The sequence below is a fragment of the Microcebus murinus genome, chromosome 12 (genome assembly GCF_040939455.1).
Source record: "Microcebus murinus isolate Inina chromosome 12, M.murinus_Inina_mat1.0, whole genome shotgun sequence".
NCBI lineage: Eukaryota > Metazoa > Chordata > Mammalia > Primates > Cheirogaleidae > Microcebus > Microcebus murinus.
Genome location: NC_134115.1, coordinates 28331896 through 28449618, shown reverse-complemented (window position 1 = coordinate 28449618; position 117723 = coordinate 28331896). Strand labels below are relative to the sequence as shown.

The following is a 117723-nucleotide window of genomic DNA, read 5'->3' as shown; positions in this document are numbered from 1 at the left end:
AGTTAAACTGAAAGATGGATTTAGGAACCTTGGAAGTAGAACCTACTGGTTCTACTTTGTTTGTTCATCCATTTATTCATTCATTCAACATATTTTTGTATTGAATGCCTACTTTGTGTCAGTTCTAACAGCTTTTATTTCATGATATGGCCTTGTATGTATTATGGCCCTTGAGCATTTCTCAGCTGTGACAACTTCATCTTTTTGGTGTTGGACCAGGAATTAATAGCTCAGTGTTTTGTTATTCATTTTGAGGATTTAACAGCAACCAGTTGGAGTAAAAGTCTATGATGACATGTTCAATTTTTCTATGGAAAAAATAAATATAGAATTGGTGATATTATTTACTATTACTGCATTTTGCTTTTGAAGCAGAGCAGCTGAGTGGTCATGAAAATCCATCAAAAACTAAAAAGTATAAATGACTACACAACCTTTGCAGGTTAAATACAGTTTTTTCAATGATAAAACATCCAATGAAGGGGAAATATGTTTGTGTATTTTAATGATTTACGATTAAAAGTACAGTGATTTATGATTAAAAGAAGAAAATGAACACCATCATAGATGGCTTAATTTTACCCCTTGAACATGTTTTTTTTGCCATATGGAGTCATGCATGAACAGCAGCCCATTCTTCAGTCTGTACATACCAAAAGAGAAATCTTAAGTGGAACAATCTATATTAATAATGCACATAAACACAGAATTGCTGAATATTTTGATTTATGTTCTTGGCTCCAAAATTACTGCATTGGAAGGGCTTTTAATATCTATGAATATCCCTTCATTCTGAGGGGTTAAGAAATAGTATGCCTAAGATGGGTCTCTCTCTGCAGCCAAGAAAATGTAGTTTAATTTTCTAGTATTATACTTTACAAAAGAACAACTGTAGAAACTCAGGAGTATCTTGCTTTGTGTAATAATGTATCTCTGAAAAGCCAGATTTCATATAACTCAGCCATGACATTTGAAATACATCTTAAATATACTGTGGGAAGGCTAAAAACAACATGTAAAAGTCCTTTTGCAATCTGTGGAAATCACTTATAATTTCTTTATCTCATGGGCTTTGATTTTTAAAATTATAAATACTATATGCAAAGCATCGTGTTCTATTCAAGGGCAAGGTGCTTCATATAGCTAGAGTTATTTTATATGATTGAAGTCTACATTTCCAAGTTCTAATATTTTTATATCATGTTAAGTCCTCTGTATTTACTGTTCTGAAAAAATGCAATCTCTGGAGGCAACCTCCATGGTTTTAAAATCCAGAATCTATAACTTAGTAATTCTGACCTCTTTTTTGAAATGAGTATAGTACTTCAAAGATTTATTGTGCATAGTAAATAAGACAATGCATGGAAGTACTTAGCACAATACCTGGTCTAATATATATTAATTACTCCCGTGTGCCACACAGTTTCAAGTGAAAAATACAGATTGTAGAAAGTCATTATCCCATTGGTATTTAACAATATGCATACAATATATTTTTTATATTCTTTTAATTTTTAAAGTGATTATAGCAATAAAAGCCAATGGTACATAAAAAAGTCAAGTAAACTGGTAGAGAAGGTTTAAATTAAAAATAAAGTTTATGCTACAATATTGATGAGCCTTGAAAACATTTTGTTAGTTAAAAGAGGCCAGTTCCAAAGGACCACATGTTGCATAATTCCATTTTTATGAAATATCTTGAATATATAACTCCTGAATAAACAGAAAGTGGATGAGAGGCTACCTACGGTTGGGAGGGAGATGATGGCTAAAGGAGGTGGGATTTCTTTTTGAGGTGATGAAAATGTTCTAAAATTGATTGTGGTTATGGATGCGCAATTGTGTGAATAGCCCAGAAGTCATTGATCTATACACTATAAAAGGGCAACTTGTATGCCTTGTGAATTATATCTGAAGCTGTTGTTTCAAAAAAGTAAAGTCTGCTACTCCATACTATACTCCTACTCTCAGGTCTACTGTTCATAGTATCCACTTTTAGTTCTTTAGGGGATTCTTGACTTACCTACTTTGGACTGTGTCTGTTGACCCTCTATAAGAATTCTTCCTCATATATCTACCATCATTCCTGCATCCTCCTTTTCCTGATTTTTTTAGTGTTTTTATTTATTTATTTCATATCTGAGTTTCTTCCCTGCCCCTTCTCTCTCTCTGTGCATATACCACACATACAAGAAAATCTATGTGTACTTCCATATATAAATAGTATTTATCTCTGAGATAATATATGTGAATAATTAATTTTCCCCTTTTGTTTCTCTGTATTTACTAATTTTCAATAACTATTAGATGTTAATTATGTAATTGGATATAACTAAATCAACTATTATGGATATTGATGAAAATATTTAAAAGATTATTTTAAATACTTGGCCTTCCTCATTAGGCAGAATTCTCAGTCTATTTCCCCTCTCCTTAATAATATTGATTATGCAATTTGTACCTCCAGGTCAAGCTTCCTCATAACCTCTATACAACTTCCAGAGTGATTTTTCCAATACACAAATATGATTGTGTCAATCCTATGCTTAAAAGCATTGAGTTCCTCTTCATCACCCATTAGAAACATATTCTTGCTTATGACACAGAAGGCTTTCATAGTCCAACCCAACCCACTGTTTTCAGAGTTAATTCTTAATGTTAGACCCTGTGCTAGAGTTACAATGAAAAATGAGAAATGGAGCTTATAACCTTGGAAGTTCACTGATTGTGAACTGGTCCTGCTGCTTAGTAGCTAACATGGTCTGGTTAGTACATAGAACAGGAATCACCATGGCATTTCAGAATCCTGTGTTATTATGTCCAATGAACAAATAAAGACTTGTTATCTGTTATCTGTTTTAGTTAAAATAAGGAAGCCAAGAATTGCCCTGGGAAGAGGGGAGATAGGTATCAGGAAAATGAGCTTTGAAAAATAGTAGAAGGGAAAGGAGACTCTGCTGATAATAATGCCACTCCTATGTATGCAGGTGAAGTGATGAATAATTATAATCTATGTTGTATAGAGTTTTGGAGTCCACAGGAGCTTTTATGCAAAAATACCATCTCTTACCTATCTATTTTATTTAGCCCTCGAAACAACTCTGAGATCTTATTGATATTCTCAGTTAACAGCTGAAGAATGAGACTCAAAGAGATTAAGTTATTGACTCTAGATTACACAGCAAATTAAGTCAGACTTCACTCTCCAGATCCTGTCATCATCATGGATAAAATATGAGAGATTACTGTCTGATCTAAGGGCAAAGAAGTGGGGAGATGTAGTTTTTCAGTTTCTGGAACTGAAGGCTACCACAAAGGAACCTTTTGGAACTATTGTGTTCCTTATTGTGACAAAAATCACAGCAACAGATCATTCTTCTGTTTACCTTGTGCCTAGCACTCTGCTAAATGATTTACATATATTACTGAATTTAATCCTCAGCCACTCTGAATAGCTACTTTCTTTTTCTCCATTGTCTAGATGAGGAAAGCAAGGCTTAGATAAGTGGCTTAGGTCAAAGTCACACAACGAGTAAGTAAATGGCACAGCTGGGACTTGAACCCATGACAGAGTCCATTATCTTCTGTTGAGCTCCACAGTCCAGTACGTGCCTTTACTAAAAGAATGGTTAGGAGTTTTGTTTTGTTTTTGTTTTTGTTTTTTCCTTTTTAAAATCTAGGCTAGCTGTTTCTAGAATTTTGGATGTCACACATCAGCTTTTTACAGTGTCCCTTTTCTCTTTGGCTCAAAGACATCCTGATTAAGTGGATGGGTGGGTATGATGACAACTTTTTCCTGCTGTGATTTTCCTCATCTTTTCAAACTTATTTTCTTAATGCTCTAATATTTCCAAGCCATCGCAATAGTTTGTAATCAGCTTATTATTTAGCTTTAGTATAAAATACAAGAAAATGAGAATTTTATAGTAAAAGGAGCAGAAGGAACACCAAAATCAGAATCTGAAAATCTGATTTCCAGTCCCAATTCTGCCTTTTGTAGCTGTGTGTCCTTGGTCAAACCTTTTTAACTTTGTTGAGATGACTATTTTGTTTTCACTTTAAATTGTCAATAACAGTTGCCCTTGTGCTTCCCCTTATAGGACACATAGAAACTTCAAAACTGATTTAGTGTAGTGAGGAATTCATTAAAAATAAAATAACCCAAAACACCTGTATCTTGAATTCTCCCACTTTTAAATCAACTTCTAAGAAAACTCTCAGAGTACTGTGTGAGAATATTTTTAAAAATTTCATTGATTTATCTCTGAACATTTGAGCCCAACTCATCTCTTTTTTGATTTGTAGGTTTTGGTTTTCTAATAGAAGATAGTTTTTCTTTAAATAGCAGAAAGTGTAGCAATCTCTTTATGTAAAAGGAGATATTTAAGACATACTCAGAGGGAAATGAACACATTTTCCCTGTCTTTCAGTTCATGAATTATAATTATGACAGTTAAGTAGGTGTAAATTCTTTAGTTGTTATCAGAGCCCTGATTGCTGATTTCCCCACCAATGCATATTTTAGGAAGCCAGGAATATTTTCTCTCCTCAGTCCTCCCTTCAGTTCTTTATTTTATGGTTCTAAACAGTATGCTTGTTTCTTGCAGTGGCATCTTATAGCTGGAATCACTTTGACCTTGGCCAGAGCAAACATTAATGAAATGGAACTGGACAGAGCCAGCACAACATTCACAACATTCATTCTTCCCCGTCAGTGCTTTTGTCTCTCCGTTCTTTTCCCCTGACTCTTGGACTCTCTTCCACTTCTCATGGGCTAGGAGAAGTCCTTTACATGTTTGGCTGGAAATTTGGATTTGGTGGTCATTGGTGTGAATATAGTAGCTGTGAGTGATAATATTGTCATCCAAGGAGAGAGAATAAATGTGAAAGAGAAGAATGCCATCAATAGGATAAAGCTCTCCATGAAAGTCCTCATTTCTCATGTCAACTTTAATGTATTGCTCAAATAATTTTCTCGTTGGTATTTGAAAAGTTTTCATTAGATAAATACATAAATGCACACCTAAATAAAGCTGACATTTACCATAAAATTAAAAGACTCAAGATCTTTGAAAAGAATGAGTGGATATACACACCTGATCTCTGGGTGAGAGGTCTTTCTAAACATGTTACCCAAAGCAGAAAACATTCTATTAGTAGAAGATCTATCTATCTATCTTCTGTTTTTTTTTCTCTTTCTCTTTCTCTATCTTCTAGGAATCTTTTTCCTTAATGTAGAAAAAATAATTATATCTATTCTATCTATAGACAAAAAAATAAGAAAAAGACTTAGTAATACATATAACATAGAATCAAAATTTTTAATGTCTAAATAGCCCTATATTATTAAGAAAATGGTAAATAATGCAATAAATGGCTAATGAGTATTATTGTTCAAAAGGGAAATATTTTTTTAAAAGGAGGAAATGTATTTTGTTTTTGTAATTAAAGTATGCTTAATTAGTAACTAAAATGATGACATGGGGAAAAACAGATAAGGATAAGGAGAGATTGCAGAGTGTTTATTGGAGTTCAGATTAATGGAGCTGATGGTACAATTAGATTAAACTGTTGACATCCATTCTCCATGGTATCAATTATTCCTCAAGTTAGTGATATTATATTAGAAAATCCCCAGGCAAACAGATCAAAGAGTAATTGGAGCTAGAGCAATGTACCATATAATTTTTCCACCTTAAGAGAAGGTCTGGGGATGAATTTGCAAGAAGTCTGGGACATAGATTATAATATGCTATCACAAAGGAATGGTCTTGGGTTGTCATGAAACTTAAGAAACTTCTAGGGAGCTATAGTCCTCTTGATTCTTGGGCTAATGAAGATGGTGTTAATGCTAATGGTGAATGTTTCATGACTTCATATTGCCTTATGTTTTGTACTGAGTAGTCAGGGTGCTTGGAGGAAACTTGTGGAGTTGGCAATTGGAATTCTCCTGAAATGGTGGCTCTTGTAAACTAGCTGGATTTTTAGTAATGGTGTCAGCCTGCTGCTTGGATTCCTTTTCCATTGTGTTTCTTTGCTTTTTTGCTGCCAACACGAAGAGTCGAGTCCTCCCAATGGAGTTATAAAAGATATAATAGAAAGTTAGCCGAACATATGAGAAAATGTTAATGCAAACTGGTAGTCAAAGAAATGCAGTTTTAAATAATAGTTGCTCACCAAATTGTCGATTTTTTAAAAAATGTTAAGACTCATTATTATCAAATCCTGTGTGAAATGGAGAGATCGGTAGGATCCCATTCATGTGTAAAGGCTTGTAAGTGACACAGGAGTTGAGGTTTTATTGCAAGAGCTATAGGAAGCCATTGAATGATTTTTAAGCTGGGAGATGACATGATGTGACTATCACACTTTGGCTGCTGTGAGGAGAATGGATTATAGTAGGAGCAGGAAGAACACTTAGGAGTCTATGGACAGATGGGAGATGGCAATAATGGCAGTAATTTGGAGAAAAGTGGACCACATGAAGATATATTTTGGAGGCAAAATGAATAGCTTTTTCTAACAGACTGTGTTGGTAGTGTCATGATCAGAGAAATAGCTAAACAAGTGAAAATTTCAAAATAAGTAATTACATATATAAGTCTAGAGTTCAGGGATAAAGTCTACACTGAACATAATATCCAGAAAATGGTGCAAAACATTGACTTACTTCTCCCACTGAGTCACCTATTGCTCTATATAGAGTCTTTCTCAGATGAACATCCAAGGGTCAATTTTTATTTTCCTCATTGTCCCTGCCCAGGTCTTTTTCTGTTACTCTTTTCCCCCAAGGCCCCAGATCTACCCTGGAGAGCCTGAGTCACACCCTTCAGAATTCATGTATCACTGGTCCTTGGGATGCTTTTTGGTAAAATGTTTATAAGACAGGCAAACCTTTCTTTCAGCAAAACTGGTATATTATTGTGTTCATAGTTGGCAAGAGGTAGAAAGGAAAGAAAGGCCAAAGAGAGCAGGAAAAGACCTTCCCAAATGTTATGCTCATAACAAGGAGAATATGGGGAAATCAGCAAACTCAGGCCCTGCTGGAGGGAGTGAGTATACATTCTTACAACCTTTCTGGAAGACTATTTGGTATAAAGATCAAAAGTTATAAAGATGTGCTTAGCTTTTAATCCATAAATTTAATTTCTCCTTTTTTTCACATGGAAATCATCATGGATGCATGAAAATATTTAGTTACAAGAATGATAATGGTAGCATTCCTTAATTAATAATTAAAAATATTACACCTAATATTTTTACATTACATCTAATAATCTCATATATACACTATATCTAATCGAACAATAGGAGATATTTTATGGATTACTGAAACAATGAAATACTCCCTGGTCATAAACAGGGCAATGTTAACATTACAGAAAAATGTTAACGTATCATTGAGAAAAAAAATTACAAAAATGGTGTATATATTGTAATTACATAACAACAATAAAAAGGTTAGAAGATTTTATACCAAAATATTAGTGCTATTGGTATTAATAGTGACCTACCTTCCTTCCTTCCTTCCTATTTTCTACAATGTACATATATAAGCTTTAAAATAATCTTAAGGAAAAAAAAATTGCTGCTATTGAACAATATATTGCAAATTGACAAAATTGGGGGCTCTGTCACAGATGTTAGTATGAATATAGCAACTGTGATGAATAGCAAATAGGGACTTAACAATGCAGAGAGAGAAGTAGATATTCATAGTTAGCAAATAATTGTTTTAGTAGACATTCATAGTTAGCAAAGAATTGTTACCTAATGTCCCCTCTGAAAATATTTGTTGATATATTTAGACCTCAAATAATTGAAAATGGACATCTGGACTAAGCCGAAGTCACACTTAGAGTCAAATGTGACTGTTCTCTTGTGCAGCATGAATGAAGAGTAACATCCAGAAGGGGATATCTTGGATGTTAAACCAAGCATATGATGGTGCTTGCCCTCCTTAGTGCAAGAGAATTTAGAAATTAGTAGTCTCACAAAGGCTTTCCTCAGGGCATAAGTGATTGCTTCAGAGTCTTTCCTTCCACTATTTCCTCTGCCTGTGGAAGCTGAAAGTCTGCATTTGAAATTAGATGTGAACTATATGGCATATTCCAGAGGCCTGTGAGGTGTACCACATTGCTCTCTGAGTTCCTGCCTCCTTGCCTTTTTCATGCTGTGCTCTCTGCCTAGGATGCCCCTTCTCCCCTAATGATACTTGACCCCAGGTTAAGAAATACTACCATAAGCAGTCATCTATTTATAAATTCTAGCCATGGACAAAATCTCTTTATTCATCCCCAAAATTTATAACCCCTACCTATCCAGCCTGAGAAGTGGGAAGTGCATGACCATAGTATTGACCGATGTCAGTTGTAAGCTCCGAATGATGGAAAGACCAGACACATGCTCCTTGGGTAGATCAAACAGGGTTTATTTATCTAAAGGATATAAAAGGAAATCAGCACAGTCATGATGTATACCACAGAGATCAGCAACATCAATCAGAATAGATGGAATGTCAGTCTTCTAAAATCTTCCCCTCAGAATGCATAATTACAGATGGTAACAGCTGAGTAAAGGTCATAATCAGTCCTGGAGACTAATTGGTCTATTTACATCTAAACTTACAGACACAAAACTGAATCAGTTGTCTAAGTAGTCTGAGGATGTACTGAGGACCACCTCATCAGAGCCAGGAGTACCTCATTAAACTCAGCTTTATACTGTGGAAATAAATGAAGACCAACAAAATGAGAACAAGCAAAGGCTATTTATACAGAACTTGCTATAGCAAGGGAATAGCCCCATCACTTGCTTTTTGGAAGAGACTCAAAGGCAGGCACAGGAGTGAAAAAAGGAAATACTTCAAGCATGCCCTGATTGGAGGCTGTTGGCATGGGAAAGCTGTAGACATGCTGGGGACGAAAACTAGGGAAGCTGTCGGCTAATAATCAAGTCCTGGCCACTTGGAGTCAGTTGTTATGGGGTCATTATTTGGCTTTCTGGACTGTTACAACAGATAGCAATGTGACTTCCTATAAGTCTGATTTATAGCAGGCTGGCTTCTTGGGCTGGTTGAGTTCCTGAGCAGGTTGTTACTGTGGGTTAGAGTTCTGTTTTTGTAGTGGTTTGGCCATTGTTCCTGTGTATAGTCAATCTCTCACCACAATACACGGTATAATTACAGGGGGCAATACATTACAGTACAGTCAATCTAGGCATGAACAAATATACGTACTCTTAAACCCAGCATTACAGAGCCAGAATAGGGTCAGTTTCCCAGTAGCTTCTGAGACTCGTGCTAACAAACCCTTAGGCCAGCTGGAAAGCTTACCCTGCAATTGAAAAAGGAACATGGGCAGGAAATGAAAAGCAAACAGAAGTGACAAATGGTTTTTCTCCCAAACCACCTTCATGGCCATCATGTTTTATCTATCAACCTTACTTAATGCAACCATCGTGTGAGTCTTTGAAACAGCTTTCCATTACTCTTAGATTTTGGTGATTTAGGACCATATCATCCAAATAAAGTTATTGGTGGTGTAGAGATAAGTTGGGCGAATTGCTGAAGGGCTTGATGATGATATATCCTGGCAGCCAAATTGCTCTTGGACAGGATGCCACATGCAGGTGCTTAGAGAGTTGTTTTGGGGAATTGTGGAGGCAATGCTACATTCTAAGCACGGGAGTTTAGAGTAGAAGGAAGCAAAAGACACTTGAAGGCAAATGAACCAATCATTATCCCTTGGGTTTTGCTAGAACAGGAAGAGGGATTGATTGCCAACTACTGAATTGATTTTTATACATACATTTAAAAATGTAGCACTTTAATGGCTCTCAACAAAGAGTGGTAAGTAATAACAATGAAACTTTGGCAATGCTTTCTTACTATTCATTTAGAAACATTTCTGCTTGCATTACTAGAGGCCATATTGCTTAATTTTTTCCCCCTCTCTTAGCTGAAGTGTTGTATGAATCTCATGTCTCAAATATTTCAAATGAGATTGAAGAACAAACTAATTTCAATGCAGTCTAATAGAATAGGCATTTGTGGATGTCAGGCCTTATTCTCTGCACTGTCATTTTACATAATGTCAAAAGGTAATATTTCATTCCTGGTATTGATACATAGTGAAGTGCAGAATAAAGAAAATGTTGAGAAAGCTTCATAGCAGCTACTAGAAAAATAAAAATATGATATATACTTTTAAAATTAATAAAAATATAATAGCAAGTAAAGCATAATCTCATGAACACCACAGAAATGAAAGGAAAGCAAGAAAACATTGGAAAACAAAAACAAAAATAATCTCAGACAATATGTTATAACAACCAAAGGACATGGTTTTAACTTCCCTTTTTATTTTTTTATTTTTTTTTTTTTTTGTTTTTTTTTTTAATTTTTTTAATTTAACTTTCTTTTTTTTCTTTTTAATCGAACCACTTGTATTGACATAACTTCCCTTTTTAGAGGCAAAGATTAACTATATTATATCTATAAATGAACCCAATCCTAAATAACTTTTTTTTTTTTTCATGTCAGATGGGTAATGTGCTGACATGGTAATGAGGTTTGAGCAAGACATATCTCACACATGCACATGAAAACTCAATCATCATGCTTATGAACTACAAAGTGGTCTCCATCCTAAATAACTCTAGATGGCTCAGTATAAAAAGATAATCCAAGATGCACCAGGAAAACACAAATAACCAAAAAGTAGATATTGCAATATACCAAACAAAGTGTAATTCAAGGTCAAAAACTTAAAATGGAACAAAGGATATAATTTCATATTGAAAGAAATATTAAAAATCTCATCCTTTGGCAAAGATGTTAAGAACTAAGCTTATTCATACTGAGTCTACTCTAGTAGATTTGTTAAGAGTAGGAGACTAGCAGATAGGGCTGAGACAGGATGTAGGGGCTTGAAGACTGGGTACAGGCGTTAAAGTAAACAACCCTCAGGCAGAAGCTAACCAGAGGGGCTGATAACCACAGACAAGAACCACCTTCGACCAGCTTGTCATCTATCTCTGTTACCTTACATGAATTTTGGCTAATTATAATATCATTCACATTGTGGTTTTAAAATTTCGCCACCCTTGAAATCACCATGACGGTTCCGAGACAACCACATAGAATATAAAAATGAAAGGAAACACAATTGTAAGGAATTGCTATCCAAATTCTTAGTAAAAGCCAGCCCCTTAACCTTGAATATTCCTTCCCTCAATTAGAAAGACTTCAAAAGACCAAAACCCATTTCCTCCCAGGTCAGCTGCTCTTTTTGAGCCTGCCTGCCTGTGCTAGTGTGTATGCTTATAGTTTCATTTACAATTAAATGATTGTAGTTTCATTTACAATTAAAAAAAAAAAAACAGCTGACACTTGCTTGACTTACATGATGCATCCTGAAATTCTTTTCTCCTGATGATCACCAAGAACCTGAAAAAAACCTCCACTTGGAGGCCACTAACAGATTATTTTCAGCCCTCTTCCTCTGTTATGTCGATCACCAAGGGGCCATCTGAAAACATTTTCTCCACTCTCTTCCTATTCTGTTTGCTGCACATTAGGGATAGTTTCTGCACCTCAAGATGTAACTCATCATCTTCAGGAACTTTTTAAAAATAGTAGTTTCTGAAATATCACTTATTTCAGTTTCCTATTGCTGCATAATAAATTACCACAAATGTGATAGGTTAAAACAACACCCATTTATTAGCTCACACTTCTATAGGACAGAAGTCTGAGCAGGCTTAACTGGTTTCTCTGAGTAGGGTCTCATGAGGCCAAAATCAAGCTTTCAGTTGGACTGGGCTCTTACCTAGAGGTTCTGGGGAGGAAACCACTTTCAAACTCACTCCCGTTGTTAGCAGAATTCACTTCCTTACAGTTGTAGGACTGAGGCCTCCATTCTGCTGGCCTTCAGCCGAAGCCCACTATTAGCTCCTGGAGGACACTCTTGCATCCTTCACATAACCCTTCCATCTTCAGAGCTCACAATGGCACCTTGAATCCTTCTGTGTTTCGAATCTCTCTGACTTTTGCTTCTGCCACCAGCCAGAGAAACTCTCTGCTTTCAAGGAACTCATATTGAGATAGGAAACTGGCAGGTCCAACTGTTAAAAAGTTGTAAGACCTGAACCAAGGTCTTTGACAAAAATAGGAAAACAGAATGAAGTGAAGAAACTGTTTAAAACCAGGAAGAGTAAGTAAGATGGTGACAAGAATGACCTCTGCTCGCCCTTGTAGCTCATTATACCCTGCTTATAATGTGTTAGCATACTAAAGGAAACTCCCACCAGCACCATGACAGTTTACAATCATCATGACAACACCCCGAAGTTACCTAATATGCTAGGAAAAGAGGAGAAACCCCCAATTTCTGGAAATCTTCACCCTTTTCCCAGAAATTCTATAAATAATCCACCCTTATTTAGCATATAATCAAGAGATAGCCACAAATAGAGTTTGCCAGAAGTGTACAGGGACTACTCTCTATATCTCTGCAAGATAGCCACTAACCCTGTTTATGGGGTAGTGTGTTTGCTGTTTGTCTGTTTAATAAATGTTGCTTTTATTTCTAATTTAAGGCTCATACTTGAGTTCTTTCCTGCAAGAAACCAAGAAACCTCTTGTCCTTCAGGCCAGACACCAGTATTGGGATCCACTTTCTGGTGTCAATATGATTAGATTAGGACCATTAGGATAATCTCTCTTTTGATTAACTCAAAGTCAACTGATTAGTGCTTTTAATTACATCTGAAAAATCTTGTGGTCCTAAATTGAGGATATTTTGCTTCAGAGAAGATTTATATTTTTATAGGCCCCTTCAAGGATCCCTGGCAGCAGTCTTGGCATAACTTTTCTAGCCTGACCAGAGGTCCAAAGCTTAGTCTCCAGGTGATAGTTCTGATGCTGGTATTAGCCTCAGAGCATACATTTATTTTGAATTTATTTATTTTTCTCTGATCTGATTTCAGTTCATCTGTCTTCCCTTTCTCCCACCTTCCTTTGTTTCCATCCTCTCTTCTTTTCTTCCTTCCTTCCTTACTGCTATGCCATGCTAATAAAAGTACAAAATCAAGTATGTGGGAGACAGTAGCTCATCAGAAGATAGCACTTATATTTGTGCAAATTGGAATGGGCCACCTTTATGAAATGTAAGTTCTCCCTCTACACTCATATGGATGTAAAATAAGTATCCTTGACATTTATGCTTTGGCTAAGATGCTGTACAAAATAACCTTTATTCTCCCAGTGCTAAGATTCTGGGCTAGTTTATCCCATGATTCTCTCTCTACTTAGATATAAAACAAGAAATTGTAGCCATCTGGAAAAAGTATTTATCCCACATTCTCAATATAATAGAAGGAAATTTTGTGTCACAGTATTGAAGAAAAACCTTTCAAACTGATGAATCAGAGTAATCATTAATATATTTTACTTTCAAAATAGTCCTCCTTATAATATGCCAAGAAAAAAGGCAATTAATTTTTATGCAAAATATTCTCCTCATGCATATCCACACTGGGAAAAATATGATGCATTTTTCAATAATAATAAGGTTCAGTCAGAATAGAAATTTGATTCATCTAAAACTAAATAGAACAGACACTGATGAGTGAGAAGAGATGACACAGCATGAGCTATATAATGAAACTTATATTTCAGAGTAGTTTCATTTAATATTGAAACTATAATTCTTGATAGAATTCTTTTGAACATTTTTGTAGAGGATATTGAGATCTTGGTAATTTTTTTCCTTAGTATTTTACATGAAAATAAAATCATACTTGTTCTAAGATAATTGCTTTGGGGAAAACAAAGCACATCATCTTCCACTGTGGAATAAAAACTTATGTTGAAATGTTTTAGAAATTCAGGTACTCTTTTCTCTGGGTTCTGAGTGACAATAGAACTCTGAGGAAGAGAGACTCAAGTCCTCTAGTTCTGCTACGGACAATGAACACACAACAAGGGCATGGGGTTACCCAGAGAAGAAAAATCAATCCAGACACAGAGAGGATGAGAGCAAAAGAAAGGCAGATTGTAGGCCAGATGTTCTTCAGGACAAAAAGTAAACTTGACAAGGCAAAGGGACAAGAGCCAAACTATTTGAAACTAAACTATTTGACCATATTTTATGAAAGCCTTGGGGAATTGTATGATTTCAGAGGAAATTAACCAGGAAGGAACTTTGGAAATACACTGCTAATGGACCAACTACCTGATGCCTTAAGTGGAAAGTCATAACTTATCCAGAGGAGATAAAAGTTACAGAGATAATGGCTAAGCTGAGGAAATAATCTTAGTCCTTGAGGCCAGACTCCTGCAGACAGGAGATTATATGTACATATACACATACATGTATATTTATTTATTTATATGTGGTTTCTGTAGTAGAATGAGAAATTCCCTGGAGTCCAAAGATAAGATAAGCCAGAGATTGGCTTTCTTGCTTAATAGATGTGATCAGTTTACTCATCTTAGAAACAGAAATGACCATACACAGTTGACCCTTGAACAATGCAGGCTTAAGGGCACTGACCCTGCCCCTGCCCCACACAGCTGAAAATCCACATATAACTTGTGATTTCCCCCAAACTTAACTGCTAATAGCCTACTGTTGGCTGGAGCCTTACTGATAACATAAACAGTTAACACATGTTTTGGATGTCATATGTATGACATATTGTATTCTTTCAATAAAGTAAGCTAGACACAAGAAAATGTTATTAAGAAAACCATAAGGAAGCAGAAATATATTTACTATTCGTTAAGTGGAAGTGGATCATGTAAAGGTCTTCATCCTTGACATCTTCACGTTGAGTAGGCTGAGGGGGAGGAGGAAGAAGAGGGGTTGGTCTTGCTGTCTCAGGAGTGGCAGAGGCGGGAGAGTGGAGGAGGTAGAAGGGGAGACAGGAGAGGCAGGCACACTTGGTGTAACTTTTATTGAAAAAAAATCTGCTTGAAAGTGGACCTGCACAGTTTGAATCTGTGTTGTTCAAGAGTCAACTGTGTATCTGTGATGGTTAATTTTATATGTCAACTTGACTGGGTTAAGGGATAGCCAGATAGTTGGTAAAACATTATTTCTAGGTGTGTCTGTGAGGGTGCTTCTGGAATAAATTAGCATTTGAATCAGGGGACTGCATAAAGAAGATCTGCCCTCACTGATGTGGACTGGCATCATCCAATCTGTTGGCCTGAATAGAACCAAAAGTGGAGGAAGGGCAAACTCTCATTCTTCTTGAGCTAGGACATGCATCCTCTTGTGCCTCAGACATTAGAGCTCCTGGTTTTTGGGTCTTTAAATTCTGAGTTACACCAGAGGCTACCCTGGTTCCCAGGTCTTCAGATTCGATCTACATTATACCACTGACTTTCCTGGTTCTTCAGCTTCCAATGGCAGATAATCTCAGCCTCCATAATCACATGAGATACTTCCCATTATCAATCTCCTCTTATATATTTCTATATATACTTCTGTCTTTTTTCTTGTTTTTTTTTTTTTTTTTTTTCTAGGGTATATAGACAAGGTTTCCCTCTTGCTCAAGCTGGTGTCAAACCCTTGAGCTGCAGCTATCCTCCCACCTCGGCTTCCCAGAAAGCTAGGATTACAGGTGTGAGCCACCACGCCTGGCCTATATATCCTTCTGGTTCTAAAGAACTCTGCCTAATACAATACCCCTCATGATTTTGCCAGGGACAAGTAAGAGAGCAATAAGTCCTCACTTACTGTAATTGACAGGTTCTCAGAAACTGAATTCAAATGAAACAACATAGAGCAAAACCAGTTTCATCAAAGACTAATTGACATAAACAAGAGTTAAGTTCCTACAGCATATTTCCGCTAAAAAAAAAAATCTAAGTAAAGACCACAAACATTTCTAATATTAAATATTGCAATAAATCTGAGCTACACATACGTTTAAGAAAGACTAATAAAAACAAGTAAGATAATTATTTATCCAATTTTTGGTGAATCGGTGAGCGATGGCAGTTGTAGTGGTGGTGAGTTAAAATTAAGGAATAAATGTTTGCAAAGTAAAAATTGTAAGATATGTACACCTCCTCCCACAACGCGGTTCAAAAGCAAATAATTACAATCATGGTGGGCTCACTGAGCACTTTCATACTGCATAGTTTATTGTTGTGCATTTGTATTAATATAATTATCATATACTTCATGAATTTTTATTTTACAGTAATTTGTCTTCATTCATTCATTCACTCATTTTCCAACCCACTTATTTCAGTATGGGGTCAGTGGCCAAAGGCTATCACAGCCACTCAGGATGCAAGGCAGGAGCCAGCCCTGGACAGGACACCATCCCGTCACAGGGCACTCACACCCACCCAGGCTCACTTAGACTGGAACCATGCAGACACCCCGATTACCAAACGTGTGCATCTTGAGGAGGTGGGAGAAAACCAGAGTACCCAGAGAAAATCCATGCAGACATGGGGAGGACATGCAGAATCCACACAGACAGTGTCCCTGCTGGGAATCAATTTTTTTTTTCTCATCAACATCATGACCAAATGACGTTATTCAAAGACCAGCTGTATATGTAAAAGTAGTCTATAAAGTGATATATGGATGGAATGTCTTACTGTTACTATCTACACTGGACATCTGTTGTTTTTGCCTATCAGGCATGCTTTCCCCTTCTTTTGGAAATAGCAACCTATTTTCCCTTTAGTCCAATCCCATACTTTCATTCTAGATTGTTCATAAGTGGTGGACATCCTCCCTGAAGGGGAGTCCATAACACAGGCCCCACTGGGTGAGGTGGCCCCACCTCACCTCCATGCCTGCCTTAGCGATAGTTTCAGAGTAGCTCACATGGGTCAATTCAGGTCCATCAGTGACCAGGACTTTTGTTGGCGCTAGAGGGAAGAGGAACACTTTATGTTGTGGGGGTGTCAGAGAACAATGTAAGTCAGTGGCTGTCTTTGGGAGGGCTTGTTCGAGAAAAAGTTAACCCAAGAAGGAAAGCAGAACCAAGAAATAGAGAAACAGCATTCCAAAGATATCACCAGCCCTGGGATTCAGATGTGCTTAAACCAGACATGTGACCCCATGTTGGGGTCACATCTGAACTCATGTAATTTTCAGTTACGTGAGTCCTAAAATTCTTTGTCCTAAATGGCTTGACTCAGTTTTCTGTCATCAGAAGTATATGAGCTGAAATATGCTGGGCACAGTAATGCCAGCCTGTAGTGCTAGCTACTTGGGAGGCTGAGGCAAGACGATCTCCTGAGCCCAGAAGTTTGAGTCTAGCCTGGGCAACAGAGCAAGACTCCATCTCAAAAAAAAAAAAAAAAAATACTGAGCCACTACTGTTAGAAAAACTTTAATAAGAAATTATTGTTTTATTTGGAAACTCTCTGGACCTAATTAATATTAAAGCAATTAGATGGCAACTTCATATTCAATCCTTAAAGCAAGAAAACTTTTATTTCTTTCTATGCTTCTTTCTTTTTTTGGAAAAGGTCAAGAAGTTTTCTAGCTTCTTCCCTGAGCCTCCACCCCTGCCCCCAAACTGGTGATCAGGCATTCTCAGCCATGTGCTTGGCTTACTCAACAACCAGAAACTGCCTGCACACACCTGACCCTCTGGGGGAAGCCTCTTGGTCAGTTCCTAACCAGCCTGCTCATCATGTAGCTAGTGGCAGGGCTTGTTGGGGACATGGGAAGATGTCCACTGCCACCAGAGAAGAAAGAAGCCCATCTCCACCATTTTTCTGAGCTTCTTTCCTGAGAGGGGAGGTTCCTTCATCTAGATTAAAGATTATGAGAAACAGAGAAAGTCACGATAATATTGAACTGGATTTCAAGCACCACTCCTTTCATGAAAACTGTTAGCTGGTAGCTAAATTGTCTCATTTTTGCTGCTAATACACAATGAAAGTTCCAGAAACCAAAGCAGCACTAGGGAGGAAAGGAAGAGATCATTTCGTGAAAATGGATATTCAGTCTTTGAGTCATTAAGGACATCCAATTTGTAGGATATTTAAAAAATCCCTAATTGACCTTTATGTTAGGGCATGTCATTACTAATCCTGAACATTAAAATTTGTCATAATAACTTTGGACAATTCTGCCAAGGAATTTCACTTATTGGGGGGATTAGATATTAAAATAAAGGAAATGCTGAATTATAGAATACTATACATTGAATATTTAATAAATTAATCCCCTTACTGATAGTAGGAATTCCAGAAATAGTGCCTGCTGCACTATTTCAGTAGTACTTATTGAGTAAGTCAGTACATACTCAATACTAGTTAGTTATAATGGTTTGAGAGCAAGTGTCTGCCCACGTGGTTTACAGTCCAAATTAGAAGCACAGAAGAATCATACTCAAGGTTAAAATCCTTCTCAAAAAGACTGTTGGTGCAGTTCAGCACGGAGGCCAAGGTAGGTGGATTGCTCAAGGTCAGGAGTTCGAAACCAGCCTGAGCAAGAGCAAGACCCCCATCCCTACTAAAAATAGAAAGAAATTATCTGGACAACTAAAAATATATAGGAAAAAATCATCCAGGCATGGTGGCACATGCCTGTAGTCCCAGCTATTCAGGAGGCTGAGGCAGAAGGATCGATTGAGCCCGGGAGTTTGAGGTTGCTGTGAGCTATGCTGATGCCATGGCACTCTAGCCTGGGCAACAGAGTAAGACTCTGTCTCAAAAAAAAACAAAAACAAAAAAAAACTGTTGGTAGTTATTATGAATAGTTAAAGGAAAAGAAAGAAGATTGACTCCTTTAAGAGTTCCTGGGTTGTTAGACATGATCTTATTCATATACATTTTGGCCTTGGTTTCTAGGTCTGATTATTTCTCTTTCATATAACTTTGAATTGTACCATTCTTCTGAGTGCTCAACAATAGATTCTGACTCCAAAATCCATACTACTTCTCAAAGGAGGAAGAGGAGAGAGAGAAATAGCAGAGGAAGAAGAAAAGAAGGAATAAGGCATGGGAGAGGATGGGATAAAGAGAAAAAGTGGGAAAGGCAAAAGAGGAAGGGAGAGAAACAGAGGAAAGAAGATGGGGATTGGGAAGAACAGACTGAATAAGAACCTCTTACTCATTTTGACACAGCAGGTGGACTCCAATTTATTTATATATAATATTCGAAAAAGAAGCTATAGATGTATATATGATGGGTGACAGAAGGTCCCTATTCCTGGAGAACTAAAAAAATACTATGAAATCCTTGATTAGGACATCACTGCTTAGTTTTTAACTTCTGAGCCCTATAAAATTTAAATTCAAGTTTTGAATATATTTCAACTGGATTTGACATAAAGAAAATACAAATAAATTTTCTTAAGTAATTTAGAATTCTTATCTGTCAGCTTAATTGAACGACATTTGATAGAAGTAATTTTAACAGTGGGGGAGAACATGCTGTTGGTGACTTTAGAAAGTCCTGAGATTTTTCTGGGAAATAAGCAGAGATCATTAACACAGATAGGGCAGGGAGATGGTGAAGAGGTTTGCCCCTATGGGCGTTTGGTTGGTTGGTTTACATCTGATTGATATATGTCTGTTTTAGATTTGCTATCCTGCTCAGCTCTTCTTGGCAACATCTTCAGGGATCTAATAAAGAAATGTCTTAGAAGAGGCCGATATGATGGGATTCCTACTTCCCAAGTTGGTCTGCCTGAACTTATTCTACAGAAAAGTCCTGTTTCATCCACCTGAGCTCTGATTTTCTTACCCTGAGGATATTATGGTGTGAAGAGATTAATATAAATAGAAGACATTGCTTTAAGTCCTACACTTCATTGGTTTGATGAAGTTTGAGGAAAATAGGAATAACTCAAGTATGTTGAGGATTAATGACTTCACATTTATAATGCATAAAGCTTATTTATAGTCTTGAGAAGAAAGGGTTGTATAGGTATGCAAAATTACTCTTATCATTGGTAATATATCCAAATATCTTGCCAACATTTTTCTGATCCAGACTATTAAATTTCATATTAAAAAATGATTTAAAAAGATATTCATTAAAAAGACCTTGTAAATAGACAAAGCTTGAAAAACAGTATACTTAGGAAACTTCATATACATAACTACATTTTGGGATACTTTTTCCAAATGATAAAAACAAAGTTAGATATAATAATAATAACAGCAATAGTTGATATTTAATTGAGAGCTGAGCATCTATGAAGCACTCTTCTACCTGTTTTCAATGTATTTATTATCTTACATAATTCTCACAAAACCCCTCTGTTATAAGTGCTGTTCTATTCCTATTTTATCAATAAAGAATTAAGAAGCCCAAAATTCTACAGAATGTACTGGTATATAGAAAGAGATTGGAATGCATCTGAATTTTAAGATATCAGAGAATTAATCTCCTAAATCCTAGAAGAAGGATGTTGAAAAATACTTCATAGACACAGAAGACAATAAAGCTTATAAAGTTTGTACAAAAAAGAAAGCAAGCATAACAAAAAGCATATTCACAAACTCAAATAGGCCATCAGCTTGGCTTAAGGAACTCTAAAATAACAAGCTATGTTTGTTTTTGCTTGGTTTCTTAAATTACTGCTGCTTGATGTACTGAAAAGCTTTTAAATCTCTATAGCACTCATGCTCTGTGGAAGAAGCTTGGCTTTAGGCAGCTTCCATCTTTGAGTCAAATCGTCTGCAAGAGACCCGCCATTATTAGTTGCACCTATATTATATTACCACCACTTTAAGCATATGTAAAATAAACACACAAACAGACGATAGTAATGATGGTAATATTTCTAGAGTAACAGCAATATGCTATGCTTTGGGCAGAATTGAGCTTGACATGGATGTTATTTACCCTTTTAAAGTTAATTTAGATTTTTCTTGCATTCCTTCAAGAAGAAAGGGGCTAAAATAGCAGTCAGCACCGTATTAGCACTTAGCTGGCGACAGTGGACTATTTATTTGGTTTTAAATAACATGGTTTAACTGTGGCTTTCAGTAAAACAGGGAGCTTAGCATACCACAGGCACCCTAACGGTGCGCCACAGGCCACAGAAAAGCACTTAGTCGTTGTGTGTAATCAAATTTCTGAAATCTGACCCAGAAGAGCATGTCACTATTTACAGGAGCACTATAATAAATCTTTCGTAAACCAGAGAATCTATATGTAATGTGAATTATCTCTTTTTTTTTTTTTTTTTTGAGACAGAGTCTCACTTTGTTGCCCAGGCTAGAGTGAGTGCTGTGGGGTCAGCCTAGCTCACAGCAACCTCAAACTCCTGGGCTCAAGCAATCCTCCTGCCTCAGCCTCCCTAGTAGCTGGGACTACAGGCATGCCATGCTCGGCTAATTTTTTTTCTAGATATGTTAGTTGGCCCATTAATTTCTTTCTATTTATAGTAGAGACAGGGTCTCGCTCTTGCTCAGGTTGCTTTCCAACTCCTGACCTAGAGCAATCCGCCTGCCTCGGCCTCCCAGAGAGTTAGGATTACAGACGTGAGCCACTGCGCCCGGCCTGAATTATCTCTTAATTTGCCTGTTTTTAAGTTTGAATATTTGAGTACATGCAGTCTTCTTAAAGTAAGACACTTCGGGAATTTATGGAAGCCCCGGTAAATGTAAGGCAGTCAAACGTAACATTCACTCATTCATTCAACATTCTGAAAAGATGCCAGGTACTAAGCACCATGCTGGGTAAGAGTGATAGCAATAAATCCGTTCGTGCCCTTTAGGTACTCAACTGAGGCTGGGGAGGAAAATTCTGATGTGTTAAAGACTCTTTTCTTGGAAAATCAAAAATGAAATAAGCACCTTTCCTTTTATGGAGCCTGGTGGACAGGTGAGACTACAGCTCCCAGGATTCAGTTCCTCTTTCCGCCATCTCTGCAGCCCGGCCTCCGCCCTCATTGCATTCTGGGAAATGTAGTTTTTGATCAGTAACTGCTGCTTCTAGAAACCAGGGCTGTTAGGTCGAGGGCTCCACCCCTCCATTGACCACACCCTCTTCGTGAACCCCTCCCCCCTCTCAGGTTGCTTAGGAGATGAGGGACGCAGAATCTTGGTACTTGCAGTCCCACGGGGCAGGACAGGTGCAGAGGGAAATCCTTTGAGGTCTGTACCTCCAGGGCTGCCATGGAGAACTTTGACGACTCCTACCAGGAGTGGTGCGAGAGTAATCGATACAGCTTGGAGCTTGGACCCACGGATGTGCTGGAGCGCAAGGGCTCCCTGACCCTCCGCTCCCACCACCAGAAATACTCGAGGCCCGTGTTGGTGCATGCCTGGTGAGCAAGCGCCCCTCACTTCCCGGGTGCTAGGGCAGAGAGGTGGGGGGAAGGGATGGGGCAAGGAAAGGAAAGGATAGTACTAGAAAGGGGACAGGAGTGGAGAGGGGAGAGGAAACAGAAGAGGAGAATGAGAAGAGGGGAAGAAGAGTAGAGAAAGAAAGGAAAAGAGAAGAAAGAGGTGACAAAGAAAAAGATGAGACAAGAGAGAAGCGGGATAGGGGAGAAGAGAGAAAAGAAAAGGAATGGAAACAGAGAATGTGGAAGGAGATGGAGAGGGTTGGAGGGAGAATTGTGGCAACCAGGAGGCTATAGGACAGCCCTCAGGAGCAGCTGCCTAACACGCGCGGGACCTGCTGCAGCCAAGTCCCTGGCCATCTGAGGTTTCAGGTAGTCCATGCAGGAAAAGGAGTTGGGGGGGGGGGGCTTGTTTTCAGTGGCCTGGAAATCAGGTCTCATCTCGAGACAAGTACTTCAAAAAAGGCAATCGGAAGATAGGGGCATAGCAAAAAAGGAGATGTCTGCTCAGTGGACTAGCTTTCAGAGTTGCCATTTCTTGGGGTGGAGGGGTGCACACCGAGTGGTTTGAAAGAGGTCCCTAAATATCTCCTAGGCTACTCACTAGGATGCAAACCGGCATCTCCCATATGGTAAGGACCACAGACAGAGTTTGGTGTGTGCTGTGTTTACATTTTTTAATTAGTTGGCCACATTTAAAACTAGGAGATTCACATAAAAATCCAGGTTTGTGTCTTCTCTTGAAAAGTTGAAAGGCTTAGAAAGAGAGTATTTTATTCTTTCTGGTAACTATGAATGTACCAGAGCTGAGCACTGGTTGCTCCTTAACATGGGTCCTGTTCTCCCTAGAGTAACTTCACTCATAGTTCTTGCCTGGCCCTAAGAGGCATTTGGTTTACTTCCTGTGCTTTAGGTCTTGGGCTTGGAATTCACTTAGATACTGTCTTCTTTTATTAAATATCTCAGTGACCAATAGCAACACCATGACATATAACTGGGAGAGAAGTGGAGACTTTTAGAGCAGCTAGAATTCTTTTCTTTGGGTTAACTTTCATGGCTATACAGTTCACAATAAATACTTCTGGGGTATTTGGAATATTTGAGGGCAGTGGGAAGAAAGAAAGAAATGAGAGGAAATCAAAAATCTTGTTTACTTTATACTTTTGCTTTTGAAAGCAAATGAATAATTTTGACTCTAGACCTAAGGCTAAGCCCTACTTAGTCCCATTTATACATGTTAATGTCTGTGAGACCTGCAGTTTCAAAGTCTTGCAAACTTTCTAAAGCCTGTTCTCTACTTTCCCACAAGCTTACTTTCCTACTTTTACTTCCCTAAACCAGACTTTGTCTACTTTGAACTCAGTGTGAGAAGTTATATAGATTTGGAATCCAAAGCTACACTGGGAAACAGAAAATCCTCTTTTAGCCCATGGCTCTCAAGCAAAACACTTAGCTCTTCTATGGTTCTGTTACTCCCTAGGGATTTGTATCATAATATAAATCACCACTAGAAGTTATTGCTAAAGCCAAAAACCCTTTGCAAAGGGGCAGTGCATCTGCTCTTTTCTGCACTACCATTGCTTTGAAAAGTGCCTTGTGAACATCATAGACATCAATAGCAAAACCACAGAAGAACATAAACGAGGAGGTGAGGGACCAGGTGAGGAGAAAAGGGCAGTGGAACACTGTAAGTCACTGCAGCCATAGCTGAAAATATAGGGGGTTCTCATGCCACTGGTTTTAGAAGGAAGGTTTGGGAGCAGGAAGTCTCAAATTCAACCCAACAAACGTTTTTGTCTCATGCACTTTGCTACATGTTGAGGACACAGAGATTTAAAAAAAACCACAAAAAAACAGCTTTGATGAGGTAATTTGTGTAAAGCATTTAGCATGATTCCTAGAAAATGGCATGTGGTCAATAATGTATGGTAGCTAACATTATTTATATAGTACAACATAGTGGTTAAAAGCTTGGGCTCTAGGTCTGAATACCAAGTCTGCTGTTATGTACTGTGACAAGTGACTTGATTGCTCTGCGTCTCTGTTTCTGAAACTGTAAAATGGGGATGATAGGATTATTGTAAAATTAAATGAGATATAGTATGTGAATCACCCTTTAACATATAGCCTGGCACATAGTAAGCACAGTAGAGGTGATCTGTGTGTATTAGGACATGATTATTGACATCAAGGAATTCCAAAGGCCAGTAGAGGAGAATAATAATGTCAAGAAATTCAGTGTAATCTGATTTGTGTAAAATCGAGATGATTATAAGAAGCAAAGGTAACAGGAGGTGAGGTGGTTAGTGTCTGTGTGTGTGTGTGTGTGTGTGTGTGTGTGGTTTCCTGAGTGGGGTTTTGACCTAAGAATAGGTGCTCCAGAGGTGGACAAAAGAGAACAGGCAGTGGAATAGTAAGAAGCAGCACCACGGGAAATAGAAATAATTCTCTGTAGTGAACAAATACAGTGGACTCTCATTATTTGTGGATTCTGAATTTGTAAATTCAGCTACTTGCTAAAATTTATTTGTAACTGAAAATCGATCTGTGAGGCACTTTTGTGGGCATTCACAGACATGTGCAGAGCAACAAAAGGGGCAAAAAATTTGAGTCACCCAAAGTGCATTCCCAACTGAAGTCAAAGTGACACTCTGCCTTTTTTTTTCAGCTCTCATACCATAAACAAGCGTCCTTTTCACAGTCTATTTAATGCTGTGGTGTTTGCATTTTTTGTGCTTTTTATTGATGATATTATTGTTAAAATGGTCCCCAAGCATCATGCCAAGAAGATGCAAGAAGATTTTGACATGCCTTACAAAGAAAATATGTGTGTTAGAAAAGCCTCATTCAGGTATAAATCATAATGCCATTGGCAGTGAGTTCAATGTTAATGAAGCAACAATATATATTAAATAAGATGTCTTTAAACAAAAACAAATATAAAACAAGGTTACATATTGATTGGTTGACAAAAATTTTGTGACCAGAGGCTCGTGGGAACATACATAACCCTGTATTTCCTCTAGAAGCAATGACTTAGTATTTGCTAATTGAATGTTTGTGGCAAATTTATAAAACATAAATATAACAAGAATCAGCTGTGAAATGTGAGAAACACTAGCATTTTCTGAGCTGACTCCCAAGCTGGCATCCTTGTTTTTTTTCCATACTCAAGTCACCAAGAACTCTGTCCTAAAAAGCTGCATAAAATTCAGATTGTGTAAATGTCTAAGTGAATTATTATCATTGACTATTTTTTTTTGTATGCATTTTGGTCATAATTGTTAGTTTTCTGTTGGCTTGTTTTATGATACATTAAAATTTTCATCAAATTTTAATATCTTTTATTAGCGATTTCTTATTTAATTGAATATCTAAAAATATATGTTAACATCTATAAATATACCATCTGTGTGGCTCTCCAATTGAATATTTGATCAATTAAGTGACTGTACCTATAGGTACAAAATAAAATCTTTAACTGGGGGAAATTCTGATTTACCTCTGACCATATAGTTCAAATGTTTGGATTTTTCCAGTATTTCTCTTCATCTGGCACATGATACAAATCTGTTTGACCTCACTACTCATATTAAAAACAATTGTGTATAGTAGACATGATAAAGTAATATACCAGAATAGTTGTTAGGGGATATCTCTAGTCCATTACTGGAATAAGACATTGCCAGAGAGCCATTTCTTCCTTGCAGCTAGAGTGGCATGTCACTCTCATCACAGCTTGAATCTTCTGAGTGAGAGATGCCTTTTGTAGAAATTATCTCTTCCTACTCATCCCTATAGCATTTATGGACCCATGTCATCAGATGATTTTATTAGAAATTCTGAGTTGAGGGGAGATTTTTTTCTTAAGATATCTTTCCACTCACTAGAATAATGGAATACTAAGAACCAGAGCAATTTAGACTTGCCCTTAATAAATTCTCTTATGTGAGGTTAATTCTTATATTCATTCATTCATTCTCATCTTTTCCTTGGTCAAATTGACATCTGGTAACAAATGATAATAATTTAAAGCAAAAAAAAAAATTCATATGGATCTCCATGGAGACAGTGCCTGCTTTGGTCTCTATGGTGACACTTAGTTTTAAGGACTCAGGTTAATTTTGTGTGTTTGTGATTTTAATTACTTTTCTTTTCCTGCCTAAGTCCCAAATTAAAGAGCCTGGGAGTTTTACTCCCCACCCCCACCACCCCCAACCTCTGCCATAGGAAGAAACCAGAAAGATAAAGGAAAAAAATAAAATTTAGTGATAATTGTAGGGTAGGAAATTCTATGGTTTTAAAGATTTTTACACCAAATCGTTTGGACAGGAGTAATAAATTAGAATTAAAGAAAAAAAAAACCCTAATCTTTCCATGAAGTTCTTCAGACTTCCACCCTATTATGCAATTCAGACAGGGAGTTCATGTGTATTTAAGGTACGCTGCAGTAAGAGGAGAAACCAGTTCCAAAGCACCAGAATATCATTAGTATACTTAAATAGAAAACAGAATGTCTGAATTTTCTAATTTGCTCTATCATTCTTCCTGTATTAAGATTTTCTTGGGTTTAATTTTTAACCTCAAAGGATTTAGAGTCACTCGTATCACTGAGGACCAAGCTAGGGTTATATAGCTCTCTCCTAGCCAGCAATCCCATCTCCCTACATCTCCAACACACGTTCAATAACTAGGGTAAAAATGCAAAGAAAAAAATAAAACCCTTAGTAACCATGTGCTGTACACTGCCCCTTTGCTGAAATTCACAAGGGCTTCCCTTCCATCAAGGCTTCATCCTTCTAATTTTAACATAGGCTCAGGCCCTGTATTGGAAGCTTATTAACTCTCACTTTGTGCACATTTAAAACAAGTCTCGTTATGTGGTTTCCAGGCACACGGCATAGAATTTGAAGAGACAGGTGGGAAGAAGCTTTAAAGGGGCTTTTTGGGTCAATAGTGAGAAAGGAAGAGGGCAAAGCCTTGTGACGAAGGATAAGAATACAGCAGGTGCTTAATTACTGTTTATCAAATTAGTGAACAAATGAGCAGGTAGAAAGAACACAGACAAAAATCCAAAAGACACTGTAGGCTGGGACCCTTTATTTATACGTTAATGAGGACCCGAGGTAAAAGACTACAGCGTGGCACAAATCCATAATAAAATCTGGGCTGACTTTTGCAGCCACAATCCCAGTGCAACAGGACAACGTGGAAGCATGTTTGGTCACCTCTGTATAAGTAAGCTCTGAAGGGTATAACCCATTAGACTTCTGTTAAATACAGAATTTTAAAATGGGAGCTAAACTTGTGCTGTTCCTAGTTGCAGTGCATGATATACCAACAGGGACTGAGAGGAGATTTTGAGTTAATGTAGGGACGAATGATACTTACACTTTAAAGAGATATTTTTAACTCATACTTAAAAAAATTCCAAATTATAATGTCATGTGGGCATTTAAGATGATGTAGCAGTAGACTAAGGACATGGAAATATATTCACTAGCTAGTGGGTAGCAGAATTAAAAATTTTCATATAACTCAGATGCATATATAAAAGTTATTTTCTACAACTGATCCTCATAACTTTTCAACTGTTGGTTACTAGGAAAAAATTAAAACATGCCAGTTAAACTTATCTCTGCCTCTTTGATTTTAAACAGCTTGTTTTAGGTTAAAATGGTCTCTTTCAGAACAGCACTTACTCTTTCTGAGGCCTTCCTCCTCCACCTTCTCCTACCCCGAGTGCCATCTGTATGTGTACTGGGGACCGAGGTTATGTGGTATTTTGACGGGGGTGGGGGGAGGAGGCCTCTAGATCTCTGTGTGTCCTTATTCTTGCCCACCTCATCCTGGTCCAACCGCTGTGCCTGCTGCTGGGGCATTTGTGGCTAATCCCGTTGGTTTGTTGAGGACTCGTGTGTCTGCTTACAGACCCAGTTCCACTTTGGTTCTTGAGGGTATTGCAGATCCTTGTGTCAGGGTGGTCTCCCCCCCAGCCCCTATCTTAGGCTGGTCACCCCACAGCCACAGTGGTAGAGACACATCATCCCTCAACAAGGTGGCCTGCAGCTGGCCCAGTGACCCTCAAGCCAGCTTCCGTCTAAATGCCCTGTAGAGAGGGTGAGTGTACAGGTTTGTCTGGGATAGTTTATTCCCATTTGCCCTGATACTTATCAAAAGCTCCTCTTTTGGCTGGTGTGGTGACTCACGCCTGTAATCCTAGCTCTCTGGGAGGCCGAGGCAGGCAGATTGCTCGAGGTCAGGAGTTCGAAACCAGCCTGAGCAAGAGCGAGACCCCGTCTCTACTATAAATGGAAAGAAATTAATTGGCCAAGTAATATATATATAGAAAAAATTAGCCGGGCATGGTGGCGCATGCCTGTAGTCCCAGCTACTCGGGAGGGGGAAGGATTGCTACTACTGAGGGAGGAGGATCGCTTGAGCCCAGGAGTTTGAGGTTGCTGTGAGCTAGGCTGACACCATGGCACACACTCTAACCTAGGCAACAAAGCGAGACTCTGTCTCAAAAAAAAAAAAAAAAAAAAAGCTCCTCTTTCACTTTCTAAAGTGCCCTTCTTTGGAGGAAGATAAATTATAAGGTCACCCTCCCTGTGGTGTCTTTGGGAGCTTCTTGTTCTCATTGTTGATAGAAGCTTAAGGAATATAGAAGACCACTTATTTTCCAACAATGCCTGGTTTTGAGAAAAATACCTCACTCGGGACTCAAAGATTTCATTTTGTCAGTCAGAAGCTGATCAGCTATGCTTTGTTTTTCTTCAGATTTTTGGTGAAACAGTCCTGATTCTTCCCAAGGGAAATGTGCATATCTCTGATTTATCAGGACAAAAGTTATTAGGTTATTTTAAAGGGGGTTCAGGACAGAAAAGTACAAAGATTAATATTTGAAAATACAATCTTATTATGTGTAAGTTTTTTAAAAAGCAGCATGCACTGGAATTCCCTCTGGTTAAAAAATATGTGTCTATATTTATTGAAAAGATAGTCACCATGCAACACAAAATATTTATTACTGGGTGAATTATTTATCCTTTTTGTTCTGTTTGCTACTTCTACGTTTTCCACAATAAACATAGACGATTGTTATAATAAGAATAAAGTAAAATTGCATAAAATTTTGATATCATTTTCTATGGCTTTCCCTCTAGAGCAAAGATTCTCTAAGTGATCAGAATTTAGACACAATATACTGCATCTCTTTCTGAGTCTGAGTCACCCTTCGTGGTTTATTATGAGTCTTTTAAAAATATCTTTTTAATTGCTAGTTTATGTTGAGTAAAAAGGACGATGCTATTCACATTCATTTGGTTTAACCACCCTTTCATTCTTGTCTGTGTTCTATAATGGTAGATCCTACGCCACAGTTATTTTTAATCTAGTCCTACGTTCTTATTCCTCAACATAAGCACAGCACCTACAAATGCTTTTGAATGTAGTAGTTCTGAGGGGGAAGCACCTTATTTTCTGTTTTTCAAGACAAAATCCAGGAGAGTCTCCTCCTTTTGCCTTAACTACATTTTCCTTTCATTGCTATTCTCTTTTATGAAATTTTTTTTAATTTTTATTTATTTATTTATTTATTTATTTTTATTTTGGCATATTATGGGGGTACAGATTTTAAGGTTTCAATAAATGCCCATTTCCCCCCCTCTCCCCAAAAGTCTGAGTCTCCATCATGACCATCCCCCAGATGGTGCACATCTCACTCATTGTGTATGTATATACCCGTCCCCCTCCCCCCTCCCACCTGCCCAATACCCTATTACTGTAGCACCTATGTGTCCATTTAGGTGCTACTCAGTTAATACCAGTTTGCTGGAGAATATATCTGGTGCTTGTTTTTCCATTCTTGGGATACTTCACTTAGTAGTATGGGTTCCAGCTCTAACCAGGAAAATATAAGATGTGCTATATCACCATTGTTTCTTAGAGCTGAATAGTACTCCATGGTATACATATACCACATTTTATTAATCCATTCTTGGATTGATGGGCACTTGGGCTGTTTCCACAGCCTTGCAATTATGAATTGTGCTGCTATAAACATTCGAGTGCAGGTGTCTTTTTTGTAGAGTGTCACTGGATCATTTGGGTAGATGCCCAGCAATGGGATTGCTGGATCAAATGGTAGATTCACTTGGATCGCTTTAAGGTATCTCCATATTGCTTTCCACAGAGGTTGAACTAGTTTGCAGTCCCACCAGCAGTGTAGGAGTGTTCCTCTCTCTCCGCAACCACGCCAGCATTTATTGTTTGGAGATTTTTTGATAAAGGCCATTCTCACTGGGGTTAAGTGATATCTCATTGTGGTTTTGATTTGCATTTCCCTGATGATTAGAGATGTTGAGCATTTCTTCATATGTTTGTTGGCCATTCTTCTGTCTTCTTTAGAAAAATTTCTGTTCAAGTCCTTTGCCCACTTTTTAATGGGGTTATTTGATTTTTTCTTCCTAATTTTCATGAGTTCTAAGTATATTCTAGTTATCAGTCCCTTATCGGATGCATAGGATGCAAAAATTTTCTCCCATTCTGTAGGTTGTCTGTTTACTTTCATGACTATTTCTTTGGCTGTGCAGAAGCTTTGTAGTTTGATCATGTCCCATTTATTTATTTTTGTTGCTGCTGTGATTGCCTTTGGGGACTTCTTCATAAACTCTTTGCCCAGGCCGATGTCTAGGAGAGTGTTTCCAACTTTTTCCTCTAGAGTTCTAATAGTTTCATATCTTAGGTTTAAGTCTGTTATCCAGCGTGAGTTGGTTTTTGTGAGAGGTGAAAGGTGTGGGTCCTGTTTTAGCCTTCTACAGGTGGCTATCCAGTTTTCCCAGCACCATTTATTGAAGAGAGATTCTTTTCCCCAGCGTATGTTTTTGTCTGCTTTGTCAAAGATGAGATGGCTATATGAGGATGGTTTTATATCAGGATTCTCACATCTGTTCCACTGGTCAATATTCCTGTTTTTGTGCCAATACCATATTGTTTTAATTACTACAGCTTTGTAGTATAGTTTGATTTCAACACCCCACTGACGGCACGAGACAGATCCTCCAAACAGAAAATTAATAAAGAAATAATGGACTTAAACAAAACTCTAGAACAATTGGGTCTGACAGACATCTACAGAACATTCTACCCAAAATCCACTGAATATACGTTCTTCTCATCAGCTCACGGGACATTCTCTAAGATTGACCATATCCTAGGACACAAAGAAAATCTCAAGAAATTTAAAAAAATAGAAATCATACCATGTACCTTCTCAGATCACAGTGGAATAAAACTAGAAATCAACTCTTTTATGAAATTTTAATCAAGTGCTTTTTCTGAAAACCAATGGCTATAGAATTATTGTGTCATGACTTTTCGTTGAAGGTTTGCTCAACTGGCATTTACAAAAATAAAACAGTTTTGCGTGCGAGATGCACCCTGGTAAGGCAGAGTGCACAGAGCAGGGATCTCCCCACGTGGGGAGCTGGATTAGGAAAAGTCATTACTGTGTGTGATTACTCTGTCTCAAGCCAACCCCTTACCCTACTGAGCCTCTTCTAATTGGGCCATGGGAGCTACCAGAGCCCCCTCTTTGTTGTAATGCTGCTGTAGTCTTTCCTGTCACAGTCTCAAGTACTTTTTCACCGGTCTTTCTTTCTTTCACCTCACTGACAATCTCGTTCTAGGTAAGCATGCCAGGGTTGAGGGAGGAAGTTAGAAGAATGTGGGACTTAGTGATAGTTTGATAAGGAGAGCTTCACACCAAAGTGAGGGGTCAGGGTTTCCGTAGCACTAGAACTAATGTTGTTAGATAAATGTCTCTGAGTTTCCCTGGGAACCCATCCCCATAGGTACCATTTTCTGTGTGTACTGGTCAGAAAGAACTCTTTGGGTTGCAAGTGACAGATACCCAGCTTGGCCTAGCCTAAGCATACAGAAGGAATTAACTCATGATATTGCTGGATGGCTGATTACCAGATAAGAAGGGCAGGGGTAAAGCTGGACATTAGGAACAGCTAGAACAGGTCTTGCTTCTTTTCTCTTCTCTTTGTGGGTTTGCTTCATCTTATCACGGAAGACTATGGGAAACTGTAGCTGCACTTCTGGAATTATACCTTGCATCTTCATTCCACAAAGAAAGATTGGCTTTAAGGTATTTCCAGTTCTGAATAAAAAAAATTCCAGGTCAGATGTCTGTCCTTGGGGCCAAGTATCTGTTTGGGGTCAACTGACTGGGCAAGGTCAAATGGAAACATGGCGGTTCTCCGAGAGCCGTGGAGCAAGGTGAACATTCCCAGGAGAAAGGAGTGCTGGGCTGGCAGTCCTAGAGAGAGCTATTGCCATGGAGAAGGAATTCCAAATTTTAAACACCCAGTTTTATGGCAAAAATTTAGAACATGACTCATTAATACATTGGAGAGTTCCTGCATTTGATGTTATTTTGACTTTAAACTCCCTCTCTCCTGCCAACCTTCACCTACCCAATGCAGTTTTGAAAAATTGACCTTAGATGTGATGGGCAGAAAAAAACAGAGATCCTGTGTAGAAATTAGGTGTACATATCTTTGTGGTGCTTTGAAAGAGTTAGTTATGAATAAAATTGAGTACTATGTTATTGTTTTTGATGGACACTAATCTTTACTATGTTTCCTTTATTTCATTTGGAAATACAATTACATTTTAATTGTTATTAGTCACACTATGGGGTTTTGTTTTGTTTTGTTTTGTTTTGTTTTGTTTTGAGACAGGGTCTTGCTCTGTAGCTCCAGGTAGAGTGCAGTAGCATCATTACAGTTCACTGTAACCTCGAACTTCTGGACTCAAGTGATCCTCCTGCCTCAGCCTCCAGGGTAGCTGGGACTACCGGCATGTACCACCAAGCCAGGCTAATTTTTTTCTATTTTTGGTAGAGACAGGGTCTCACTCTTGCTTAGGCTGGTTCCCAAGTCAGACCTCAAGCAATCCTCCCACCTCAGCCGGCCTCCCAGAGTGCTAGTATTACAGGCTGTATTTTCTTTACTTTGATTTAACTAAGTTGTGATGCATTAACAAAGATAATTAATTGGCAGAAATATGATAATATTTTTTGATAAGCTGTTAGATCTCCAATCAGATTGTTCCAGCTTCAATTAAATGGAAGAATGAACATAAAGCCATTTATTTATTGCAAAGTAAATTTCATTGCAAAGAATTTAGCTTCCTTTTATAGAAAATGATAGGAAGAGTATTTTGGAATTAAAATGTACAACTAAATGACTTGTCACAATTTTTTAAACACTTGGAAAAAAACTCTGAATTGCTCAGCAAGGAACCAGAAGCATTAAATAAGCTTAAAAAAAATCATTTTTCCCCATTATCTTCTTCTAGGTAAGGAGCTCTTTTTTGAATGGCATTCATTAAAAATATATTTATTGAGTGATTGCTATGTTGCAGGCACTCTGCTGGGCTGGGGATTTGACAGTGACTAAGACATCCTCCTTGCCTTTCGGAGGTCAGAGGTTACTGTGAGAGGAGTGGTAAGGGCTACTGGGCAATTACAACATGTGAAGTTGCTATTGGGCAACTGCAACATGTGAACTATAATTACGGGTAATCAGCGTGCTCTGGAAGCATCCAGGAGGAACATTTAGCTTAGGCCCATTGGACCAGGGAAAATTTTCAAGAGGAGGTTCACTTAGCTTCTAGGATTTCCAAGGTGATCCAAAGTATAGAACACTAGTTTTCAACTAAGGGCAGCAATACTACCACTCCCCCAAGAGTCTTTGGAAATATGTGTGGGCATTTTTTTGTTGGATAACAGCTGGTATCTCATGATGTAAGGTGTGTGATTGTAATAATTGTGACTCAGTCCCAAGGGTGGCCATAATATCTTAATAGCATCTATCTATCTATCTATATGATGCCTAATTTACATATCAATAAACCTACAGCCAGATGGGTGAGAACAGCAGAGCTAACATGTATCTAGTGTGACTATATTAAGGTTAGCTAGGTTGCATATAGCCATTCATAGAAAGGATGTGGACAGTGACACACCTAGTAAATCCAGTCACAGAAAGGGCATTCCCTACTCATTATTATACAAGAATCCTGAGCTTTCAGAACTTAGTGGCACCTGCTCTCCCTGCAGGGCTGCATGCCCATAAAGCAACCAGTGAACTATCACAGGCAGTCTCCTAGAGGTGAGGATACTGTGACCTCCCACCCAGACCTCAAACAAGTTAAGTATGTGTCGTCCGAATTATTAGGAAAGTTTAGACTGGACAGATGATTGCATGATTTTTTATTTGAGATTTTTCTTTGAATGTTAAACAATCTTATAATAAATATAAGTAGTCTGGAAAGCCTACGTCTGGGTGATTCTACTTATGTCAAAGCCAGTGTGGTGAATGCAGTGTGATAGGTCTTAGTCTGCCCCAGCACCTGCCCATGTAGCTCTGACAAATGAGCAGGACAAGGCATGTCAAATGTCCTGCTAGACATTCAGGCAGAAATAAGAATTTTTTTTTTTCTCACTATAAAACCCTCTGGGCCTAGTACTGTTTTGAGGGATAACTCTTTGCTCTCTGGCAACTTTCTCTATTTCTTCCCTAGAAATTGTCTGTTTAGACTTCTTGCCACTACTGGGGGGCAATTTTGGGAAATAGTTTTTCTTAGAAAGTTATATATGTCATTTAGCTTTCCAAATATATTTGCATAGAGTTATGGAAAGTATTCTTTAATCTTTTAAAATTTTTTTCTCATATTTTGGTTATCTCCTCTTTTTTAACACCTTTACTAAGATATAATTCACATGTCATATAAATCATCCTTTTGAAGTGTACATAATTCAATGACTTTTAGTATTCACAGAGTTGTGCAACCATCGCCATAACCAATTACAGAATATTTTATTACCTCCCAAGATAAATCCTGCTCCCCTTGGTTCTTACTCCCAAACTTCTCCTAGCCTGCAGCCCTTGAACCCTAGGCAACCACTAATCAATTTTCTGTCTCTGTAGATTTGCCTATTCTGGACATTTCACATAAATGGAATCATACAATATATGGTTCACTGTGACTTACATAACGTTTTCAGGGTTCATCTGTGTTGTAGCTTTTATCAGTATTTCATTTCTTTTTATTGCTTAATAAATTGCATTGTATGAATATTATATCCCTCTGTTTAGTTTGTATCTCCCTGCCCTTCTTCTTAATCTGTTAGATAAGAGTTTATCTATTTTGTTTACTTATTCATTTATTTCTTGGTTCTATTCTTTTTCTGTTTACTAACTCTGCTTTTATCTTGACTTATTCTACCATTCTGATTTCTTTTGGTTTGCTTGTTCTTTTTCTATGTTTTTGATTTAGATACTTCATTTATTTGTTTCCTTGCTTCATGTTGAGGGATGTAAGTACTTAAAGCTGTGAAGATTTCCCTATGTACTGCTTTAAATATATCCTATGGATTCTTATAAGTGGTGTGTTTTCATTTGACTGTATTTTTGATAAATTCAGAAATTTAAGTTTGCATTGATCTTTCTCAAGAGTTGTTTATAAAGTGTTTAAATATTTCTAGATTGTAATATTAAAAGGATCTTTTAAAAATGCTATTAATTTCCAGTTTTAGTGCATGGTGGTCACAGGCTATCATGTATATTTTTCAATATATCAAGTATTTTTTAAATGTTTATGAAAGTCTAATGCACATTTGAAATTGTATTTTTTGGGCAGGTCATTAAATATTGCTTTCACTCTTCTTTCCATGTGCAGTCTATGTTCGCCCACTTACCCAAGGGAAATGACCAACTTCTATCTAGTCACAGGTCAAAAGTCCAGGATCTGCTCATGTTATGCCCCATAGTTTCTCCACCAAGTCCAGCTGTGATTCCTATAAAGCAAAAAGACAAAATATTTGTCCCTCCCCACATACCCAATATATAGTTGATCCTTGAACAATGTAGGGGTTGGAGTGCCGGCCCCCTGCATAGTCAAAAATCCACATATAACTTTTGACTCCCCCCAAAACTTAACTAGTAATAGCCTACTATCGATCAGAAGTCTTACTGATAACAGTCAATTAACATGTATTTTGTTTATACATATTATATACTATATTCTCACAATGAAGTAATCTACAGAAAAGAAAATTAAGAACATCGTAAGAAAGAGAATGTATTTCTTAGTCATTAAGTGGAAGTAGATCATCACAAAAGTCTTCATACGCATTGTCTTTGTGATGAGGAGGCTGAGGAGGAGGAGGAAGAGAAGGGGTTGGTCTTGCTGCATCAGGAGTGGCAGAAGCAGGAGAGGTGGAAGGGGAGGCAGGAAAGACAGGTACACTCTGTGTAATTTTATGGAAAAAATCCACGTATAAGTGGACCTACACAGTTGAAACCATGTTGTGCAAGGGTCAATTACACAATGGTGGGACAGGGACAGGGTGACTGTAATGAGCACACCTGCTCTGAAAGAAGAAGGAAGGTAGTGACAGAGCTGTCATATTTCCACAGTCATTCTGAAATCCTGACAAACAAACATTGTTAGGGAGCCCTACACAGGTGTCAGGAATATTCTTTGATTAGACGACCCTGATTCTGCTTGCTGGGAGCAGCTTCCCTTTCCCATTGCTCTCTCTCTGGTCCTTGGCTCTGCCCTGCGTGTGATCTTTTCTTTCCCATTATTCTCCTTGACCACTCCTGCTGTGGTGTTGTAGCATGTGTCCTTTTCCGTTCAGCTCAGTTGGTTCATTTCCTGTTCCCAGATGTTTGGGAACCAAAGGATATTTTCAATATTGAACAGTTGAAGGATTTAAAAATGTAGACTGCTGGCTTATTTGGAAGTATACTTTTCAAAAACCAAGTTTCTTATGTATTTGAATCCAGTTAGTTCCTATTGCTAGTAACTTCACACTCAATTCCTTCTAGATAGAATTCTCAGATTTTCTATATTTCTTTACTTTTTCTCCTTAAAAACACCTTGAATGTCACTTGGAGACTGCTGTGGTTACAGAAATCAGAAACCCTGGGATTTTCTGTTTGGCCATTTTCTTAATCAGAAATTTGCTCAGTTAAAGTTTATGAGAGGCCTTTGTTTAGGACTAGCCTGCTGCACTAGGTCCCAGAAGACCAAACCACCCTGAATGGAGTCACTTGTGCTAAGTGCCACTGAACTTTGAAACAGGCCAATTTGTTTTTGTTTTTGTTTTTTAAATAGGAGATTCCAGTCATCCTGAATCAGTGTATTAAGGAAGTTGCTTCTGTTGTAACCCTGTAAGGAAAGCAACTTTTGACATGACCAATCCACTTTTTGTTTTTAGTTTCTGCCCTTTTTTTCAACCCTCTCCTGCTTACAAGGCCAAGCTCCTCTGCTCAGCTCATTCTATTTCCTTGAATAATGTGTTGCCTGATTCTAGAATTGCAAATAAAACCCAATTAAGTATTTCAATTTGTTGTAATCTTGTCTTTTGACTGTTCTAATGCAACTTAATTTATTGGGGGAGTTTGACAATAGGATGGACTTTGTCGCAAAGCTAAGCTTTAATGTACCTTTGTCTCAAGAAAAGTTTTTTTTCAGTTTTCTACCTTACTGTTTGATATCTAAAAGCTGTTGGCTCTTCTAACATTTCAAGTGCTTAAATTTCTGGAATTTCTCATTTCCCTTTAATTTCTTCTTGAAAATAAGCCAATTATTTCCTGAATTCATTTAATCTTTTTTAAATACCCTGGCAAAAATGGCCAATAGCCATTCACACACAGAACTAACAAACTGTTTTCCAATCTCTTTTCCAGTCTCACTAGGTACATGATTTGACTCCTTATTTACTGTGCCTATTAAATGTTTGGCTTTTCCAGTTTCCTATTCTGACTGGCTTTTAGCCAATGCCATATATTTTAGATTTTTTTACAATGACACCCACCCCACTTCTGGTACTAATTTCTGCATTAGACTATGCTAGGTTTAATCTGTGATACCAAACAGCCCCCCAAATCGCAGTGGCTTATTGCACAAAGGTTTATTTCCTGCTCACACAAAGTCTGCTATAGATTTCTGGTGGGGAGTGGGCACTCTTCCCTCCATATAGATATTCCAGGAGTCAGGCTGACTGGGGCTCCATCCTCTGGAAAGTCATTCCTTGCTTTGGCAGGGGAAGAGAGTTGCTAATTGCACAAGAGCTTTCACTGTTTTAGCCCAGAAGTGGCATATATTATTTCTGCTTGTATTTATTTTATTGGTCAGAACTAACTGCAAGGGCTGGGAATTTTAACCTTTTGTATTCCCAGAAAGGAAGAAGTTGTGAGCACAGTGTCTACCACACTTTTACAAGATTTTCTTGTAAAATTCCCCTCCTAAGGTGGGCTTTGGGGCTAGACTTTTGTCCCTGTATCCCTGAAGTCACTGAACCTCTAGCCCTGAAGCCATTGCCCATGTACAATATTGGCAAACACCCTGAGGGCATTTGCAGGTTTGGTATTTTGAAATGTTGCTTACTCCTCTGGCTCTAGGCTTTTACCCAAAAATTGGCTTGGAAACTCTCCACTGCACTTTCAGTTCTTAAATACTTTTAATGTTTTGGAATTTTAAAAATATGTTCTATCTAACATTTCCCTCTGTTTTCAGTGAAAAAGTTTATCTGCACAACCACAGGAAATGTAATTTAGTTGGCATTCTAACAGGTCTCATCTCCGGGCAGCCTCAGCACTGAACCTTCTTGCCATAACCTCATGTGTGTGCTTCTTCTCCGCTTGACCTTGCCTAGATCTTGGCTGCTTTTGGTAGCCCTTGTCCATGATATAACCTGGGGACCACAACTTCTGCTTTTGCCAAAAATTTAGTTTGCTTTTAATTTTTCCATTTTTTGCTCTTAATTTTCCCATGTTCTTTGCTGCTTTTGAATGATTTCTAGAAGTAAAAGGGGGAAATGTGCATTTGTGTAGCTGTGCTTAGAATGGAAGTCTGTTTTAATTCTAGATTCTATTCATGAAAGAAACCTTATTATTTGTTTCTAATGTAAATGAAACAAATTGTTCTGAAACCAAAGAACCTTGTATTATCTACTCAATATGCGTAGCCCATGGAATCACAGAAGTGTGCATTAAAATGGGCCTTAAACTCACATTATATAATTTTTGATGTTATTCTAAGTAATTAATTCAAATCATTTAAGCCAGTAATGTTAAGACTATAGAGATAGGAACTTACACAGATAACCAGGTGTCTGTTTGCTTTTCATTTTGAAGGGAGACAGACAAATCTCCATGCCATTCTATGCCAGATAGATTGTCATGGTATTTTTTGGATTATAGTAATTGCTAATGTATAATACACTTAAAAAACTCTCTCTCTTTTGTCCACCACCCAGAGTATCTTTAGACAGCCAATACAAGCTGTTTCTGGAGGGAAAGATCAAAGAAACCCTAAAATGTATCATAGGATTTGAAGATAACTGAGATCCAGTTTTCTAAACATAGGGTAACAGAATGTCCTCATCTTGGTTTAACCAGGATAGTTCTGTTTAAATAAAGTACTTACCACTTTATTGCCCTCCAAAAATGTCCCAGGTGGGATAATTAATTACAGGATCACCCTATTTCATACACGTGTCTTCAGCTGTTTTCAGTCATGTGTTTAGCAATTAATCAGACTAACAACATTTATTTAACATTTAAATTGTTAAGATAGACAACGCCTCTGACTGCTATATTCCTTTTTGTATCTTTCCAATATTCTCCATAGGGTCTCCTATTTTTCAAGATTTTTGTGAATAAAATTCATAATAATGATTGGTCTTATTTACATGCCACTCAATATATGTTGAATGAAGAAAATTGTTTCACTTAGCTGTCTCCATCAAATGGTTTTCTTTTGAGTACAGTTAAGCCTCAAATTCTGTGGTTTCATGGTTATAGATGCACAAATCACATACACTATGAGACATTTCTGTAAACAAAGTCCGTCTTCATAAGTCTGAAGTGTCACCCTTTTCCCCAAGAGCATAAGATTTTCTTTATAATTCTGCAAATACATCTAAAAGTCTTCATTTGTCAGTTTGATGGATATGCCACCAAACAACACTACCTTGGTATGTAAATCATTTGCCCATGAAATATTTAAAGAGGATTGTCAGATATCTCTTTGCAGTCTTTGGCTCTTTTGGTTTTATGCTTCTAATGTGCTAGGGAATATAGCTGCCTCTCAAGGGTAATTTTCTTTTAAAGTCCCAGATAGCAGATGATTATAAAACCTAATAGAAAAGGTAACTTTCTCTTCTCATTTGGGCTAGATTTATAACAGAAAATACAATAGCTGACAGTGTAGTTGTGAACTACATTAATAATTCTAAAATTTAAAATTAATATATTCTACCATCTGGAATCTTAACTAAACATTTGAAACATCTTTCAAATCTGCAAAGAAAATGTGTCTCTTGTCAAGTAACCAGAAGCTAGAATTCATCTTAGATTTTCATTGTTCTCATGTCAGATATTGCTCAGATTCAACCCCCTTTGCAATCAGTGTTATGCATATGTATGTTGAGAGTTTCCCATTCAGCAAGTAGATTTATAATTCCTCTGGAGGGAAGTTAGGATTGCAAAGAACTAGCATCTCTATATGCATAATCACTCCCTCTTTACATGTGCTTTTGCAGACTGAGCTGGGACAATCTTTATTTTTATGGACACGTTTGAAAGCTTTTGCTTTCAGCATTTATATTAAGGTGACAGTAACAAATGTAAGAACATTCATTTAATCATCAATCATTTAGGATTTAGCGAGCATTTACAATGTGTCAGACTGTGCTAGGCACTGAGATCACAAAGATGAATAAAAAAATAATCCCTGTGTCTAAGAAGCTCTCAGTCTAAGGAGAAGGCAGATACATTAATGGATAATTATAGAACTATGTGAAAGGTGGGGCAGTGATAAAGATACTGGTTTCTTTGCAACCTCTCAATTTGTTCCCCCCATATAAACACACCACCACGGAAACTATACAGTGTAACCTGGTCTCCTTTCCTGTGAGGAAGATCCTGTGACTTAACCCCAGCTGGGTCCCCCTGGTCTGGGACAGCCTGAGGAGCTGCAGGCCCCTGCCTGACCTGTGGCTCTGGACTCATGTTTGTTCAGTCCTGCAACTCACTTGGGGAATTGTATGTGTTTACTCAAGGGAGGCTCACAGATCTGATTTTATGTGGAACCACCCAACTCTTTTGGTGAGAGCTTCAAGCTCTCAAAAGGTCCCAGAAAGAGATTCAGCAGGTCCCCTAGACAAGGCATGGCTTGGGAATACACTAGGATAGGAAGAACAGCAGCATCTAGAAGGTTCAGGTGATTGTAGGGTTTGGTGGCCAGAAGCCATATATACCAAATGGATAAGTTGGGCATTTGTCCAGAATGGGACCTGCTTGTGCTGGCCTTTGTCCTGCTGGACTTTGTGGACCTTAACCCTCTTTAAGTCATTCCAAGTAGCATTTTTGACAACAAGGTCACAGATCCAAGCCCCTTTTTATACAGTCTGCAGCTCAAATTCTGTCCTGTCAGTCCTCTCCCCATTCCTAATTCTATTCACAGTGTCAAAAGACAAAATTAAAACAAATTTCATTTAAAACCTAGTTGGCTTTTATTTGTGATTCTAGAATCTGGCAGCAACTCATTCTATGAAATAGAATGAGTGTTCCATTGAGCTGCGCAAAGGAAATTGGCTCTATGGATGGAAAAGGGCTGAAGAAAGCAGAAACAGATAACAAAAAGCTACCGGCCATTTCAAAGTTACTTTCCTTATTTCCTTATAGGATTAGAACAGAAGGGATTTCCTTTTGACACTCTCTGACTAAGGTGGACTATGATCTCCTGGTTTTTTTTTTTTTTTTTTTTCTTCTTCTTTTTAAGCTGGTCTGTTTCAAAGTTCAGTGGGATTATATGGCACTTAGCACAAGTGACTCCATTCTGGGTGGTCTGGTCTGCTGGAGTCTAATGCAGGAGGCTAAGTCCAAAACAATGGACTCCCATACACTTTGTTTAACAATTATTGTACTATTTTTATCATAGAGGGTAGAGAAAACAAATTACATCTACTAGTAATTAAGGATGTGTCACATGAGGATTTCTCAATGAAAGAAACAGCCATCACATTCAGCTCCAGGCTTGACAGAGCAAGGTCCTCAGCAGAAGTCTGCCTCCCAAGGAAAGTTCTGGTGCTGCTGGCAGGAAGCCCAGCGGGCCCTCCACCGCCCACCGGGCAAGAATGTCAGCCTGTGCTCCCACACCTGGCCTCAAAGGTGCAGCTCCTCCTTCAGTCAGCAGCACGGCTGAAGCATCTCTTTGGCCTTGAACTTGACTGCTCACCAGCTCCTGTCAAACTCATGTCTGGGCGAATTAATATCTGCAAAAAACAGGCTGTAGACTAGACCAGTGGTGATCAAGGATGACACTGTTACTAATCCGAGGTGATATACAAACTGTAAAGACAATGTAGCCAATTTTTCATATCACTGAATATATTCAGTTTGAAGGACTGAGGCTTTTTATTTTTTTACTGATTTTTGGTATTAGAGGTCTTCTTATTAAAGGGAATAGATGATTATTTTATTTATTTTTATTTTGTATGTTTTTGTCAAAATAAAAAGTTGACCGTTTTAAGTTGGTCCCACCCATTTGGGGGGAAGTTTGGCTGCTCCAGGAAACACTTAGGTTTGGGAACCACTGATTTGAGAGCCTGGGATGCAGCTGTTTTCTAGAACTTTCTAAACCTCAGCACTATTGACATTGTGGGCAGGATATTTCTTTGTGATGAGGGCCTGCCCTGCGCGTTGTAGAATGTTTAGCAGCCTCTTCCCTGGCCTCTACCCCCAGATGCCAGTGGCACTCTCCTCCCCAGTAGTAATAACCAAAAATGTCTCCAGACACTACCAAATGTCCGCATTGTCTGTGGGGGTGGGGGGTGGGGACACAAATTGACCCCCTCCTCCAGCCAGACTGAGAACCACTGGTCTAGAGCAATATTTATTAAACTGTGGTCTCAACTCATGACTGCTTTGTGAACTCAATCTAGTGGATTGATAACCACATTAAAAAAAATAAAATATAAGAGATTAAAAAGTATCCAAATTCACATGTGGGTAAATATTGTTTTGTCAAATTTTGGTTTCAGTTTTTGGATGGAAATACATATGCAAATTCTGGAATAACATGTAACATTTTTATTACTGGAGGCTGTGGTCAAAGAGTTTGAAAGTTACCGCTCTGGAGACATTCTAAATTTTATTTTATTATATTCGTTCCTTTTCTCGTAAAGAATTTTTCATTGCAATAAATGGCAAATCATGGGAAATTGTTTGGTGACTGTAAATAAATGCAAGTAGTAAGGAAAGTGAGGGTATATTAAGTATATATATATATTATTACACCTTGATTATTTATATGTATATATTTTTGGTATCACAAAGATGCTATAAAGCTTAATTAATTTTGACAAAGTATTTAAAAATACCCAACTATGGCATATTGTATATAGAAACAAAATCCTTACACATAACAATAGCTTGCATTTATGTCACTTTTTGCTGAGACTCTTAATCCATTGATTCATTTATATCCTCAATATGTGATTCTCAGTTCATCTCATGGTAACTGAAGCACAGGCCAACCATCTGATGAGATATAATAAAGCCAGGGAATTAATTTGCTCTCCTATTTACTTTACGATGCCCTAATTATTTTAATATATTTTATATATATAGTAAATATGCATTCTTTTCTTTTCTTTTTTTTTTTTTTTTGAGACTGAGTCTCACTCTGTTGCCCAGGCTAGAGTACCATGGCGTCAGCCTAGCTCACAGCAACCTTAAACTCCTGGGCTCAAGCAATCCTTCTGCCTCAGCCTCCCAAGTAGCTGGGACTACAGGCATGCGCCACCATGCCCAGCTAATTTTTTCTACATATTTTTAGTTGTTCTGGTAATTTCTTTCTATTTTTAGTAGTGACGGGGTCTCGCTCTTGCTCAGGCTGGTCTCGAACTCCTGCCCTTGAGCTATCTGCCCACCTCGGCCTCCCAGAGTGCTAGGATTACAGGCATGAGCCACCACACCCGGCCTAAATATGTATTTTATATATTTACTAAACAAATTGTGTAATTTATATATTTTGCATTATATTTTTAACTATATTCTACATAGTATACTTTATATGTTTTATAATTTTTTTTTTTTTTTTTTTTTTGAGACAGAGTCTCCCTTTGTTGCCCGGGCTAGAGTGAGTGCCGTGGCGTCAGCCTAGCTCACAGCAACCTCAAACTCCTGGGCTCAAGCAATCCTTCTGCCTCAGCCTCCCAAGTAGCTGGGACTACAGGCATGCGCCACCATGCCCGGCTAATTTTTTCTATATATATTAGTTGGCCAATTAATTTCTTTCTATTTACAGTAGAGACGGGGTCTCGCACTTGCTCAGGCTGGTTTGGAACTCCTGACCTCGAGCAATCCGCCCGCCTCAGCCTCCCAGAGAGCTAGGATTACAGGCGTGAGCCACCGTGCCCGGCTTGTTTTATAATTTTTAACCGTATGTATTTCTCTCTGTTAGCCTGGCAACCTCTTGGAAGTAGGAGCAGATGTTTTGGGGCTGTGAATCTATCAGAGCCTAGCATGCTGAGGGCACACCATCTGTGGGCAGATGACGGAGGAGGAATTGTCAATTACATTAGCTCAACAAACAAACAAACAAACAAAAATTACATTAGCTCAGTTTCACAAAAAAAACCTTCATCTGAGTCATGTTTTTAATGCTAAGCTTTTGGCTGCTATCAAAGGTTGCTGCAAGAAAAGGAACATATCTGCACCTTTTGTATGTACCTAGTTATAATAAAACTTATTTAAAATACACAGAAAGGTAATTAGGACCACATGCTGACTTTCATGGGGCCCTAAGTATCTTTGCCTCCATGGGCCCCTGGCTCTATTTTTCAAAAAAGTTAAAAATGATAATTTATGACTATGATGGTATAGAGACAGGTAGAATCCAAACTGGATCATATATTTTTTTCTGATTTAAAAATAATTAAAATATTCTTGTGGGCCCCTAAAAGTATTGTGTGCCCTGGGCACTGTGCCTCCTTCAGTGTCTACTGAAGAGGTGGGCCCTGGGGGGGGGGGCTAATGCACTGAAATATTAACTGGTACTTTCCCCCTCACTTGTTTGCTCATAAGGAAGTACTGTGGTTTTACTGTCTTGGGGAAGAATGACCCAGCGGGCAATGAAAGAACCAAGTTTTTGGATTTAGAGTTCTAAAACTTGGGTTTTAGCATGACCCCTATAGATTTGGAAGAATAGCCAGGCCATCCTGTCCCATAGTAAAGGAAGAATTCATGCACAAGGAAAGGAGAAGGCCAGAAGAGAAGCTGAGCATATCAGGGTTGGTCTGGGATCCCGAATTTGAACTAAGGTTTTGGAAATACCGGAGTTATTGCCTTGTCCCTTCCCTCCCATTCCCAGGGTAGTGTCAGTGGAAGTGTTGAAGGGTGGAGCTCCCTGTGTCCCCAAGTCCAGTGTGCTGGGGAGATGAGACACTGTGCCTGGTGGGTCAGGTAGGTGACCCAGGGATGGTGTCTGTGTTTCCAGGAACCTTGGGTGGAAAGGGACATGAGGAGGTTTTGGGTGGGCTACAGAGTAGCCCCCTTGTGGCAGAATGTCAGTCCACCTAGGAGTCTGTGTGGCAAGGCCAGGAGGCTAGAGACCTGCACGAACCCAGAATGGAAGACCGCCAGGGAATAAGGATGCTTCTGCAGGTGCAAGCAGGAGAAACAATGACAACAAAGATGGATTCTCAGCATCATGGCACCACACAAACCTGCCCCCTGAGAGTTGGAAAAAATCCAGAATTGACCAAAATCCAGGCTTTTCCACCTGGCAAAATGAGAGCTTGAAAGAAATTAAGTTCAATCACAGAAAAATAAGTTTGCAATCGTTGTATACCAGATTTTGAAGCCCAATTAATATTCACTCTAGATAGACATTTATGGTGCTTTATAGAGTATGAAGGATCATCTGCCTTTATTTTATCATTTTAATTCTTATTAAAATCTTCACAGGTATTGCTATTATTTCTGTTGTAATGTTATACATGTGAAAATGGAAGCAAAGAAAGGCTAACTGACTTGCTCAAGGTTGCACAGCAGGACCTGGCTGAGCAGTGACTCAAACTCAGAGCTGTGTTTGCTCCACCACTCCTGGTTCTTGTTGTTGTTTTTTAATTTCAGCATATTATGGGGGTATGAATGTGAAGGTTATGTATATTGGCTTTGCCCCACCCCCCCTCGAGTCAGGGCTTCAAGCGTGTCCATCCCCCAGTTGGTGCGCATTGCACTCATTATGTATGTATATACCTATCCCCTCCTCCCCTCCCACCTGCCCGACAGCTGGTAAATGTTATTCCTGTATGTCCACTTAGGTGTTGATCAGTGAAACCAACTCGCTGGTGAGTACCTGTGGTGCTTACTTTTCCATTCTTGGGATACTTCACTTAGTAGAATGGGCTCCAGCTCCATCCAGGAAAATACAAGAGGTGCTATATCACCGTTGTTTCTTATAGCTGAGTAGTACTCCATGGTATACATATACCACATTTTATTGATCCACTCATGTATTGATGGCCACTTCAGTTGTTTCCACATCTTTGCAATTGTGAATTGTGCTGCTATAAACATTCGAGTGCAGGTGTCTTTTTTTATAGAGTGTCTTTTGTTATTTTGGGTAGATGCTCAGTAATGGGATTGCTGGATCAAATGGTAGATCCACCTGTATCACTTTAAGATATCTCCATATTGCTCTTGTTCAATATCTACCCCCGAGGACTTAAATGAGAGCTTCCTGTCAGGCTCTCATAAAATGCTTGCAGGTTACCAAAAAGCACTTAGTGTTTTGCAACTTGATGCTTAGATTGAGGAGGGAAGAGGACTCACGTGCAGCTCTCTGCCTGCCACCCCACCCTGGGCTCCCCACCTGCTGGGTGCTACTACAGAGCTCTGTTCTCACACTCAGAGGTGAGGAGGCAAGGGTGATCTAGAAATGCAGGGCAGGGCTGAGCCCCCACTGGACTCGGGGGTCAGGTAGGGATCAAGTCTTAAAGGGCCCATGACTTGGGTGCTGGGTGCCCCATCAGGTTAAGGGAAGCTGTCCCGCTTCCACTCACCACATTGTAGATTTTTCTTATTTAATTGTCTTTCTGTCCAGATGGGGGGGCTCCATCAGACTTGCCCCCTTTTGCATCCCCTGCAGCCAGCAAAATACCTGTGTGTTGTAGGTACTTACAAATATTTGCTGAATGAACAAACAGATGCATAGATGAGTTCCTGGATACTTAACTATCCTTAAACAATCCTAGCCCTGTATCCTTAAAGCAAGGCCCCTCTTAAGGGGTGCTTGGCCTCAGCTTCCTTTATTTCACCCAAGAAAACTCTATAAAAACAGCTACTGCTGTTGCCAGCCATGTCACCTCTTTTTTCCTCTTCTATCCCCAAATTCCTCTTTTCTTATTATTCCTAACCACCCTTTTAGTCAAGATGTTTGGAATATTTTTTTCTCTTCTGTCTACATTTTTTAGAACTTTTTTCCTAGCTCATGTTTAATTGTCAGCTTCCTTTATTCCCTCTTTAGAATCAGGAAGCACAGGTTATAAATCAATGTGAGCAAATACATTGCTGCCTATTTTGAAAAAAAATTGTAATTAAAATTCATGGTAGAAAGAATTTCCAAAGTGGCAAGTTGCCTTTCTAAGATATTACCATGTCTTATTTTAGAATTTACTATCAGCAACTAATCTACGTTAGTTAATAAGATTCAGTTCATTGGAGTCAGTGAATAATTACTGTGTTGGATAAGTATTGTTTTTGTGACATTATTAGTTTTATAACATGTGCTAAGGTGGTTTTAGGAAATAGACTGAGAATTACTTGAAAAGAGATGGAAAATATATGTCACAAATTCAGTAAATTGATAATTAAAATAATGCTACAAATATGGTCAATTTTCATTAGATAATTTAAAAAATTTAATTATCTAATTAAACACATGATAAATAAGCTTTATCCCTTAATGGATTCTTGGTTTTTTCTTAAGGCACCGTAACCGAGAAGGTTTTCCCAAAGATTATGATATAGAGGGTCCTGAGAAAACAAAAAAACTATGCAACTCAACATATCGGCGACTTGGAACCGACGAACCCCCGGTAAGTCGTTGCTGTTAATTTCTTTGGTTTCGGTCTGGAATCTTTGTCACAGTGAAACATGAAAAACTAAAGGGAGAAGCATTTTCTTAGCACCACCTCTCCTTAGCTGTGTTAGTTATTTAGGCAGGCAACTTAGCCACTATGTGTGTCAGCAAATTGCACCTCTTGCATATGATTATTGGGGACATTACATGAGATAAATCAAGTAAAGCACTAGACACAGTGCCTGGCACATAGCAAGTGCTTAGGAAATTGTTACTGTGGTTCTGATGCTGTTGTATCTGCTGTAGCAGCATCTTGCTAGATGTCTCCTTCACCTCCACAATAACCCTGTGATGTAGTTATTATTATCTCTGTTTTACAGAAGAGGGGAAAGAAACTTCTAGAGGTTAAGTGACTTACTCAAAGTCACATAGCTAGGGAGTGGAAGAGTGAGAGTTTGAACCAGGTCTTTGATTTCAAGTCTCGCATACTCGTCATAAGGTAGTGGAGATAATAAGATATAAGATAATAAGTGGAGTAGATAAGATATGCTACTAATATTCTCATAACATTTGTGCAACCCAGTTATAAAATGAATATTCTTTGCATAAGTAATTCCTATTTGTAAGTTAGTAAGTAAGTTACTGCTTGGCTACTTGGGTATCTGCCCAATCAGCTTGAGGCAGGGGCTCACCTCCTAAGACTTCCAAATTGTGTCTTATAATGTCAGAAGCTCTGAAGCTAGCTGAAGACAGTTCAGCCTTAGAGGGTGGCCTCAGGGCCTGAAGAGCTGGTGATTTGATAAGTATGGATGTGCATGTGATGAGAAAAGACTGGGTTTGTGTCACCTTCTGCCCCCTAAGGTTGGGCTAGTTTCAGAACAGCTCTTCCCATAGAGAAGGCCTAAGAAGATCCATAATTCTACATTGGAAAGTGTTCATGAAGATTCTCCATTTTGCAAGATGGTTAAAATAAATGAGCTTAGCATGGCAGTGCCATTTCCTTCCTTCTTTTTCTTCTTCTAGGCAATGGACAGAAAGTATTAATAATAAGGATAGCCTGAACATTGGAGATTTATTTTAAAATGACAGCTGCCCAGATATGGAATGAAGGAACTTACAGGAACCAAGACAGCTCTAAAGCAAGATGTCTGTCTCCCCACCCTACTTTCTCCATCTCTCTCTCTCTCTCTCTCTCTCTCTCGCTCTCGCTCTCTCTCTCTCTCTCTCTCTCTCTCTCTCTCTCACACACACACACACACACACACACACACACACACACACACACACACAGTCTCTTGGCATTTCTGTTTCTCTCTGCTCAGGTTTTCCTTTTGCCCCAGGGCCCAGATGTCAGGAACAACCTGATGATGTCCCCAGTTTCCACCTGACCCTCTTGCCCTTTCTGTCAGGTCATCACCAGCTTGCAGATGGGGCCGCAGGGGAGCAAATATTATTTTTTTCTTTCTCTTTTTAGGTCCTTCGTTGAGACACTTTCCTGAAAACAAAAGTCAAATTAACAAAAGAAAACTAAGCAGAAGCTTATTAGCGTGTGCTGTACACATCATGTGGGAGAGGCCTCAGTTTAAAACTATTTCTCTCTCAAGGCAGTGGCTTAGGGGCCTTGCTTAAATAGTATTTCAACAAAAAGACATAAATCCTATGTAGTCACAAGGCAAAGGAGAGAGCAGTCTAGTCTTTTAAAAGGCAGGAAAATGTTGGAAGATAGTAAAATCTGTCCCCAGATTGTTCTGGTGCCTGCTGGGCCCATAAGCAAGTGCTGTCTCCAGGAAGGAAGGATTCATGTCCCCCCATCAGGCAAAAAAAGAGGCCAAAGCAGAGTGTTCCCTGCATTTCCATTCTCTTTAATTTAAGATTTCTCAGGCTGGGCATGGTGGCTCACGCCTATAACCCTAGCTCTATGGGAGGCTAAGGTGGGCGGATCATTTGAGCTCAGGAGTTCTAAACCAGCCTGAGTAAGAGCGAGACCCCGTCTCTACTATAAATAGAAAGAAATTAATTGGCCAACTAATATATATAGAAAAAATTAGCCTGGCATGGTGGCGCATGCCTGTAGTCCCAGCTACTTGGGAGGCTGAGGCAGGAGGATTGTTTGAGCCCAGGAGCTGACGCCACGGCACTCACTCTAGCCTGGGCAACAAAGTGAGACTCTGTCTCAGGAAAAAAAAAAAAAAAAGAATTCTCAACATATCGTGGTGTAAAATACTTTGGTTTCCTTCAAGGCTCTGGAGTCTAATGCCCAAGTCAGCCAATAGCCACCTTGCCCTGCTTCCCCCAAACCCAGCTTAACCTTGCCTTCTTGAGCATGGAGCTGTGGCCAGGGCAATAGAAAGGTGGGCAAGACAGGCATTGCCTGGCATGCACTTAGAGTCTTTGGTCCTTAAAAAACATTTATTTTTGATTCTTAAATAAAAATGTTCTTGGTTTCTGGGTTGTGGGAGGAAGTGAGATGAAATACGAGGCATAGGAACCACAGACATTCCTTCCTCTACATTCTATGCATTACTTGGTCAAGCCTCAGATTTACTAAAGGATGTATAAATAAAAAGTAACGTTTACCTTTTCTGTGTCTATTTTTTGCTGGCCATTGACACCCTGTGGTTCCCTTACAAGGTTTGGAGTATGTATTTGATAGAAAGGAAAATAGATGAGGAGTCACTATTTCTGATGAAACTGCTGCTCTCAGAGCTTAATAATAAGTTACATTTTTCTCTATAGACCTTTTGTGTATAAAGCATTGGCCCATCCATCTTGTTTCTTGTTCTTTATAACAAAGCTATAAAGTTGTCAAGAATGATATTACCATTCCAGGTCTAAACTCATACTTACAGAGCTCAAATGACTCACCTAGGGTCCCAGGTGTAAAGATAAGAAGGAGAGTATGGGTGCAGAGAGTCCATACCTGCACATGCCGGGTGTGATGATGGGTGTAGCAGGAGGATAGGTGAGTCCCTCTTCCTATTGTCACAGAGTTTTGATGGAGGCCTAAAAACTAGAACATTCTTAACAGTTGGCAGGAGCCACACATTCTTTAGAGGCTGGACCACCTAGGCAGGACCTGCTAAGAGACCCTACACTAGGTTAAACCAGTATGAGTAATTATGTCCTTAAAGATGAGGGCTGAAGAGTTGAAAGAGGATTTGTTTAGTTGTGGGTTATGTGCCCCTTCTTCCCCAGTGGAGAGGAGTTTCAAGGGAAGCATGTAGACAGATTAATATGTGTGTCCTGGAATTTAGAAGACACAGGGTCCAGGTATATGCACCTGCCTGGGAAGCGACATGTGACAGGTGAGGCCTGACATGGTAGAGCAGAAAGAGAAAAAGAGTGAGCCACCCTTGGAGCAGGGCTGGCAGTGGCCAAGGTTATGTGAGCCTGTGAGTTTCCCCAGGGGACCCATGGAGAGAATCTGCCAGAGCTTTCTTGAAAAAGGCTGCCTGAGGGAGGAATATGAGTGGCGGTGGTGCAAGGAGATGGGGCACAAGAGACCCATCCAATACCCAAAGCTCAGGAAGAGGGGCTATAGCTTCCGGGAGGAGGAGAAACTTTGCCTGCTCCCAGCAAGCTGCAGTTGGAGGGCCTCAGAGAATTCCTAAAAATAATTGCAAAAGTAGCCTAGGTGAGAAGGAGTCAGTTTTGGGTGTCCTTCAAGTCCAGGGGCACCAGTGCAGGTCAAGAGGATAAGGGCCGCTTAACACTATGCCCAATCACCTGCTCTGTCCCCGTCAGCTAGACTGGGAGGGGTCGGTGACCAGCACAGAGAGGCAGGGGAGGGTGACAGCCCAGCAAGGCTCCACCCACAGAGGCTTCCAGGCCCAAAGCAAGTGAGAAGCTCACATCTAATACAGTTACAAATTTTAGTTATTCCATTGAACTGGAAAGTTCATGGCTAAAATGAGATCCTTCTTGAGATTCTAGGGGCCTGGAGAAGCTGTGAGACTGCCTAAGATTTTCATCAAACAAAAGGAAAGAACTAGCTGTCTGTGTGGGAGGGAGGGGGCGGCAGTTTGAGTAAAAGAAAATTGCTTCATAATCGCATCCTATTGATGCAATAGGATCAATTCAATAAGACGGTTACATTAAAAGCGCTTCATTTCATCCTCTGGACAACTCTTCAGGCAGGCGCCATAAATGACCCACATCATATACACGAGGAAACTGAGGCCAAGGAAGCCTAATTACTGGTGTGAAGTCAAATAGCTAAGAAATGTATTAAAAATTAAAATCCATTTTTCACCTCTGGCTCTAAAGTCAAGTCTAAAATCTTATAGACTTTTCCAAACTGCCTCTTGGAATGCCAAACTGAGCCACTTCTTGCTCAGTGGCCTCTGTATCCCCGACAATTGCATCCTTCTGTCAGAAAATAAACCTGATTGTTTTTTGTTCTGGCTTGGGTATTGTATATCTCTCACTGCATATGTGTTGAGCCTTTGATTTCTCACATCTTAGCTGTGACTTCTGTCGTGTTTCCTGAATTATGTCCACACCCATGTTGTTTAGCCCATCTGTTTCCCTCCTGAATGCCTTCTTGGCATTTTTGGGTTTTTTTGCAAGATTGTTGCTGGGTGGCTGCTTCTTACGTCCACTAGTATTTTCACTTAGCTGACTGAAGGTCTCCTTGCCCTTAAATACTGTTGCTGGGACTAATAATGTGAACATCATTTATTTGTAACAGGATTTTAAATGGGCCTCTCTTTGTCTACATTTTGGCTAAGGCTTCGAACCTCTAAGAACGAAACAGTAGCCTCACGTGCTAAGGTGAAGAATTAGGTCACTTATGTGAAAGCCTCAAAGAAGACGGTGCTATCAGTTTCCTGCTCACATGAGGATATAAGTGGACTGAAATGCAAGAAACAAAAAAAGAAGTTGGATAGTAGAGACAGGGTTTGGAAATGATAATGGTGTGCTGTAAGTCTCGTCTGCAAAGCCCCTTGTGTGCCTGGTGAAATTCAAACATGAGGCTCTGGTGATCTGTCTGAAGAAGCAGAACATTAAGAGGAAGCCAGCTAAGTGTCCCTAAAGGTGGGGCGAGGATGTGTGAATCCTGGGCCCAGATGTGGCCACGTGGAAGAGGAATATGACAAGGACCTATTTCAGAGCCTGTCCAAGAGCTCCTCATGTAGGGATGGGAGAGGGACTGGCTGGGTTTCCAGGGTCTGAGGCTGGACAGTTAAGTCTATCCAGGGGCATCTTGTATCATGGGACATGCCACTGAATGTTCCCAGAGGGGATCTTAAAGTCTATCAGAACATCTCAAGAAAGTCAGCTTTGAACGTTCACCATTGCCAAAGGGGATCAAAGGTAGACATACCTAGAAGAAACCAAAACAAGATTATATTCTGCCATTTCTGCACTTACCTCTCTAGCCTCACACTCTTGGCATCAGCCCCCAAGGAAGGTGAGGAGGTAGGGAGCAGGGAGGTCCATATGGGATGATCGAGGAGTGGCCCGTTCCCCTGTTCCTGCTGCAGTAGGCTGGGCCAGAGCAGGCCCAAGGGGGAGAAATGAGAATCTTTAACTTTTAAGTGAAATTTGAATTTTTGACTATTATATGGGACTGGCATTTTACGTACCTCGGTTAGACTCTTCTTGAGACAGAAGTAGCCAGAGATTGTATTATTTAAGAATAGCAGAAAAGTCCTGGGACCTATCTTATATTTCTTTAAAGAGCATGAGAAAGGACTAGCCCCTCCAAATGACTGTGGGTGGACAGTGATGGAGGGAGAATGGATTTGTTTTCTGATCGTATCTGCTTACAAGTCCCACGTGTTTGATGAGACTGTTACCCATTCGTATGTAAAAGAGCAACTTGTTCTTATTGTCCTCTCTATATCCCCTTTCCTTACTTTAGTTTTCTTCACGACACTTAAATCACTGGACAGATTTTAGACTTATTTAGTTGTTAATTGTCTGTCTTCCCCCTACTATTAATAGAATACAAGCTCCGAAAGTAGGGACTTCAGTCTGTTTTGTTTCCTGTTGTATCCTCAGTTCCTAGAACAGTGCCTGGTACATAGAGGGTGTGAATAAATATTTGTGGAAGGGAGGAAGAAAAGAGGGAATGGAAGAAGAGGCAAAAGAAGGAAGGAAAGAAGGAAGAGAGAAAAGAAGGGAAGAAGGAAGAAGGACTCCATTCAACAAACATTTTTTCAGGCCCTATTATTTTGCCAGGCATTATGCTAAGTGCTAGAGTAAGAAACATAATTCAAAACAAGGTCCTTGCGCATAAGGAACTCATGGTTCATAGGGGAAATCGAGACACGGAACACAATGGGAAAGGGTACGATGGATGCTATGATAGGAAGATCAGGATGTAGTTAGGTGCAGCTAAACCGAAATGGTTGGTGGAGGTTCAGGGATGGCTTGCTTTGAGGCTCCTGAGCTGAATCTTAAAGGAACCAACTTTGGTGGAGTCTGGAAACAAACCACTCAGGTTTTAATGTGGGATCATCGGTTTCCTACTTGGTGGCCATGTGGTTTCAGGGGGCCACATGGGTCCATGGGGGATCTAGATCACACAGGGGAGCAGTGATTCAAGCCACCGGGTATTCTCTGACTGTCTTATTCTAAGCGATTATGGGTAATAGCATTTTAAACTATGGTATTCTGTTTTTTCTTTGGACTTTATTCCTGTGCTACATAACTATACCAGAGTGAATTCCATGCAAATTGAAATCATCACCCAAGGACCTGCACAATACTACCAAAGGCCCTGTCACAGTCACTGTTACCCTCCTAGTGTGTTTGTTAGGCTGACGTTAAAGTGAGAGCCACAGAGAGGCTATAGAAAGACCACTTTTGAGGAAGGGGTGCATGTCGAATCATGAAAACTTAGAAGGATTAAGTGCAGAGCACATATGATGCTGTGTCATAGAACGTGAGAACTTGTCAGACATAGAGGAACAAAGGAAAACATGAGCAGTTCTATTAAACAGATTTTTCTTATACAGCTAATGGATCAACGCCAAGGCATTTTTGGAACTAACGGGACAACACTGATGAGCAAATTAGGCTAATATTAACAGCATCACAGTCATTTGGGATTTTAAAATGGCAACTAAATGAACAGCACAAAAGAATGCTTGCATTTATTTTATGAATAGATTAAAAATAGCTAAGTAGGCCTAAATAAGAGCTATTTTAGTGAATAAAAATATGACATTCAAAAATGAATGACCCTAAAAGGGACATAAAAGGATATAATTATACCAGATCCGAGAAATTCAATTATCATTTACTTAATTGGCTCAGGTATTCTTTTCTTTAATTGACATAGGAAAATCGTATTTTTTTTTTAAATTTCAGAATATTAAGGGGGTATAAATGTTTTGGTTACATAAATTACTTTTGTACCATTTGAGTCAAAGTTATAAGTGTGCCCATCACTCAATGTGCATTGTACCCATTAGATGTGAATTTATCCATCCCCTTCTCTCACCTCCCATCTGCTTGATTTCTGATGAATGTTATTTCCCTATGTCCACATAAGTGTTGTTCAATTAATTCCAATTTAATGGTGAGTGCATGTGGTGTTTGTTTTCCCATTTTTGTGATACTTCACTTAGAAGAATGGTTTCCAGTTCCATCCAGGTTAACACAAGAGGCATTATTAGTTCACCATTTTTTTAGGGCTGAATAATACTGTATGGTATACATATACCACATTTTATTAATCCACTCATGTACTGATGGGCACTTGGATTGTTTCCACATCTTTGCAAGTGTGAATTGTGCTGCTGTGAACATTTGAGTGCAAGATTTTTTTATCGAATTTCTTTAGAATAGTATTTTTGACCAGTAAAATCACACAGATGCTTCTTGGATTCATATCTGAGCACCTGAAAGGAGCATATAAATCAAATTTTTATAAATGGAATAATTTTAAATGCTATTGTAGGAGAACCCTTTAAACTAGGAGAAAGGAAGATATTTGAGGATAGGGGGCTATTGAGCCAGCATCCTGTCTTGCTTCCTGGCCCCATAATTTCTGAGCTTGGGGTTGATGCCAGTAGTTTCGGCATCCTCTCCTGCAGCTGCTTTGTATTGTCTTTTCTGATATCACCATATTTGCATCTGTTTTTCCTGTTTCAGGAATTATATATACATTTTGGCCTACTGAGTGTACTTTCCTCGTTTTCTGCTGCATCTGTGAGTTTGTTTATTCTCGTACATATTTTCTCTGTCATTTTTAGGGATTTGGGATAGAAACAAAAGCAGGCCGCCTGCCATTTTGATCTCATCACTCTCCTTTGCTGCTCCTTTTCTACATCAATAATCATGCTCTAATTTAACACTTAGCGAAATTAGATTTTAATTCTTCATGTATATTAGTTTGCTTAAGCAGATATAACTGTTATGTTGAACAAACAGGACTTAAATGTGCAATCATGCACATGCACACACGCAAACACACGCACATCTGCATTCTTTGCCTCCACTGCCTGTTCACCTGCTTTGTGGAGTTAGTTCTTTCTTCATGCTTGGATGAAATCTTATGCAGGTTCCACAGTTTTTATGGTCACTCTCAGATAATAAAAAGTCTATTGGTTGTCGCGCCCGCCTCGCCAGCAAGGAAGACGTGGCAACCGGAGTTCTTCTGACCGTGCTTTAATGGGGTTCCCTTTAGGCTTACATGATACGGAAGACGCCAAGGCGTTCTCAGCGGCTGCTTATAAAGGCAGTAAGTACACTGGGCATTGTCTGATTGGATAAGGCACTTGGAAGGGAGGAGACAAACTCTGCACATGCGCTGAGCAATTGTTTGTCAGACTAACAACAGGGTTTGACCAAGAAGCGGGCGCCATCTTGGAATGGCGTTGCCACCGCGCCCCACAATTGGTTGCATTTCAATAATTAAAAGATTTCATCAAAATAATGAATTTCATTTAAGGTGATAGCCTTTCTCCTTCCCCAGCTCCAGCCTGCTGTAGGCTGAGGAAGTCTGCAGAGGGAAGTCGGGGCTGAGGGATGGGTCTGAGTTGACTGTTTTTCTATTTCTCCACCTGCTCTGCTCTTAACTTCTTTTAGACAACTGTACAACTAGAAGGACAACGTTTTGTGGTTATTTTAGTAATATTAGTTATTTAATTGAAACTATGTTGTGACAAGAAATGGTTTTATTATCTGATAGTGATCAGGGGAAAAAAAAAATGAGACTCCAAGATTTTTTTTTTCTAGAGACAGGAAAGGAACCATCCCATAAAACCTTGCTTGAACAGGTGGGAGAAAAATAATGAACTTATTTTTCTGATTGCACCCCATGAGTTCAGTTGTTCAAAATAATGATGGTTGTATTTGTGGGGGCCTCCCTAAGATCCTTTAGAATCTGTATGTGGAACTGCTGAGTTTGCCTAGATGTGAAGACACAGCCAGGATTTCCAAGGGAAAAACTGATGAGAAATAAGAAGGGCCTTTTTAATGATTTTTAAAGATAAAGACTTCCAACAAAGTCTTGGTATTTTTTTGGCAATGGAGCAGGAAAAAAAAAAAAAAAGCTACGCTGGTAGGGGAGGAGTGCTGTTTAACAGGCTAAAATAAGATTCTTCCTTAGTTATGACTGAAGATCTAAGATAATAGATGCCAACTCCTTTATTCCAAAGTGAGGTGCAAAACCACTCATGTAGGACATGCAAATCATTTGAGCAGTAACTGGTTTTGAGCTGCTTGGTCTCTCATTCACCTTGAAGATTTAAAAACAAATAAACAAAGAAGGTTGAAATTAAAGAGATCTGGCCAAAAGTATTCAGAATTTGGAGGAGTTGTCTGGAGAAAGCATGCATACTGTGAATCCTAGCCCGCTGGTCCTCAAAGGGTAGGCATGGGAAGTGTGTCCTCTTCACTTCAAACCTGAGAGTGTGGGCTCAAGGGTACCACCCAGGTACTAGATAAAAGTTCCCTGGAGGTTGAGGAACAACTGGGACTCACAGGGTGCAATTAGAAAAATAATTTCATTGTTTTCCCCTTAACCTGTTCAAGCAAGCTTTTAGGGGATGGTTCTTTTCCTGTCCCTGGAAGAAATAAATCTTGGACAAATTCCCCAACTTGATGGATTGGGGTCTCACTCATGCTTGACAAAAGGCTATAGGCTGGAGGGTTTCAGAAGCAGCCTGTAGCATCAGAGGGAAAATTTGACTTGGGAAGTACAATTCACTCCTTTCAGTATAGGTCAGAGGAGAGTGCTTTCTGTGGCCCTATAAGGAACTCAAGAAAAAACTGTCAACTGAGGATCATCTAAAATAAATCTTGCTAAAAGATTCTGCCAGCGGCAAGTAAGTCATCCTCAGCAAAAGAGAATGTGTGACTTGAGGGGCAGTTGGAAGTGACCTCCTCATTTTCTGTACCCGATACTCAGACTCTGTGTCTAGTGGGTTTTCTGAAGTGCAGCCCATATGGGAAGAGTTCATTCTGGAAGATTAGAAATTGATACTCAAAAAAAAATTGATACTCAGAAAAACAGAACAAGAATGTTATTATGAAATGAGCTTCCTGTCTACATTAGATATTTTTTATATTATCATTTGACTCAAGCTAGATTTTATTATGTAAATTAAATGGAAATTTTAGTGATTATCCTGTGAGTTTGTACTGTGTTAATTTAGCTATCTCACATACCAAATTGCCAATCTCCAGTTTGTGATATACATACATATAAAGCCCGAAAGACTTTTAAACATATGGTAGTGCTTTTATGAATTACCCATCCTTATGTCAGGTTATGAACATTTCTACACCAAAGTGATTTTTTCACATTAAGATGGTGTAGAATTTGGTTTGCCTACATGCAACAGAAACCATAAATCAACAGAGGCTGTTCACTAAGGTTTTATTCTTTCATGTAATAAAAAGTCTGGAGGACAGCAGACCAGTACTGATATGGAAGTTCCATACATTGTTAGAGACCAGTTCCTTCCAGCTTTTTGCTCTGCCATCCCTTGGGTATGACCCAAGATGACTGCTGGGAACCGGTCATTATGCTCACATTTTATGCAGCAGGAAGAGAAAAAGAAAAACAAGACTTTTCCTGGAGGTTGTATGCTACTTCCACTTATGCCTGATTGGTCCAGATACTAGTCATTGGTCATATGCTAAGCATAAGGGCATCTGGAAAATGTGTTCTGTAACATCGTGTCCCCTGCTAAAATTTGGAGTTTTTATTACTGACAAAGAAGGAAGGTGTAATACTGGAGGATAACATTTGCCTCTGATATAGGAAACACAGATGTTAAGAGTGGGCTATGGAGTCAGTCAGCTTCTCCTTGATTCTTGGCTCTAACACTTACAGGATGTAACTTTGGTCAAGAGTCTGCAACTTTCTGTGTCTTTATTTCCTCATGCGTAAAGTGAGAATAGAAGAGTTGTCCTGAGCATTTAATGTGAAGACACTTAGAATGCTGTCTGGCCATGTGCTATTCTCATTATTATTATGCCTATAATTTACTATAACTCACTAAGCTATAGCCAGTATAGCCTCTGGAGTTTGTATACTACTCAAGCCCTAGAACCTGGTATGATGCCTGATACTTTATAGATATGGATGGATGGATGGATTGATTGGTGAATGAGTGAGTCAGGCTGCATGAGTTTTGAATAGTGGACATTCTTCTTTCTAGGTAATTTACTTGGGTGTTACTTAATTCTATCCAGCCTCAGTTTTCCCTTCCTTAAAATGGAAATGAATTATGCCAAGTGGTCTCTATCTGCTCCTCCAGATCTGCTCTCTACCCTTCTCAACTTGCTTTGTGCCAAGGAGGTTGACCTCTCATTAAGGGATTGCCTTAATGAGCAACCTTGGCCTATGGTTTCCCATTGGGATTGGCCCATGGGAGGCACTGGCAGGTGATCAGAGGTGAAAGGAGCATGAGTTTGGACATTTATTCCCAAGGTTTCCTCCCTACAGGGCCATGGTTTTGCAGTGACTATATGTCTGTTCTATCAGATGGCCCTCTCTTTACAGTGATAGGTTTCTCTGGGTCCCAGTAAGTGCCCTACCCTGTGGCTCCCCACTATTGCTATCCTCAGGGCATGTCAACACTGTTTGTTGAATTTCTTAATGCTTACCACACTTTCATAAATAGATCTTTCATTAAATTCTCCTCACTTCCCCATTTGATTGTTCTTTTCTTTCTGAGACCATGATTGACACTCAACATTCCTAGGGTTGCTTTGAGTACTTAATGAAATAATACATATAAAGTGCTTAATACATCATCTGGCACAGAATAAACACTTAATAAACTTAAGCTCCACTAATGCTATTATTATCTGTTTCCTTTTACTCCTCTATTTCATGTTTGGAAATATATCTTTGTTTCATATAATTTTCAAAGGGTTGGTTGATTTGTTGAAATACTTTATGGCTGAAAATGATCAGAGCATATCTAAGCTTAATTTTCTAGTCAATCTCATAAATCTTTAAACAAATGATGACTATTCATTTTTTCCCCAAAAGATTTTTTTTTTCTTTTTTGTTATATGTGAGACCCAATACAGCATCCTTACCATTGACTTGTGAACCTGTAACTCTGAGAAAAAGAGTAGTTTAGCTAAGAGTGTATGGGTGAGATCTGGGAAATTTCCCTGGGAGGCTAGTGATTCAGGAGCTTGAGGTCTTAGAGAGCAGTGCTCTGAGAAGCCAAGGCTCCAGGAACAGAGACCATAATCAAAATTGTTTTTATTAGGATAGATTCCTAATTATAATAGAGCCTTATTACTAACCCAAAGTGAATCAAAGATGTTGGACTGTGGCTATGATACTGTTAGAGTTGAAGGGTCCAGGTTTCTAAAGAGTGGTCTCTCTTTTATTAAATAGAAAATCTAGTGGGCTTCATTGGATGTCTTGGAGAACCTAGTCTTCAGGTTTGAGCAAAGTAACAGGTTTCCTTGGTGATGAGTTCTGGTTCTCTGCTCTTAACCTCCATATTTTTGATCTTGTAGAGTTTTATATGGAGAAAATATTGAACCCTTTATCCATTTTTGTTCTCAAGATATCCTAGCTGCTACCCATGATGCTTCTGCAATTGGTTTGAGTACCTCTTACAATTTTCAGATCTCCCCCCATAATAATAATAATTTGTTGACAACTCACCAAATTATCCTCTGTGATAGAGAGTGGTTGTATTCCTAAAAGCATAGGATAATAATGATGATGACATGATGATGATAATGATGATGATGATATTTAAAGTCCTTGTGATCTACAAAGTGACTGCTACATTTTCTTAGGGAATTTAAACTATAGCAACCCTGAGAAGTATAAATAAGAAAATATGAAGTAGGTAGAGTTAGTATTTAATTGAATGCAGTACTTTATATTTCATTTAAAAATTTTGTTTTTTATTTTCCAACAATACACAGTCATTGTCCTTTTTACATATTTATAATGAAATGGTTGATAGCTATGAGATATTACTTATTTTTTAATCTAAACTAGAGTCAACAGTTAAAATCAGAATGTACTTCAATAGAAATAAATTTTAATAACTGACCATTTTTGGTGATTAATTCATTTCTCTTATGAGTGGCTTCTATTTTTCCAGATTTGGATATCAGAAGCCCATGAACAGATGTCACAAGTTTATGTAAACAAAGAATTGGCTAGAATAAAGAGCAAAGCCTTATTAAATGAGGAAACAATGAGCTCTGGGATTATTGAAAGGTATTCTTAATACTTTCTTTTGTTTACAGAATATGCAAAGGCAGGAAAGGATTTATATAAGTAGCAAAGAGGTATAGTGGCCCCAGCTACACATTGTAAGAACACATTAAGCACTTTCGTCTCAAATATCCATGCTTTCTGCTCATGCTGTTGCTCATGCTGTTGGGAATTCTCTTTACTTCAATTGTTTACCAATCAACACTATATTTATTCTGGGTCCAGGTAAAATGTCATTTCCTCTTTACAATTTTTGTCTGGCCCACGACTCTGACTATCTGGGTTTAAACCCCAGCTCTGTAATTTACTGGTGAAAGTTATTTGATGTTTACAATCCAGTTTGTTCACCTGTAAAATGGGAATTATAAAAGTATCTATTTCATAGGCTGTTCTGAAATTTAGATGAAAAAAATTATGAAATGTGCATGGAAATATTGCCTGACATGCAGTAAGCTTTTATTAATCATCATTAACCAGAATTAATTGCTCTTGTGTCTTTGCCCTTTGAGTATTTTATATCCTGCATAGCAGTTGGACTTGGCATTCTAGTTATTTATATATATGTGTTTAGTCAAAGATTGAGTTCTTTGAGGTTAGGAACTGTGTTTTGTTTGTTTGTTGTTTGTTTTTTGAGACATGGTCCTACTCTTGTCTGCCTGGCCGGAGTGGTGCAATCATAGCTCACAGCAACCTCAAACTCCTGGGCTCAAGAAATCCTCCTGCTTCAGCCTCCTGAGTAGCTGTGACTACAGGCATGTGCCTCCATGCCTGGCTAATTTTTCTTATTTTTTGTAGAGATGGGATCTCTCTTGTTGCCCAGGCTGGTCTCAAAGTTCTGCCCTCAAGCAATCATCTTCCCACCTCAGCCTCTTCAAGTGCCAAGATTATAGGCATGAGCCACCACACCTGGCGGGAATTGTTTCTTAATCATAGCTATAGTCCTGCAACCTGGCACAACACCTCTCTACGAAAGTACATTACATAGCCTTTATCTTATACTGTAATTATTGAAAAAATGCAGTCAAGGTAATGACAAAAATGCTAAAATTTCCATTTCCTTGTTGGGATATTTTATTTTGCAAAGTACGTAACAGTTGCAAACATGACAAACCTTTTAAAAAATAACTATGATAAAAATTCAGCCCCAAATTTGTTTTGCATGGCTTTGAAAGTATATGAGTGGCAGTCTAACATATTTTCTAAAAGTTGTTATTTTGCTCCAGGGACACTGGATCACCTGCCAGAGGCTTTGGAGCTGTCTTTACTAGACATCCACCGGACTGGAACAAAATGTGAGTAGCCCCTAAACTGCTGCAGATCGTTCAAAATGTTTCTTGATTCAGAAGGTTTGTTTGCAGGTGAGAAGGTATGAGGGTTAAGCCAAGGTCAAAAAAATGCCTTTTACAAGGCTTTACATAATTTTGCTTTACCAAAAGATTTTTTTCCCATCAATGTGGAATAGCATTTATAATAGTAATAATGTTAAATCTCATTATTTGCAGATTCTATCTTTGCTAATTTTTCTACTTGCTGAAATTTATGTATTTGTAACCTACAAATTAATACTCACGGGTCTGTGGTGGTCATTCGTGGGCACGTGCAGAGCAGCAAATGTTCGAGTCCACCAGATGTGCACGCTCCCAGCTGAGGTCACACAAGGTGGTGGATGATGCCCTGCTGTCCCGTTTCAGCTCTCACCCTGTAAACAAGTGACCTTTCCACAGTTTATTTAGGGCCATGTTTTTCAGACTTTTATGCTTTTTATTGATGATCTCGTTGTTTAAAACGTCCCCAAAGCATCGTTCGGAGGTGCTGTTGTGCTCCTAAGAGCAAGAAGGCTGTGATATGCCTTTCAGAGGAAATACGTGTGTTAGATAAGCTTCATTCAGGCATGAGTTGTAGTGCTGTTGGCAGTCAGTTTGATGTTAATAAATAAAAAATATATATTAAATAAGGTGTCTTTAAGCAGAAATATACGTAAAACAAGTTTATATATTGATGGATGGGTGAAACTGTGACCAGAGGCTTGCAGGAACCTAATCCTATATTTCCCCTAAGAGCAATGGCTCTCAATATTTGCTAATTCAGTGTTCATGGCAACTTTATATTGCATTATTGTGAATAATGAGAATTGATTGTACAGCAAGAGACTACTATCTTTACTAATAAAAGAAATACATTTATTTGGGGGTAGCATGAATTCTTACTACAAAAGAAAAAGAAATTTCTTATCCATTCATCTTTCTAAAGAAGACAAACTTTCATGATGTATAGATGATGTGGAAATAAATTTAGAAGCCTGACAAAATTCTAAGTATTGGATTGTGCATTATGAGGCTGTGAAGAGTAAGCAGGGTAACCTATGTAAAACAACTAGAGCAGAAACCGGTGTGTACGTAGTAAGCATGCTGCTGGACACTTGCTGAATCCTTGCAGTCTATAAATCATATTCATGGGAATTTTCTTGATTTATTCCATTCTTGATTTATTGCGTTTCCTTTGTTCTCTCTTTTGGAAATCCTTTATTTGGATATTGGGTTGCTTGGCCTGGTCTTTTAACCTTCTTGTCTTTTCTCTCTTATTTTCTTTTTGTCTTTACAACCTACTTTTCTGTCTGTTTCTTCAACCCTACTATTGAATTCTCTTTTTGGTTTCATGACTGCAATATCTTCTCTTATCTATCTGGGGATGTTAATGATAGTTTGCTTTTTATTATCATTATTATTATTTTCTTCCCCATGCATAGTCTCTGTTTTCTCCAAGATGCTTTTTTGTTTCACTTTGGTTTTTGTTTGCTTGTATGGTATCTCTTTTCTATGCTGGAAGCATTTTCCTCAGATGCTTGGGAATCAATCTTTGGCTTTCTTTTCATGATTAAGAGATGAAGATCTGAGCCTGTGAGTGAGTCTTGGTGATTTGGATATGTACTGAAGGAATCTAGGGGGTCATTTTTCCAAAGAAGCCTTAGTATCAGTAGAATCATACATTGCTTAATGACATGGGTATGTTCTGGGAAATGCATCATTAGGTGATTTCATCCTTGTGCAGACATTATAGAGTGTAGTCTGCTACACTTAGATAGTATAGCCTACTCCACACCTAGGCTATATGGTACAGCCTATGCTCGCTCCTAGGCTACAAACCTGTACAACATGTTACTATACTGGATACTGTAGGTAGTTGTAACATAATGGTATTATTTGTGTTTCTAAACATAGAGAAGGTACAGTAAAAATACAGTATAAAAAGATAAAAAATGATATACCTGTATAGGCCATGCACCATGAATGAAGCTTACAGGACTGGAAGTTGCTGTGGGTGAGTCAGTGAGTGAGTGGGTGAGTGAATGTCAAGGCCTTGGACATGACTGTATACTACTGTAGACTTTGTAAAAACTGTACACTTAGGCTGCACTACATTTATAAAATTTGTTTTCTTTCTTCAATAATAAATTAGCCTTAGCTTATTACAACTTTTTTACTTTATAAACTTTTAAATTTTTAAAAAATGTTGGCTCTTTTGTAATAATACAGCTTAAAACAAAACACATTGTACCAGTCATACAAAAAATATTTTCTTCTTTTATATCATTATTTATAATCTTTTATCTATTTTTAGAATTTCTATCTTTTACTTTTAAGACTTTTTTGTTAAAAACTAAGACACAAACACACATACATATTAGCCTAGGTCTACACTGGGTCAGGGTCATCACTATCACTGTCTTCCACCTCCACATCTTGTCCCACTGTAAGGTCTTCAGGGACAATAATGCAGACAGAGCTGTCATCTCCTGTGATAACAATGCCTTCTTCTGGAATACTTCCTGAAGGACCTGCCTGAGGTTGTTTTACAGTTGACTTTTTTTTTTTTTTATAAGTAGAAAGGGTATACTCCAAAATAATAATGAAAAGTATAGTATAGTAAATAGACCAGTATCAGTCATTTGTTGTCATTATCTAGTATTACGTATTGTAAATAATTGTAGATACTCTCCTTTTATGCATTTGACAGCACAGTAGGGTTTTTTCACACCAACATGACCATAAACATGTGAGTGATGCATAGTGCTATGATGTTACAATAGCCACTACATCACCAGACAATAGGAATATTTCAGCTCTATTATAATCTTTTTTTTGAGACAGGATTTGGCTTTGTTGCCTGAGCTAGAGTGCAGTGGCATGATCATAGCTCACTGCAACCTCAAACTCCTGGCCTCAAGCTATCCTCCTGCCTCAGCCTCCCAAAGTGCTAGGATTACAGGCATAAGCCACCAGGCCCAGCCTCTATGATGATCTTACAGGATCTCTGTAGTACATATAGCCCAATCCGTCATTCACTGAAACACCGTCATGTGACATGACTATATTTTAGTCTTTCCTCCTGGGATGGTCACATTCCCAGAGGAGTCTCCCCAATCTCCCACCTGATGGGTGAAAGGCTGGTGCCTATGTTCATGGAGCGAGCAGGGCAATTGGGCTGGGGTCCTTCATTGTGTATGGTCATTGAATTGTGTTGTTGATCAAGGACTTTCTCTGGTGAATAAGTTTCTAGCTTCCTGCTGGCATAGGGGAGGGCCAGGTACTCTGTAGTGGGGACCAGGGGAGTAGCTTTTTGGAGCTCTAACTGCTTTTCATCTAGCTCTTCCTCCAGGCGTTTGCTGACTTAGGATTCAGCTTTCTGAGAGAGAGAGACCCTTGTCCATCTTATCTTGAGCTTCCAAAATTTGTTTCTCTTGTCTCTTCTCCTGTTTTCCCTGTTATTGTGAGTTTTTAAAAGTCTGTTTAATGTGGTTTTAGTGGAGCTTTCTGAGGAAACAAGGTTCGATGTGTATGCTCAGTCTTAACTCTGACGTCATCAAGTCTTATCTGATCAGCCACCTTCTCCAGAGGACCTGCACATACCTACTGCTACCCTACTCTCTGTGCCTGGGTGAGGTCCCTGGAGAATGTCCATAGCACTGTCTACTCCTTTTATCCTAACACTATTCATCTTTTCTGCAATTACTTACATTCCTGTGTTTCTTGCTAAGTTCAATGCTCCGAAGGGCAAGACTGTCACTGCTCTGTCCCCAGTGCTTAACAGAGAGCCTGACCAACAGCAGATACACCATAGTTATATCTGGAATGAATAGATTAGTCATTTCTGATGTTGAATAGGAAATTATAATACAGGGAGGTATGGCTAAGATCCTATCTTATTTGATTTAGAGGTTCGAGGCCTTTAGAACCAACAGTTGTTCTTAATTCTATTTTGGCAAATGCATTCAAAGACATGCTCTTTTAGAAAATCAGCCTTTATGAGTTTGAATTGCTAGAATTACTCATTTGTTTTATTTGATTCATGAGTATTAGCAAGGAAATAAATACGCGGACACCTTCAACCATCCTCCACTAATTCCATATGTAATTCTTTCTTTCAGTTAATATACACTAATTATAGGATGTTCCATACAATAGAATACTGTGGTGTTTTAGAATCTGCTCTCTTGAATATTAAGTATTCTTTTGCTTCTTGCCAACTCTACAGCTGTGAAAGTTAAATGTCAACTTTAAAAGGCAATGAATAAGAATGAGTTTGTTCAATGGACCAAAATAATGTGCTTCAACTTATAAAAGAAAGGCTGTAATCATAATGTAAATTTAAGCTTCAGGTTACTTCTTAAGGAAGAAAACCCAGAATAATAAAAGTATAGCTTTCATATTAAGGAGACATTAGTCTGATGCACTTATCTAAATCTTTAGATATTGTCCATTACTTTATGATGGCATGTGACCATCTGTTTCTTTTTCTCATAACTCAACCTATGACCCACCTACTTTATTTTGGACTGATGTGAAGAAGACACAACACCTTTCCTCCATAAATTGGTAACAAATATCTCAGTGAAACATATTGAAAATCAGGACATGCAGAATGTTTGATAAGTCCAGTGGGACTTGTCACTCCTGACCTTAACTAAAGGGCTCTGTGACTAATTCCTTCCACATATTTCACAGATTGAGATAGATAGAAAAAAAATTGTCATATAGGGAGCAGTTAGGTTGACACTGAAATTGATATCAAAGACTTAAGCTTTAAAAATGAGATTTATAGGCTTTGAGGCTAGCTTGAGCTTGTCTAGAATGAAAACTATTTTCACTTGAGAGTTGGTCTCATTCCCACCAATGAGTTTCCAAGAAATTGACATTGCCAGTGATGGCAGGGTGAGAGTCAGGGAGGCTCAAAGACCTCTAAGACATCAACAGTGCTCATTTGGTCTTCAACGGATGCAGGTGCATGTGGCAGGAGTCTCTAACATACGTTACTTTTACTACATGGATAGAGACAGTACAGGTATGGAAAGGTAATGAAAGGCACACAGGAAAAATGGATGGGAACATGTATAGTTAGTAAGTCAGTTTAAGAATCTTTGTCTTTCTACCTGATTCTCAAGCTTCCTCAAGTAACTTTCACTTAATTTGGAGGTATTCTTTATGAGGCCTGAAAAACCAACTCACTAATTATCAAAAGACCCCTGTATATCTGATTATCTAATACAAAATCATTTTATGATTTTTCCACAGAACCAGAGAGTTGCAATTAATTCATTCTAAGAAGTAAGGTTTTCCAGGTAAAAATATGTAGACTGCATATGTGGCCATTAAATAAACAACCAGAAACCAAAACAACACAACAAACAACAACAAAAACTATATCAAGTAGATCCAGTTTTGAAAGGGAGATGTAGTAAAATATATAATTTATGTTAAAATCTTATTTCTCAGAATCCTTCATTTAAATATATGCATAAAACCGTGTGAGGTCTTGGGGTAATGGTCCACAGGAGAAGTCAGTTTTTTCGATAGGGAAAGACCAATTCAGGCATAGGGTGTTTGCTGTGTGAGAAGCAGGTTCGTGGGAGCCTGGGTTAATTGGAGGGTAGCCCAGGGGCACTGTGCACCTACTGGAGGTTGGAGAGGTACTCAAGGTAGACCTCTCACAGGGCCACCCCTAACCACAACATCTTGTCATTTTTACTAAATTTCATTGCCTGGCAGTAGTGATCAGCGCATATTGCTGATATTTTATGATAAATGTTTCTTGCTTCCAGAATGCATCTGAACACTACATGATCTACATAATGGGAGAAGAAAGAAATTAATAGTGTTTGGAATCACTGGATAGCTTTTTGGAAATCGTGTGGCTTTTCAGAAAAAGCATTGAATTGGAAAATAAGAAACCTGGGTTCTACTTCTGGGCTTGCAATAAACCTGCTACGTGACCTTGTGCTGGTTAATAACCCTCTCTGGACTCCAGTTGTTTCCATTTGGACAGTGAGGGGATTGAACCAAATGATCTGTAACGTCTATTCCCACTCTAAAATTTTATGGCTGTAAGGAGAAAGGCATCTACAGTCACATAAGTGGGCAAGTTAAATGAGGCCCAAAAGTAGTTCAGGCAGTTAAGTGTTCATCGTTGGGACAGAGCACTTATCCATGTGTACGTGGAGTGGTCACTTTAGAGTAGCAGTAGCAAGCCTTGGCTGCAGTTTAAATTCTTCTGATTTATTGCTCTCATTGGGGCATTAGGCATCTTTAAAATCTCTGGCACTATTCAGAAGAAAGGGACCGCATGTGAATAGTATGAAGGTTTTTCCTTTTGCCAAAGTACAGTCCAAGGCATTTACTTTTCTTTCTACTGAGGCACTTGTGTGGCAGCTTGTGTCTTGGTGAAATACCACCCAGTTGTTGGACGTTTTTCCAGAAGAAAAAAAAGTTTAAAGAGTTGCCCTATGATGATGATAACAACAAAGAACACGTGAAGAGGAGGGTGGTGTGGTGAAAAGGGCATGGGGTGGGAGTGAGGCAGACTTGAACTCAATTCTTGATCCTCCATCTTATTCAGCGTAGGACCTTTCATTTTTGTGTGTCCAGCTTTCTTCTTTTAGACAACTTCCTTTTGCCTGCTCAGTGTAATTCGGCGGGACCATATGACAGATGGGCTGATTCTGTTTCCCATTCTCACCTCCCTAAAAAGCCCAAGTGTGTTGGGCACATGATCCAGGCTGGGCCAACCAGAGGATAATGATTGGAGTTTTAGGGAAGATAGCCTCACCTGCTCCAGTTGTGAGTTACAGATGATATCTTGCTTCTGGGGGAGCCTCTATGTATAAATGAGGTTAAGTGAAGGTGTGGGGAAAGACAGTTCTGATGACATTCTTTTTATGTGAGCTGGTATTTTCCTTTCCTTTTTTTTTTTTTTAATCAAGTTTGGGGTGGGTTTCTATAGCTTATAACTGCAAGAGTAATACTAACAAAAGCAAATACTTAAATGGTGCTTATTATGTGCCAGGTACTATTCTAAGTGGTTTACATCTGCTAACTTATTTCTCCTGATAAATACTCTGTGAGTTTGTTCCATCGTTATCTGCAGTCTGTGGAAGGAAAAACAAAGATATAGAGAAGTCAAGTAATGTGTCCAGACTCTCACAGCCGACAAGTGGTAATGAGCCAGGATTTGAACTGAGACAATTTAATGCCAAAGCTTACGCTCTTAGCCACTCTTCTGTGCTGCTTCTCTGACTGACAGGTCAACTAGGAGAACTCTGGTGTGTACTGAAGTTCACTTTCCTCTGTAAGCACGGAGAGAATAATTGCTACATTCAGGCAGGCCCAGCCTTGAGCACTGTATTAGTCAGTATTCTCTAGAAAAATAAAACCAATAGGTTTTATATATATATGAGGAGATTTATTATGGAAATTGGTTCACACCATTATGGGGGATGAGAAGTCCCACCGTCTGCCTTTTGCAAGCTGCAGGATCAAGAAAGCCAGTGGTGTGATTCAGTTAGAGTCTGAAGGCCTGAGCACCAGGGGAACCAGTCATGTCATTCCCAGCCCAACTCTGAAGGCCTGAGAACTGAGGGGGCGGGGGCAGAAGATGTAAGTCCCAGAGTACAAAGGCCAGAGAACTAGGAGTTCTGATGGCCACGGGCAAAAGAATATGAAAGTCTCAGCTCAAGAAGAGGGACAATTTACCCTCTCTCTGCCTTTTTATTCTTTCCTTGCTCTCAACAGATTGGATGATGCCTGCCTGAATTGGTAAGGGCAGATTTTCTTTGCTCAGCCTACTGATTTAAATTGTAATCTCTTTCGAATTAGTAAAAGAGACATACAGACACACTCAGAAATCATGTTTTGCCAGCTATCTGGGCATGCTTTGGTCCAGTCAAGTTGACACATAAAATTATCCATCATAAGCACCAAACTCATAAAATAAATACTGGTGAAAGGTTCTTTATCCCTTTTGAAATTTCTAAAATCAAAATTTCTGTTTTTTAAACAACCTGGGCTACTAGTTCCTCAGCCATGCCTAGGTCCTGGCTTGACACTTTCTCCTGTGAGGCAGGAATCCTACCTGACCTCCTGTCACCAACCTGGGCTCACTAGAATGGGTGCCTTGGCTGGTGCTGAGTTATGATGACTTTCTAGTTGGCCAAATTCGCTGAAATGATTTCAGAGTCAACCTAAATGATATTTTTCATTATAGTATCCTTGTATATAGGGTATTTCTTTTTACTTGATGTATGTTGAAACCAAATGGCTGAATAGGTAGGATACTTCTCTGTTTGTTAATATTTTGGGTTGTGACTCAAATGAGTGCTTTGGAATTTGGGTTATGTGCCTTGGCAAAGGATTACTTTAATGGTAAGTAAAAATAACCTATTCTATTGCTATCGTTGTATGGTAATTCAAATAATTTGATACGAAAATTTATGTTAAAGCACATGGTATAGTGCCTGTTAGTGCTAATGTTTTGGCATCATGATGGACTGATGGCTGACTCAAACCATCCTTTGTTCCCTATAAGTCTTTACTGGATCTAACTTTATTGTAGTAGCCATTGAGTTATATCCATCAAGTTGAATGTCAGGTTTCTTTGTGTTTTCTGGTGTGTTCAATGAGGCCCTCAAGATAACGTTATGAAGATAGAATTACATGATTTACTTATTATGGTCGCTAGTTTCTAGAGGTGGCCCCAACAATGTTCCCTCTGTACATGGAGGCTGCTGCTCCCATTAAGAGGCAGAAGTTATTTACCTGACCTCTGAACCTGGGCTGCTCTTGAGACTGGGTTTGATCTACAGAATGCGGCAGAAGTGATGTCCTGGGACTTCTCAGTGTAGACCTTAAGGAAACTGATAGTTTCTACTCTCTGATTCTTGAAGCCCAGCTAATATGCTGTGAGAGGCCCGAGACATATGGAGAGGCCACATGGAGGAGAATCAAGGCACTGTGCTTGACAGCTCCAGCTGAGCTCACAGACAATAGACGAAACAAACTGCCAGCCACGTGAGTGAGCTATCAAACCTCTGATGACTGTAGCTCTGACATCATGTGGAACAGATAAACCACCCAGCTGAGCCTATCATCTCACAGAATAATTAGAGATAATAAAATGATTGCTATTTTAAGTTACTTTTGAGCCACAGCACTAGGTAATTGAAACAACTTTCATATCTCTAAATACCAGACTTACATGGCTACTTCTTCTATATTAGGCCTATAGGTACAGTTTTTGTCACTGGAAATATATCAGAGATGCAAGCTCTTCGAATTTTAGGATTAAAATTAATTTTAGGATTAAACAATGTGACACAATAGTCAACTCAGAATAGAATAAGGACTTAAATATAAGACCTGAAGTCATAAAACTCCTAGAAGAAAACATAGGGAAAAAGCTCCTTGACATTGGTTTTGGCAACGGATTTTTTGGATAGAACATCAAAAGCACAGGAAACAAAAGCAAAACTAAACAAGTGGAACTACACAAAATTACAAAGCTTCTGCCCTGCAAAGGAAACAACAAAACGAAAAGGTAAACCTGTGGATTGGGGGAAAATATTTACAAACATATATCTGATAAAAGGTTAATATCCCAAATATATAAGGAACTCATACAACTTAATTGCCAAAAACCTCCCAAGTAACCTGTTTTAAAAATGGGTAAAAGACTTAAATAGACACTTTCCTACAGAAGACATACTGGTGGCCAATAGGTATAGAAAAAGGTGCTCAACATCCCTAATTACCAGGGTAATACAAATCAAAACCGCAATGACATAGCACCTCATGCCTGTCAGGATGGCTATTATCAAAAAGACAAAATATAACAAGTGTTGGTGAGGATATGGAAAAATCAGAACCCTTGAACACTGTTTGTGGGTATGTAAAATGGTGCAGCCACTATGGAAAAAAGTATAGAAATTATTTAAAGAATTAAAATTAGAACTACCACGTGATCCAGCCATCTCACTTCTGGGTATATATCCAAAGGAAACAAAATCAGGATCTTGCAGAGATATCTGTATCCCCACCTTCACTGTAGCATTATCCACAATAGCCAAGATATGGAATCAACCTTAGTGTCTGTCAGTGGATGAATGGATAAAAAAATTGTGGTGTACATATACATTGGAATATTAGCCTTGAAAATGAAGGCAATCCTGCCATTTGTAACAACATGGATGAACTCGGAGGACATTATGCTTAGTGAAATACAGACACAGAAAGAAAACTGCACGATGTTATCTATATGTAGAGTCTAAGAAGTTGAACTTCTAGAAGCAGAGAGTAGAATGGTGGTTTCCAAGGCTTGGGGGGGGGGGTTGGGGAAATGGGAGATGGAATTCTATGTGGCTGAAACTTTGTACCCTTTGACCAACATCTAGAGATCTAATGTGCAGCTTGAGGGTTATAGTTAATAATACTGTATTACATACTTGAAATTTGCTAAGAGAGTAGATCTTAAGTGTTCTCACAACCAATTATATGAGGAGATGGATATGTTAATTAGTTTGACTATAGTAATCAGTTTAATATGTAAATATATCAAAATGTTATAGCATACATCTTAAATATATACATTTTTATTTAAAACAACAATAACAAAGAAACCAAAGTGAGTGGTAAAGATTTTGAAAATGTCATGGTTGTGGAATTTATATTTAAATCTGATGTTTCCTTTTATCCCATGTTACATTAATGATAAGCTGATGTAAGTAGTATTACTCTTTGTAACATTCAAAGTTTATGTAGTTATCATAAAAATATTATTATCTATAATTACTTAAAATCTTCAGCTGGTCCTAGTGGATAATACTACATTATCTATATTTGAATCTCAGAGGTGGTTTTTATAGGCATAAGAACTTCCCAGAATTACAGAAATCTTTGCTGCTATTATATTGCATTTGATTCAGTATTTGGCACTTTCACAGTTAAATTATTACCCTAACATGTAAGCCTTATGTTGTTCTTTCAAATGGCTTCCAAAAATTGTTATGCCTGAGGAAATTACATTTGTTCCATGTATCTGAATTAATTCTTTCAACATAGCCATTTAATGAGTGCCTAGTATTTACCAGGAAAAGTTAGGCACTGGGAATATAGAGACAAAAGATACCAGCTCATTTGTCTAACATATGAGACAGAAAAAGGACCAATCAATACTTGTGTATCAGTAAGGAATATGCTTGGCTGAAAGTAACAGGAAACCTAACTAATAGTAGCTTGAATAACTAAGGGATTTATTTGGTCACCTGGCATGAAACAGAAGGGCAGGGAGTACAAGACTGGTATGGCACCTAAACATGTCATCAAGGCTCTGGGATCTTTTGTCTTTGTTCTCTTTGAGCCTTATTAAATAGCTTCGATCCCTCTAGTCTCAAGAGGGTTGCTGTGCCTCCAGACACCAATCTGTTCCATAAAGGGAGAGGTAAGAATGGGAAACCCTGCTCAGGATCTTCATCCTTCATCCATTGTATAGACTGGCATGCACACCCTTGGCTATGAGATTGTTTTCAGCTTCTAAGCAGGGAAATAAAGGGAGAAGGGAGCTTGGAACAGGTGTTGACTGGGCCAACCTACATGTTAATACAACATGCTAGGGGTGAACCTAGGCTGCAAGGGGAGCACATAACTCAGACTTGGAAGGTTAGGGAGGGCTTCCAGGTACAAGTGACACCTGAGCTGAGTCATGAAGTCTGAGTTGGAGTCAGCCAGATCAACAGGACAGAAGGGCACCCTAAGTAGAGGATGTAGGACACACAAAGGCAGGGAGGTCTGGGGCCTATGGTGGGCATGCCTGGGGCATAGAGTGCAAATTTGCAGTGATGACAGCTAAAGTCGGAGAGAGATGCTGGGGCTAAGAAAGCAAGACCTGAAAGTCATGTTAAGGAGTTTGGACTTTATCATGGAGGTGATGTTAAAGATTTTCAAGCACAAGGTAGGAATGATCCGATTTGTGTTTGGAAAGCAGAGACTGGTAGGTAACTGAGATTGCAGTCAGAAGACTCTTGAACTTATATCAAGGCAAGACACCATAGGGCCTGACCTTAATCTGTGGTGGTGTAGAAGGGGAGAAGGGTTTAGATTTTAGACATATAAACAAAGAGAGGAATTGACATTTGCTTGGAGATTGATTATTTGTAGTTGTAAAGAAGACTTAAGGTTGATTCCTAGGCTTCCGACTTAGGCCACCAGAGGGTGATGGGGCCATTCACTGAGGCTGTGAAGATGGGAGGAATAGCAAACAACAGGTTTGCTAGGTAAGGAACTTTTGGAAAGTTCCTTTACCCATCTAAACTCTTTTTAATGGGGATAGTTGAAGTATCTATTATATCTTAAAGAATGAGAGTTAAATAAAACAAGGCAGGTAAAGCCCTTAGCTCAGTATCAGACACACAATTAATGCCCATTAATGTTAGCAGAGAAAACTGTGCTGTAATGATATTAATAAAAGGCAGCAGGTGTATATTTGAGACTGGAGCATAGGAGAGATCACTGATCTAGTCCCAGTTGCTAATGTAAGTATCCTAACTGGTTCCTCTGCCTCCAGTCTTGTCCCTTTCAATCCATTCTCCATCCTCCAGCTTGCACAACCCATTTAAAATGCAGAGAATCATGCCTGGGCACTGTTTTATTAATATCATTACATTATAGTTTTCTCTTCTACCATTAATGAGCATTAATTGTGTTTCTGGTACTGAGCTAAGGGCTTTACATGCCTTCTTTTATTATCTTAAGAACTCTCATTCTTTAAGATAGATACTGCAAGTATCCCTATTAAAAAAGGTTCAGATGGGTAAAGTAACTTTCCAAAAGTTCCTTACCTAGTAATCGCCAGAGTTGGATTTTAAACACATGTCTGACTGCATAGCCTGTGTCATTAACCACTACACTGCATTGTCTTTTATGCTTAAATGTATATAGTGCTCCATATTCTTGAAGGTACTTTCACATGCATTATCTATTATTATTCCATTCTGCCTAATAATCACACAAGGTTATTTGGGTGGGTATTTTTTTTAATATATAGAGTAAGAAATCAAAGCACAGAAATAACCAAGAAATCCAACGAATGCATTCATCCATCTATTCTGTAAATATTTATGGAGCAGATACAAAATGGGGGAGTTTAAATGTAGAGTGATTAGTGACTTTCTCAAGGCTCCGTGACTGCTTAGTGACAAAGCAGAAACTAGAATCTTTGTGTCACAGTTTTGTGTTCTTGATGGAAGGAGAGAACTGCTTGCAAAGGGGCTAGGGACCTTAGCAAGTACTTGGCTTGCATCAGGAGTGAAAGCAGATTCCAGTTGTCCTCCATTTCATCTTTCCTCTCCACCTCTTGCCCACTAGCTTCTTAGAGGTTGATTTCTAAATAATAGGCCTGGCATCAGCAGCTGTGGAAGAGCTATCAGATTTGGTCTGTGTGGCTTCATTCAGTAGATAGAAGTAACATGAAATGACAGGGTGTCCATATCAGCTCAAGATAAGATTTTTTTTTTTTAAAAGATGGTTGCTGTTAAGAATGAAACAGAATTTTCCAGAGTGATCATAAGCTACCCCCAACCCCCACCACAGCTAGGAGTCAAGTAGGCTCCACGGTGCTCTGTGGCTATACTTATCTTAAATAATGGATGCTGCTTCTACTGCTGCCAGTGACGAAATTAATTCTATATCAGTTCCCTGCTTCTTTGAGTCACTTACTCAGATTCAGACTCCTAGATGGAGCCATCTGATCTGGCGAGTACATGTCGCATGCTATTCTGGCTGCCAGGAAGCCGGATGAGCAAATGTCTGCCCCTCCTCCGGGCAAAACAGAAAAGAAACAATTGGCCTTTAAGGTTCTTTCAAGTCTAAGAAACTGTGATTCTGTGGATATGGGTCCATCATCTTGTCATTGATTCACACATGTTACCACTGATGTTAGGACAGGTATCGATATTTTAACTAACACCACGACTTTAATAATAACTTCAGGCTGGGCGCGGTGGCTCACGCCTGTAATCCTAGCTCTCTGGGAGGCCGAGGCGGGCGGATTGCTCGAGGTCAGGAGTTCGAAACCAGCCTGAGCAAGAGCGAGACCCCGTCTCTACTATAAATAGAAAGAAATTAATTGGCCAATTAATATATATAAAATAAAATTAGCCGGGCATGGTGGCGCATGCCTGTAGTCCCAGCTACTCCGGCGGCTGAGGCAGAAGGATTGCTTGAGCCCAGGAGTTTGAGGTTGCTGTGAGCTGGGCTGATGCCACGGCACTCACTCTAGCCTAGGCAACAAAGCGAGACTCTGTCTCAAAAAAATAATAATAATAATAATAATAACTTCAATATCAGACTTCTTACAAAATGTCTTTAGTTTTTCTCTATCTTACAAAGTGCATCATAACTCAAGGTCAAAGAGGGCATGTGTGGCACATGTGGGTGGTGCTGGGTGAAAACCAGCTGCCTAACTTCCAAGCACGCTTGCTTACAGTGTGGCATTATCCTGGTGAATTTACCAGCTTCTCACCTTCAGTTTTTACATTTCAGAAAGACCATTTTGTCAGTGCTTCAGGATTTATCTGATGCATGGAGATTGACTCGTGCTTGTTAAACTCACGGGAAAAGCCAGAATTCTAATTAGTTAATTTATAATGAGACATAAAATTTTCAAGCACATCAGACTGTCACATCAGCCTCATAAAAGCATTCTCTCTCTGTATAAAAAACCATATGGGAAGCCAAACTCTAATCAGAATGTTGCTCAGAGTTTGGAATCAGAGCAAGGGGAGTTGGGTTTATGATTACAATGATTAACAGCCTTAGACTCTGATTGCCTGGTTGCATTGGAACTCTTTCAGTTGTAAGTGACAGAAACATAATTAAAATTATCTTGGGCAAAAGGGGGAGTTTATAAAGAGTACAGGAGAATCTCAAGGAACTCTGGGAAAGTCTATGGAAGAGTCTGGTGTCAGAGTGCATTGGAATCTTGGGTAAAAAGCCTTTGGAATTCTCTTCCTGTTGGCTTCTTTCCCTCCCTCTGAGGACCACCTTCTTCCACATAGTAAGGGTGTTATATCCCTTGGTTGTTGTCATAGGAGAGTGACTGGCACTCTCCCGCTGGTTTCCATTAAGAAAGGGAATCCTAGAGGAGGACCCTGAACAGGTAGGTGGCTAATTGGGCCCGTCAGCTGTAGGTAGAATGGAAATGGTAGAGCAAAACCCATGGCACAGGCTTGCTCCTGGTGGTTCCAGATAAAGACTTCAAATATCATTGGCTGACAATGAGTCCAAGCAGCTCACTCACATCAATGTAGGCCAGCTACGCTCCCAAAACCAGAGAGATCTATCTATGAACCAGGACACCTCTTCCCTAGGACATGCCTAGAACCAATGCCTCCCTTGTCTTTCGGACCTCTTGCTTTCCTGAGTTTCTCTGATGGCCATTGCTTTTCTAACAGACTTGTTCTTTCTGCTACAGCTGATACTTAAGAGGAAGATCCATGTTGCTTTCTCATGTTTTTATTCTCGAATTTGAGGAGTACATAATATACTCCCTATTTATTACTTAAAAATTATTGTCCTGTTCTTCACATGAAAAAAGGGGCAGGTTCAGGCACGGTGGCTCACTCCTGTACTCCTAGCACTCTGGGAGGCTGAAGTGGGAGGATTGCTTGAGTTCAGGAGTTCAAGACCAGCCTGAGCAAGCATGAGACCCTGTCTCTGCTAAAAATAGAAAAAATTAGCCAGGTGTGGTGACACGTGCCTATAGTCCCAGCTATTTGGGGGGCTGAGGCAGTAGGATCACTTGAGACCAGGAGTCTGAGGTTGCAGTGAGCTATGGTGACACCACTGCACACTAGCCAGGGCGACAGAGCAAGACCCTGTCTAAAAAAACCTCCCCAAATTATCAATTTACAGTAAAATTTTTAAAAAGAGTTTCTTTATACTCAGACTTGCTGAGTAATAAGACATATATACCTTCAATTTTGCAAGATATTGCCACTAGTAGTGCATGAACAAATTCTTTCATATCCCCATAAATATTATAAGGATTTTTTATTTTTATCAATATTAATGACTATAAATGGTACTTCATTGTTGTTTTACTTTGCATTTCACTAATTACTGGTTTTAAGACTGAATTTTAAAACAATTTGTTTTTAAATATTTATTAGCCATTCTGGTGTCTTCTGTTGTGAATTGATATTTTTTAGCCTTTGTCCAATTTGCCATTGGGATTTTGTCTCTTATTGATTTGAAAGAGTTTTTCTAAAAAAATTATTCTGGGTACTAATCCTATTTTGGTGAAATTCATAATAAATATCTTCTTTCAGTGTATGACTTTTCTGGTAACTTTGTTTATGGTGTCTTTTGATCAACAGGTTTAGATTATAATTTACTCAAGACCTATATAGGAAATGTCAAACTGTAAACCCTTTAGAATATTTATATATTTATACATATATACACACACATTTATATGTATATGTAACATAGATATGCATATATGTAACATTTTTTATTACACTAGACAATTAATTCAGTACCAATTGATCACCCTTTCCTCACTAATTTGTAATTTCCTTCATACACCAAATTCCTGTATAGAAGCAGGTCTATTTCTGGGCTTTATATTTTATTAAATTGGTTTCTTTATATTTCCATGTGCCAAAATAACATTATCTTAACTGATATGGCTTTATGTTAAGCCTTGATATCTGGAAGAGGGAATTTAACCATCTGATACTTTTTCAAAGTCATCTTTACTCTCCTGGTACTTTATAGAGTCATGTGGCTATTAGGATTTGTATGTCAAGTTTCACAAAACACCTGTCGGTGTTTGGATTGGCAGTCATTTACATCTGTTGGATGGAATAATTGCCATCATCATATTGAACCATCATCACATCCATAAATGAAGGAATTATTTTATGTCCTTCAATAAAATTTTATAATTTCCTCTATAAATGTCTCATATATCTTCTGTTATATTATTCTTATAGGAGACAGATTTTGTGGCAATTATAAATGGGATTTTTCCAGTCTATGCTTTCTATATTGCTGATATATGCATGTATGCTATTTTTGTATATTGGTCTTGTATCCAACAACCTTGTTAAAACTTGCTTGTTGTTATGATTTAGAGATTCTCTTGGATTTTTAATGTAGACAACCTTATTATCCATGGAAGATAAAAATTTGCCTCCTCCATTCCAATTATTATACTGTACTTATGCTTATTTTTCTTGTTTTGCTACATTTTCTAGGCTATTACATTATTGAATAGAAATGCTGCTGGAGGACTTCTGTGACTGGGAATATTTCTGAGTATGATTTTCAGGAGCTTAGTTTCGCTTCTCATTTATTATGTTCTTTTTATAGTAATGTTGTCTTTTTCCGTTCATTTTGGGCATATTGGATTTTCCTGGACTAGCAGCCATCATAGGTAATTCTACCCAGGGGGAAATGAGAACTTTGGGCAATTTGCTCAATATCTTAGTTCAAGAGTGCCCTCTTCTGTTATAACAGTGAAGTGAAGCTTATTTAATTATGACGCTTTTCTGGGGTGGTGAGGAATTAGAGGGAGGGATGTATGTCTACTGATACTGTGATACTATTGGCTATAGGATCGATCCTTAATTTCAAGTATTGGTGATTTCTTATTTTCTTTACCTTCCTAGTTTCCCACTTCTTTCCCAGAAGCAGTGCCTTCCCAAGACTGCCGCTCTGGCGCGGCATGCTTTCTTGGAAAGCCATGGTTCAGACCACTGGTGTCACACCTGTTCTCGGTATTTCCTCATCAGGGAAGGAGGCTCTCTGTGTGCCGATGTTCTCCGTGTTCCATCTGAGTTAGAGACTTGCCACCTCTCTTCTCTTCCACATAATCTCTGCCTGATTCTGTTCCAGAATGGACTCGGATCTGCTCTTCTAATTCTGTACTGTTCTCCTACTTATACGTAAATTAAAGTTTGTAGTATTTACTATCTTCCATTATACTATACATACGAACAATTGTGTGATTTTATCTGTTTTGCTATTGACCTGTATGGCTTCGGAGGATGCATGTAGATATTTGGATTTAAGGAACCAAAGGATTGAGAAATACGTTACAATCTTCTGCTATGACTGTGGATTTGTTATTTTATCTTTGTAATTTTGCCTTATTTTTTGCCTTACATATTCTACATGTTATTAGGTTTATTGACTTAGTATTGTTATGTATCTTCTTGGTGACTCATTCCTTTAATCAGTGGGTAATAATCTTTATAACTAGTAATTTTGGGCCTAGTCTCTTATATATGATATCAATATAAGAATACAATTTCCTTTTGGTTAATATTTGCTATATATAAAATTTATATACTTTCACTTTTCAACTTGCTTTGAAAATAATTTTATTTTAGGTATAAAAGCATGTATTTGGATATTTTTTAAAAATACAATATGATGTTCAATCTGAAGTCTCAGAAAATATTTTCACTGATAGGTTTAACTTTTTTATTGTGATTGCTAAGATATTTTATTATTATTATTATTATTTTAAGATAGGGTCTCTATCACCCAGGCTGGAGTGCAGTGATCCAATCATAGCCTACTGTAACCTCGAATTCCTGGATTCAATCCTACACACACCACCAAACCCAGCTAGTTAAAAAAAAAAATGCTTTTCTTAGAGACAGGATTTCACTATGTTGCTCAGGCTGGTCTTGAACTCGGGTCTCAAGCAATCCTCCTGCCTCAGCCTCCCAAAGTGCTAGGATTATCAGTATTAGCCATCATGGCCAGCTTATTTTTTATTATTTTAACTATGAGCAGAAATGATTTCCCCCTATTCATTTTATTCTCTTTTTCTGCCTTCTATTAGATTGGTCTTGGTCTTTTCTTTTTTGGAGTTCCAGGTTTGAAAGTTATGTTTCCAAAGTTTGTTCTTTTAATCATTAGTACTCCAACTATGGTGTACATCAGAATCACCTGGAGGGCAGGCATGTTAAGCTACAGCTGGGCCCCACCCCCAGCATTCCTAATTCAGTTGTTTTGGAGTGGGTGGGACCCACGTATTTGCAGTTCTATCAACTTCCCAGGTGCTGCTACTGTAAATACTCTGGCAAACACACCTGGAGAGCCTGGCAAGAATTGGTGGTTACCACTAGGAGCAATACTAGCACCTGTATCCAATAGCCCATCTGAGTCGGACTTATCTTGTGCTTCTTGTTGAAGTCTCTTATTTCCTTTCAGGTCAGCCATGCATTAAAACTTTTTAAAATTTCCTTTTACTCAGCATTTTTAGGTATGCAATATTCAGAAGAGTTGATGACCATCTAGCCCCATAATATTGCCAGGAATAGAAGTGGAGTTTTAATTTCTCATAAGAGAATAATTTTTCCCCCACCCTGAGCTCCAGAGAGGAACTTGCTTGCAAGTTTCCCAGTCCGGTCTCTTTTCTATGGGGTACAGTCTTTACAGATGCTTGGCTGTTATCACGAGTTTAGCTCTTTCACTCCTGTGAGCCTAAGGCCCTGTCTCTTACTTTAGATCTTTAGTTCAGACTCCACCCTCTATCCTTGTAGCATCAATCTGTGGTTTCCCATTGTAATGCAGATCTTCTCCATTTCTAGCACCTCAAGGCTTCCCCTTTGAGCTTGGTTGGCTATGCTCGCAGACTTCAGGGATTGGGGCAGTATTTCAGCCAGCATTTCTGTGTGTTTGATGGCATGAAAGTTGGGGACACTAGGTAATCTCAGTCTCTCTAGTTGTCTTATTTCTTCAGCTGTCATCTAGCAGAGAATGTGGGCTAGGGTCTAAAGTTTTCGGAGGCAGGAGGTGGGTGGTAAAGAGAATTGCAGAGCACCTGAGCTCTGGGATCTGGGACTGGGCAGTTAGGAGAGTGGTAGACTGGAAGTACAGCACTGCCCCTTCATCCATGGTTTGACTTTCCACCATTTGTTACCTGTGGTCAACTGCAGTGTGAAAATATTAAATGGAAAATTCCAGAAATAATTTATAAGTTTTAAATTTCATGCAGCTCTGAGTAGCATGATAAAATCTTGTCATGGACAGCTCCATGGTGGGTGGGTGGGATCCTCCCTTTGTCCGGTGTGTTTACTCTAAGCTTCAGTCACTCAGTAGCTGTCTGGGCTACCAGATGGACTGTCATGGGGTTGTCAGAGTGGCTTGTGTTCAAGTAACTCTTATTTTACTTTATAATGGACCCAAAGGCAAGAGCACTAGTAGTAGTTACTTAGATATGTCAAAGAGAAGCTGTAAAGTGCTTCCTTAACGGTGAAAAGGTGAAAGTTCTCCACTTAAGGAAAGAGAAAAAATCATATGCTGAGGTTGCTAAAATCTATGGTAAAAGTGAATCTCCTATCTATGAAATTGTAAAGAAAGAAAAAAGAAATTTTTGCTAGTTTTGCCGTTGCACTCCCAACTGCAAAAGTTACAGCCACAGGGCATGATAAGCGCTTAGTAAGATGGAAAAGGCATTAAAGTTGTGGGTGGAAGACAGGAAAAGGAACATGTTCCAATTGTGGGCAATCTGGTTCCGCACTATCTGTGGTTTCAGGCATCCACCTGCTGTCTGGGGACGCATCCCCTGGGGTTAGGGAGAACTTCTGTAACTGCTGGTGGTGGGTAATACTGTATGCAGAGCCTAGGAGACTTGTGGGGTTCAAACGTTTTATTAGGGCCAAGCCTTCCTAAAATGTTTTTATTTCACATAAAGCATATACCACTAAAAATTTAAAATATCTTTTTGAAGTCATTCATTTCTCAAACATTGACTTATCCCTCTTAGGTTTACACTGACAACATACGCTGACAACTACACTCCACCGTGTGATTACCAACCACGTGTGAGTACAAGAGCGGTATTCTAATACCTATTCATGTACTTAAAGTGATTCTGTACATCTAGTGTCAATAGTTAGACTTGGGGAGAAAGGAGAAATTGCTGAGATTTATGATATTTTTATTTATTTAGCGATATTAGCTATTTGTGGGAGGCAATAGAATGTTTTATGGTTATGATTTATTTTTGAAGGTTTATAGATTTCAGGGAGAAAATATTGCAGTACCTAAAATATATTAGTCACTTTCTTCTTCATCTTAATTTATTGCCACCCCCTCCCTGAATTCAATTTACCTGGAATAAGAACCTACTTTTCTATTCATTTGTATTGCATCAACACATAAAAATAAGTGGCTTAATTTAGCTCTGGGAAATTTGTACGTTAATTTAAAAAATCCAGTTTATAAGTTGAACATATTTTTACTTTAAAAATTATGTAACAGATGTTAGGCCAGAATTTCACAGGAGCACAGAACAGAGAGACAGACTCACTGAGGCTGAAAATAGGAGTTTTATTAGCTAGCTTGAGCTAGGGTCCAAGTCTCAGAGCACCAACATGGCACCCTTTATTTGGACAAGGACCCTCCACACTGTGGGACGGAGCCCTTTATACCCTGGGTGCATGATTTGTCCTCGAGCTTGCCCTTTACATTGATTGGTTGGCCCCTTGTGCCTGCTTTTCTGCATTTTATTTTGCCTTAATTCTGATTGGCATTACTCCATTCTGGGTGCCATTTGATTGGCCCTCGAATCCAAGTTTTCTTTCTGCATTTTGTTTCATCCCATAATTCCCTGCGATCAGCCCCCACCTCAAGTGAACTTCCTAAAAGCAAGCACGCAATATACAGAAGCTGAAAGAAAGCGGTTAGCCTGAGGCTTCACACACAGACAAAACAGATTACTTCCTATTGGCCTGTTCTTGAAGTCTTAAAGTCTTAACTGGTGCCATAGACATGAGATAGAAATAGGAGACTTAATTTTTGACAAAGAAAAGGGAAAAAAAAGTCATCTTTATTTTCAGATAGTATGATGATATGCTTAAGAAAACCAAGATATTAAAATGAAAAGTAATTAGAACGAATAAGACAATAGCTTTCCTTCATATCCGCACTAACCAGTTAGTAAGATATAAAAGGAAAAATACACAAATTATTATAGCAACAATAATTTAAAATACTTTTATGAGGAAAATTTTACCAAGATCAATAAAAGATGTGGCAGTTTATCTCCAAAGATGGCAGCCCTTGCTGCTTGCACAGGCCACTTTGCCCTCAAGGAATTATCCCTCCATCTTGAGTCTGAGCAGTCGGGACTGATTTGATCACTGGAACATGGCGAAAGTGGCCTTGCACCAGTTCTAAGCCTTGCCTTAAGAAGACTGCTTCTGCCTCTTGGTGCCCTGAGCTACCAGGTGAGAAATCCAGGCTACTGTGCTGGAGGGAGGGAGCCTGGAGAGGAACACTGACGAGGACAAGCTTGACTTACCAGTGAGGAAGCCATCATGGACATCCATCTTAGCTGAGCCTGGACGGCAGCTCCAGCTGCCACCCGCCTGCAGCCCATGACAGACTGCAAGAAGAAACTGAAGCCTTTAAGTTCGTCTGTTTGTTTTAAACTATGAACCAAAACATAACTGATGCAGATATCTTAAATCAAAGGGAATAACTACCATTTTAGGGAACTGAAAAACTAAACTAATCATAAATTAAATTTATACACTTATTATAATTACAATCAAAATCCCAGTGGATTTTGTTTTCTATCAGAATTCTAGGATCCTAAGAATTATTTGAAACAGCAAACAGATGAGCATAATCAGTAATTTTTTGAAAAAGTGGCAGAATTTAGGAGGAAGTTAAAGGATTTAGGACACTACCTTTATTATATGTTATTTTTTAATTTAAAAATAGCATTTAAGTCATGAAAACAGCAGATATGGTAGATTATGGATTAATAATGCTTAATACAAAAAAGAACTCACATTATCAGTAGAAAAAATGTTAATGACCCTAGAAAAATAAGCAAAGTACACACATGGCCAATTTACAAAGAAGGAAATATAATTAAATAACTAGAAAGATAGGGAAAATACTCAATTTACAAATAATAAAAGAGGTGAGTGAAAACAATAAGATATTTTTGCAAATAAAATTGGCAATATTTTTAAAATACCATTTGACCAAAAAACTCATCTTCTAGGAAACTTCTCCAAAGAAAAATAATTCAAATGGGAAAAAATTTATATCTAAATATACTCATCACTGAATTATTTATAATGGCAAAACTTGAAAAGTACTTAAATGTTTGGTATTAGAAATAATGTTAATCGAAAATGTTATATGAGATATTGAACAGCCTTTATAACGTCCATAGATAGTTTTTAATGTCTTAATAAATTTTTATTTGAGGTTAAGAAAAACATTAAGATACAAAATTACATGTATATTTTATCTAAACTATATAAAATGTAGAGATAATTTTAAAGCTGGAGAAACTGCCATAATGCTTGTTAAGTTGTCCATTGAATATTGAGATTCTAGGTGATTTTCTTCATCTTTATGCTTCTTAGAATTTTCTAATGCAACAAGCATAATGGATTATAATCAGAAAAACTGCAAGGAAACAAATATGTTATTTAAAAATACATTTCAGGTCCATTTTTTAATTTAAATGGGATTTGACTCTATCTTCAAATAAGCAGCAGCTATAAGACACCTAATTAAAAACTGAAAAAAATTCAAAGAATTAAATATAATTATAAACAATGTGGGATGTATTCTCAGGGCACATAAATCTTTAGCTATTTTGTCATGTATTCATGCTTTTAATTTTTTCAGCATTATTTCTAATATTCCTCACATTACTTGTTGCCACATTAACAGCAAGGCACACTTTAGCAGTTGTTTGCCTTTATTTGAGAGATTTGTTTGTTCAATTCTGACTTCTATGCCCGAGTAATTGATTTTGAGCCATGATTTTAGCACTGCTTCTAACACCCACATTTAATGAATGCTTGCAATACATTTCTATTGAATACAAAAAATATTTTAGATTATAGTGACAGTGGTTGGTTAAATAACAGAAGAATAGTGATTGAATGCTGACATAGAAGTTAGCATGCACAGAAACGAATGTGTGATTCACAAAATACTGACGAAGGAGACTATTTATTTACTTGCTAGAGACTTCACCATGTGGCCTTTGCATAAACACAGTTCACCATTCATTCTGCCTCCTGCCTCTGCAATTATGTGATTTTTGAGGAAATCTGAAAATATTTGGATTCATATTATTTCAAATGTTGTGCATGAATTAAGACTTTATTAATTTTTATATTATGGTCTCTTAAATTTGCTTAATTCATATTTGTATAAAGTTGGAACAGCATTACAGGAAATAAATTATTATCCGATAGCTCTAACCATACCTAGCAAAATACAGATGATTAGGAAGCTATGAAGTTGTTTCCAAGGAGAGAAATGGAAAAGAATTGCAAGCTATTTCTTCTGAACTACACCTCTTAAGCTGGATGCTTATTCCAACTCACCTCAATTTCAATTAAAGGTACCTTCTCTTGAAATCTTCTCCATAATCTCCCGAAGAAGGTGCCTTAGGGGATTGGTCCAAGACTGGCTGTTTGGTACCTGAGCCTTAAGGAAAGGGGGAAGTGAGGTGAGGACAACAGCGGGGAGCAGTGGGGAATTGACTGGACACACTCAGGAAGAGAGAAGAAAAGAATTAGTTCAGTCAGGAACCAGCAAACTCAGGAAGTGGAAGGGTCAAAGGAAGGAAAATGTTGGTTAACAAAACAACAAATACAATAGCAGTGAAGGAGTGAGAGAGTTGAAGAATAGGCAAGGATCAAAGAGGGTAGTCAAAATTTATTTCAGAGGTGGGACAGTTCTGGGGAATGACAGGGTCCAGGGGGTGGCTGTGACAGTGAGCTTCTAGAATGGAATCAAATCCATTGACTTTAGAAGGGGAAGGAATGGTTAATTAGAATATTGGCTAGATCCAAAACATGGGTGTTGGAAATCAGCCTTACAAGAGAGTGGTATAAAAGGGTGGGGCCAAAGACTGTGAATCAGATGACCAAGGCCTCAGTGAACTTCAGGGAGCACCTTGGAAGTTAATGCCTCTTCCTAGCCTTGCAGCTACTACTGGGGTATATCCGGTTGGTCAGTATTGAGTGTGAAATGCTATTTTGTTTTTCTTAATAGAGCTGACTTTTGAATTATCTTTTCAGACATGAGTTTTTTTTTTTAAAAAAAAAACCAAACAAACAAAACCCAAACTGTTGCATTACCTAGTTCATCCAGAGATAGAAAACTGAGGACGTTTTTAATAGAGGAATTATGTTTTAAAGTTGGCATGCATCCCAAATTGACCACAAAGGATTTGTGTACTTTTCGTATTAAAGAAGAGAAACTCTATCTGTTTAACAGTTATTTCTATCAGTGGCAGGGTTGGCCTGTCCTACCACTGGGACTCAGTGCACTGGTACACACATAGCATTATTAAAATATTGATATTTCTGTGCCAGTTGAAAATTAGCTGTGGTCTGAAGTCTCCCAGGACACCGCTGGCCCAGCCCTGCCCAGGACTCCCTGGGCTCAGGGTTGCATTATGACTTTCCTGGGCCTTAAGCACTTTGCCATCATGGGTCACTTCCTCCATTAAAAAAAATTAAACAATATTTTACAACTGAGTTGGTATAAAGACAAATATAATCAAAATTGGATTATATTCTTTTTTTAATTTAAAGCTTATTAAAGAATATCTTTCTTAGGCTATATTTCTTATTTGCATTCTGTAAAGAATACCCACCTTTTCTCCCTTCTTTTATACTGTTTGAATCGTTGACTATTTTTGACTCTTATTTTATTTTATGGCCATGCAATATAACCATGTTATTGTTAATCCTCCTGAAATTATTACCAAACACCAATGAGTATTATGTGATTTAGTTTTACATAATGAGTATTATGAGTAAACATAATGAGTATTATGTAATACTCATGCATAATGAGTATTATTATGAGTAATACTCATACATATTTTTCTTTGTAGTGAAACCTTACTATGTTGACTGGATTCATTAATGATGTAGATATATTTTTACCCACAGCCTAAACTTCTTTGTACTTATCATGACTCTTTTCCTTTAGTTAAGAGTCTGGTGTGTTCTATTAATACCTAGGGGTAGTAATTGTTTCTTAAATACATAACAAAAATATATCCCACTAGTTACATATTCAATATAGCTACATTTGCCAATTACTTTTGTTTGTGATGTAATCACAGGGGGAAAATGTCCAATAGAAATAAAATCTTTGAAATTTAGTGAAGGAAATAAATGAGGGGCTCTGTCTGAGATGCCCATCCCCCATTGGTCCCCAGGGTAGATAAGGTGGGTTTGGCTGTAGGGTATTTTTTCTTCTCCCACATTCTCTGCATGTGTGCTTAGAAGACAACCTTGTTAGTGAAAGGCAGGTCTTTAGTCGAGTACACATAAGTGGTAAAGACTTTTATACATGATGTATACCAAAAATAGGGAGATGAAATATCACAGCAGTTTACTTTTATATCTACTTTCATTCCATCCAACATGACATTCACATAAATAAGCTTGCTGCCTCAAATACCTTTTTAAGAGTAAATGGAATACCCAAAATGAGCATACTTATAGGCACACCAGGGAAGAATGGTCTTTGCTGTACTAATGCCAGGTGGCTAATAGCTATCTTTAATGGTGGACACAAGGTTAGTTTGCTGTGACTGATTTGGCCAGGAAACATAACCCATTATGCATTTTTATGGATGATCTGGATGAAGGAATTGAGATTGTGTTTTCAAATTACCTTATGATATTAAATTAGACAGAGTTACTGATGTTCCAGAAGGCAGGCCTGCAACTGAAAATGACCTTGAAAAATAAAACTATCAAAAACAAAAGATCCTAAAGAAAAAGGATGAAACCAAATAAGAATAGTATAACCAAAGAACAGCCTACCAGAAGATGGGAAAAAATTTGGTGAAGAGGACTGGGTATACAGTGGAGTAAGAAACAACAGTGTCATTTATTGTGAAAAAAGGTGCAGATGGTGCTCAGAGTAAGGACATAGCACTGGAGGGGCAATGGGGATGGTGGTGGTGGGTGGGCATGTAAGAGCTCATCATTTAAACTTTGACACATATTACTGATGGAGGTGGTACAACCATGTTCTGTTTGTCCTTCATAATGAGGGAAGGTCAATTGGGGAAACCACTCACAAAGAAAACCTTCCTTTAACTTATCCTAACTTATCTTGCAATGGTCTGTTAAAAATAAGAAAAAGGAAAGGAAAGAGAAGAAAAGGCAGAAGAAAGCTTTCTTAACCAGTTTTCTTAAGGCCAATTTTCTCCTATAGTGATTCTTTTGCTGCTGTAACTTTAGTGCTTCCTGTTTCTGCAGGGCCTGTTTTGCCTTCAGCAGTTCCTTCCTCTGACAGTCTCTCTTTTCCACCTTTTACCAGCATGTTTTATTGAATTTCTTCAACCCTCACAGAAAGAGCACACTCGAAGATGGCTAGAGATTGATTAATACTGTTGTGATTTGTCAGGGCTTGCTGTCTGTCATGCCTCTGTGGAAGTTAGCAATTGTTGGTTACCACTTAGAGGTTGCATTCTTCAACCTCCCTCCTGCTTCAGAACCTATGACATTGCAACCCTTTCTCTTTCCCTCTCCTTTGTCCTCCATGGCTTCTTTATGGACCCATCCACAGGCATCCCTAACATCTGGGCCCCAGAACCCAGAGAACTGATCTAATTTTACACAACCTCAGAGAACTCATCCACTCCCATGGCTCTGCACCAACCATCTTTTGGGAATAAACTTTATTGTTATGTAATTTCAAACTTATAGGAAACTTTCAAAAATTGCACAAGGAGCTCTGACGTAATCTTTCCACAGAGTCACCAGTTGTTTACCACATGAGAATAGGCTAAAGACATCATGCCTATTTCCCCCTACGTAGTTCGATGTGTATTTCCTAAGAACAAGGACATGTAGCTATGGTACAGTTTTCCAACCTCAGGAAAATGGATCCAGTACAATTGTGTAATCCACAGTCTATATTCAAATATCATCCCTGGTCCCCAAAATGTTCTTTGTAACTATTTTTTCCCTGCCAATGATCACTGGTGCGCACAGGGCACTGACTTCTCTCCAGGCCATCTGTCCCACAGCACCATCTTCCAAAGAAACATTTTGTACTGATGTCATCTCTACTTTAAAATGTCTAAAATGTGACTCATCATTTTCCCCCAAAACAAGTCCTCCCCCATCTCCATGTCTTTCTTATTCTTGTTAGTGTTATTATGACTCTTCCAGCCATCCAGGTTTGAAGCTATGAATCATCTTTAGTTCTTCTTCTTTTTTTTAAAATTTTTTTTACAAAAGTTACCAAATTATTTATTTTCAAATGAAACCATAACAAATTAGAATATTGTTATTTTTGAATTATATATAATGACACATAGGTATTTTATTTTTATTTTTTTATTTCAGAATATTACAGGGGTACAAACGTTTTGGTTACATAAATTGCTTTTGTACCATTTGAGTCAAAGTTATAAGTGTGCCCATCACCCAGATGTGTGCATTGTACCTGTTTGGTGTGAATTACCCATTCCCTTCTCCCCACCCCACCTACTTGATTTCCAATGAATGTTATTTCCATATGTGCACATAAATGTTGATTGATTAGTTCCAATTTGATGGTGAGTACATGTGGTGTTTGTTTTTCCATTCTTGTGATACTTCACTTAGAAGAATGGTTTCCAGTTCCATCCAGGTTAATACAAGAGGTATTAGTTCACCATTTTTTAAATGGCTGAGTAGTACTCCATGGTATACATACATTGCATTTTATTAATTCACTCATGCATTGATGGGCACTTGGGTTGTTTCCATGTCTTTGCAATTGTGAATTGTGCTGCTATAAACATTTGAGTGCAGGTATCTTTTATATAGAATGTCTTTTTTCCTTTGGGTAAATACCTAGTAGTGGGATTCCTGGATCAAATGGTAGGTCTACTTTTAGTTCTTTGAGGTATCTCCATTCTACTTTCTATAGAGGTTGTACTAGTTTGCAGTCCCACCAGCAGCGTATGAGTGTTCCTGTCTCTTCACATCCATGCCAACATTTGTCATTTGGGGACATTTTGATAAAAGCTATTCTCGCTGGAGTTAAATGATATCTCATTGTGGTTTTGATTTGCACTTGCTTGATGATTAGAGATGTTGAGCATTTTTTCATATGTTTGTTGGCTATTAGTCTTCTTTTGAAAAGTTTGTTTATCTCTTTTGTCCACTTTTTAATGGGGTTGTTTGATTTTTTCCTTGCTGATTTGCATCAACTCTTTATAGATTCTTGTTATCAGCCCTTTACTGGATGTATATCATGCAAATATTTACTCCCATTCTGTAGGTTGTCTATTCCCTGTAATGATTGTTTTCTCAGCTGTGCAGAAGCTTTTTAATTTGATCAGGTCCCATTTATTTATTTTTGTTGTTGCTTTGATTGCCCTTGGAGTCTTCTTCATAAATTCTTTGCTTAGGCCAATGTCTATAAAGAGTCTTCCAACATTTTCTTCTAGAATTCTTATAGTTTCATGCCTTAGGTTTAAGTCTGTTATCCATCATGAGTTAATTTTTGTGAGTTGTGGAGGGTACAGATCCTGTTTCAGTCTTCTACATGTGACTGTCCGATTGTCCCAGCACCCTTTCTTAAATAGGGATTCTTTTCCCCAGTGTATGTTTTTGTCTGCTTTGTTAAAGGTCAGATAGCAATATGAGGATGCTTTTATACCTGGGTTCTCAGTTCTGATCCTTTGGTCTATGTCTCTGTTCTTGTGCCATAAGCATGCTGTTTTGGTTACTATAGAATACTTATAGAATAGCCCAAAGTCTGATAAATTGATGCCTCCCAATTTGTTCTTTTTTCTTAAGGTTGCTTTGGCTCTACAGGGTCTTCTCTGGTTCCATATAAAGCTTAGAATTAATTTTTCTAGATTTGTGAAAAATGATGTTAGTATTTTAACAGGGAATGCATTGAATTTGTAGATCACTTTGGGTAATATAGACATTTTAACAATGTTGATTCCGCCATTCCATGAGCATGATAATGTTTTTCCATCTGTTTACATCCTCTGCTATTTCCTTCCTCAGCGTTTTGTAGTTCTTCCTGTAGAGAAAGCACCTCCTTAGTTAAATAAATCCCTAGATATTTTATTTTCTTTGTTGCTATTGTGAAGGGTATTGAGTCTTTGATTTGGTTCTCAGCTTGACTGTTTTGGCATATATGAATGCTACTGATTTGGGTACGTTGATTTTATAATCTGAGACTTTGCTGAATTTGTTTATCAATCCCAGGAATCTCTTGACAGAATCTTTGGGGTTTTCTAGATGTAAGATCATATCGTCAGCAAAGAGAGAGATAGTTTGACCTTTTCTGCCCTCATTTGGATACCTTTGATTTCCTTCTCTTGTCTGATTGCTCTGACTAGGACTTCTAGCACTATGTTGAATAGAAGTGGTGATAGAGGGTTCAACATACAGAAATCTATAATATAATTCATCACATAAATAGAAGTGAAAACAAAGATCATATGATCTTCTCAATAGATGCAGAAAAAGCATTTGACAAAATTCAGCACCATTTTATGATAAGAACACTTAATGAAACAGGCATAGATAAGACTTACCTTTAAATGATAAAAGCCATATATTACAAACCCACAGCCAACATCACACTGCATAGAGAAAAATTAAAAGCATTCCCACTTAGAACTGGAATCAGACATTATGTTGGGTTTATCAGGGTATTAAATTCATTTCAACTTATGAATACTTTCAACTTAGATGAATTAATTGGGACATAACTGCACTGTAAGTTGAGCAACATCTGTGTATGTGTGTGTGTATAAAATCATTAAACCTAGGGGTGGTCTTGAGGACCCTAACATACCCTACTCTTCTCCCTGAAAAGAGAAGAAAAATCACATTTTCCAAAAGTGGCTGTAACTTGTGTTCCTCTCCCATGTGCTTTCACAATGTGATTTTGATGCTTTTCCCATTGGCAGGCAGGGCCTAGGTTACCTTCCCTAGAATCTGAGTGAACTCATGTAGTTATTCCCGCCGACAGCCCCAGCTGAGGTTCCGACAGACAGCCAGCATCAACTACCAATCAGAATGAGAAATGTTCCCAGCCCCTATCCCTCAACTCACCTCCAACTTTCAAGTCCTCCCAGCTGCGGCCCCAGACATGGTGGAGCAGAGACATGGTGCCTTTGTTGTACCCTGTCCGAATTCCTGACCCACAGAATCTGGAGGCAGAATAAAGGCCTACTATGGTGCACTACTGATTGCCGGGCAGGGTGGATGTTATGTGGCCGTAGTAATGGCTTCTTTCTAAGATGGCATCCGGCTGTGTGAAGAGAGGGATGTGATTTAGCATCCTGGTGCCAGAGGGGAGAGTAGGGATTTGCATATGGTGTTCTGCACCTGTCTTGGTGTCTGGGGTAATATGCCTAGTCCACACGGTTGCTCTTTTCCTTGTTGACATGAGTGGCCAAACTATGTGGGCACTGTAACTAGCAGTCTTTTTCTCTTTGTCTCTGGGCTTGATTGGAGCCCAGAGGCATGTCTGAGATGACTCTGCCTTATTTCCACTCCCATAGATACTGTAGACCCCACTGGAGCCTTCTGTGAGTCTTAATCAGTCCCAGCTCCAATGTTCAGTGCTGCAGCTGCTAGTAATAATATCCCCCTCTGCAGACTTGCAGCTACTGCAGGATCTTGTCTATGCCACAGAATACCAAAAGTGGCTCAGGATTGATGAATCTTAGAGGTTCCCCTGCCCGATCATGCTAGGCAAAGGAGAGGGCAGTTGGAGAGTGATCTATTTCAAGAGTTCTCAACAGAAATGGGGGCCAGGTGCCCCCTGTGCCTTTTTGCCACCATCTCATTTATCTAATGCATTTCTCTCTGTCCAGTTCAAAGGGACTCTGGCTGATTCAAGCCCAGGGATGGGAAAATTGGGAAAGACATTTTTTCTGCTTCCCTTCTCCCTTAATTTTTCCTTCCCAGGATTCTCTAAATAGACTCTTCCCTGTGTTCCTTCTCTTTATTTCAACTCTCCTCTAAGCCTTTGTGGCAAAGGGCATTTTTCTCTGTGCATTTGGAGAACTCTGTAATCTGAGTCTCCCAGATTTGATTATTGATATTCTGAAGTCCTCAAAAATGTGAGTTGGACTACAAGGCTATGGTCTTGCTCAGAAATTATTTTGCATGTTAGAAGTTGGTGTTACTTTGCTCTTTTGTTGGCATTTTTCTGTAAGGTGAAACCATACAAATAATTTTCCAATTATTAGCCCCTTCATTGGTTTGAGTGGTACACCAAACTGTTTGCTTGTTCAGGAGTCCCATCATCTCAATTTTGCCTTGGTTCTGAGCTGCAGTCAATATTAGGGTCCTTTAAGGTTATTCTTGGTGCACCTACTTTTTTTTCTACTCTGTTTCATGCCTTTTTATTAAACTTTGAAAGGCTTTCTTATAATATGTATATCCTCTGGGTTTCCAGTAGTTTGTTTTAATTTTGTTAATTTGTTAATTTGTTTCTGCTTTGTTCACCTATACCATGTTTGCATCCTCCTGATTCCTGGTGGTATGCTTAGTCACAGACTCACTGTTTGCCTCCACTCCTACTTTTTCTATATGCCCTGTTCCTTTGGTTATGACCCACTTCCTTGCTCTGATTCCAAGTATACCTCAATGTTCCAATATTGCAGATTATTTGGATGTACATTAGTTAGGATGCTTTTAGTGAGATGCTCAAATCCCAGCTCAAACAGGATCAGACAATAACAGCAATATATTGGTTTATATTTTTTGAAAAGTCAGATTTCAGGAATGGATTGATATAACAATGCCATCATGTTTCTTACTGACTTTCAAATCTGCCTTTTATGGTGTTGGTTTCATGCTAGACTGATTGTAGGAGGGCTGCCAACAGCAACCTGGGCTAGATGCTTCTTCATTTATGTCCAAATGGTGGGAAAAGAGCTTCTTTCATCCAAACCATTGAACAAAAAATCCTGGGCTTTAATCTTTTGGGGCAAATTCAAGTCATATGCCTAACACTGAACCTGATTGTCTTAGACCAATTAGATACTGCCCTAGTAGACCTGGGGTTGGGGTCAGTCCTGCTCAAACTGCAAGGCTGTTACACATTGGGAAATGGGAGAAGTAGATTCAGGGGTGAGCTGGAGCCAGCTCTTCATAGTTTGCATGAGCTGATTATGCTTATGTATTCCTTAGTGTTCACTGACATCATGCTGGTAACTTGAAGTCAGCCAGAGTAGGTGTATTTACACCACAGAAATTGGCAGATGCTGTAAATCTTTTTTTTTTTCTTCCTTCAGAAAGATATATTCTCCAGCAAACTGGTATTAACTGAGTAGCACCTAAGTGGACACACAGGTGCTACAGTAATAGGGTATTGGGGAGGTGGGAGGGGGGAGGGGGGCGGGTATATACATACATAATGAGTGAGATGTGCACCATCTGGGGGATGGTCATGATGGAGACTCAGACTTTTGGGGGGAGGGGGGGAAATGGGCATTTATTGAAACCTTAAAATCTGTACCCCCATAATATGCCAAAATAAAAAAAAAAAAAAAAGAAAAAGAAAATTAGAGGCACCCAGTGTAACATTGTTAATGGGCAGCAGTCTCTTAACCAATTTTTCTAACTTCAGAATTGCTCACCCAAGGCATTCAATCTTTTTTAAAATAACAGCTTTACTGAGATACACAATTCCACATACTATAAAATTCACCCTTTTAAAGTATGCAATTCAGTGATTTTTAGTATATTCACAGGGTTGTACAATCATCACAATAATTTCAGAACATTTTATCACCCTCAAAAGAAACCCTATACCTATTAACAGTCACTGCCCATCTATCTTCCTGTTCCCTGGCAACCACTAATCTACTTTTTTGTCTCTGTGGGTTTGCCTGTTCTGGACATTTCATATAGGAAATGATACAAAATATGATCTTTTTTGTTTAGCTTCTTTCACTTAGCATAATGTTTCCAAGTTTCATCTGTGTTGTAGCATGTTTCAGTACTTTATTCCCTTTGTTGCCAAATAATATTTCATTGTATGTATAGACACATTTATTGATCCACCCCATGGATGACATCTGAGTTATTGAGATCTAACTCTAATCACAGTTCTAGAATCCAGTTCTTCCTACCTCTAGTTTTTAGTATTTCTCCTGCCAGAATCAGTTTCCCAGAACACTGCATTTTATCTTGTCACTCACCTCAAAAAGATAAATCCTCCTCTCTGTATATGAAATGCTAAAGGAACATGTAGACTTTTCATTGGAAGCTCTATTCAGTTTGACTGCAGCAGGGTTAGGAATGAGAAGATCCTGCCTCCCTCTGAGAGGAGGGTTTGGGCTAGTGTTACCCAAATCTCATTTAAAGGAATTCTATCTGCACGACCAACCAATCTTCCAAAAAGCTGAAAGAAATAGCCCCCAACGACAAAAACTAAAGCCCAAACCATATAGAACAGTGACAAAATATTATGTACCTTTATGATTTTATAGGTTATATTCCTTTTCATCTCTTGATTATTAAAAGTTTTGTGAAAATCTTAGAGGGACAAGGGGTTTTACAGTGAGGCAGACCTAATTTATAGTCCTGGCTTAGTCACTCACTTATTATTGGCTTTCTTTAAATTCTCTCCTGAGATTTTTTTAATAAGCAAATCAACTTTTCTTATATGTAAAGAGGGAGTAATAATTCATGCTTGAAAACCCAGTTATAGATAAAAAGGTATAAACACTCAAGTACTGTGCCCAACTCATAATAGGCACTCAATAAATAAATGGACACTATTATTGTTGAATATATGGTTAAAATTTCAATTGTTTTCAACAAAACCAATCTAAGATCAGAACTATTTTGGTGTTCTTTCATTGTTCTATAGCTTTGGTGATTTAATTTCAATATTGTCCTAGTGCTTTAAAATTAGAACCAATTTAAAGCAGAAATTAGATAATCATTAAAAGGTTTTATGTTCCATGTCTGTGATCACCCCTGGTATAATCTAAAAGAATCAATATTTCTTTTGGGAAATGGTCAATGATAGTGTCTCATTTTATTACAATGAAGTTTTTATGAAGTAGCCTTAGGGATAAACATCTTAAACACTATACTGGGTTATGTTGAGGTAAATATCTCATAGGAATAAATCTTAGAGCTTGGCATTTACCATTGTCCTGGAAAGTATGACTTGGTAGCAATTATTAAAGATATAACCCAAGATATTGTTCTTTGGAATGGTCATAACTTATATTTTAAGAAAGGTGTTGAATGGTAGTTAAATTGTAATTGTTTTGGTCTTATTTAGATGATCATAAAATTTAAATTGTTCTTTATGCTATTTGTGGTTTAGAAAAGTTTTTACATGTATAATAACTCAACTTTTTAGTTTTATAAATAAAACAACCATGAATTAGTTCCCTCTTTCAGCATTTGAAGTACTTATAAATGCAATAACCATTTTTTTCCATTGAAGTGTTTGTTATTTGAGAAACCAAATTAATCAATTGTTAAAAATTAATCTTTGATCATAGAATAACATATTAAAGATAAACTTTTGAAAATCATTTCTTTTTATATATTTCAGTAATTCAATGTTATTTCTTTTTCTCCCCTCATAGGATTATCCTTGTCAATATGATTATTCCATAGTCCACAGAAAATGCCGTTCTCAGTTCACAGAACTCGATGGTTCCAAAAGATTTGGCATCAACACTTGGCATGATGAGAGTGGGATTTATCCTAATTCAGATGTAAAACAAAAACTCTACCCATTGACTGGTGGTCCTATTGTCCCCCTTTAAAAATAATGTATAGAATCAAATTCTCTGACTAATGAAAAATAATGGATATAACAATTGATAATTTTCTATCTTAATAAAATGCAATGTGTTACTATAGTAGTTTCCTGTAAACATAGAATCTAATATTCTAGACCAATGTTTATATACTTGTTTTCATAGGCTACTCTGGTATTTTCCAAAGTTGTGTTATGTGTACCACCAAGCGTGTATCACACAATTCTAGATGATATTTGATAGAATTTAATTTAATTTAGGGGACTGTACATTTCTTTTAACAATTATTGGAAGAATGCATAAAACTGGCATAATCAAGCATATGATTGCATAGGGTGTGGCTAATTGTAAAAAAGTGAGCTAATTTAAATTCCTTTTAAAGACAAGTTTTAAATGAATAAAAATATAAGTACTCAGATTTGACATAAAATATAAATGGCCAAAGTTTGAGTAACACTGGCCCTATAATAATGTTGAATGTGTGGATGTTTTTAGCAGGGAGGATGTCTATTTATAGATTTTGCTTTATCTATGGTAACTAATTGTTCTGTGGATTATTTATTCAGTGTGATGTTTTCCTTATTCAAAATAAGACTTTTTGAGTATATGAGATCACAGAGATGCAGACAGAATCTTCATGAAATTTAGGTGTTTCATGGGAAATCCAGTCATCTAATGTTAGATTTAGAAAAAATTGTAGCAATTATTTTGACTCACTCTCCCATTTTACAGATAAGCAAACAGAGGCCTGCAGACGTTTAATTAGATTGCTCTGTTAGTCAGTTGGGGCTGCCATAACAAAACATCATACACTGGGTGCCTTAAACAACACAAATTTATTTTCTCACAGTTTTGGAGGCTGAAAAGTTCAAGATCAGGATTCTGGCAGGGATTGCTTTCTGGTGAGAGCTCTCTTCTTGACTTGCAGACAACCATCTATCTTCTCACTGTGTCCTCAAACGGTAGGACAGGGGTGGGGAAATCTCTTTCTCTTTCTCTTCTTTCTTTTTTTTTTTGGCACAAGTTCTCACTTCGTTGCCCTGGCATGAGGGCAGTGGCATGATCATAGCTCACAGCAACCTGAAACTCCTGGGCTCAAGCAATCCTCCTGCCTCAGCCTCCCTAGCTGGGACTAAAGGCACAGCCACCATGCCTGGCTAATTTTTCTATTTTTTGTTGAGATGGGGTCTTGGCATGTTGCTCAGGCTAGTCTCAAACTCCTGGCCTCAAGCGATCCTCTCACCTCAGCCTCCCAACGCACTAGGATTATAAGTGTGAGCCACCTCGCCTGGCCCGCTTTCCTATTCTTTTGATATATATACTCTTCCTCTTCCTATGAGGCCATAGTCCTATTGGATTAGATCCTCATTCTTACGATCTCATTTAACTTTAATTGCCTCATAAAGACTCTATCTCCAGATAGTCACATGGGGTTTAGGTCTCCAATATGAGAATCTGGGGAGGCCACAATCCAGTCTACAGCTTTTGCGCAGGGTTATTTATATAAATAGCAGATTTTGATCTTTGAGGTGCTTAAATACTTTTATCTTTTTCTGAGGATGGGTTTAATTATTTGGTCAACTTAGGCTTCATTTACTTTCATTATTTTTCTTTAAAAAATGAATTCATGAAATAGCATTTCATGATCAATGCTAATTGAGCACTGCCTCCAATTCTTGACAAAATATGAGAAAGACTATAAGATTTTTGCTGGGAGAAATGATAATTAATAAATAAACTGTGATATGCCGGGTAAGCATTAACCAGTGGAATTTTACTATAACTCCTTGCTGCTTTAAAGTATCTGTGTAGCCGGGCGTGGTGGCTCCCGCCTGTAATCCTAGCACTCTGGGAGGCCGAAGCGGGTGGATTGCTCGAGCTCAGGAGTTCAAAACCAGCCTGAGCAAGAGTGAGACCCCATCTCTACTATATATAGAAAGAAATTAATTAGCCAACTAATATATAGGGAAAAAATTAGCTGGGCATCGTGGCACATGCCTGCAGTCCCAGCTACTTGGGAGGCTGAGGCAGGAGGATTGCTTGAGTCTAGGAGTTTGAGGTCGCTGTGAGCTAGGCTGACTCCACAGCACTCACTCTAGCCTGGGCAACAGAGTGAGATTCTGTCTCAAAAAAAAAAAAAGTATCTGTGTATCAAAACATCACATGTACCCTATAAACACATACCACTATTATGTATCCATAATTGAAAATAAAAAATAAAGCACCTGCTTATATACACACACAAGTATATATGAAAAAGTATGTATTACAAATACATAAAAATATTTACATTCTAAATAGTGTTAATTCTTTACATATTGCCTATTCTAATGGATATCTACCTAGGATTACCTTTCCTTCCACAGACTACAAATTCAAGTTTAATCATTCCTAACACTCATTAACATATCTGGGGTGAACTGCAATTTGAAGTATGCAAATCTGGATGTCGAAGTACTCATCATTTGACGATTTCTTTTTGTGGAGAAAAAGTTTGAATGGCCACATCACTACTTTTGAATGCTGCCTGGTACTTAGAAAATAAAATAAAACTCACTTACTTTAGCAGAAATCTTATACTGTCACAATGACTAACATCACATTTTACATAAATAACCTGAGTCTGCCATGAAGGATCAACATAGAAATCAGTTTCAGTTTGAGTGAGAAGGAGAATGAAATAAGAGAGATTGTATTTAAACTAGTCAAGTAAAATCATGCATTGAAATCAAGGTTAGAGCAGGAGTTTGCCCCATGCCAAGTATTCAGTTGCCCTCAATATGTGAATGTCAGACTCAATGAACTCTACATCGTTATGCTGAAAACTGAATCTTTAAAGCAAAAGTATTTTATGTTAATATGGACATCTCTAGGGTAACTGCTTTAATAGATCATCTCACCAGTATCAAAGCATCATTCCAAACACGACAAGCTGGAATCCAGGTTCCATCATTGGAGAATATTGTCTGTGGGATGTGAATACATTGTCTCCTGGCTGGTCCACGTGTGCACTTTGCAGAATTCCTCCTAAGACCCCCAAAATAACACTATCTCTTGTGTGTTTATAAAGTTAATGAGATCTCTCTATGCATTACATTCAAATTTGCTCAGTGCTTTTCTTTCGGCTGTATGCATCGTGTGTCAGGCTGTTGGTGTGAGTCTGGCGTGGAGGAGTGCAGACTGCTGGGAGAAGGAAAGATTGCTGGGCAGAGCGTAAGCAGAGATATCACAATGGTGGTCCTTGAGTTACATTTGGCCCACAGATAAGTTTCATTTAGTTTGCACAGTGTTTTTAAAAATTAATTTAGAAAATTGAGCCAAACCTTACAAATTAGGGCATTATACTTAAAAATGTAGATTTTGCTTTCCTTGACAACCAGGGAGATCTGGGAGCTGTAGGCCACACTTTCATGCGGTAACAGCCAGCAGGGCTATGAGGGAGGGCAGGCTCTTTGGAAGGAGGCTCAGTTCATCATTTTGCTGCAGTTCCCACCTGGTACCTCTTACCCACTTATGGAGGCATTGTGACCCCTTACTAAGGAGGGTGGGGCAAACATAAAATAAGTTGTATGGTGAAGGGGAAAGGGTGGTAGAAAAGCAGCAAGCTGGCAGCTCTGGCAACTGGAAATAGAATGATGAAGGCAGAGGCTGCGTCCTAATAGTAGGGGTACAGCAAATCCGGTTCAGTTCAATTGTAAGTCAAGATCCCAGGGTAGATGAGGGAGAATTAAAGATAGGGCATGGGCCAAGGACTTCACTTGATAAATATAAAATAGAGAAACCTCAGACCAACTGGTTTATACTGGAATCCATTTGAGATGAAGGAGGAAGTGAGGGTACCAGGCCCGAGCCTTAGGATATGGCACTGGCCTGTCAAGATAAAGGGCAGTGCCCAGCCAGCTCAGTGGTTTAACCATAAAGGAAAGTCTCTCTTTGGATGTCAGTGCTCCAGAGGTGCAGAAAAATTCCAGATCTGCAAAGCCCCTCCCATGGGACATAGAGCATAGGTGTGGGCTGGGAGAGGCCATGGAAGTGCCTGGCACTGCCACCGTCAAGAACAGAGCAGCAGGAAAGTTCTTTGTGAAGGATGTGCAGACTACCAGCTAACTATTTCAGAGAGAGCAGCAGGGTAGTTTGCAGATAGCTGAAGCCCACTCCAAATAGCCAAGAACAAGCATGAGGCAAAGTTGTAAACCAAACTGGAAAACCCAAACAAAATCTAACACAGTGAATTAGTGTTCCAAATATTAAAAGCATACATTTTATTTAAAAAGTTTTAATAGCTTTATTGGGATATGACTCAAATACCATAAAATTCATCCTGTTAAAGTGTATAATTCCAATAATTCTTAGCATATTCACAAGGCTATGCTATCATCACAATCAATTTTAGAACATTTTCATGACCCACTAAAAGAAACCCATATCCGTTAGTCATTTCCCATTCCCTCCCAATCCCCTCAGTCTTAAGCAACCACTAATCTACTTTCTGTCTCTATAGATTTGCCTATTTGGGGTATTTTCTATAAGTAGAATCTTATAATATGTGGGTTTTTTGTCATTTTTTTTCCCCCAATGTTCATCCATATTGTATCATATATCAGCATTTTATTCCTTTTTGGATGAATAATATTCCATTGTATGGATATACCACAATTTATCCATTCATTAGTTAATGGACATTTGGGTTATTTCCACCTATGAACATTCATGTATGAGTTTTTGTATGAACATACATTTTCATTTCTCTTGGAGAGATACCTAGGGGTAGAATTGCTGGGTCATGTGGTAACTCTATGTTTAACCTTTTGAGGAACTGCTAATCTATTTTCTAAAGTAGTTTCACCATCTTACACTCCCACCAGCAATGCATGAGGGTTCCAATTTTTCCATATCCTTGCCAACATTTGTTATTTTTAGTTATTTTGATTATAGTCAATTTATCAAACACATTTCACATGAGTTCTTAGAGTGGCGACCATGTCTACTCATTTGGGGGCTACCAGTGTCTAAAAGAGTGGGCACTTAGAAATGCTGAAGGAATTAGCGTGTCTGCCATAATCACATGCTGGTATGTGCGAATGCATGGGTAATTGATAAAAATGCAATCCATATGATCAGAATGACCTTGTCTAAAAAGACTTAGATAATTAATGTTTGTCTTATCACAGGCTTCAGTGGTAATCTTGAGAAATGGGAGGAGTTGGCAAAATGGCCTAAGAAAATTTCACTTCCTGTATGGCAATTCTGAGTTTGCCAGAGCATCCATGGATCTGAGGAAATCCATCTTAAAGTAAAATAATGGTCACCAACAAACCAGATCACCAGTTAAAATAAACACTTCTTATGTCCCAGAGATGGTGAGAGTTGAACAGTACAACACAGTAGGTGTGATGCAGACCAAGCCTGGTGAGACAGAGGGCTGGAGGGATGGAGGGATGGCATGGAAGAGAAACTGGAAGGAAAATTATTTCAAGGAAATGCTATGCTGAAAATAAAGCTGTATGCATGCAACCATTCTCAGGTCCACAATTATTGTACAGACTTGGTCATCTCAGGTGCCCATGGTAGCTATAAATTTGGAGGATGGTGCTGACTTATATGTTTCAAGATAAATACTTAAAGTAGTATTATTTGCCTCCTTGTATTTGTCTCAAGCCCTCTTCGCTGGAATTTCTTATTTTGGAAAATGCTTTTGTACTCTAAGTTCTCTGAAGGTCATGGATGATGGCTCATTTTATTCTTACTCATGGTGTCTTTTAAGGCACAGAAATTCGTCATTTGTGCATAGTCCTCTGAGCACAAATTGTTTGCATTATTCTTACAAGCTACTTTCTTATCACAAACTAGGGGTGAATAGCAGCTGAGCCAGTGAGGTAAAACAAGCAAAAATAAAATCTGAAATAAATAACCAGAATATGTGGGAGTGACATTCAAATTTGATTTATCCATGGTGTACCTGTTTACAACACTGCGGGTGACCAAGAATTAACTACAGAAATAGATACTCAATAGAGCTGCTATTGAAAGAAAAAAAAAATTAATGGTGGGCATCAATTCCCATCTTCCAGACAAAACTGTAATTTTTAAAATTCATATTCCTTTATGACAGCTTAATTTATATTAACAATACCTAGATTATAGAAAATATAGAGTTGACCCAATAGTGCAATTTGTATCAAGAGAAAGCAGGCAATCTGTAATCTTGCTGTACAGCAATGCAAGGAAAAGATGTATTTATAGAAAAAACATATAATAATTCAACTCTGAGGATTCTATAGAAAAAGTGGGTTATTCTTATTCTCCCAAGTTTGTAAAATAAATGAGCACTCTGGCTAAAAGTTCAATATGAAATCTTGAAAGTACTGTCTATCCACAAATTTCATTTTCTAAATGTTTGTCCTTCAGAGTGCCTTCTAGAGAACATCAAGGACATTAACTAGAGGACAATAGGTGACTTCTATTGGAGCAGAAGCATTACAGTGGTCTTCTAACTCGGAGAAAAGGAGCCCTGGCTGCTCCAAATGTGCTCTTGAGTGGTCCCTTGTGGACCACGCCCATCACTTACCCACTTCTGCCCGTCAATCCTGCGACTCTTTCAAACCCTCATCACGTTCTCCAAGAGTGGACTGTGCTTTTTCATCTGCACCCCATGCACACCCAATGCTTCCTATCTGGCTGCTGCATTCCCCTGTGCTCTCTATTTCCTTGTTGTCCTTCTGATCTGTGCCCCACGTTCCTCGTCCTCTTCCAGACCCTGACAGGCAGTGCTCTGGAAGCACTTCAAGAGACTCCATTGTGTTCTGGCTTAGAGCCGCCAGATTTAACAAATAGAAATATAAGACACCTGGTTAAGTTGGAATTTCAGATAAATGGATATTTTTTGGTGTATGTCCCATGCCATATATATGTTAATACTTCTCTGAAATTTAGATGTCACTGAGTGTCTTATATTTTATCTGTCAGCTCCACTCTGGCTTCCCTTTGGTTTAGCCAATGGGAGCACCAGCAGGTGACACAGGGAGGAAAGTGCAGATGGGTATTTCCCTGCGCTCTTCCCTTTTGGCTGGGTTGGCACGGGCTGGTTGCATCTCTTGACACAAGGTTGCAGCTCCTGTCAGTTAATCTTCTTTGTCCTTGGGTTCTGGGAAACTCTCAAGTTCCTTCTGACCTAAGCGAGGTAAATAATTCTCCAACATTCACACTCTTTGTCTCTCCTTAATTATATCTGGGTACTGCATTAACCCTTGTCATCTTCCCACTTCTTTCTTACACATGCCACAGTTTTCTAGTAATGCCTTAATTAAATGCTTCTCAAATGTCTCATATTGAATATGCTGTCAGTTTCCTTCCTGGACCCCTAAACAGATGACCTCTTAGAGACCTAGTCCTAAAGGTGTCTTTTAGTCATGGATGCCCTCGATTTCTCATGACATTGGCAGTTTTGACCTTGAGACTCTTCTGTGAGCCACAATGCACTGCTCTCTCCAGCTACTCCACCACTGGCTACTCTTCTCCTACTGTCTCCTGCCTCTAATTATTAAGGTATTTTCCAGGGTTGGCTTTTACCCTGCACTCTGTATATAATATCTTGGATTCGGCTATCACCTTTACATAGAACTGTGACTTTATTCTTTTATTTGCCGTGACACCCATGAAAAATATTCACATGTGTGACACAGTGCCTTAAATGTGCTGAGTATGATTAAAACAATAGTTACGATGGTTAATTTTACCTGTCAATTTGGCTGGGCCATGGTGCCCAGATATTGGTCAGACATTATTCTGGATGTTTCTGTGAGGGTGCTTTTGGATGAGATTTACATTTAAACTGGTGGACTTTGAATAAAGCAGACTGCTCTCCATAATGTGGGGGGGACTTGACCAATGAGTTGAAGGCCTGAATAACACAAGTCCGACTTCTTCCAAGCAAGAGAGAATTTTGCAGAAACAGCATTCAGACTTCAACTGCAAAATCGGTTCTAGCTCTTCCTGGGTCTCCAGTCCACCAGTTTATCCTGAAGATTTTGGACTTGCCAGCCTCCATAATGTTAATGGAAAAAAACTGAACTCTGCTAAAGAATTTAAAGAGATTTATTCTGAGCCAATATGAGTTACTGTGGCCCAGGGATATATAACTCAAGCCTTCGGTTAGTGGTTCCAAGGTGGTCGGCTTACAGTTTGGTTTTATACATTTCAGGGAGACAAGGATATACAACCCAAGAAGCCTTATATTAGTAATGCCATGAAAAATGAGTTTCATCTTGACACTGATGGAAAAAGTGAGCAGATTCAAAGAAGGCAAAAAGAATAGAGATATAGAGTGCTGAGAAAATTCTACATTTTAACTCTATAGGTTGACCATTTTAGCTCTGAATTTTTCTTGATATAATTTGCCCATCAGTTTAAAAATGTGCACAAGAATGGGCCATAATATGTAACCAACTGGAGTCTTAGAAAACCTGGCAGAGCTTTGAACCTTTCCACATACACAAATACTAGCAAGTAGGGCGCCATAAAACCACTGGGATGCCCTGAGGGGATTGTTCTCCTTGTCTTTTCTAATTTTTAGAGGATTCATTTCCCACTTTTTTTTTCTTTTTATAGGAAAAACTGAACTGTAGTTCAGTGTAGGGTTCAGTGTAATGGAGCTGAGAAGCTCAGTCTCTCGTTGGTCTATGAAATGGATAGTTCAGTTTCTTGTGCAAATGCACAGGTGAGCCAATTGAGATTAATTTGAGGTAGGAAAAGGCAATAGAGAAGACCCTTTAGAATGCATCGCCAAGTCAAAATTAGGATCTCAAACAACTTCCTAGGAAAAGAACAGGCCGCTCAGGCCTGGATCAGGCCAGGAACCAAGGATCGTCAGCCAAGAGCAGAGGTCCAGGGCTCAGGAGGACTTACCGGTTCCACCTGAGGAAAACCTCAGCATCGGGCATCCCAAGGGAGCCCAGGCCAATACCTAGAGCTGAGTTCAGGCTGGGGGGGGGTGTCCTGAGTCCTCTCTGAGCTCCACATTGGGCACCTTAATTGTTAATGGAAAGAAATCCAAATTCCATACAATAATTTAAAGAAGTTTATTCTTAGGCAATGTGAGTGACTGAGACTCTGAGATATACAACCCAAGAAGCCTTGAGTAAGTGGTTCCAGGGTAATCAGATTAGAGTTTGGTTTTATACATTTCAGGGAGACAGGAATTGTAGGAAATCATAAATCAATACATGGAAGGTATACTTTGGTTTGGTCCTAAAAGGTAGGGCATTCCAAAGCAGGGGCTTATAAGTCACAGGTGGATTTTGAGATTCTCTAACTGGCAAGTGGTTGAGAGAGTACAGCTTTGTCTAAAAGTCTGGCATCCGCCAGGAATGAATGCCTCAATTAAGATGAGGAATTTTGCTAACGGTAGAGCAAGCCACAATATACTGACGCAAAGTGATCTGTTAAGCAAATTGACAGCCTGCAGGTGTGACTTAACCTTTTCCTTGCATGGCCTTAGGTCCTGTTTATAACTTAGTATCTTATTGCCACAAAGAGTCTATTTCATCAATCTTATGATCTTTATTTTAACATTAATGCTGGTCAACTGTTGTGTCCAAACTCTAAAAGGGAGGGGATATAATGAGGCATGTTTGACCTCCCCTCCCTTCATGACTGGGAACTAAGTTTTAGGATTTTTCTGGGATCCCTTGGCCAAGAGGGGGTCTGTTAAGTCAGCAGGAGGCTTAGGATTTTATTTTTAGCTTACATTTATCACATGAGCCAATTCTTAAAATAAATTTCTCTCTTTCTCTCTCCATATATATGTATGTATGTACACACACACACACACACACACACACACACGCATATATACACATCCTATCAGTCTGTTTCTCTGGAGAACCCTAAGAAAGTAGTGCACATAACTCTTTTGTTGAGGGTGGGGAACAGTAGGCATTGACATATGATAGTCACAAATTTTGTGAATGTTTTACGTAGGTTAGATTGACTGCAGATTATCAAATATTTAGGCTGATCTAGGTTTAACAGTGCTGCTTTCTCTCCCACTTAGGAAAGCTTTTCAGAATGCAAGCTAATGAGAGTGATGTTATCATAAGCGTTTTCACATTTTTTTCCTGCAAGAAACAAAATTCTTAAATTAGCTTAAACAGTAAACACATTTTTGATCTAACGTAACAAGAAATCCAGGGGTAGGGCAGACCCTTCAGACTGGCTGCATGACAGGCCTCACATTTAGACATGATGTCCAGAAGAAGAGGCATGATTGTCTCTTCTCGTACACGTTTCTCAGGGTTTGGAAAGCCTTTCCTGAAGACCTCTTCCATGCAGGCTCAGTGGCCAGCATTGGGTCACATGCACATCCCTGAAGCAGTCCCTGGCAAGGAGAATGCCATGACCAGCTTAGACAAACCAGAATCACCTCCTGAGCTGCGAATGGGGTTAGCTTCCTCTGGGTGCTGGGGGCTGATTCTGAGGCAAAGCAGGGTCCTGTGGGGAAGGAAGAAAAGGGAAAACAGATGTTGGGTAGGTAGTCAGCAAAGTGCACCAAAGGGATCATCTAGATGTGGCCTGACCCTTTTCTTCATGCAAACAGAGGCTATATTGGTTCCCTGCAAAACAAAACATTGGTTTCTTAGAAACAACAAAAACAAAAAAACAAAAACCCCACAAACCACACTGAGTATATTGTTTTCTGAGAATTTACTTGTTACTGGGCATGAGGGTGAGCTGCCTCACACAGCACAGGACAAATTACTTGAAACTGCCCCATTGAGTGTCTCTGCACTCTTACCTCTTTCTCCTCTCCCTTTTCTTGAGTCCTTCTAGTTCACTCAAACCCTCACTCTCAAACACGAATAGCTCTATTCCCTTTTCCATTTTAGGAGTGAACTCAAGCCCTTTTCTTGACTCATGCAAGGAGCCCTGTCTACTGCTACTGCTTGAAGACCTACCTGGAAGCCCAACTTCTACCCTAGTGGCCTTATCAAAGTATTCATTCACTCACCAGTTGCTGAGAAAAGAAAGCTATCTTTATATCATTACATAGAGAAAAAAAATCTGTAACACCCTTAATTTTCTTAGAAAAAGTACTCATAAATCTTTTTCAAACTTGGTATTTTAACTAATGTTCGTAAAAGACTGCTACATTTTGGAGGCTTTTTGATCAATAATAATCAATAAGCATAGCCCTGACCTCTTTTCTGAGCCTGTGTCTCCTATGGACTGCTCATCTCCACCAGGCAGGGAGGGAAAGTCATTATGTCCAATATTAAAGTAATCTTCCATCTCTCCTGTTCCCTATTTCTGTTAACAGCAACCTCCTACCTGCCAATTTTGATTCTCCTTTGCTCTTTTTACATTCATCTAGCACTTTCCCAAACTTGGTCTGGGATGTTAATGGTGTTCCTGGAAGAAAAATGTTCTGTGGCCAAATGCCTTTGGGGAATACCTATCTTGGAGCATTACGAGGCATGTTCAAATATTAAAGACCCTAAGAAGTTCTGCAGGACAGAAGGCAGTTAAACCCTCGTTACTTCAACATTTCCCAGGTTTAATTCATCACAGAATCACTTTTTCAGGGAATATTTGTTAATATATCCCAGGATATTAGTATTTCATAGAAAACAGTAGGGAAAACATTGATTTAAGCAATTTCTAAATAAGGGTGAAGAACAAAATTAATATATATTGAATGCCTAGTAAATTCCACATAAACAAGTGAAGTTGATTTCTGAAAATCCCAGTTCTACTAATAAAAAACCCTAAATGCCTCTGTTAGTAAACAGATTTAGACAGAAACCCAACTTCATCATGATGAAGTCAAGTATTAAATTTACCTTAACAATTGTGTTGATTGGCATGTACATATTCTATACTTTCTCCTTTATCTTTCTAAACAAAGAGTAATGGCTAAGTCTGCTTTAAATTCTTGAAGCTACTGGTGTCAGGTTTCACTCTAAGGTTTCCATTAAATACCACTAGAACTTATGGTCTATAGTTTCAACTATCATTTTAAGGTAGGCAGCATTGAGTATTTGTGGTTTATAATTATTTTATTCTATGTGGTAACATCAGACTAAGAACTTAACAAGATTCTTTTTACCTTAGCACTCGATGTGTTGAATTCATACAGGTGCCTAATAAGTGTCCATTTATTAGAATGTAAGATTCTATGGGATGGATTCTGAACCTCAAGGACTATCAGAGAAAATTTGCATTTCATTAAATTTAAGTCTATACTATACAACAGGTAGAATTGCTCAGTAGGGAAATAAATTGCAAAGAATAACCTGAAGCAAATTTAGAAAGATTTGGAAGAGGAGAAATTCAAGTTGTAATTGGAAAATGGGGAGAGACAAAGAACGAATTAAAGTGAGAGTATTTTTCAATATCGTAGTCTCTGGATACATTTGATTAACATTTTCATTAAAAATGTATTCAAGCTTCAAATAGATTTAATTCAGGTTGACAAGATCGTTGATATGACCCTGGGAATTAAAGAAATGACTGGGCTGTTTTTACGAGACCCAAGAATTGGCCACAGAAAAGTCCTCAGTCCCTACTTAAAAAAAACCCAAAAAACTGCACAGTGTGTATAGTGGCTTTTTAAAAGTTAAAGTACATCAAACAAAGAAATATTTCTAAAAAAGTCAAGCAAATATAGCAATCTGAAAACATTTTTCTGTTTAAGCCATCTGAAGAAAAGAACATGGGGAAATCAAACAATAAAGACTATTTCTTTTCAAGATGTCTCTTTCTCAGAAGTAAAGTCCAGTGGAGGATACAAAAAGCTCTTTCATAAAGCAGGAAAGTAGAAAAAGACGCTGTTGGCATTTTTGGTTTGTATTGAATAACTGCAAGACAGTGGCTGTGAAGCAGAAGAAAAAACTCAAGGAAATGGGTAGTTGAAAAGCACGATAAGACAATAAAATAAAGCAGATGAAGCGAGCCTGGAAGCAGATTTAATGCCTCTCACTTCAGAGAAATCAGGCGGAGAAAATTATCTCATGAGGTTGCCAAACAGATGGCGTGCTAAAGAGGCTTGGATTTCTCCGAAGATGGGCTCATCTCGATGGAAGTCCCGGAGTTGGGGAAGGAGTTTTTCTGAGGAGAGGATAAATGGATTGTCTCCCCTCTCAAATACCGCTAATGAATGGTGGAAGTGGTGATTACTCATGGAAAAATATCAATGATGGGTTTTTTGTGTTTTTTTTGAGACAGAGTCTCGCTTTGTTGCCCAGGCTAGAGTGCCATGGTGTCAGCCTAGTTCACAGCAACCTCAAACTCCTGGGCTCAAGCAATCCTCCTGCCTCAGCCTCCCGAGTAGCTGGTACTACAGGCATGCGCCACCATGCCCGGCTAATTTTTTCTATATATATTAGTTGGTCAATTAATTTCTTTCTATTTATAGTAGAAATGGGATCTCACTCTTGCTCAGGCTAGTTTCGAACTCCTGACCTTGAGCGATCCTCCCGCCTTGGCCTCCTAGAGTGCTAGGATTACAGGCCTGTTTTTTTTTTGTTTGTTTGTTTTGTTTTTTAACATTTCTAGACTTTTAGAATGCAACAGTAGAAAAGGTATATTGGCTACTCAGCCCAAGGTAATGCCTGACTTAAATTAAAAGTGTTTGTGGAACCAGGGCTCCTTGGAGAAATGGTTGATTCTAAGGTGTGGCAGGGAATATACAAGATGAGCCTGTGGCATCTTGTACTTCCAGAAAGTAAACAGAAACACACCACACACACATGTGCATGCGCACACACATGCAGAATACGATGGAGACATATCAAAGGCATGCAAGAGTCAACCGAAAGAGCTCCAAATGGTCATAGCTGAAACATGCTTTGAGCAACAAGATAAATAAAATAGTATTGGAGTATAACCCTGGGTAGAAAATAAATATCCATGAGTCTAAACTGAGGTAAATAAATAATTAAGTACATAAATGAGATTAGAGAATAGAAAAATCTTCTATGCAGAAGAATTTTGAACAATTTTTTTAACTACTCCACTCTTGAGGAAGTGGAACATAATTCCCAATTTGTTAAGAGTGGGCTGCACACAGTGACTGTTCTCCAAGGAGAACCATATGGAGAGGGGGACTAGGAGGAGCTTTACGATGGAGAATCCTGACAAACACCCCCCCAGCCAGGTGACCAAGGCCAACATCGACGGTGATCCATCCGTCATGTTGCTATTATGGCATGGACCTGATGTGCTGTGATGAGAAAGGCACTTTCCTTCTGTGATCTTCCTCTAAAACCCCATAGCTCCTGTCTAGTCACGAGAAAATCATCAGACACATTCCAGTAGAATGACACTCTGCAAAATATATGAACAATCTTCCTCAGACCTTTCAAGATTGTTAAAAACAAGAAAAGTCTGAGAAATTGTCGTAGCCTGGAAGAGCCTGAGGACACGTGGTGACTAAATGTGATGTCTTGCATGGGATCGTGAAACAGAAGAAGGAGATTAGGTAAAAACTAAGGACACTTAAATAAATATGGACTTTAGTTAATAGTAATGTGTCTCCATGGGTTCTTTAATTTTTGTAACAAATGTACTAAATTCATGCTAATAATAGGGGAAACTGGGTGAGGGGTATATGGAAACTCCACACTATCTTTACAAATTTTTCAGGCAATCTAAAATGACTCTAAAATAAAAAGTTTATTTAAACGTTTAAAAAAAAAAGTATTTGTGATGAACGCTGGCACCTGAAGATGCTGGCTTCTTGAGAAATTGTTACAGAGATGTGATATCTGACATTGATAGCCAAGCCTTATGACATCAAACTTGTTTTTTTCCCTAAGTTAATTGGCTTGGATGAAATATCTTATTTTTTAAATGGTGAGAACACTTTTATACAAATTTAGCAAAGTTAGCAGTTTCAAAAAAAAAAACTTGGAGGGGGAAATAAAAGATAAGGATGTAGTTCAGTTCCACAGATGCAAAAAAAGTACTGTGTGATTTTATTTATTAAAAAGTTCAAAACATAATTAGGGCAAATGACTCTAGACCGTTAGAATTTGGAATGGTGGTTATCTTTGGGGAGTACGATTGGGAGAGGCACTGGCTACTTCAGGGAGCAGACTGACCTTTTTCTTGGCCTGGAGGGTGGGTACGCTATGTTCATTTTGTGAAAGTTCACTGGCCTGTAAGCTTATGATTGGTTCACTTTTCTATGTGTATATTGTACTTTGAGAAAATTTTTTATTAAAGCCAACAAGTTATTGAGGGGTTCGCCAATGTGTTTTTTGACATTTATTTAAATATGGACTGCAAATGGTTTCTGGATAGTAAACACTTTTCACAGTTGAAGACCTCATAGTCCTGTGCAGCTGTTAGAAATGTATGCTGTCCGTTTATTTTTTCACTCATTCCGCAAATATTAAACACTCAGGACTGGCACCAGGAAAGAAATGGCCTTTCTCTAAAACCGAGTAGACTATATGGGAAACAGACCTACAGACAACTGTGATATATAGCATGATAATTGCTAAGGGGGTGGGATTCTAGAGATGTTCTTCGGTTTCCTGGGGCAATCACAGAAGGTTTCTCAGTAAGGACTCACATGTGCGTTAACACATTAAGAAAAAGTACTCATTTTGGCTAAAAGGAAGGGGGTGTGGTATAGAGGACAAGACGGCATGAGGAGGGAATTCCAGCTAGAGAAAACAGCTAGAGAAAAGCCACAGAGGCAGGATGCATTTTGGAAAGTTCCTATAGTTCGGGAGAGTGGAGGGGAGTGGCGGGGTTGAGGCAATAGAGGAAGGCAGGAGCCAGGTGGTGAAAGCCACCGATGTCCTGCAGAAGGGAAGGCTGCGTGCAGAAAGTGGCGAGCTTTATGCACTGGAGTAACGTGATGAAAACTATGATTAGGAAGGTAACTCAAAGGTCGCGAAGAGGAGCGCTTGGAGGGAACGTGACTAGAAGTAAAAAGAACGATGAAGAAGCTACCACCGTAAGAGTGCAGGAGAGAGACGATGGCAGTGTGGACAGAGAGCCGCAGACAGATGTTTGAGATTTGGAGTCTTAGTGGGGAGGGGCCAGATGGGGGTCCACGATGACCTCAAAGGACACCAGTAATGACAGAGAACACAGAAGGAAAGTGAGTTCTGTCTGGGATATGGTGAATTTGTGACATCCAGGTGGAGACATCCGGCAGGGAGTTGGATGTAATGGGAATGGAGCCCAGAAGAATGATCCGGAGCTATGAGAGTTTTCTTTGTAGACATGCAGTTGGTGATTAAAACTAAAGGAGATCTGAGTTTACTCACGGAGAGTAAGTATAGCGAGCAGATCAGCATGGATGAGGCTGTGCAGATGAAAGCGTCAAAGAGTCGGAGCTGCTAGAAAGTTGCTCAAATGTTTCACCGTCCATAGGTCCAACTCCCTAAGAAGGAAAGTGTGCCCACCTGTAGGTGTGTAGAATGGCCAGGAGATTGGAGGACCTTCCTAGTGCAATGGAATTAGGAGACTCAGCGTAGTGAGGGAATGGGAAAACAGGGAGGCATGAGCTTGTCATAATTGGAGTTTAAGATTTTCGGGCTGGGCCAGTCTGAGTTATAAACAGAATGTAAGTTCCATGAGAGAAAGAGGGGGATTTTCAAGGATTTTCTTGAGTACCCAATAAGTAGGACAGAGTATGACATATGGTAAATGCTCAATAAATATTTGATGAATGAATGAATGAGGTATTGCTGAAGTAGACCGAATGGAAAGTCAATGAATTAGAGGAGGTCAAGGAAGTCTTTTGAAATTCCTAGAAAACTTGCATAAGTGACTTTGATTTGTGTTTAAGAGTACATGTCTCATACCTTCCCTTATGGAAAGCAAATTAATAATTATATTCAGGAGGTTTCTATTGCCTGGGATATCATCATATTCACAAAACATCTTTTACTATTTCCTGCTTTAGAGAAAATGATTTTATATAATGTATAAATGTCTATAGTATATTCTAGTTAACAGCATTCAATTTTGAGGTGTTCACTAGACTAGCACTTGAATGCTTGGTATGAAGTCTGTAATACAACCTATGATATAGTCTAGCTAAATGTTTAACTTGAATACATTAAGCTGTTAGTTCTATCTTTCAGTTTATAGAAGTACATTAAGCTGTTAGTTCTATCAGTTTATAGGAAATACAAAAGATATAAGAGCAAACTAAATGGTACCACAAAGAAATAACCAGACAAATCTATAAGATGGCACATTATATTTTGTAGGACAATTGACCCACTTTATTCAAAAAGTGAGTGAGGCTTAAAAGGCCAGGGGATTCTGCTAGATTAGAAGAGGAAGTCTGGATTGGATTGTTGTTTGGACCAAGCAATTGCAAAAACATTTTGTGACCACTGAAGGTATTAGACTATGAACTGGGTATGAGAAAAATAAAAATTTATTGATGTGGAAAGGTGTGGATCATCAGTGAATAAAGCAGGATATAAAACATTACGTAGATATATATGTAGTTATTTTTTGAGACAGGGTCTCACTCTATTGCTCAGGCTAGAGTGCAGTGCTATCATTATATAGCTCACTGCAACCTCAAACTTCTGGGCTCAATCTATCTTCCTGCCTCAGTCTGCTGAGTAGCTGGGACTAGAGGTGTGTGCCACCACCATCCCTGGCTAATTTTTCTATTTTGTTTTGTGAAGATGGGATCTTGTTATGTTGCTCAGATTGGTCTGGAACTCCTGGCCTCAAACAATCCTCCTGCCTTGGCCTCCCAAAGTGCTAGAATTATAGGCATGATCTACCACACCCAGCCCAATATAACCTAATTTTGATAAGAATTTCACCTATGCTTAGAAATATATAGAAAAGATCTGAAAGAACATACAATAAGCCCTTAACAGAGCTATTGTCTGGTTTATGGGAATATGATATTTTTATTTTCTGATTCTTGCGTATCTGTATTTTCTAACTTCTATGATGCATTTATATTTATTTGGAATATTAAAGGGTTTTTTCGTTTTAAAGATTAAAATGACAGGAAACTGAAGACTAAGTTTAGAAAGAATACTTTCATTTAAGCCCTACAAGAGAATGAAATCACTTCCTGTGTTAGTTTGGCTGCTGTAACAAAGCACCACACGCCAAGTGGCTTAAACAACAGAAATTTATTGTCTCTCAAGTTCTAGAGGCTTGAAGTTTAAGATCAGCAGGGTTGGTTCCTTTTGAGGGCTGTAAGGTAGAATCCGTTCTGTGCCTCTTCCCTGCTTCTGGTGGTTACTGGCGTCAGCGTGACCTCCACCTTCATCTTCACATGGCATTCTCCCTGCGTGCACGTCTGTGTCCAAGTTCCCCCTTTTTATAAGGGCACCAGTCACATTAGATTAGAGATCCACCCTACTTGAGTATGACCTCATCTTAACTAATTACATCTGCAATGACCCTATTTCCAAATAAGGTCACATTCTGATGCACTTGGGGTTAGATCAGGACTTTAACAT

General features: G+C 38.6%; 1 protein-coding gene and 1 non-coding gene across 3 annotated transcripts; one reads left to right on the top strand and one right to left on the bottom strand.

The window, feature by feature from the left end:
• Nucleotides 1–10537: 10537 nt before the first annotated feature.
• Nucleotides 10538–10641, bottom strand: LOC142874757 (small nucleolar RNA U13). Its single transcript, XR_012922389.1, has one exon. It is a non-coding gene; the product is annotated as a small nucleolar RNA U13 (small nucleolar RNA).
• Nucleotides 10642–22033: 11392 nt separating this feature from the next.
• Nucleotides 22034–102329, top strand: CFAP95 (cilia and flagella associated protein 95). 2 transcript variants are annotated; one of them, XM_012736810.3, is made up of 6 exons: nucleotides 22034–22275; nucleotides 48382–48490; nucleotides 62025–62143; nucleotides 63364–63432; nucleotides 84248–84305; nucleotides 99086–102326. In XM_012736810.3, the coding sequence occupies exons 1-6, from the start codon at nucleotides 22124–22126 to the stop codon at nucleotides 99266–99268; spliced, it is 690 nt and encodes a 229-aa protein (XP_012592264.1). In that variant the 5' UTR covers nucleotides 22034–22123; the 3' UTR covers nucleotides 99269–102326. The 2 variants fall into 2 exon arrangements, with proteins under 2 accessions (XP_012592264.1, XP_012592273.1); XM_012736819.3 differs by lacking the exon at nucleotides 84248–84305 and having other exon boundaries at nucleotides 99086–102329.
• The last annotated feature ends 15394 nt before the right edge of the window (nucleotides 102330–117723 follow it).

What these genes read in the sequence shown, in the direction of transcription:
- CFAP95 (XM_012736810.3), top strand. Translation starts at nt 22,124, where the DNA reads ATGGAGAACTTTGACGACTCCTACCAGGAGTGGTGCGAGAGTAATCGA. An exon ending in CCCGTGTTGGTGCATGCCTG is followed by an intron (nt 22,276 to 48,381) that starts GTGAGCAAGCGC and finishes TTTTTTCTTAAG; the next exon opens with GCACCGTAACCGAGAAGGTT. An exon ending in TTGGAACCGACGAACCCCCG is followed by an intron (nt 48,491 to 62,024) that starts GTAAGTCGTTGC and finishes CTATTTTTCCAG; the next exon opens with ATTTGGATATCAGAAGCCCA.